Source organism: Heterodontus francisci, chromosome 31, assembly GCF_036365525.1.
Source record: "Heterodontus francisci isolate sHetFra1 chromosome 31, sHetFra1.hap1, whole genome shotgun sequence".
In the NCBI taxonomy this organism is placed as follows: Eukaryota; Metazoa; Chordata; class Chondrichthyes; order Heterodontiformes; family Heterodontidae; genus Heterodontus; species Heterodontus francisci.
In genome coordinates, this window is record NC_090401.1 from 29,279,323 (window position 1) to 29,423,501 (window position 144,179).

General features: G+C 43.7%; 3 protein-coding genes across 8 annotated transcripts; all 3 read left to right on the forward strand.

Moving 5' to 3' along the window:
- Positions 1–7,768: 7,768 nt before the first annotated feature.
- On the forward strand, positions 7,769–21,867 carry LOC137347107 (gap junction beta-3 protein-like). Of its 3 annotated transcripts, none has more exons than XM_068011198.1 (4): positions 7,769–7,803; positions 8,139–8,192; positions 15,067–15,167; positions 17,812–21,867. In XM_068011198.1, the coding sequence occupies exon 4, from the start codon at positions 17,838–17,840 to the stop codon at positions 18,633–18,635; it is 798 nt and encodes a 265-aa protein (XP_067867299.1). In that variant the 5' UTR covers positions 7,769–7,803; positions 8,139–8,192; positions 15,067–15,167; positions 17,812–17,837; the 3' UTR covers positions 18,636–21,867. The 3 variants fall into 3 exon arrangements, with proteins under 3 accessions (XP_067867299.1, XP_067867298.1, XP_067867296.1); XM_068011197.1 differs by having other exon boundaries at positions 15,085–15,167; XM_068011195.1 differs by lacking the exon at positions 15,067–15,167.
- Positions 7,778–65,996, forward strand: LOC137347108 (gap junction beta-4 protein-like). Of its 2 annotated transcripts, XM_068011200.1 has the most exons (4): positions 7,778–7,803; positions 8,139–8,192; positions 26,913–27,024; positions 61,141–65,996. In XM_068011200.1, exon 4 carries the CDS (start codon positions 61,169–61,171, stop codon positions 61,922–61,924), a length of 756 nt encoding a protein of 251 aa, XP_067867301.1. In that variant the 5' UTR covers positions 7,778–7,803; positions 8,139–8,192; positions 26,913–27,024; positions 61,141–61,168; the 3' UTR covers positions 61,925–65,996. The 2 variants fall into 2 exon arrangements, with proteins under 2 accessions (XP_067867301.1, XP_067867300.1); XM_068011199.1 differs by lacking the exons at positions 7,778–7,803; positions 8,139–8,192; positions 26,913–27,024 and adding an exon at positions 53,478–53,734.
- Positions 65,997–115,185: 49,189 nt separating this feature from the next.
- Positions 115,186–125,931, forward strand: LOC137347109 (gap junction alpha-4 protein-like). Of its 3 annotated transcripts, none has more exons than XM_068011202.1 (2): positions 115,186–115,565; positions 121,788–125,931. In XM_068011202.1, the coding sequence occupies exon 2, from the start codon at positions 121,804–121,806 to the stop codon at positions 122,875–122,877; it is 1,074 nt and encodes a 357-aa protein (XP_067867303.1). In that variant the 5' UTR covers positions 115,186–115,565; positions 121,788–121,803; the 3' UTR covers positions 122,878–125,931. The 3 variants fall into 3 exon arrangements, with proteins under 3 accessions (XP_067867303.1, XP_067867304.1, XP_067867302.1); XM_068011203.1 differs by lacking the exon at positions 115,186–115,565 and adding an exon at positions 115,589–115,763; XM_068011201.1 differs by lacking the exon at positions 115,186–115,565 and adding an exon at positions 115,778–115,786.
- Positions 125,932–144,179: the final 18,248 nt, after the last annotated feature.

Below are 144,179 nucleotides of genomic sequence, written 5' to 3' on the forward strand. Positions count from 1 at the left end.
GCACTCAGAGCTTTATGATCTCAATGCCCTTTAAGAAGGTTTGCCATAGCCATCAGTTTTCTTTGTCCAGCAAATCCAACATTGTGCAGAAAGAATGAATTGTTAAAACATTAAGAAAAAGCAGGATTGTATGTCAATACAATGACCGAAATGAAGGAACAGGCATCTCTTGCAGTGACCATTTTATATGGGTACATAGTACATGTCCAGAATCCAAGCTCTCAAAGTAATTCCAGGTCACATAAACATGCATATTGGGTATGGAGTGCACTCTGCTGTGTTCATCTGATACCATCAGTAAGAAAAATCTTAGTTTTTTTTTTAACATCAGTGCTTTTTCTGGAGTTGGACCTTGGTTTCTCACTAAGAAAAAATAATATCTGCCCCCTGATGTTAATAAAATGAAATTCAAGCTTGCTGATAAATGTATGATCAAGTTGCATGAATCAATGCTAGGGTGGGTTCTAGTTATTGACAGAAATTTGAAGGGTGAGGCATTAGCTGTGCCCTTCCTGCCAGTATCAGCTCTGATAGGATACCAATTAAGTGAACTTTGAATTGCATTGATCATTTAATTTCTAAAATTAGTGAAATAGTTTTACCACACAGTGAATCACTTGTGAATATATTCATACGCACAACATTTTATTCTGCCAGTGGAACACCCAGTTAGCTTGTTGTGCCCCACACGGTTTGTCAACAGTGATGTCAGCCCAGTAATTTTAGATTTAGATTAGAGATACAGCACTGAAACAGGCCCTTCGGCCCACCGAGTCTGTGTCGAACATCAACCACCCATTTATACTAATCCTACACTAATCCCATATTCCTACCAAACATCCCCACCTGTCCCTATATTTCCCTACCACCTACCCATACTAGTGACAATTTATAATGGCCAATTTCCCTATCAACCTGCAAGTCTTTTGGCTTGTGGGAGGAAACCGGAGCACCCGGAGAAAACCCACGCAGACACACGGAGAACTTGCAAACTCCACACAGGCAGTACCCGGAATCGAACCCGGGTCCCTGGAGCTGTGAGGCTGCGGTGCTAACCACTGCGCCACTGTGCCGCCTGGGAAGTGTGGAGAATCTGTACAGTTTGGTCTTGAGTGGAAGGGGAGCAATAATGTGTAACATGCAACTGTGGCAGGTCTTGTGCTGAGGGGAGAAGTGGGAGCGTAATGAGGAGACGGGATGATTAGTTCACTGACCACGTGCTGAATCTGGCAAGCACAACATGGCATTAACCAACAGAAAGGTCCCCATTCATTCCTAAATGTGGAGCCATTAGGAGCAGGCCCATCTCTTCCCAGCCCAAGGTCCATTCACACCCCACTCTGCATACACCCAGCCTATGGCAAGCTCTCCCCACTGGCAGCTGCTGTCCAACATAAGGCACAATCTCTCCTCCTCACTTCTAAGAACAAGTCCTGACCAAACTCCGCCTGGGCTGGAGCATTTTAGCTATGGAGAGAGACTGGATAGTCTAGGGTTGTTTTCCTTCGAGCAGAGAAGGCTGAGCAGGGACCTGATTGAGGTATACAAAATTATGAGGGGCATAGATAGGAAGAAACTTTTTTTCCCTTAGTTGAGGTGTCAATAACCAGGGGGCATAGATTTAAGGTAAGGGGCAGAAGGTTTAGAGGGGCAGAAGGTTTAGAGGGGATTTGAGTGTGGTAGAGGCAGGAACCCTCACAACATTTAAGAAGTATTTAGATGAGCACTTGAAACACCTTAGCATACAAGGCTACGGGCCAAGTGCTGGAAAATGGGATTAGAATAGATGGGCTTGATGGCTGGCACGGATACGATGAGCAGAAGGGCCTGTTTCTCTGCTGTATAACTCTATGACACACTTTCACTTGGCCATCGATCAATGGTCCTCAGCCTGAGGCACAATCTCTCCACACACTGGTCCAAGCCTCAAAATCCCCTCCCGCAACCCCCTGCCGAGGCCTGATCTCTCTCACCCTCAGTCTTAGACCCGATTTCCCACCTCCCTACCCCATGAACATTGCTCTCTCTAGTGCTTGACTGTTTCATGGAAATAATGGCCCAATATTGGGGGCATCTTGGATCTCACCATTCAGGTCAAGGGATTGTACCCTGCACTCCCTGTACACACAAAAATGGACATTCCCAAATTTCTAGGCCATAAGATAAGGTTTTACTTATTTAACTTTAATCGTAGCTGGGACCTTTTATAACACCTGTGTCATGCTAGGCCCCCACCTGCCAAGAATGAGGCACATTAATTTTGTCAGGAACATTGATTTTAAACTGTTACTGGAGTGAGGGGAGGACTTGTTGAACAGATCAGCTGTGGCTGGAAGGGATGTTTGCATATTGGCAGAGGGTGTTTGGAAGGACAAAGCAGCCATTCCCTGACCACAATGGACTTTTGATCACCAGACATTGAAGGTGGGGGAGTTGGCATTCCAGGTTGACTGCTAAGATGGCCAAATACACAAACGGACATGGTCAAACCAGTTAGTCACATGACTAACCTACTGGGCAACCTGAGTTTTTTGAATTTGTACAAACAGTTTGGGTAGAAAGCTGTTTGCTCCTGGATTGAAAAGACATCACCTGGCTGGCTCACCACAGCCTCTCCTGTCTGCTCCCATCTCTTTCTCATGGAACTGCAAAACCCACTGAAGACACATGAACCCCAAGAGAGAAAAGTCTCCTACAGTGAACAAGGTTTAAGAAGAATACTGGGCCCCAACAAAAAGCAAGATTTACCTACAATCAAGGACTCTACAGTGAGCTCAAAGAACTGTAACAATAACTCTTCAGATGTTGCCTCAAACTTTTCCACTTTATTTCTTCGGTTTTCTTTCTGTCCCTATCTGCATACGTATATCACATATGCATGCTAGCGTGGGCACATTGTGTATCTGTAGGCGTCAACCGAATTAGAGTTTAAGTTTAATAAATTTCTACTTTTCTTCTTTAAACCTAAGAAAGCCTGTTTATGCTGGTTTCTTTGCCTTATAATTGGAAAGCAGTGAACAAGGATTCAACAAGGGGGAGCTAAAAATATAATGTGTTTAAAAATAAACCCTGTTACAGTAAGACCAGGTGAAGGCTGAAAGGGAACCCTAGACCTCTTTCTCACCTGGTCGTAACACACGTCATGCACAGAAACATTTTTTTAAAATTATTTATGGCATCACAACAGCCAATGAGAAATGAGATTATCGACAAAAATTTCAAAATCTTACCAGTTATATGGTCAGCTGTTCAGTATAGTGAAGGTAGAAAGTCTTACAATTGAGCTGGACAAATGATGGGAAATGGAGTTTTATGCGGATAAGATTAAGGTAGTGAATATTAATACAGGGAACACAGACTGTTTGTACATAGTGAATGGTTTCCCAATGCCAAGAGTAGGAAAGTAGAAAGAATTGAGTGTGATAGTTGATCATTCAGTGATGTTGGATGCTACAGGTCCCCATCACAGCCAGCATCATTATGCAGAGAACCAGCTCCTCTGTAGGACACAAGAGATGCAGGTGTCCTTGTCACTCACTAGCTCTGCTTTGCTCCCTTCTATTGTGTTCGACGTTGTCCTGCAAGAGAGAAGGCAGAATGCCAGTGGTTGTGTAGCACTGTGCTTGGGTGGTGTGCCTGCCACAGCTGAATAACTGCACGGATATGGGGGCAGTAAGAGGTGAGTGTGAGGCTTCCAGCATTGGTGGGCTTTGTCAGGGTGAGGTGGAGTATCTGGGTATTAAGCGTAAGTGCTGAGTGCCAGGGGCTGCTGCTGAGGTGAGTGATGTGGGTGTGGCACATTGAGCAGAATGAGAGACTGGTGGTGTCATGATAGGAGATGTCATTAGATCTCTTGTGGCCCTGCTGCCATGTCCTCAGGTCCAGACTCTGCGAATTGACCTTCCTGACTCCTGCACCCATGCCCTTCTGAGCGTGATCTTTGAGGGTCTCCTGGATTCCCGCAGGACCATAGCATCTCTCTTCATGTCTAACTGTACCACTAATGCCTCCAGTGCCATATCCTTCACTATGGAGTCCTCTGCCCTGGTGTTCAGTTTCCAATAATTGTTATTGCAGCAATCTTTTTGTCCAGCTTCAGTTTAAAAGATAGCCTCCCTTCAAAAAAGAGCAGACTGCCTGTGTGACATGATTGGCAAACAATACTACGAGATCTTTCTGCTGTGTGCAGAGCTTACCAACAATGGTAAGAGGCAGAGAGCAGCACTGGAGGGATTCCAGCCAGTGCCACAATCGTTCAGATGAGGTGAGTACACAAATTTTGTATGTTGCCTACCTTAAATGACTGGGCACAGGGTATGTCACAAATCATGACCCCTGCACCCAAAAATCAGGGCAAACGAATTTCCAGCCCATAGGAACAGGAGTAGGCCATTCGGCCCCTTGAACATGCTCCACCATTCAATAAGATAATGGCGAATCTGTACACCAACTCCATCCAACGTCCCTGACTCCATATCCCTTAGCATATTTGTACAGTAAGCAATTCGGAAGGGAAATGGGATGTTAATCTTTAATACAAGGGGGTTGGAGTATAGAAGTAAGGAATCCTTTCTGCAATTATACAGAACTTTGTTGAGACCAGACCTGGAGTACTGAGTATTTAGGAGGGATATATTTGCATTAGAGCGGGTGCAATGAAGGTTCACTAAACTAATTGCTGGGATGAGAGGGTTGTCCTATGAGAGAGATTGATTATAATGGCTCTATATTCTTTGGAGTTTAAAAGAATACAAAGTGATTTAATTGAAATGTATAAAATTCTTAGAGAGCTTGATGGGGTAGATGCTGAAAGGTTGTTTCCTGTGGCTAGAGCATCTAGAACTAGGATTATAGACTCAGGATAAGGGTTCAATCATTTAGGACTGCGATGAGGAGACATTTCTTCACTCAGAAGGTTGTGAATCTTTGGAATTTTCTACCCCAGAGGGGTGTGGATGCTCAGTCATATATTCAAGAATGGGATTGATAGATTTTTGGGGAATCAAAGGATATGGGGATAGGGCGGGAAAGTGAAGTTGAGGTAGATCAGTCATGATCTTATTGCATGGCGGAGTAGGCTTGATGGGTCTACTTCTATTCCTGTTTCTTAGGTTATTATAATGCTCTTGGCTAGCAAAAATCTTTTGAGGAAGTAATAAGGAGGATTGATGAGAGTAGTGCAGTTGATGTGGTCTACATGGATTTTAGCAAGGCTTTTGACAAGTTCCCACATGGCAGACTGGTTAAAAAAAAAGCCCGTGGGATTAAAGGGAATGTAGCAAGCCGGATACAAAATTTACTCAGTGGCGGGAAACCAAGGGTAATTGTTGGTGGGTGTTTTTGCCATTGGAAGGCTGTTTCCAGTGGGGTTCTGCAGGGATCATTACTAGGTCCCCTGCTTTTGGTGATATATATTAACAATTTGGACGTAAATGTAGGGGGAATGATCCTGACGTTTGCAGATGACACAAAAATTGTCCTTGTGGTTGATAGCGAAGAGGATAGCTGTAGACTGCAGGAAAATATCAATGGACTGATCAGGTGGGCAGAAAAGTGGCAAATAGAATTTAACCCAGAGAAGTGTGAGGTGATGCACTTGGGGAGGTCAAACAAGGCAAAGGAATACACAATAAATGGGAGGATACTGAGAGGTGTAGAGGAAGTAAAGAACTTTGGAGTGTCTACAGATGCCCCTGAAGCAAGCAGGACAGGTCAATACGGTGGTTAAGAAGGCATGTGAAATCCTTTCCTTTATGAGCCATGGCATAGAATATAAGAGTAGGGAGGTTCTGCTGGAACTATATAAAAAATTAGGCCACAACTTGAGTACTGTGTGTAGTTCTGATCACCTCAATACAGAATGAATGTAATTGCACTAGAGAGTGTACAGAGGAGATTTACGAGGATGTTGCAGGGACTGGAAAATGCAGCTATGAGGAAAGACTGTATAGGCTGGGGTTGTTCTCCTTGGAACAGGGAAGGCTGAGGAGAGATTTGATTGAGATGTACAAAATTGTGAGGGGCCTAGATAGAGTGGATGGGAAGGGCCCATTTACCTTAGCAGAGAGGACAGTGACCAGGGGGCATAGAGTTAAAGTGGTTGGTAGAAGGACTAGAGGGGAGATGAGGAAAAGGTTTTTCACCAAGAAAATGGTGGGTGTCTGGATCTCAGTGCCTCTAAGGGTCGTAGAAACAGAAATCAGGATCCAGGGTGGTTAATCTGAGGGGTGAGACTGGGATTTATTTATTTAGAGATACAGCACTGAAACAGGCCCTTTGGCCCACTGAGTCTGTGCCGACCAAGAACCTCCCATTTATACTAACCCCACAGTAATCCCATATTCCCTACCACCACTAGGGGCAATTTACAATGGCCAATTTACCTATGACCTGCAAGTCTTTGGCAGTGGGAGGAAACCGAAGCATCCGGCGAAAACCCATGCTGTCACAGGGAGAACTTGCAAACTCCGCACAGGCGGAATTGAACCCAGAATTGAACCCAGGTCCCTGGAACTGTGAGGCTGCGGTATTAACCACTGCGCCACTGTGCTGCCCTGTGGGGTTACTCTGAAGAATGGAATCCAGATCTGTGGTGTTAATCTGTGGAGTGAGATCGGGATCGGGGAAGTTGGTATGAGGAATGGGATTGGGATCAAGGGCGTGAGGAGGTTAGTCTGAGGAATGGGATTGGGGCAGGGGTTTAATTTGATGAATGGGATCGGGGGTTATTCTGAGGAATGGAATTGGGATTGGGGTGTTCTTCTGAGGTGTGGGATTGAGTTCTGGTGTGGGGGGTTATTCTCAGGAGTGGGATCAGATTGTGGGGTGTTAGTGAGATTGGGAGCAGCCCGTGTTAAGCTGAGGAATGGGATCAGAATCTGGAAGGATGAGACTCAGGAGTGGAATTGGGATCGGGATCCAGAAGGAAGGGTTAGTCGAAGGATTGGAATCTGAACGAGGAACAAAGGGCTAGTCTGAGAAGTGGAATTGGGATCTGGGAAAGTTAGTTGAAAAATGGAATTGGGATTGGAGAAGGTTAGTCTAAGGAGTGTGATTGTGATCGGAAGTGGAGGGAGGTTAGTTGAAGAGTGGGGTTGGGACACATAATGCATTCTCCTCCAATCACTACCAGAGCTTGATATTTGCAATATTTGCACGGAGAAGAAGTGCTGGAGTTATTTGCCAAAACAACACCATGATGACTGGGCAGACACGCCTCTCTTTATCCACCCCCACATTACCACATCCACTGCCTTAGAGGAGCTAACAAGTGGAACGACTAATAAAAATATCAAATTATATTGAAAATTCAGTCCTGACCTGAAAAAATTTTCCAAGATAGGGAAAAGATGACATTTCAATGTGCATCTGAAAGAATTCAGCATGCCAAAATTGTTGCAGATTAACTAATCAGGGTGTGAATTACTAAAAAACAGGTACTAATGCCGCACCAATGTTTAGGTATTAATCTCAAAAGTTGGGAGGGTGCCCAGTTAAATCAAAGGCAGACTTATTTCTTATCACAACAATGTTAAAGTTATCTTTAAAAAAAAATGCTGATAGGGACACTGGCCCTTTAAGGGCAGCTGAATTGCTTATGAGTGCCCCACCCAGTGTAAACGAACACAAAAAGAAAACAAGAAACCTGAGGAGTGTCAGACAGCATCAGACTGCTTCACACGGTGTTGTACTTCACAATTTAGGAGCGAGTTCACTTCACTTTCCTGTGCTTTGGGACTTTCAGTTCTCTCTCTTCCTGTGTTTGTGCCTGTGGATATAAAACCTGAAAGCATTTATTAACTGGTGAGTCCTTCATTTTATCTTGAGAATGAAAAGCAGCAAAAAAAAATACTCATCGATCCATTTCATAAAAGCTGAGAGTTAACTGTTAAATGAATGGAAAGAATATTGCAACCTTATTTTGGAAGCATATTTTACAATGTTTGAATTCACACTGTAATTAAAATCACTAAAATAAGAGCTGTTGAACTCAACAATATTTCTTGTTCACAAAACTACACGTTCTTCCATATGAAGTAGAGCAGTTAGTAAAACTGCATTTGGGATATGTGATATTCCCGCACAATGTGAGTGTTCAAAATAATTTAACTGTATATTTGTCTTCTACTTTCTTCCAGGAAAAGACTTGGAGCGTAAAGTGATCCTTAAACTAAAGGGTACCTTCAATTCTGGTAAGAAGTGTATCACAATACAAACCTATTTGTCTCAAGTATCAGTGATTGAAGTCAAGCTATAATCCTCAAAAGAAATGTATACAGATATGTGGCATCACTAAAATAGTGATGAGTAGGAAGTTTATTTTAGAGCATAGAAAGGCATTATTAATTCTATATAACATTCCTAGGGTTCTCACTTTCGGGTGAAGGATTATCTCTGCTACTGTATTGGCCATATGTTAAGATTACTGATTGTCCTCTGATTGGAAGTTTATGTGAAATCTATACTTTGGCATTTAAAAGGAAACACTGATTTCATACAGGAGTCAAAAAGAAAGATCTGCTCCATAATAACAGAAAATTGATGTCTCTGCACATCGACCTAATTCTACATGTAGTTTTTAACTAGATTCATCTTTCTTACAAATATTTTTTTTTTTTAGAGATACAGCACTGAAACAGGCCCTTCGGCCCACCGAGTCTGTGCCGACCATCAACCACCCACTTATACTAATCCTACCCTAATTCCATATTCCTACCACATCCCCACCTGTTCCTATATTTCCCTACCACCTACCTATACTAGGGGCAATTTATAATGGCCAATTAACCTATCACCCTGCAAGTCTTTGGCATGTGGGAGGAAACCGGAGCACCCGGAGGAAACCCACGCAGACACAGGGAGAACTTGCAAACTCCACACAGGCAGTACCCAGATTTGAACCCAGGTCGCTGGAGCTGTTAGGCTGCGGTGCTAACCACTGCACCACTGTGCCGCCCTATTGAATGCTTACTTTTATTCATATTGTCAAACCTTTTCTACTGAAGTTATGCAGCAATGTTCAGAGAGTGCCACTGGTATCGAATGCCCCTCATATTTATTAGGTTGGGGGAGGGCATTTTCAACAAGGGAACAATAGATGGTGCATGCTAATTTCCCTCCAAGTCACGTGTACAATTTTAAGTTTCTGGCCACACATCTTGTCCAATGTTGCATGAAGGCCTGTACAGACCAGCAATGCAAACACTGCATGGCTGAGCTACATATCCAAGGCATAACATCCTGTGCAGTTCAGCATTGCCATTTATGTTCTTGTCCATCAGCACCGGAAATCTCTCTGCACTGCTTATGTTATGTTACAGTATTGAAAGTGTCTCTGTAAGATAAAAACAAAAAATCAATATCAAATGAGGTTGACCAGAAGCTATTAGCAGGCATTGCAACTTTAGCACAGTAAAGTGTTCAACAGTGTTTCACAGAGCCATGAATTAAAATGATTGGCAAATCAAAGAAGGGGTGACCAGAAGCTTGGTTCATAATAGAAAGGTGGAGAGGTTTAGGGAGGAAGTTCCAGATACTGAGCCTCGATGGCTGAAGGCACAGCTGCCAATAGTGAGCTGATGGGAATGGCGATACACGAGCTGCCTGAGTCAGGAGAAAGGAGGGATGCGGGGGGACGGAGGATCATGTAGCTGGATTACTCCAATGCTATCCTTGCCAGATTCCCTTCTTCGAACTTACATAAACTTCAATTCATCCTACACTCAGTTCCGCTCACCCATCATCCTAACTTTGCAGATCTACATAGGTTACTGGAGGTGGAGAGCTGGAGGGATTTAGGAAAAGAAATCCAGAGCCTGGGACATAGGCAGCTGAAGGCAAAGTCACTAATAGCAGGCCAAAATGAAGGAAACATGCAAAAAATGCTGGAGTCAGAAGGCCGGAATTTTATGTTGAGGCAGTGCCCCTGCCCACCAGCTTAAATGTTGGGGGACAGCCCGCCTCCGCCGGGCCTGGGAGCAACGCAGCAATTTTGCATGGTTCAGAAACCTAATTGGCCTCGGTCGGGACTTCTACCCCTCTGAAACAGGAAGTCTCAGCTCCGGGAGCGTTGGCTATGGCTGGGACTGTATCCAGCAAGAAGAGGACAATGGATGTTGCCCTTCAGGAAGATAAGTGGGGTTTGAGCCTCACCAGGGACAATCGGCTGGACTCCGGCGTGGGGGGTGGGAGTCGGAGAGCAGAGGAGGGATAGTTTTTGCAGAGGTGGCCCATGATGCTAGTGAGGCCCTCCATGGGGCACAGGGTACCTGATGAAGAGGGCCTCCCCAGCCCACAAAGAGGATGCCAGCTTTAACTGGGCAGCCTCCTCAGGTGCTGAAATCCCTGTCCGTTACCCGTAAAATACCAGTGGCGGCAGGAGGACGCCCTTATTGGCAATTAATTGGCCACTAAAGGGCCTCAATTGGGGCGGGCTGACCATTTGCCACCTCCCTCACCATTGGTAAAATAGCAACCGGAGGGGTAGGCAACAGGAACAGTGGCCCCCACCACCCCCATCCTCCCAGCCCACTCCCGAGGTATGTGTAAAATTCTGACCAGAGAGTGTGAGGGAGGGGTGATGCTATTGTGGGATTTAAAAACAAGGAGATAAATGTTAAATCTGAGGCATTACGGAACTGGGAGGTAATATAGGTTGGAACTTTGGGATGGTGTTTGAGCAGGATTTGGTGCAGGATGAGGTATGGCAGCAGACTCTTGAATTAACTGAAACTTATAGAAGATGAAATACCAAAAAGGAGAGCATTCAATGCATTTGGACGGATGTAGAGGCAGAAGCACACAATTTTATGGAGATGGAAGTAGTTCAAGATTGAGCATGGTACCAAGATTTCAAACAGTCTCGTTCAGCCTGAAACTTTGGCTCAGGAGAGGGACGGATCAGTGGCAAATGAACAAAGTATGGGGCAAGGTTAAAAGATGATGACGTCACTCTTTCCTTGACTGGCTGGAGCAAGTTAATACTCATTCAAATCTAGATGTTGGACAAGCAATGTAAAAGAGGCAGATGAGATGGCGAGAAAGATGGTGTCATCGGTGTTCACATGGAAGCTAACCCCATGTCTGCGGATGATGTTGCAAGGGGTAGCTTGAGGAAGAAGTGCCCAAAAACAAATCCTTGGGAGACTCTAGAGTTGGCAGTTTTGGGGTTGGGGGGAGATGCTCCAGCTACGATCTTAAAGGTAAGAGTGGAACCAATCAAGATCCATTCCATTGACAACAGGGACGAAGCATTGAAGGAGGATGGCACATTTGGCCATGTTGAAGGCTGCAGAGATGTGAAGGAGAAGGTGGAGGGATAGTGCATCACAATTACATTTACGAAGAATGCCTGCAAAATTCGATAAGGCCCAAAAACAGGCACGGGAATTGTAATGCATGATTAACCCACACCTGTTGCTTCTAATGCAGGCAACATGCGAATTTCATGTTTCCAGCTCACTTAAAAGATTTCTAAGCATGTTGTTGAGTGGCTGCATGCCTGAGCAGGGAACACAACATCTTGAGAGATTAGCATGAGTTCAAGCTAGACCGAACTACTTAAAGCCAGTCTGCACTTCTTAAAGGAGAGATGCATTTTTACTGGAGCAGGTGCTAGAAGTGGCTGGAGAAGGGTGTCTGACTTGCAAGAAGAGTGACGATGGTGCAATGGGGAGGGTGTGAGCTCCAAGGTTCTCCAACGCAGCACTGGAAGCCTTAGTGCAGGAGATGGATGTTGTATTAACTCTTTCTAGATTAATACAAATGAAGAATTTCTTGACGAGAACCATGGTCCCGGTGGTAACCCGCTCTCCTCCTTCCACTACTGCCCTTCAACTTTGTTTGCATTAATCGAGACAGACATAATAAAATAGTGGACAGGAGATCCTCTATCTACAGGGGACCAGGAGGCCCTCCAGATGGACACTGCAAAGGCAGTATGAGCAGATAAGGCATTGCAGTCTGTTGTATGATTGCTTTTAAGAGTGATGTCCCTTTAAGATCTCAGTACGCTAATGAGCTAAGTACCAGGATGTAGTCATGTGACTCAAAGCCAGTATATCTCTGCAACTGTAACACCTTGAGGAAGGTTCTGTAAATAGTTTGCTACCAACAATCTCTATCAATCATGATTTAAACCTTACATACATAGCTTCACCTCACTCTCACACATTTCACACTGTTGCAAGCCTCATAGCCACATTTCACAGCCTGCACACACTGCCAGTTATTCAACCATGACAGCCACATCCCAAACACCTTGCACCACACTGTCATCTCTCTTGTATGACAAGGCGGTACACAACCACAAGAAGCAGGAACTAACCAGCTGGGGACAGGCACAGCTGCATGCCCTCAATCCCATGGAGGAGGCAATGCTCACCATCATTGGAATGGGCATGGCTGGCGCTGTGGCCAGCGATGGGGCTGAAAGCATCAAAGGTGACAGTATGCTCAGAACTGATCATCTTTCTCACATCACACTTTCCCCTCAATCCACAGTCACTTCTGAACTGCAAGCTGCTAATGGTGTAAGCCTCTCTTGGTTTCTTCCACACACCTTACCGCAACCGCACCCTTGTGCTTTTCGCCTTTCAGATACACAGGAACTGCCACCTAGCCAGGCCATGGTGGAAGAGAAACAGTTTAAGGAGCAGGAAAACAGTGATGAAGAAGAAACACTGTCACTCGCTCTCACACTTGCAATCACCAGCTCAGATACTGACACTGCACTGACTGTAGAGGCTAGCTTAGAGGCAGAATCTGCACATGGTGAGACTCAGGGTATAAATGGGCTGCAGCCAGGGCAAGGGGAAGGAGTAGCACAGATGCCAGTTCGCCAGAGGGTGAGGTTGCACAGGAGTTCTGCTCCAGGAGACTCAGATGAGAAATTTGATGGGGCAGCATACAGGAAAAAGCTGATGGGTATGCACATCGAAATGCTTCATGCATTGGCAGACCGGCCAGAAGACCCATGGTAACTGTCAAGGAGCATGGAGCAGTCCGGTGCCAACCTTGTGCATGGCTATACGCAGAGCTTGGAGCCCATCTTTTCCAATAGCCAGCTCCATTACCACAATTGTGGACCCAGCCATGATGCAACATCTGATGGCTGATGTTACAACTTCCATTCTGCACTAGAAACAGCTACCCAATGTCTGAGTGCTGCAGTGGACGCTCAGACTGAATGCATGCTCGGTCAGCATGCTGCCATGAGTGCTCAGTCTGCTGCCATCATGGCTGTGAATACCAATGTTCAAAGGTGTCACAGCAGTCCAGCAATCTGATCTCCAATACATTGCTAGGATTACTGAGGCACCACCATGGGAGAGTGGTAGTGACGCGTGGAGCACGAACCTCCTGTCCTCTCTCAGGATGACAGCATTCGTTCTCTCACAACTGCCACTCCATTAGTGCCCTTGTTATTGCCTGTCAGCCAGGTAGTCCAGACTTGCTGCCATCCATGCCAAGGAGATGCAGTCCAAAGCCAGGCCTTCTGGAGCCACAGCTGCATGAAGTCACCCTGCAAGGCCATCTGCAATCTCCTCTATTCAAAGTCAGCAGCCTTCCATCAGCCAGGCTGCAGTAAGTGGGGTAGCACTGCATAGGAGAACTAGGGCAAGGCAAAAGCACATGGAAGAAAGGTACCAAGGGAATGCACGAGGATAATTAGTTGACTTTTGTATGCAATATTGGATGGTTTGATTGGTAAACTTTGTTTGGAATCTTTGTTTCATGGTGGCTTTCATTTCAGCATGTGACCAAGGGGACGCTGTGATGGTCAGTAACAGAGGGAATGTAAGGTGTGGGACTGTTGTTGAATGCGGAATTATTTTTTTTTATTATTGCGTTTGGATTTAGTGGTACTGCAGTCAGATGAGCCGATCACGGACAGCACAACCAGAAAGGAGATGTGTTGTTTGGCTCCACCCTTCTCATCCTCCTCTTCCTCCTCCTCCTCAGCTGCTCACCAGACACCTGATGGCAAAGGGCTGTGCCCTCATGATGGCGAGGTTGTGCAGGATACAGCAGACCAAGACAAATCATGGCAAATGCTCTGCTGAGTACTACAGTGTTCCTCCGGAGCTGTCCAGAACTTTGATGGGGCAGCATACAGAAAAAGGCTGATGGGTATGCACATAGAAATGCTTTATGCATTGGCAGGCCTGCCAGAAGACCCATGGTAACTGTCAAGGAGCATGGAGCAGTCTGGTGCCAACCTTGTGCACGGCTTTGCACAGTAGTAGAATCATCGTTTGAGCACCCCAATGATCTCCTCAATGATATTTCATGTGGCAGCATAGCTCATTACATGCATGATGCCCACATATGCATGGGTTATACAGCAGAGTCATGCACCATGTGATCAGTGAATAGCCCTTGTCATCCAGTATTTACCCTTTGCTTTTACTGGTAGCTCAAATGCTGATGTTACAGCAGACTGGCGTAGAACAAAGGCATCATGACTGCTGCCAGGATAACGGGCATGTTGTGCTGAGCATGGTCACATACCAGCTGCATAATGAGGGAGTGAAGCCCTTTGTGGTGGCAGTACATCTTTCAATTTACATTCAATTTACATTCCAACAAACAAATTTCTCTGCAGCACCTGTGGAAGAGCCTGTCACTCCAGAATTGGCCTTTATAGCCACTCCAGGCGCTGCTTCACAAACCACTGACCACCTCCAGGCGCGTATCCATTGTCTCTCGAGATAAGGAGGCCCAAAGAAAGACATCTTTCAATTTACATATGGCGCCCACAAAGTGACATGTGCAGTCAATGGTACCCTGCACCATGGGGAACCCACTATTCTGGCGACATCTCATGGGTATTCTGCCTGCTTCTCTCTCAAAAGAGAGATTGCAATGTATTCCCCTCTCTGTGCATACAGGGTGTCAGTGACCTCCCTTATACAACAGTGGATGTCAAATGTTGAGTGAGCATTGGGTTGTAATTTTATGGGCTTTTTCCAAAGTGAGACACACTTCCACTCTGTAATTGGTGCCTATAACTGGTAATTTTATCAACTATCTTAAGTAAAATATATTTTATGATGACATTTTCAGTTTCCCTGTGCATTTTAGCCAATATAACTGAGCAGTGTGAGGTGGAATGGCGACAGAAATCTTTTAGCAAATCTCTCCACAGCAATCAACGTCAGCTCTTAGTAAGTGGGAAACATTTATCTTGAAATGTGTTTTTCCTGTAGTGATGAAATGATAAAACCTGACTCAGCGTAAGAACTAGGTTCCATCATATAAATAGGAGCTGCTTGCAACCTGAAATGCCCCTTTGATTTAACCCTTGGCGCACCATAAACATTTCACTCATTGGAGTATGCTGTCAATCAGTGAGCTGCCGGCAAACTTACTGATTTGTTAGCAGTCATTCCAGTTTGATGTATGAGGCATTGACCAATTTAAGGCACTCTTACAAATCATGTAAACAAATGCTGATCTTCTCAACAGCTCACCAATAAGTCCCAAACAGTGACTTCCTCACTCTGAGCAAACTGTAACTAAAATGTAAACACAATCCTTAACTAGTGTGAAACCATTAGACTGTATGCTTAAGGAATTTTGTTATACAAATATTTAGCTTATAACACACTTACACATAATATGACATATCAATACTTATCAAATGCCAAATTTTCATATTGATGCACAACATTGCGTAGATAAAAATGTGGCTGTGTTGGAATGAAATTTAATGCAACTTTTTGTGTGGCTCTTGTGACAAGCATGATAAATTGCTCAGAGGCAAATGCTGCTGCATCATCGAATCACTGTTTGTCATTCTATTAAAAACTACAGTAGTGTTCCAATTTTCTAAAATAATATCATGAAGCAGCGCAGTTTGGTTGTCTATTCATGCTGCAACATGTTGGTCTAACTCGTGCTCTCTTCCAAAATCCTGCATGTAGCTGTAGTATAAGGGTCTGAAAGAGTTAATCTTGAGAGTATGCAAAGAATACCTCCTACCATGATGATGTAAGAGATCATGTGAGAGACAGAGACTTGAAGCTGGATGTAACGTGGCTTTTGGTGGAGTCACACAGACTACTATGAAGGTGTACATAGTTCTAGTATAATAAATATCAGTGTTCTAACTAACCTAGACTGTAGTATCTTAATCAGCTAGACGAAGTAGGGTGGCAGCATACTAAACCAGCATACAACATAGCAATGTTCCAGTTTAGGCCTGTGCCATCATGGGGAGCTGGCAAGTACAGTACAGCAACTTCTCCACAGGGCAGTAAGAAAACAGCCTCAAAAATTATACTGTCTTGCCTGATCTCCCAATCAAGGATGATGCTTTATGAGAAAAAACAGAATTATCAGTTTCACCAAATAATGAGGGCAAATGCCTACTCTTAACCCATGATGCTGGTGTGGGGAACCAAGAAATGGAAGGAAAACATTTTCTGAATCCTCAGTATCCTTTGCTCCACCATTGGTGGCCTCACCTTCAGTTCTCTGGGCCTGAAGCTCTGGAATTCCCTCCCTAAATCTCCCTGCCTCTCCACAGCTCTCTCCTCCTTTTGTCACCAGTCCTGGTACCTTATTATGTGGTTTGGTGTCAAATCTTGTCTGATAAGCACCTTGGAAGGTTTCACTATGTTAAGGGAGCTATATCAATGCAAGTTGTTTTTGTTGCAATAAATAGCATTATGAAGGTCCCACAGTAAATTATAGTTTGAACAGAGAAGACCAAAAATTTGCTTGTGGGATTCCTGTGATGACTGCAAAACCAACAACCCTTCTCTTGGGCTGGCTTCTGAAGTCTATGAGGAACAGGATTAATTCATTAGCCTTAGCACATCTGTGACTTGTTTTATACATGAGTGCACTGTGGCCTGATGTCAGATGCATAGCTGCAGCCCCACATGACCCTGATGCATAGAAATTCAGGAGGGCTATGGTCACGTTAACTGCCATGGGCAATGCACTGCCAGCTATAATAGTGGGCTTCTGCTCCTCCTGTAGCATTCTGCAGATTTCCAAGTTGGCTTCGCAGACAAAGGACAATCTCCTTACTGAGATTCAAATGGCTCAGGCTGGGCCTGCAGACCCTATTAGCAAGGTAAAAGCTGCTTCCAGGACTCCTTGCAGAGTCACGAACTGCTCCTTGATCCTCCACCAGTTGCTGCTGATGCTGCAGTTCCACCTCTTCCTGCACCCATTAATAGGATGACCAATATCAGTTGCATTCTTCGGGGAAGCAAGTGGTAATAGAGTAGTTGAAACGTCAAGAAGCAGAATTTCTGCATAGAAAACACTCATAAAAGATGCTTTAACTCATCAAATAGATACCAACGATCTGACTGTTTCTGCCTAGTACCACCAGGTAGTAATGAGTGAATCCAGCACTGAGCTAAGGTGGGTGAAAATGGCATTGGGATCCAATTGACCACATAGGATCCTGATTCAATACTGCAGTGAGGCTTCCAACCAGGTGCTCCTTTGTCTGGACCCCAACAAAAATGGTGGTGGGTTTATCAGCAGTGGGAAGAAGCACTTCTCTTTTCAAAGCAATACTATGCACCATGTAATATACAGAATATAATATACTATATGTTCATTATGTAATGTGCTATCGATCAAATGAAGTAATCTGCAGTGGGAAGTAGATTTCAACAGAAGCCTGTTAAAGAGAGTAGAAGCATTCATTCTATTTTTCTAGGTCAGACCCTAATTCAGTTTATAGCATTCATATGGGAGATATATGTGCAGTGCATTGCTTGAAATGGCATTATTATATTACATCCAAAAGAGATGAATCATTAAGTAGTTTTTTTTTTGTTGTAGATTGAAGTTTGATAACTCCAGATACCATGGACTGGAAAACACTACAAGGCGTCCTTAGTGGTGTAAATAAATATTCTACAGGATTTGGACGGATCTGGCTTTCAGTAGTCTTCATCTTCCGGGTGCTAGTTTATGTGGTGGCAGCAGAGAAAGTATGGGGTGATGACCAGAAAGACTTTGATTGTAACACCAAGCAGCCTGGGTGCACCAACGTGTGTTTTGATCACTACTTTCCCATCTCCCACATCAGGCTGTGGGCTTTGCAGTTGATCTTCATCTCTACGCCTTCTCTAATGGTCGTCATGCATGTTGCCTACAGAAAAGATAAAGAGAAGAAGTATCATATGAAGCACCCCGATACCAACACCAAACTATATGAGGATGCTGGAAAAAAGCATGGTGGGCTCTGGTGGACTTACGTGATCAGTCTCTTTTTTAAAACAGTGATTGAAATTGCTTTCTTGTACATTCTTCACAGGATTTATGACAGCTTTGATATGCCTCGCCTGGTCAAATGTGAGGTTGATCCTTGCCCCAATGTAGTAGATTGTTACATTGCCAGACCCACTGAGAAAAGGGTTTTCACCTATTTTATGGTTGGGGCGTCATCTCTTTGCATTGTAATAAGTTTGGCTGAAATGATCTACTTGATCTCTAAAAGTTGTTTCAGGTTTTGTATGTTGCATTGCAGGAAAAGAAAATCAGGATTGGCCGAAGGCAAGTCTGCCTATCATGGCCACATGCTCACTCATACAAATTACTTACCTAATGGCAAGTCACTGGACCACATTCATGCTTCTGCCCCAAATCTTTCCTCAATGTAAAATGCTTTTTCCAATTCTGGGGGGTATTTTTGTTCAAAGATGACCTGTAAGTAACAGCACAATAACATTGAACTCTTTACCAATGATACATCAGATCAGATAGCAGCCTTTGCCAACATATGAATTTAAGCTTCCTCAGACAGGTAGCTAGGGAATTTTTTCATACTTGGCTGGATTCTCTATGGGCATTGGACAAACTAGTATGGGTCTGAGAGGGAGGGAGGGAGGGAGGGAGTATAGACTGCTCATGCTAGCGATCTGGACCTCTTGGTGAGCAGCCAAAAAGTGACTTTGATGGGATATAATGGCAGTGTCCATGGACTGGATTGTTCTATTCTTGTGCTCAGGGAGGATAAACAACACAGAGATGTGTGGAGAGCTAACTGGGAGGACAAGAGGGAAAAGGAAAAATTTCAGGCAATGAGCAAAAGTTTTTTTTGTTGTAAATTCTTTCTGCTTTTATCTGCAAACAGCGAACAGGACCAAAACGTTGCCAAAACGTTGCTAAAGGAAAGGTTTCGTTACCAGTAGCAGCTTTGGGAAATAAGCTTAAAATAGTTACCATTGATTTTAAATATTTCTTCTATTTCAGGTGATTCTGAATGTTGAGGAATGGTTATCAGGAGTAGGTGGAAATATAGAGTAATCAGTTCAGCCATGAACTTATTGAATGGCGGAGCAGGCTCGGAGGGCCGAGTGGCCTACTCCTGCTCCTAATTCGTATGTATGTTCTTATGTATGAATACACCAGAAATGCAATTAGTTGGAATGAGTTACTGAATCCAAAAATAGGAAGATGAATTCACATATAAATGGTCAAAATAGTGTGACTGCTGAAGCACTCTAAATTAATGGCTTTGTATCTACTGATCTTATTTCAGCTCCATCACATTGTCACCCCTTTAGTCAATAGCTCTGATAATATCATCAGGATTCATTTGTTAAACAAACATCATCAAAAAAAAATCAATGGGAGCAAATGATTTAAAGTTATTCCAAACTATTTTGTGCTAGGTTTGTTTTAAAAGGAGTCAACAATGAGAGCTTGGTCCATTATATAGTATTGGCAGTGAGAAGCTTAAGATCAGTTCTGATGATGGGTCTTCCTCTGTGATCTTGTATATGAGCAGCCTTTCAAAACAGTAGATCAGGATAAGGTATTAAAGAATGAAAGTTTTGATTACTGGTCTAATAGAATAATTTAGTCGTGAACATCTCCACTGTTACTACCCATACACAAGCAAAATAATAGGCACGTAACTACCTGGCATGCGGAATTTTGCACTTACATCTTGAACAAAGAGAAATCTAAGTTTTTTGAAACAGCTGAGAGCAAAGTTTATTTTGTCAGAGAAATGAGACTCTGGAAAATTAAACAGTGCACATTGCGATTTGATTCTTTAAATATTTTAAAGCCTTTTGGAAACAATTTAATCAAGTAAATGAGGCTCTTATTCACAGAGGTAACTGTCTAGATTTTACCGTGTACATACAGAGCAAACTGATCTCTCAGCAAGAATTACAGATTTCTCAACCCATAAACTATGACAGAGAATCAATCAGTGTACAAGGCATGTCAAGTACTACAGAGCAATGAATTTGAGAATTTAGCTGAATAAGTAATGTCAAGAAGTGGGAAAACCACAATTGTATAGATGTCCCGTTCCAGGGTTTAGAATAGATTAATGTTATTATTGCTGATGACTATACCTGATACTTTGAAAAAGAATGTTTTTGGGCAATGCAGGTTCACTGTTTGTCAGTATAAGACCTGATGTGTTTCATGAATAAACAATGCATTTATAAAGTATTTAGTTTACAGATTGAAGAGTGTAACTTTGATAGATTGTTGCTAACTTTATCTTCTGCAAGCTTGCTGCTGTAGCACTTGACGATCGAATACTGCCACACCATTTACAGATGGTTATAACCTACTGAAGACTCTTGCATTAATGTATAATTGTAGTTGTTTTCATTTAGTATTGGTTAAAGTAAGGAAGCATCAGTATTTGTAATTTATCACCTGTTTACATAGCACCAATGTATATTCATGCTTTTGAAGTCAATATGTATGATATTAACAATGCTGCTGCAGAAATACTGATGTATATTAATTCTGGAGGAGCAAATGGACGTACCGCTTTCATGGGCCATGTTAATGAACTGCTCTGTGTACTTCACTTTACTAACTCTATTGGAGAGGTTTCGTTTCAATTAACTGTTGTACCTTAGTAATGATGCTGTATGAATTTACAGAGAATCTAAAAAGAGCACATATCAGTAAAAGATTTAACACTTGCAGACAAACGTTAAAACAGTGACTTGCCGTTGATAACTATTCAATATCTAAGACTTTAAAATAGCCTTCATGTTTCAATGTGAGAAAAGTAAATGATGAAGCATATTGTTATTCCTTAATGTCTGACACCATTGTTAAAAGTTGAAATGTAAGATATTATTTAAATCACAATTCAAGGATAAAATTGTGATAACAAAACAAGTCAATAGATTGCAGATAAATTTTCACCTGGGTATAAAACTGCTGTTGGAAATCAACCATCCTTTAGAGTAACCCATCAATTTTCATTCCCACTAAAAAGACAACTGATCCACAATGGTAGTTGTACAACTGAGCAGCAAGCTGAATATCTACCACAATATTTCTTGAGTAACAGTGTTATATTGGACAGAACTATCAGCTTCAATGGGGGTTAAAATAGGTAGTAACGGGTCAGCTGTCAATTATACACATCACCCAATTGTCCGTTCCATTGAAATCAATTAAAGTGTAAATCACCGGGTGTATATTGGGCGGCCACCACCACCACCCCCCCACCAAACCAAAAGTTTCACCCACTGTTTCTAAAGGATACTGATTGCTTACCCATGTATTACACTTCCCATTAGCTCTAGACTGACAAAGGTTTACCTCCAAGCACTCATGTGTAACAAAAAAGGCTATTAGGACATCACAGGCATAGAAATATGGTTTAATTTTCATATTTTAGGGGAAGGAATCTTTTAAAAGCATACTCAGTGTGATGATTTATATCCCCATTCCATTGGTTTATATGGATGAAACGTTTTACTTGCAAAGATGAATGTATTGTTTTGAAACTTTTCCATGGAAATACTGTCACTAACAACATACATTTCACAAGTGTTCCACAGTTTTCTTATTCTTGAATGATCATTTACTGCACATCTTCTCATATTTATATTGTATATATTTTGGAACAAAATGAATAATTCATTAAATAAATATTTTCAAGTAATTTAAAAGTTCTTATTTACCTTTATTTCATTTAAGAATGTGCACAATTTTTCCGCTTTTAGATAACTGTTAATTCCTCTTCTGGTTGTCTGTCTGAGGCACAGAGAGAGGCAACCAAAAGATAGGCATTGTGACATGTTCTCTGGCTTCTACCCATGCCACTCAATAAAGAGATGTCAAGGCATATGGAAAAGTTGTCCAGATTTATTCATCCCTCCATTTTTCCTCCATCTGCTGTGGAAAAGCCTCTGTTGCCATAACTGAGATTAGTGATCCATCATGTTGAGAATTTCCAACTCCCAGCACTTTGTTATTCAATTATTTCATAAAATAAGCCAACTGCAAGTAGAAATTTCTAATTAAATACGTGCAGGTGAAAGAAATTAACCTTTCTATTATTAATGGATCCTAAATTATTTGTATGGAGATGAATTGCTCAGTGTAATAAAGGAGGACTAGGAGCAGCTAAAACCAGATTAACATCTAAACCAGTGGAAAATCAGATTGGTTGAAATTTGAAGCCAAAGTGCACAGCTGTCACCATGAACACCATATGTAGCGTACTTATGTGATCAGGGCATATCATAGAGTCATTTACAGCACAGATAGCCATTTGGCCATTGAGTCGATGCAGACTCTCTAAAGCAATCCAATCAATAAGTCATGTTTCCCCGCTCTATCTCCATAGTCTAGCAAGTTTATTTCCCTCAAGTGCCCATCCAATTTCCTTTCAAAATCATTGATGGTCTCTGTTTCCACCACTTTCTTGGCATTGCGTTACAAAACACTTCTTCCCACATCCCCCCTGCATCTCTTGACCAAAACCTTAAATTTGTGTCTCCTAGTCCTTGTGCCATCAGCTAATGAGAACAGCTTTTCTTTGTCTACCTTATCTAAATCTTGTACACCTCTAACAGATCTCCCCTGAATCTCCTTTGCTCCAAGGAGAACAACCCAGCTTCTCCAACCTAAAATTCCCCCATCCCCAAAACCATTCTGGTAAATCTCCTCTGTAGTCTGTCAAGGACCCTCACATTCTTCCTAAATTGTGGTGACTAGAACTGGACGATACTTAGTAGCTTTGGTGGACATCCGATCTTTTCTAGTAGTCTGAAGAGACCACGTCTGCTGACGAGGTCAAAGGCTTTGGTGAGATCAATGAAAGCAATGTAGAGGGGCATCTGTTGTTCACGGCATTTCTCCTGTATCTGACGAAGGGAGAACAGCATGTCAATAGTCGATCTCTCTGCACGAAAGCCACACTGTGCCTCAGGGTAGACGCGCTCGGCCAGCTTCTGGAGCCTGTTCAGAGCGACTCGAGCAAAGACTTTCCCCACTATGCTGAGCAGGGAGATTCCACGGTAGTTGTTGCAGTCACCGCGGTCACCTTTGTTTTTATAGAGGGTGATGATGTTGGCATCGCGCATGTCCTGGGGTACTGCTCCCTCGTCCCAGCACAGGCATAGCAGTTCATGTAGTGCTGAGAGTATAGCAGGCTTGGCACTCTTGATTATTTCAGGGGTAATGCTGTCCTTCCCAGGGGCTTTTCCGCTGGCTAGGGAATCAATGGCATCACTGAGTTCCGATTTGGTTGGCTGTATGTCCAGCTCATCCATGACTGGTAGAGGCTGGGCTGCATTGAGGGCAGTCTCAGTGACAGCATTCTCCCTGGAGTACAGTTCTAGGTAGTGCTCAACCCAGCGGTCCATCTGTTTTCGTTGGTCAGTGATTATGTCCCCCGATTTAGATTTGAGGGGGGTGATCTTCTTGATGGTTGGCCCAAGAGCTCTCTTCATGCCATCATACATTCCTCTGATGTTTCCGGTGTCTGAGGCCAGCTGAATATGACTGCATAGGTGTTGCCAGTAGTCGTTTGCGCAACGCCTAGCTGTTCTTTGTGCAGTACTTCTGGCTGCTTTAAGTGCTGCGGATGTTAAATCATTCCATGACAATATGAAAGGCACAATTCAACATGGTGGCTCCTCATCAGAGCCCTTTCCTATCCTGAGTGGTGTGAAACAGGGCTGTGTTCTCGCACCCACACTTTTTGGGATTTTCTTCTCCCTGCTGCTTTCACATGCGTTCAAATCCTCTGAAGAAGGAATTTTCCTCCACACAAGATCAGGGGGCAGGTTGTTCAACCTTGCCCGTCTAAGAGCGAAGTCCAAAGTACGGAAAGTCCTCATCAGAGAACTCCTCTTTGCTGACGATGCTGCTTTAACATCTCACACTGAAGAATGCCTGCAGAGTCTCATCGACAGGTTTGCGTCTGCCTGCAATGAATTTGGCCTAACTATCAGCCTCAAGAAAATGAACATCATGGGGCAGGATGTCAGAAATGCTCCATCCATCAATATTGGCGACCACGCTCTGGAAGTGGTTCAAGAGTTCACCTACCTAGGCTCAACTATCACCAGTAACCTGTCTCTAGATGCAGAAATCAACAAGCGCATGGGTAAGGCTTCCACTGCTATGTTCAGACTGGCCAAGAGAGTGTGGGAAAATGGCGCACTGACACGGAACACAAAAGTCCAAGTGTATCAGGCCTGTGTCCTCAGTACCTTGCTCTACGGCAGCGAGGCCTGGACAACGTATGCCAGTCAAGAGCGACGTCTCAATTCATTCCATCTTCGCTGCCTTCGGAGAATACTTGGCATCAGGTGGCAGGACTATATCTCCAACACAGAAGTCCTTGAAGCGGCCAACATCCCCAGCTTATACACACTACTGAGTCAGCGGCGCTTGAGATGGCTTGGCCATGTGAGCCGCATGGAAGATGGCAGGATCCCCAAAGACACATTGTACAGCGAGCTCGCCACTGGTATCAGACCCACCGGCCGTCCATGTCTCCGTTATAAAGACGTCTGCAAACGCGACATGAAATCGTGTGACATTGATCACAAGTCGTGGGAGTCAGTTGCCAGCATTCGCCAGAGCTGGCGGGCAGCCATAAAGACAGGGCTAAATTGTGGCGAGTCGAAGAGACTTAGTAGTTGGCAGGAAAAAAGACAGAGGCGCAAGGGGAGAGCCAACTGTGCAACAGCCCCAACAAACAAATTTCTCTGCAGCACCTGTGGAAGAGCCTGTTACTCCAGAATTGGCCTTTATAGCCACTCCAGGCACTGCTTCACAAACCACTGACCACCTCCAGGCGCGTATCCATTGTCTCTCGAGATAAGGAGGCCCAAAAGAAAAGAACTGGACACAATACTCTAACCAGAGCTTTATAAAGTTTCAGCATAATTTCTCTATTTCTGTGCTCAATGTTTCTATTAATGAAGCCCAAGATCCCATATAGAGTCATAGAGTTATACTTTGCTAACTATGCACTCAATATGTTCAGCTGCCTTTGAAGATTTATGTACATGAAGCCCCAGCTCTCTCTGTTCCTGCACACTCTTTAGAACTAAGTTAAGTCTATATTGCCTCTCCCTATACCTTCTGCCAAAATGCGTTACCTCACACTACTCCATATTAAATCCCCTTTCATCTGTCCACTCTGTTAGCCTACCTATGTCCTGTTGCAGTCAATTTGTATCATCCTCACTGTCAGCGACACCTCCAAGTTTGGTATCCTTGGCAAATTTTGAAATTTTACTCTGTATTCCAACATTGAAGTCAATTATATATATATTAAAAAAAAGTGCTCCCAGCTCTGACCCTTGGGGAACACCACTGTCTATCATCCACCAGTCTGAAAGACAACCATTTACCACAACTCGCTGTTTTCTATCCTTAAGCCAATTTTTTTTATCCAAGCTGACACTGACACTCCTATTCCTCAATTTTGTAAACCAGCCTTTCATGTGCTAGTTTGTCAAATGCTTTCTTAAAATCCATATCGACATCATCCATTGCATTCTATTCATCAAAAAATTCAATTAGGTTAGTCAAATGCGATCTACCTTTTACAAATCTGTGCTGGCTATCCTTAATTAACTCAAACCTTCCAAAGTGCCTATTAATTCTTTCCTTGATTATTGTTTCTAAAATCTTATCCACCACTGATGTTAAATGGAAGGGCCAGTAGTTACTAGGAATTTCCTTACAATCTTTCTTGAACAGGGTGCCACTTTTGTCAATTTCTAATCCTCTGGCACCTTCCCCTTATCTAGGAATGTTTAGAAGATTATGGCAAGTCCTTCCATTATCTCCACTCGCACTTCTTTTTAGCAACCTGGGAGGCAAGCCATCCGGACCACGCAACTAATCCACTCTAAGCATAGCCAGCCTTTCCAGTTAATTCTTTTTTTTTATTTGTTCTTAGGGTGTGAGCATCGCTGGCAAGGCCAGCATTTATTGCCCATCCCTAATTGCCTTTGTTCACAAGATGGTGGTGAGCTGCCTGCTTGAACCGTTGCAGTACATATGGTGTAGGTACAACCACTGTGATGTTAGGGAGGAGGTTCCAGGTTTTTGACCCAGCAACAGTGAAGCAATGGCCATACAGACCCAAGTCCGGATGGTGAATGACTTGGAGAGGAACTTGCAGGTGGTGGTGTTCCCATCCATCTGCTGCTCCCTTGTCTTTCATGTAGTAGATGAAATTACTTTAACTACCTACCCATTGCTTGCGGGTAGGTCGTTGCTATTGCTACCGGGGGCTGTTCCGTGGGCCATGGAGTTCCCCTAAAAGGATGGACCACGCCCCCACACCACAGCCTGCTGGGCGGTCACCAGGTTTCGCAGGACGGTCTCCCCACATGGCAGCGAGCCCCCGATGTAGGCAAAATGCCTGCAGAGGTGAGAAGTGGTCCTTAATTGACCACGTAAGTGGTTCAATTGGGCTCCGGGCAGGCTGCCTATCTGCCATCATTCTCACCACTGGCAAAATGGCACCCTTCCCCCAAACCATCACCTTTCTGTGCCATTTTGACGGCTTTCCTGCCTCCCAACTTATCCCCAAAGGTCTGGTAAAATTCTGGTCACAGAAACTGTGTTTGTTCACAATAGAAGAGAGAAGACTGAGAAAAGTTCTTATTCATATTTTTACTGTCCTCAAGGGTGTTGAGAAACTGAACCCTGAAAGCATCGAGTGGAGAAAAACACAGCAACACAGGAGATGAAACGTAGGAAGAGAGAAAATGAACAGGCGGATCAATTAAAACTGGGGTGGTGAGTATTTGGAATGGATGCATCGGAGTGGTAACTGAAATTGAAAACATCAGTAATTTTGAGAGAGAGTTGAAAGGACATTTGTTAAGAAATTCAAATGAGGAATGTAATTACTAACTTGCAGAATCTGCAATCAATCAGATGGAACAAAATATTCTTTTCCAGCCCTATGTTCTGATCTCATTGGCTTGGCATGTCAACCTATGTCTCAGATAATTATTCATGGGATGATGTTATTCACTTGATGAATTGCTTTACCACTTTTTCCAGAATCATGGAATGCTACAATACAGGAAAAAAAAACATTTGGTCCATTGTGCCATGCCAACTCTCAGAAGGAGCAATCCATTCCCCTGCCTTTTCTCCATGCCCTTTTAAAAAATATATTTTTAAGTATTTATCCACTTCTCTTTTTAAAGATATTATGGGTTCTGTTTTCTCCACTGTTTCTGGTAGGGCGCATCACATCCCTCACAACCCTGTGTGTAAAAAAATTCTTCTGACTTCTCTCTTTATTCTTTTGCTAGTGATCTTTTAATCCCTAAGTTACCGTCACCAACCAGTTGAAATATTTTCCAGAATTTCAGTATCATCTTCCAATGCTGGAATACCTTTTAATCAGCTTTTGCTTGAAGAAGCCAGTAAACATCAGGAGAAATTTAGATAAGGCCACTAACCAAGTATAGGGATCACAATGCACAAGTAACATAACACAAACTTCGTGCTGCCTGCTCATTTTAATGATAGTGGCATGCAGCCAGAGCTAAGCTTTCTGCTGTGTGGCTGCATGTCTCAACAGGGGGCCCAAGTTCCTATGAGACTAGCACCACTTAAAGCTAGCCTGCACTAACTAAAGCAGCCTGAATCTCTTAAATGCAAAGTGCATTTTGGCTGGAGAAACTGCTGGAATTGGTTAAAGAGGAGTTTATGAGCAGAAAAAGAGGTAGACATGGTACAATAGGCCTGTGAACATGTCCCAAGGTTCTCCGATGCAGCACTGGAGGTCCTGGTGCAGCAGAGAGTCAGGAGGATAGAAGTCTTCTCCCCTTAGGTGGCCAGGAGGCCCTCCAGGCAGACAATATGAAGGCAGAGGAAGCAGATAGTTGTCATAGTCAATGCCAGCAGTCCAGCTCCAAGGAGCTGGATGTAGTGCCGCAAGAAGTTTAATGACAGCACACAAGTGGTCATGGTTAGTGAATGCATCTCCACATGTCATATCCTTACTGTTACGACCAAGGCGGGAGAAATGCACTGTTAGTTCAGTCCCACTACTCAACAGGTCACAGCGTATCGATAGTTTCCCACCTACTGAAGAATAGCCAAATTAGACACTCTATTTGTTCCCCAGAATAAAGCACACCAAACCAGGTGTCTTTACATAGCAACAACATTAACTATTTATTAGAAAATAAATAATAAGTCTTTACTACTAATGAGATAAATCTATATGTATGAAAAACGTCTTAGTTCCTTAGCCTTCATGCACACACACACACATTCAAAAAAAAAAGTTAACCGTGGAAAAAGGATGTTGGTTTACTGCTGTTTCTTAGGAATAGAAGAAATAATAAAAATAAATAAATTTGTCATGTTCTGGTAGGAAATCTTCAGTAAGGTGAGGTGTTCCAGAGTCATATAGTTGGATGCCACTCAAAGTCTCTTCAGGTAATTTTGATGAACAGTCTTTGATGGGTAGGCGTTCAAGGCAATTCGACTACAGCAGGCATCACGTAGGTCTTTCAGCAGGGGTATAGCAACAGGTCTGCTCAGGACTCACAGCAGCAACACAGCAGTGGGAGCTTTCTTCTGGTTCCAGGATTTCCCAAAACATAGGAGGCAACAGGAACTACACTGGATGCAGGAATTCTTCAGAGACAGGAGACAATAGGAATCTGCCACCTTTCAAATGCAGGATTTCTTTTCAAGAGATGCAGATTTCCTTTACAGAGAGAGGTCTTTTTCTCTAGTCTCCAGGCAGGTCAGGTCTAAGTTTCAAATGCCTGCTCTTTGTCCAACTTACTGGATTTTTAGAAGTCCAAAGTGAAAGCAAATGCTTGCCTGTGCCAATTACATGACCAGACAAAGTGTCTCCCTGTCATTCAAAGTGTTGCTATGAGGAGGTCAAATCCCTGGCTGGCTTCCTTGAAACTGTTTGCTTTTCTTATTCTTGTATACAAAGTCAACATCCAAAAATTTGCAGGTCAATGTCAATGAGCAAAATCCTTTTCTCGTTTTTTAAACACGCAAAAATCTAGGATTGTAGTAGAAAAATAAAACCTCTTGTAATATTGCAAATGAACCAATAGTTTCACACACTGCTCCATTCACCACCCTGCCTTCACTCACTGACCATCAGTCTCAATTAAGTATCACTCATACTCAACATTCATAACCTGAACTCACATACTCACCACTGTGGCTGCGTATCCCCATGGAGCAGAAGGTGCTGGCAATTATTGGTGTGGTCATAGCTGAGGCCATGGCCAGTTATGGGGCTGAATCCATCGAGGATGATAGTATGTTCCTACTTAATCCACTTTCTCACATCCCAGTGTCACCTCATCCCACAATCTCTTCTGATTTATAAACTGAACATGGTGTAAGCATTCAACTCCTGCTTCCCCCCGCCTCCCCTCACCACCTCTAGAACTGGTGCGGGAGCCTGAAAACCAGGAGGAACAAAAGACTGATGAACAAGAGACACAATCTCACACTCGCAGTCACCAGCTCAGATCCTGGCACTGCATGAACTTTAGTGGGTAGCATAGAGGCGGGAGCTGTACGGGCTGAATAACTGGGCACAAGTGGGCAGCTAGGGCAAGGGAAAGGGATAGAATGAGTGCCATCTCCCCAGAGGGCAAGATCCCACACAAGTTCTACTGCAGAGGACCCAGATGAGGTTTTTGATGGGGCGGCATACAGAAAAAGGCTGATGGGCATGCACACGGAAGTGCTTGGTGCAATGGCAAGCCTTCCAGAAGTCCTGTGGTAACTGTCAAGGAGCATGGAGAGGTCCGGTATCAACCTTGCACCCGGCTTTGCACAGAGCTTAGAGCCCATCATTCCTCGAATGGAAGTGGAGGCCAACTCCTTAAGAACAGTTGTGGACCCAATCATGATGCGGCATCTTATGGTGATGCCTTAGCTTCCATTGCAGCGCAAGCAATAGCCACCAAACTTTGATTATTGTGGTGGAAAGTCAGACTGAGGTTATGAAATCTCAGCTTGTTGTCATGCAAGCCATCATGGCTGTGAATACCAGTGCTCAAAGGACATTGCAGCGTTTCACAGCAGTCCAGCTATCTGTCCTCCAGTAGGTAACTAGGATTGCTAAGGCACAGCTCCGAATGTGGCAGTAGCTTGGTGAAGCACGGGCCTGCTGTTCTGTCTCAGGATGACAGTATTCATGCTCCCACACTGCCACTCCACCAGTGCCTTTGCTGTTGCCTTCAGCCAGCCATCCCAAACTGCTGCCATCCATCCCAAGGTGGTGCAGTCTGAAGATGGGCCTTCTAGGCCCAGAGCTGCTCAAGGGCATTCTGCAGTCTCCCCCAGGTAAAATCAGCAGCCTTCCACCAGCCAAGTTGCAGCCATCGAGGTAGCACTGCATAGGAACACTAGAACAGGCAAAGACACCTTTAAGACAGGCATTAAGGAAATGCACAAGGATGATTAGTTGATTTTTTTGTAGAATATTGGATGATTTGTTTGATAAAGTTGGTTTGGAATTGTTGCTTTTGTCATGGCTTTTATTTCAGCATTGTGGCCAAGAGGACGCTGTGATTGTCTCTAAGAGGGACGGTAAGGCGTGAGGCTGTACACTGGAGATTTGGAGTTCTGTTCAGTGGAACAGTAGTTGAATCAGATGATTATGGACAGCCTGGCTGGAAAAGGAACATGATGGTTGCCTCCTCCCTTCTGTTATGTTATTGGGGGTTCTTAACACAAACGTATCAAACACTAGGAGAATGATTGGTAAGTTAAATGAAGGGTTCTTTATTATAGAATAACAGAATTACAAGAGAGCTCTGAGATACATGTGCTACCTGCTGACTAACACTGCTCCAACTATTGTATCACTTGTTAGCTTGCATCACTTCCTGTGACGATGTATACTAAAATATTTATAGATTCAGTAGTATGTTAACTCGTATTAAAGCAATTAAAGTAATATCACAACACCTTTCTCCTCCTCCCACTTCTCCTCCTCTTCCTGCTCCTGCACTGCTTGCGGTATTCCTGGTGACAAGTGCTATGCCCTCATGATGGCCACATTGTAGGGGTGCAGACCATCACAAATCGGGACACAAACTCCAGTGAGTACTGGAGGAATCCTGCAGAGTGGTCCAGGCAGCAAAACTGTTGCTTCAACTCCCAATGGTTTCTCATGGTATCATGGCTTGTATTGTACGCCTGCTGGCCACATGTGGTTGAGTTGCGAAACAGAGTCAAGAGCCAGGAGTAAAGCAGACAGACCTTGTTGCCCAGCAGCCACCCTCTGGTTTGACATGGTGGCTGAAAGACAAAGGGAACAGCAGACTGGCAGAGGATGAAAGCAACATGACTGTTGCCCAATACAGGGCATTCACCAATATAATGTGCTGAGTGTGGTCACACACCAACTGCACATTCAGTGAGTGGTAACCTTTGCGGTTGTGGTACATCTGAGCATTGAGATGCAGCACCCGCAATGCCATGAGTGTGCAGTCGAAGGCACTTTGCACCATGGAGAAGCCTGCTGTCCATTAACAAAGCCTTATGTACGCCTGCTTCTCCGTTCAGAGAGAAGATAATGAACTCCACTCTTCTGGCGTAAAGACCATTTGTCATCTCTTTGATGCAGCAGTGGTCAATGAACTGGGAGATGTTACATATCTTGCCTGGAAGGATCCCAAAATGAAGAAATTCATGGCCATGGTCACCTTCACAGCCACTGGTCGCACTGCCCTTCCCCTTTATAATGCGCAGGTGCACAGACTGATCCTGATGTAGATGGAGGTAAGAGAAGTGTTCCCAGAAGACCTGGGTGGATAAGGCTTCCTGCTCAGAGGCCTCCGCTCCCCTTCCCTCCTAACTCTGTGAGTAGCTCGTCCTTTTCTTTGTGGTGTCTGCTCCATCTCCTTCTCCTGCTGCAGGGATTGCAACGATAGCACCCATAACTGGGAGCAAGTGGTTGGACCAGATCCCTACCAGTTACAACCAACTGCACTTCTTCAAGTGCAGAACCCACTCCCTGTCTACTTCACCAACTTTAACAAAGCACTTCCACAAGCTCAAGCAGAGCCAGTAGAGATTAATTAGCAAGTAACTTGCAAGTTGCTGATGATCCCTTTTAATAGTGTTGGTGAAGGGTTCTTCCTGCTGCTGAATGCATGCTTAACTGTGCATATTTAAGAGAGGGCATTAGCTGGAGCGGCGAGCTCAAAAATGGCATTGTTGGTGTCAAATCAGCATTGCATGCTGACTGATACCAGGATCTGCCTACCCTGTGTACTTTTAGTGCACACTCCTAATGCCGGGGCTAATGCCAGGATGCTGTTCAACATGGGCCATGGAGGAAATGTGTGCACGAGGCACACACACCATTTTGGTACCAAAACGGCGCCTGTAGCATTGAAACTACAGACGCAACACTGTGGAATCCAAGTTAGCGGCCATCATATCCCTATCTGCTCTACAAAAGGCAAAGAGGCCAAGAAAGTTTTGCATCTCTAAGAGTCAGGATCATCACATACCTCCTTTCAATCACATGCTTCCTCAATTAATTAATCTTTTGTCTTTCCCAGTGGCAAAGTTGAGCTCGCAATGAAAGAACTCAGGGCTGCTCAGCAAACATGGATATGTATCAAGAAGTGTAACAGAAACATCTGTGGCAAATGAGTGTGCATTATTTCTGTGCCTGGATATTTGGCAATGCTGAGAAGATACAATCATAATGATTCTGGGTTTTCATCTCTGTTTCTGATTGGAAACAGCAGAGGTATTAGATACAACAATCAAACTCTTCTTACTTTCCAAGCTCTTCAACTTACATTTGTTTTGATTGGGTCTCAATAGTTATTCCCTGGAATTTTATCTGCGTGGAAAGCAGGAATCCAGGGTCCAAAGTGAGTTGTGATCTATTCCCCCCTCCAGAGTGTAAAGCCTGGGAGATTTTAAATGCCGACCTCATTTTTAAGCCCCAACATTGGGCTGGATTCTATGTTACCGCTGCCAAGTACAGCGGCGGCCGTAAAAGATAGCGGCCCGCACGCACTTGTTTTACTTTGCGGAATACCGCGAGCTTATACGCGGCGACTCATTAACATGGCCGGGTGAACCGCCTCCCCCCCCCCACCCCCACCCCCACGATAACGTGGAGGGGGCGGGCAAGCCACTCCTGGCAAAGGCGTCCGACGTCAGGGACGGGCCCTGCTGGCGTCAAGGTCCATGACGGTGCTCATCCGGGGCAATCTTCATGCGGCCCCCGCCACAGATCCCGACGTCAAGGCCCTAATAAAATCTATCTTATTGATGCCCATCCAAAGCCCACCAGCAGTGGGCAGGAATTAAAATTGGGGCAAGGTAAGGCTGTCACCGGGGTCCCACAGAGAGAGTTCCCCAGCAACGTACATAATACTTGGGCAGGGGCGATGTCAAGTTCACGATGAGGGGGAAGAGGGGGCAAGCCAGGAAAAAGGTATCATTTTGCTCCTTGTAGCCAAGAAGAAATCCATAAAGATATTTAAAGGCTTTTCTTTTACCCAGGCTGTTTGCTGCCACCAACTTTTGCATGCAAGTTTCCAGCCTTAGTCATGATTAAAAAAGTTTGTGTGTCCTGCTAACATCATCGGCCGTGACGCTAGCATTTAAAATAGGGCCACACTCTTCTGGGGTGGTCGGAGACAGGTACGCATAGGAATACTGGTGATGAATTTTATCAGCCCTCTGGGGACAAGCAGGGAGGTGGCGGGGGAAACCCATAAAATAGCAAGGGAAGGTGGGGGAAGTGGGTGGAGTACCCATCACCTTCACCATGCCATTGAATTTTGTTCAGGGCAGGGAAGGCCAAAGATGGACTTCTCGCCCAGAGGCCAATTGAGGTCCTTAATAGGCCAATTAGCCTCTTAAGGGCTACTTCCCATCACCACTGGTACTTTCCCAGTGGCTGGTGGGAGTCCCGCCACATAAAACCAGGCGGCCTCCCAGTGGATTGGATTGGGGTGAGGGCGTGGTGTGGGCCCTCCTGCTTGGGCAAGAGCAGCAAAGGCCGCCCCTGCACCAATACTCCACCCCCAACCCTCAACAAGCACCTTGCCCCCATCTCTATACCCTGCAAGCCCACCCTACTGTACCTTCAATCCAGGCCTCCAGCGCTGTTCCTGGTCCCAAACCTACTGCAGTACCAACAGTGACCATCGCTCCCAGTGGCACTGTTGGGACTGCTGAGTTGCTGGCCCTCTGATTGGCTGACAGCTCATGGAGGCACGTTTCCCGTCCTTAAAGGGACAGGGACCCTGGTGTCAGGCAGTTCACTGCCTGAGTGCCATAAAATTCAGGTGGGAGACCACCAAACTGCCGAAGCTGGGCTGCTTCTCCTTTCTGGCATGGTGTCGGGAACCCCACCCCCTGCATAAAATTCATCCCACTGTGTGTAACCCACCCCTCGCGCCATCTTAACCACCCACAAACACCATTCCTGCCAGGCGCAGAATTTAAAACCAGCCCTTTATTTTCTACAAATTGATTATCTTTCACCGCTGCTCTTTTATCCCCAATATAAATCAGTGTGAAGAATCATGTACAGAAGAAGCTGAGCTAACTGTTCAGCATCACAACCTAAGTCCTATTTTGGTCCAACTTCTCAATTTGGAATTAACAATGGCCGAGATTTTGCGGTCAGCAGTGAGGCAACAGCACTTGTCACCAACCTTGAAGAAAGCTACCCAGAAAGATCTAAAAATCTCTTTGGTGTGGTTATCCCCTCTCTCAGTGGTAGTTTAAATCTGACACCAAGTGAAAGGGATGTTTAGCAGTGCAGCAGCAGTGATGTCAGCAAGCAGATTGGCAGCCAATCACATTGAAGTATTCACACGCACAGAAAACAAGGAAGTTAAAACCACTTAAATATCCTTCATTTTTAATTAAAATTTTTGGATAGGGAAGGTAATTAGTTATGATCGGAGTAAGATAGAAACTAAAATAAAGATAAACAAACATTAAAATATTTTTTTTTTCAAAAATATGCAGAATTGTTATCATTATGGCAAAATTTGACATTCCACAAATATAATGTTATGGTCAAGTGAGGAGGGGTTGAAGGGCTCCCCTCTTTCCCCTCTCCTTGTTTGACCTAAACAGGTTTAATTCTTTCTTAAATTGGATGTACTGGCCAATTCAATAGGTGTTTGAGTACTTACTTGCTAAGATCATAACAAGTACCAATCAGACAGGTTTTCTTCAGTTAACAAAGAAAGAGGTTAACTTAATTGTACCAAACTAATAAAAATAATAAACAATGCATCAACTTTCATTCTCACACGCACACACATAATTAGGTTACAGATTGGGGAAAGGTAGATTGGTTGAGTTAGAGTCCACAAAAAGGTATACAGTTTGTGGAGATTGGTGATTTGTCTGGCTTCGAGATGAATTCAGTGGTCCTGAGGCTTTTAGTTTGAAGAGGTAGGTGACTGGTTTGGTGAGTCTCTTGGAGTTAGTGAGGCGGATGATTTCCTCCAACGGGGTTTCTGATTGTAGCCGATGTATGCAAAGGTGGTCAGTCAGGAGGCAGGATTTGAAAGCTTTCAATCTGGAATGGAGAGAGAGAGAGGGGGACCCCCACTTAGGGACTGCTCATGTCAGAGTCCAGTTGCTTCTCCACTTCTGCAGAGAAAGCACCAGCTTAAAACCACAGATAGGGAGGGGCTTGCCACATGACTGTCACTCAGTCAAAAAACATAGCAGTTAGCAGTATTTCTCTGCTTGCTGAAAGAACAGGTAGTTCCTTTAAACTTCATGGGTCTTGGTTCTTCCTGGGGACTGTGCAGACATTTAGGCGCTCTCCTCACAGTCCTTTGCAATGTAGGATACAGTGAAGCAAGCTAGGTGATCATCTTAAGCTGAAAGGATGACTTTGCTGGCAGCTTGTCTGTTTAAAAATGTATTAAAAAAAATATATAAATTCAGATCTCCAGTTAGTGGACCAAAGAAAATTATCATGCAACAAAACACATTGGCCTAATACCTCCCCACACACAAAATGAAATGTGACAACAGGAACATTTCATTATGGGGCCACAAATTTAAAAACACTGTACACACACACACACACATCAGTCTCACTGCCATAGCCATACTTTTTTTCCATCTGGGATTGTGCACCAGCACAACTGGGGAACTCCAACTGCTCTGACTGGGCTCAATCAGCTTGTGCTCCAGCATATACTGAATTTCCTCATGTATTTCTACAATATCTTCCTTTTCCAGTTTCGCTATATCAGTAAACTCAACCCTGGATTCAAAGTTGTTCAAAACTTTGTGAAAATCATCCAGTGCTGTTTGTACATGTTTTTTTTCCTGTGCTCATCCAGCCTGGTCCACAATTCTTCCTCAGTTAGGATACTTGACTTGCAGTCACCATCACCACCCACCAAACCTGCCACAAAAACCTTTTTAAGCTTAGGGTTTTCCTTTGGCTTATAAGCTTTTCTGTGTCTCCCTTCAGAATTTAAATCTTTAATTTTTAAGTCTTCAGTCTGAATTTCCTTTTGAACCTGGGTCAGTTTCCTTGGACCTAGGCAACAGGGCTTTTGTTCTATGGGAGGGGTCTCTCCTCCATCCACATAGTGTAGGGTTAGCTTTTGCATTCTGGTTTGTCCCTGCAGATCCCTTTAAACACTATGAGCAGCCTTGTTTGGTCTCCTCCCTGTTCTGTATTTGAAGCGGAGAGTATGGTGTCTAATTTCCCTAACATTTCAGTGTTAGCTAACGAGATGGTAGGGGATTCAATTTGAGAATCCTCCAGGCCTCCCTCTAACTCATCCTCACTGTCCCTTTCGTCCTCTTCTTTCCTGACTGCCTGACAGACCTGTGCTTGTTTGTCCCCTTCCCGGCTGTGATACCGTTTCAACATATTGATGTGGCACAACCTTTGCTATTCCTACGATCTGGGGTGTGAATTCTATAATTCACCTGGCCAATTCTCTTTATTACTCTGTACGGGCCACTGATCCAGGCTTTCAATAGTTGTCCCTATATTGGAAATAGCAAGAACACATGGGCCGGGATTTTACCCTTGGCGGACGGGAGCCATCCACCAACTGAAAAGTCAGTGACGAACCCGCTTCCGCCTGGCCTGGGGATCCGACCCATATTTTGTGGGTCCCCAGCCTTTAATTGTTCTGAGGCAGGACTTCCACCCGCTTGAGGCAGGAAGTCCCACCTAATAGAGCTGCCTGCCAATCAGCGGGCCAGCAGCTCTTTGTCCCAGCAATGCCACAGGGAACGGTGGCCAATGCTGGGACTGCAGCCCAGCTATCCAAAGAAGTTGTTGGGGAGCCTGGAACTAAGGTAAGTTTTCGTTGCCTTGCCAAGGGTGGTCGATTGGGGGGACAGGGGGCGTGTTGGGTGTTGAGGGCAGTTGGGGCAGTGGGGGTGGCCCTCCATTGGGCACAGGGTGCCTGATCAGGAGGACCCCCCACCCTCCGCCAAGGCGGTCAGAGAGCTGCCTGCTTTTGTCAGGCGGCTTTTCTCGGGCCTGGGACGCCTGCCTGCCAATGGTGACGGTGGGCAGAGGCTCTTAAGTCGCTGTTAATGTGACCACTTAAGGGCTTTGATTGGCCAGGGGCAGGCGGGCCATTTTTCACCACCGCCGCCCTGCGTAAAGTGGCGGCGGAGGCGGGAGTGGGTCAGGAAGGGCCCCCCGAGGCTCCTGTTCCATTTTGTGCACACCCCTACCCACTCACCCCCCCCTGTCCTCTGAGGGAGGCGTAAAATTCGGCCCATGGTCTACAGGCTGCAATGTTCTGGCCTTGGCATGTTTATCCGCCTGCCTTTTCATAGCTGTCTGGAAGGTTTTTAAGTGTTCCTGAGCCACCGTCATTATCACCACAGAATCAGGGCCAATCTTTCCATCTACTGTTGGAATGTTACTGAAAGTTAGGTCAGACAAAGCATAGCACACTCCGAAGATCTATTGCCAAAAATCCCACCATATCATTGACTTTGTATAGAGTCTAAGCTGAAAGCCTTTCCATATGAGGCCTAAATCAAATCATAGTTTTCACCACAATACTTTGCTTTTGGTTATAGAGGCATTCACTTTCATTTCTGTGACGTGCAGGTACAAATTCCATGTCTGGATGTTAGAAGAGTATCAGTCGCTTCAGGTATTACCTATAATATAATTGTGTTGACTCTGGAGGACTGTCTTTCATTAATGGAACATATTTTTCATTCATTTCATATTCATTGGTTACTATTTCTGATTTTAATGAACACTTGATTCTGTAAACGATGTCTATATCTGCAACAAGTGGTATCGTATCAATGTCCCAGTATTTGAGATTATCTTTGACTCCATAGGGACAATTTTACGAATGTAGAATACTACCATGAGGGAACCCACCAGCCACACATACTCAGAAACCATGGAGGAACTACCCATGATTTCCAGTCCATTCATTTTAAGGTTGTTTCCGTGGTACATGATGTCAAGTGCTGCTCAATTTAAAGGTGACATCTGCCAAGAAAAAGTTCTGCTTTTCATTTTTTGCCTTCTGGTGAATTTTCTTTATTTTGTGTCTTTCCATGTTGCAAAGCTGTCTTGTGAATTCACGAGAAACACTGGGATCAGCAGACACTCATGCAAGCCAGCGTTGTCTTTTCAAGAGAGGTTTATCATTTTCTTGGAAAACTGTGCCGTTTGTGTTAATGAAGATCTCTCGTATGGCTTGTGTTGAATAACTTCTCTGTTCTTTCAGTATGTCAGCATTTCCTTTTTTCCACAGCATGACTCGTGATTCATACTGCTCTGATTCAGTCATAAGATTCTGGGTTCAAGTTCTACTCTGGGTCTTGAGTACATAATCTCGGCTGACATTCCAGTGCAGTACTGAGGGAGTGCTGCATTGTTGGTCGCTGCTGTCTTTTGGATGAGATATTAAACCGAGGCCCCCAACTGCCTGCTCAGGTGGATGTAAGAGATCCCTTGGCACTGTTTTGAAGAAGAGCAGGAGAGTTATCCTCAGTGCAACAGCAAAATACTGCCGCTGCTGGAATCTGAAACAAAAACAGAAAATTCTGGTCACAGACCAGAGACTCTCCACAGATACTGCCTGACCAGCATTTTCTGTTTTTGTTTGTGTTATCCCTGGTGTTCTGGCCAATATTCATCCCTCAATCAACATCACAAAACAGATTATCTCATCATTATTACATTGCTGTTTCTGCAAGTTTGCTGTATGCAAAATTGGCTTCTGTGTTTCTTACATTACAACAGCGACTACACTTCAAAAAGTACTTCATTGGCTGTAAAGTGCTTTGGGACATCCTTAGGTTATGAAAGGTGCTATATAAATGCAAGTCTTTCTTTCTTTACTCCAAGTGAAATCAGTTCTTCAGAAAAGATGATCTTTTAGGGGCTGATGAAGAGGAACCAATCCAGTTTCAACTAAGTTCTTCTCCTTTGTATTTTTTCCCCATTATTTTCTGCTAACAGGTGCATTCCAACTCCTTTTTGACAAACTATACAGACTTTTGCAAACAGCTTTGCATCCTGACATCATCATGGCAGAGATCATCCTTTTTGTCTTTGAAATTTCTAAATTTGCAGATGACACCAAATTGGGGGGCTGGGGTGGGGAGTTGAGTGGTGGATGGTCTATACTGAGGAGGACTGCAACAAATTACAGGAGGACGTTAAGAAAGACAGAATGGGAAAATAATTGGCAAATGAAGTTCAACAAAGATAAATATGAGGTAGTGCATTTTAGTAGGAAGAATAATGAGGTCATCTATTACTTGGAAGGTGCCAGTCTAGGTGGGGTAGAGGAACAAAGGGATCTTGGAGTACAAATACACCAAGCACTCAAAGTTGCGTCATAGGTTAGTAAGGCCGTAAAAAAAAATAAACCAAGCACTAGGCTTTGTTTCTAGAGAGATAGAATTGAAAAGTAGGGAAGTTATGCTAAACCTGTATCGAACATTGGTTTGACCACACTGCATGCAGTTCTGGTCGCCGTATTATAAAGAAGGATATAGAGGCACTGAAGAGGGTGCAGAGAAGATTTACAAGGATGATACCAGAAATACGTAGGTATACATATCAGGAAAGGATGAACTGGCTGGGTCTCTCTTCTCTTGAAAAAAGGCTGAGGGTTGACCTAATAGAGGTCTTTTAAATTATGAAAGGTTTTGATAGAGTGGATACGGAGAGAATGTTTCCACTTGGAGAGAAGAGCATAACTAGAGGACATCAATATAAGACAATCACCAAGAAATCCAATAGGGAATTCAGAAGAAACCTCTTTAACCAAAGAGTGGTGAGAATGTGAAACTCGCTACCATAGGGAGCGGTTGAAGCGAATAGTAGAGATGCAATTAAGGTGAATCTAGACAAGCATATGAAGGAGAAGGGAACAGAGGGTTACGATAATAGACTTAGATTAGGAAAGATGGGAGGAGGCTAGTTCCATCAACTAACACCTTAAGGGCGGCACAGTGGCGCAGTGGTTAGCACCGCAGCCTCACAGCTCCAGTGACCCGGGTTCAATTCTGGGTACTGCCTGTGTGGAGTTTGCAAGTTCTCCCTGTGTCTGCGTGGGTTTCCTCCGGGTGCTCCGGTTTCCTCCCACAAGCCAAAAGCCTTGCAGGTTGATAGGTAAATTGGCCATTAGCAATTGCCCCTAGTATAGGTCGGTGGTAGGGTAATATAGGGACAGGTGGGGATGTGGTAGGAATATGGGATTAGTGTAGGATTAGTATAAATGGGTGGTTGATGGTCGGCACAGACTCGGTGGGCCGAAGGGCCTGTTTCAGTGCTGTATCTCTAAAACTAAAACTAAACAGATAAACTGTTGATGTGGGATTGTGTCTTGCATAATGCTGCTATGTTTGTCTACATAACTGTCATTACTTTTTTATAGTATGTGAAGTATTTTAAGGTATTCAGTAAAGACAGAATAAGGTGCTGAATAAATGCATGTCTTTCATACTTTTGTGAACATCACAGTGTATTAATAACTTTTAGTCAACATTGCATTTTATTAATGGTCATAATGAGTCCAAATCTGCTGCCAATATCCTAACTTCACTAAATCCCCGTTCACTCAGCACCCCTGTGTGCATTGGCCTACATTGACTTCTGGCCCGGCAACACCTTGATTTTAAAGTTCTCATCCTTATTTCTAAATTCGTCCATGGGCACACACCTCTCTATTGTTCGAACCTCCTCCAACCCGACAAATCTCTGACATCTCTGCACTCCTCCAAATCTGGACACTTGCCATAAAACCAGAAGGTATGAGAATACCAGAGAATCAGGCCTGGAACATGAGCCAGATTTGAGAGTATCTTTAAATAATTGATAATTATGGGATAGCCCAGTGAGCATGATTCATTATTAAGTCTACGTTCACACTCAGGTAAATAGCATTACTGTCAAACATGGGGCCTGGGATTTTAGTCAAAAAGAAACTTCATTAGGGCCGTTCTGGTGCCAACCCTCACTCCAGGCAATAATCTATACTGTGTGAAGAACAGGCTGAAGCTGCAAGTCGAGAATCATGAAGCTGCAATCTGCCTAACTGCTACCATTCAAGCCTGTGACACTGATAGGAATGTTACTCAACTTGAAATTGAACTAATACCATGAAAATAATCTATTAAAATATTTGTCTGATTGCTGTTGGTAAATATGCAATATTAACAACTTCATCATCGAAAGTGGAAATACAGGTCTAGAAATTTGGGTACATTTCCAGCCCAAGGGATTACCTGCATCAAACAAGATAAGTAACTTACCTGAATGTGGAACCGGGAGAAGTAGGAGTGCACCAAAAATGGGTACTCCCAAATTTTTAGGCCAATGTTTCTCAAATACCTGGCAGCGACACTGAAGTAAAAGGGTGGTTTTATGTGGTGTGTCTCCATTATAGAGGTGAAGTAGTAATTAATTGGTTGTGAACTGCTTTGGCAAATGAAAGGTACTATAGAAGTGCAAGAGCTTTCTTCTTAAGATGAAAGGGAGTAGCTTCAACATAAAAGGGGAAAAGTTCTCTGATCCAGGGGGCGGAGGGTGCAGTGGGGTGGAGGATGTAGTCGTGTCGGTGGGCAATGTGGCACAATTCTAGTGGGGGGGGGGTTCAACTGTGAGTCCAATGGAGTAGGAGGAATTATTGGATAATTCAAGTAGGGAAGCGTGATTCTGGTGGTGGGGGGCGGGAGGGGGGAGGGGGGCACTGAAATTCAAGATGGAATCGTGATCTGTTGGGCTCCAATTGAAAGGGAAATGCAAGATTAGATTTGTTGGGCCTGCCCCCTATCATGGCAGAGCCACTTTGGGAGTGTTCCTCAGCAGAGGTAGTTTCCATTGTGGGCTTACTGAAAGGCCCCCACTTTGTAATTACCTTTACAAAGTTGGATTTTTGCTCCCTGTTCCCTGACAAGAATGTAAAGAATTTTACCTGCACCTTTCTTCAGTCCCAATTCAAAGGTTTGAATGTCCCCTCTCAGAGTAAGAGGGTGTTGCCTCGAGGTAGACACTCCTGTTGTTTACATTCACCCACCCCATCTGGCTGAACAGCCCTGTCGCTGAAATTTGGCAACATCTCAACAGCAGCAGGGTGGAAATGGTGAACAGAAATATCACCCCACCGCACTTCTGTCCCCTCAAAAAGGTCTGTGGAATTTCTATCTAAATATTCCCTCTCTGTCGATGTAATTTTTGAACAAAAAGCCAGTGAGTAAATGTATTATATAGTCTGAGACTGAGCTGCCCAGCTGCAAAGTCAGGGCGGTTCCCCATTTCAGTTTGTGGCTTATACTGAGATTGCTGATCACAGCGTCAAATAATACTGATCCAGAGAAGGGAAAATTGCTTCTTCAGATTGCTACTGAAAGATGCCTGTATGTGGGAGCTAGATGAAGTCAGGGTTGGGCTGAGATTTGAAGCTTCGTGATATCCTGCAGTTTTCTGAGGTGTGTGTGCGTGTCCTCATCAGCAGGAGCCTGAATAATTCACCCAATGACTCATGTTTCACGGGTGGTGCACACTCTCTGGTACCTGTCCAGACAGTTACTACTCATGGATGAGCTTCCTATTACATGGCTATTGTTTTAAAGTCAGTCTTAATGCATCCACATTGTGGATTTGTACCTTATAGGAATTGGATTGAAAGTGCCCCATAAAAATCCTGACAAACCTTTTGTCTCAGTAGCCTAAGCTGACTTCAAACACAGATCCAAGGAACAAAAGGACAGTATATTAACCCTCTGTCTTGTAAAAGAATCTATATGATACATGGGTGGGATTAACCTGCTACTGTACAATAGGGCCATTTTTGTACATGTTTAGGACAGACTTCCTGTTACTCAAAGTCACTTCATGAAGAAATGTGTTCCATATTTTTCTTTTCTAGTGATTTTTTAGATTTAGTTTAGAAATACAGCACTGAAACAGGCCCTTCGGCCCACCGAGTCTGTGCCGACCGTCAACCACCCATTTATACTAATCCTACACTAATTCCATATTCCTACCACATCCCCACCCGTCCCCATATTTCCCTACCACCTACCTATACTCGGGGCAATTTATAATGGCCAATTTACCTATCAACCTGCAAGTCTTTTGGCATGTGGGAGGAAACCGGAGCACCCGGAGGAAACCCACACAGACACAGGGAGAACTTGCAAACTCCACACAGGCAGTATCCAGAATTGAACCCGGGTCGCTGGAGCTGTGAGGCTGCGGTGCTAACCACTGCGCCACTGTGCCGCCCGTAGACGCGTATTCTAATTGTACTAGGTATGTTCCTTGAAACTATTAGTTGTAAGAAACATCTTTATGTTATGGAGTTATAAAGAAGCCAGTACTCAAAGGGATGATTACGCACGGAATGATAAGTCTGTCGACAGAACTGCGAAAGCCTCTTTTGACGACTAACAGCCTGGAAAATGTTGACTCATCTACAATCTAGGGCAATGCTATTTGTATTGTTGTCATGTACAAAAAATGTTTTATTAGTCGCTACATCAACCAAACATCAGCTGCAGGAACCAAGGAAGCTCTGATTCCCAAAACAATCGACATGATAAGATGCTGACAAATAGAAATGATTAAAAAGGCCCACCTTTTCCTCTTGCGTAACACTGAGACTAAATCTGTTAGTACATGCCATTACAGCACCCTGTAAATACTGCCAGCATCGGGAGCAGGATTGGGAAATTAATTGGAAATGAATGGTGCTAGGACCTCTCCTCGGAACACCACTGCAAAGTGGCAAAATATTCCAGAACCTGCCATTTAACGCATCTCCACTTTCTGACTCCAAAAATCAAGCCATTCAGAGCTCGGGTCCTGCGGGAAATGGATAGAAGGAAGTCAAAGGCGGGACTTTTGTCAGCATTTAATCTGAGAAGGAAGGTTAAGATATGAACATACAAAAATGACAGGCAGGAAAAGATCAGCTGGTCCATCAAACCACAATTATGATGGTTGGAACATCATGGTCAGACACATCCTAATCCGCCCCCCTCCCCCACCACCACATTCTGTGTAATCTCCTCAGAATGACAAGACAGATAAAGCAGGGCCAACAAAGGGAGCAAGTTCAGTGGAATATTCTCCCTCAAGCGATCAAAACCAGTCCAGGAGATCACGTTACCTTCTATATGCATTGCAAAACTTGTATAGCAATCTCCAACTCCTGTAAGATCCTTCATTTACATAGTCATTAAGTTTTTTTGCTGTAAATTGTAAACCAGCTTTCCGCTGTCCATGTTTGTGAATATAAGGCCCAATTTCCTGCGTGTGGCACAGCTACAAATGTGCGTCTTTATTTTGCATCAGGGCGCTTGCATGGGGCCTCCCAGGGTTTCCCATGATCACCTCATTTAAATAATTATTCTTCATTTCAGGAGTTGATTGGGCCATGCATTGTCAGCACGGAGCCCCGAGGCACAAGGTATCTGGTGGCGCAGTTGTTATATGAAAAAGAAGAACATTCAGGGTTACGGGGAGAGGGCAGGGAAATGGCTGTAAGAGAATAACTCATTCGGAGAGCCGGTGCAGACACGATGGGCCGAATGGTGTCCTTCTGTGCCGTAACAATTCTGTGATTCTGTCATATCTTAAAGGGACACCTGTACTTCCTGTCTTGTAAGAATGTGCTGTTTGTCAATTGTTTCTGCTGGGCTTTGCAAGATGTCAGAGGAAAATGCAAGGTCCCAAGATGAAGGGAGAACTCTTCCCTTTACAAACAGAACACTGTAGCCTATGTCAGAGGTCAACTAAAGGAGGACTGTTATCTTTGGGTAGAAGGGGTTAGGGTTTGGGCCAGGTACAGTTGAATATTAACACTTCAAGCAAGGTTTGCCACTGTTAGTGTCTGTTAAATGTACATATTTCCAGTGTTCTGGTATGTCAGGGTAGCAATACACACTTTCCCCAGCTGCATTCTCTCAGGGGGAATCTTTGACCTGTCCTAAACAATCACACAGCAATCCCTATTCATACATGACATGCCTTCCTCATTCCTAGGAAAACTAACAGTGATGACAGGTAGGGATTTAAAAATCTCCATGAACAGCCAGTTGCATTCTTCAAGTACTTGTTCTCTTAAAAGTAAGAATTAAAGAGCAGGAGAAGCAGCTGTAAGTAGAGTCTGTAATGCAGTGGAAAAGTGGCTGTGAGCAGAATCCACAAAGTGTCGGAGAAGTGGCTGCAAGGAGAGGCTTCTCTGTGATGCAGGAAAGAGTCTGAAAAATAATTCTAAATATGAAAAAGTGACATCAACGGAATAGTGAAGCCCAGGGAGCTAATGCTAAGTGATTACCTTATTTTATAACTAAATCAAGTGTATAATTTATTACATAATTAAGTTTACTGTTTAACTAGTTAATCAGATCTGGGCGATAAAATTAAAACTAGCTGAAATCAGAATACTAACATTAAAGGGTCCTGAATTTTCATTAGATTAAAATCTGACATAAATAAAAATAAGTTAAATGAATAATAAAATAAAGGAGCTGATAAACAAAATAAAGAGCAGAGCAGAGGAGAAGAAGGGGGCCTGAAATACATGAAAAAGAGTTCCTCATGTTAATTAACTAGATGACACTAGGTTATATAGGGATGGCGGTGCAGGTGGTGTGCCAAAACTGCAGCATGTGGGAGTTTGTGAAGAACATCGTGATCCCAGACAACCACATCTGCAGTGAGTGTCAGCATCTCGAGGAGCTTCAGCTCAGAGTGGCTGAGCTGGAGATGGAAGTACAGACATTGCACAGCATCAGGGAGGGGGAGAGTTACCTGGACACATTGATTCAGGAGGCAGTCGGATCCCTTAGGTATGGTCGTGGTGCAGGTTTGGTTAATGGTCAGGGACAGGGAGGGTGTTATTGTGAATCAGGCAGGTATGAAGACCCCAGGTGCAGTGCTGGAGGAGCCTCAGCCTTTGCCCTTAATCAACAGGTATGAGGTTCTTGCTGCCTGTGTGAATGAGGGCAGAGTCTGCAGGGTGTATGAGCAAAGTAACCATGGACAGGAGGCCATTCAAATGGGGGAGTGAAAAGCAATGTGGTAGTGGTAGCAGACACTATAGTTAGGGGTTAGATACTGTTTTCTGCAGCCACGACCGGGAGTTTCAAAGGTTGTGGCTGCCGGTCCAGTGCCAAGATTAGGGACATCTCCTCTTGGCTGACGAAGAACCTGGAGACGGAGGCAGGAGGATCCAGTTATTGTGGACCACATAGGAACCAACAACATAGGTGAAGCTAAGAATAAAGTTCTGCTGAGAGAGTTTGAGGAAGTAGGCTCAAAATTAAAATGTGGAATAACAAAGGCAATAATCCTGGGTACATAAGTAATGTGTAAATTGGCATAGGGATAAACAGATTAGAAGGTAAAATGCGTGGCTGTAAGAGTGGTGTGAGAGGCAGGGGTTTTGCTTCATGGGGCACTGGCACCACTGCTAAGGATCCTCCATTACTCCCACCATCCCGTCCCCTTCCCTTGGCAACTTCCCCTGCAATCGCAGGAGGTGTAATACCTACCCATTTACCTCTTCTCTCCTCACTATCCCAGGCCCCAAGCACTCCTTTCAGGTGAAGCAGCAATTTACTTGTGCTTCTTTCAATGTAGTATACTGTATTCGCTGCTCACAATGTGGTCTCCTCTACACTGGGGAGACCAAACGCAGACTGGGTGACCGCTTTGCGGAACATCTCCGCTCAGTCCACAAGCAGGACCCCGAGCTTCCGGTTGCTTGCCATTTCAACACTCCCCCCTGCTCTCATGCTCACATCTCTGTCCTGGGATTGCTGCAGTGTTCCAGTGAACATCAACGCAAGCTCAAGGAACAGCATCTCATTTACCGATTAGGCACGCTACAGCCTGCCGGACTGAACATTGAGTTCAATAATTTCAGAGCATGATGGACCCCCCATTTTACTTTTATTTTTAGTTATTTTTTTCTTTTTCCTTTTTTTTAATCCATATTTTTTTGTACTTATTTTATTTTATTTCATCTTAGTTTGTTCAGTTTGCTTAGCCGTTGTTTTTTTTCATGTTTGTACTTGCGGCTGTTCAATTTTCAGTCCGTTAACACCCTATCTATACTAATACTTTGTCTTTCAACACACCATTAACATATTGTTTGCCTTTGCTCCATGATCTTCTGGTCAGCTATTCTGTGACCTTGTCCTATCTACACCTTCTCCTTTATTATCTCTTGCCCCACCCCCACTTTACTTGCTTATAACCTTTTACATTTCTAATATTTGCCAGTTCTGAAGAAGGGTCACTGACCTGAAACGTTAACTCTGCTTCTCTCTCCACAGATGCTGCCAGACCTGCTGAGTATTTCCAGCATTTCTTGTTTTTATTTCAGATTTCCAGCATCTGCAGTATTTTGCTTTTATTTTACCTGTTCCATTGGGATGAGTTCCATTTAAACCAGGCTGGGACTACTTTTCTGGTGAATCAAATAACTAGAGAAATAGTCAAGGCTTTAAACTGGTGAAAATGGGGAGAGTTAGGCAGATTCGTGAAACGGTAAATTCAAGAGAAATAAGAGAAACATCCAGGCTGCAGAGCAGAGTAATGATTTGGGTATGAGTAAGTGGAGTGGGTCAGTAATGGACAGAGAGCTTAACAAAGTTTTAGTTTTTAGTTTTAGAGATACAGCACTGAAACAGGCCCTTCGGCTCACCAAGTCTGTGCCAACCATCAACCACCCATTTATACTAATCCTACACTAATTCCATATTCCTACCACATCCCTATATTTCCTTACCACCTACCTATACTAGGGGCAATTGCTAATGGCCAATTTACCTATCAACCTGCAAGTCTTTGGCATGTGGGAGGAAACCGGAGCACCCAGAGGAAACCCACGCAGACACAGGGAGAACTTGCAAACTCCACACAGGCAGTACCCAGAATTGAACCAGGTCGCTGGAGCTGTGAGGCTGCGGTGCTAACCACTGCGCCACTTTGCTGGTAATAGAGCATTAGTGACTAAGGTGATGCAAAGGAAAAATAGAAAAAAAGTTAAAGCTAAAGGCACTGTATCCGAACGTGCAAAGCATTCACAACAAAATAGATGCATTAATAGCACTGATAGAAATGAATGGGTGTGATTTAATAACGATTACAGAGACATGGTTGCAGAGTGACCAAGCTTGGGACTAAATTCCAGGATACTTGACCTTTAGGAGAGATAAGCAAAATTGAAAGGAGCGAGGTAGGCCTGATAATAAAGGATAAAGACAGTAAAGAGAGTGGATTTTAGCTCAGAAAAGCAAGATGTAGAAGCAGTTTGGGTAGAGCTAAGAAACAACAAGGGGCTGAAAACACTGGTTGGAATAGTTTATAGGTCCCTAACAGTGATAACAAGGCATTTAGAGAATCATAAAATGATTAGGCAGGGTCAACATGGATTTATGAAAGGGAAATGGTGAGGTTGTAACTAGCAGGGTAAACATGGGAAACCAGAGGATGTAGTGTATATGCATTCTCAAGAGCATTCGATAAGGTGACACATGAGAAGTTATTACATAAAATTAGGGCTCATGGTTTTGGGGATAATTGAGGATTGGTTAATAGACAGAATTCAGTGAGCAGAAATTAACAGATCATTTTCAGATTGGCAAACTGTAACTAGTGGGTTACCATATGGATCAGAGCTTGGGCCTCAGCTATTTACAATCTATATTAATAACTTAGAAGACAGATTGTAATGTATCCAAGTTTGCTGGTGATACAAAGTTAGGTGAGAAAGTAAGCTGTGACAAGGACACAAAGAGGCTGCAAAGGGACAGGTTAGGTGAGTGGGGCATGAACATGGCACATGGAATATGAAGTGTGAAGTTATCCACTTTGGAAAGAAAAAATAGAAAAGCAGAATATTTTTTATATGGTGAGAGACTGGGAAATGTTGTATTCAAAGGGTATCCTGTACACAAATCACAGAAAGTTAACAAGCAGGTACAGCAAACAATTAGGAAAGCGATAGTATGTTAGCCTTTATTACAAAGGGACTGGATTATAAGAGTAAAGAAGTCTTACAACAGTTATATAGGGTATTGTGGAGACCAAACCGGCTGTACTGAATATAATTTGGTCTCTTAACAAATGAACAATACACATGCCTTACAAGAAATGCAATGAGGTTACACTAGGCTGATTCCTAGGATGAGGGGATTGTCCAATCAGGAGAGATTGAGTAGACTAGACCTACATTCCTTTGAGTTTAGAAGAGTGAGAAGTGATCCCATTGAAACATTTAAATTCTTAAGGGGCATGACAGGGTGGATGCTGGGAGGATATTTCCCATGGCTGGGGAGTCGACAACTAGGATCAGAGTCTCAGAATAAGGGTTCTGTCATTTAGGACGGAGATGGGGGAAAATTTCTTCACTTAAAGGGTTGTGAATCTTTGGAATTCTGTGCTTCAGAGAGCTGTGGATACTCAGTTGCTGAGTATCAATACAGAGATAGATAGGCTTTTGGCTATGAAGGGAAGTAAAGTATTTGGGAAGGTGGACTTCAGATAGAAGATCAGTCATGAACTTATTTTGGGCTGGATTTTAAGGAGCCGTTGACATCCGGATCCGTGATGGGGGTGGTGGGTAGGGGTTGCCTGAAGATGGCCCAGGATGATGCTCGCCATGGCCCTTGATGCCGACAGGGCCCGGCCCGATCCTCCCAGTGGCGACAGGGCACCGTGGCAGTCCCCACCACTCAGTGACAGAAGCACAACCACCATATGCAAGTAAAGTAAATTAATAGATTGTCACGTACTTACCATTAATCTCGATGTCCTGCTGCGATTTTCAGCCCGGTGGCCGGCACTGTCAGTGCTGGGTTGTGGGAGTGCGGGATAGGGTCAAATTAATGACATGGGTGCAGGGGATGGTGGGAAGGGTTGTAGTTTAAAGTTTGTGCAATTTGTGCGGGGGCAGTGGGGGGAGGTCAGATGGTAAAGCTAAGTGTTTTTTTGGGGGGGGAGAGCGCAAATAATTTAATTGTTATTGGGTGGGTGGGAGAGGGGCAAAAGAGATATTTTTATTTAACTTAATTAAATCTTTCTTTAAATATTTAAATATCCCGGTAGGGCTGACAACCCTTTAAAAATGGCGTCAGTGCCTGTGCACAGGCAGCTGACATCATTGCCGGGGTCGGACAGCCCGTCCCTTCCATGCAAACCTTCGGACTCAGAGGCAAGAATTCTTCCACTGACCCAACGCTGACATCCAACTGCTTGCTCATCCTCTAGCTTCCTGAGGACAAGAGGAATTCTCAAAGGAAGGTCTGTCCTGTGCTGCAGGGGTTGTTTCTCGTCAGAGGGCAGCCATTCCTAAACAGTAAGTGCAAACACTTCACAAGTCAGGAGCAAATGAAGAACTGGCATAAAAATTAATGAAATCAACCGAACAAAAAAGGTACAGCAACAAACTCAAAACACCAGTAGCAAGAACATGAAAGTTTTAAGAACTTTTCTTCTGCAGCTCCTTTTCAAATGGATGCACCGTGACTTCGGGAAATCTGGAACAGGAAGGCCCTGGCCTCATTTGCATGCTTCTGGGACCTTTAATAACTTTCACGCACCGCTGAGCCTCCATTGCTGTCCGGGTCCCAGTGCATTTAGAGCCTTCACACTCAGCTGTCAATTTATTTTGTCCATCGGTACCCAGTCTGCCTTTGTGCCACTGGTCCATTGGAGCAGAAAACCTCTTTATTTCCATGTGCTCATCACTATGAAGTGTCTGTGGGTGGCATTGCTGGCCAATTGGAAGTCATTGCATGCAACAGCACCACTAGCAGGAAGAAAATAGGATTGCAACAACAAATTCAATATATTTGAAAAAACAACCTTGCATTTAGGTAGCACCGTTCACATCCTCAGAGCTTCCCATAACACTTCACAACAAGTCAAGTATTTTCAAAATGTAGATGCTGTTGAAATGCAGGGAAACGTGGCAGCCAATTTGAGGGAAGGTGGGGATGTGGTAAGGAAAATGGGATTAATGTAGGGTTAGTATAAATGGGTGGTTGATGGTCGGCACAGACTCAGTGGGCCGAAGGGCCTGTTTCAGTGCTGTATAAATAAATAAATAAATAAATAAAAGTATGATCCACAAACAGCAATGAGATAAATGACCAGTTGATTTGTTTTATTGGTGGTGTTGGTTGCAATGGTGATTGGTAGCCAGGACACCAGGAGAACTCTCCCGCTCTCCCTTGAAGAGGAATGTGGTATTTTTCCATCCACCTGAGAGGGCAGAGTCTCAATTTATTTTGCAATCAAAGGAAAGCACACCTGACAATGCAGCATTCCCTCAGTACTGCACTGAAACATGAACCAAAATTATAGCACAGCACAGAAGGAGGTTATTCAGCCCATCATGTCTATGCTATCTCTCTGCAAGAGCAGCTCACCTAGCCCCACTCCTGCAAATTTTATATGCTAATTTCTCTGGAGTTGTGCCCACAACCTACTGACTCAGAGGCAAGATTCCTACCTCTGAACCAAATGGGAAATCTTCAGGGGAAAATATTTCATTTTTTGTATTTCCCTGTTTTCTTCTTCCACGCCTGAATAGCTTACTGGCAGCATTAATGACTTACTTACTCAAGGACTTTGAGACCAGGCACACACCGAACATTGTAACCTAAAAGAAAGCCATCTGTAGACCCTGTCTGTCTATTGCACCGTGTAGACCAGTAATCTGTACTGCACCAGAACACTGAGGTTCAGCAGGTCAGACTGAAAGATGCCACCAAACTCCTGGTAACAAGTGGTGCACAGTTGCTGCCACTTACTTAGCTCCACTGTTTGACATGAACATTGAGGCAATCCCATGTTCCCGAAGGTTAACCTTTCCTGATTCTGCCAAAATATAGATTGCTTGACCACTGTTTGATCTTTTTTTGGGCTGTTTCAGGCAGAGGTGTATAATTTTTGTAAGGGGTTCTTTATTTGCTTGTCCTTGTTATATTAGACTGAAGCTATAGAAATCGTCAACTGTCCTTTCAATTCTAGGACTTTATTGTGGTTCTGTTTCAGACTAATGAGTCTCCACTCTGTTGCCTGTAAGGATTCTAAATGAAGTTGACAGTCTCAACCATAGTATTTAAGCAGAAAGAGTCCACCACATAGAAAGTCCCACAAATTCAGCCCTGAACAGTCACTGAATGTTGTATCTTCCTCCATTTGCTAATTCTAATAGAAGGAAAAAACAAACAACCATATAATGACCTCATGAGGATGCCGATTTGATGGGTAAAATTGGGGAGCAGTGGAATAATGCCCCAAAATTGTCAGTCTCGGGCAGAGAGACAACAGTGATGATTGGTGTAGGTAATGAAGGTGTCAGATTGGGGTTGTAGGAGATGCTGCTTCAGAAGGTGGATTTGCTGCACTTTTGGGAAGAGTATAGGGAGCTTTGCCCAACATTTATACCATACTATAACAGAACTGGGTGTGCTTGAAACTACTGCTGGGTGTAAGCGATTAAAAAGGAAGTCCAAGCACTAAGACTGACAAGCACTTAAACTGTCCCCTGAAAATGTATAATTAAAGCATAAACCCAGCAAATCGTCAGTTATGAGCCTTTCTGCTGAAGTCTGCAGCAATCTGTAGAAAAAGAGGAACTAAGTCATGAAGACTTAACTGCCACTGGCATGTGGCTGCTTTCCAAATAAAATAAATAAGCCATTCCAAATGGTGAGGATTTCAAACCCCAGGGAAACATTAAGTGCAAATGACACCTTGCTTACAAACATGCAACGCAACAGAAAACATCCTCCATTCTCTGCCCCAATACGTATAGAAACAATTACCTCCAGACACACCCTGGAATAATGTGGGCTAGTTACATGAGTAAAACTGAAACCCAGCCAACAAGTTTTCAGAGTGTGGAGATTGTTGGAACTAGTTCAGTTTTCGACTAATTCCGTGTTTGAGTGAACTTGCAGACCTGGGAAGCTGTCGCTGCTGAATTCTCTGGTAAGGTTTTCTGAACACACTTTCTGCTGTGTACTTTTGTGTTTTCACCTTTTGCCCAGTCCAAATCAGACGTGGAACAAGACAGAAGGGATGACCCTACTTTTTGAGCCCTGATGTTTGTTTTAGCTGGTGTTGTAAATTCTTTTAAACTCCTTAAAAACTAGTATCTTCACATGACGAGTTACCAAACTAAGTGGCGAATAGTAGTTTTATGTCTTACTGGCCTCACAGTGTCTAATCGACATTTTAAATATATTCAGTCCAAAAACCAGACGGTCCAGTGAAGTACGAGTGAAGCCAGTACACCCGGAATTGTACTTACAATTAATCAATCATAAAGTACCTGCTGAATCACAAAGAAAGGCCAAGTGTGTGAAGGCCCTTAACATCTTTTAACTTATTTTTTGTAACGATATTCACTGGAGTGACATGAAGTGCAAATTAAAGACAGAGACAGTCAGAGAAGCTAAACTGCAGTTGAATAGATTCCAAAAGAATTTATCAACTAAATCTAAGCAGATTCACTGTAAAAACAGATCCGACTGACTGGCTTGTTACCTTCACAGCCCCAACACATTTAGAAGGGCAGCTGCCTGGTCTCTTGAAGCTGGGTCAGGAATGGACTATGTGATAGACAAGGAGATAGACAAAGAGGCCATCCCTCTGTGGAATACTGGGATTCACTAGCTTAACATGCTAATAAGCCACTCAAATGTACGTATTTTTAAGGGATTACCCTAACAGGAAGGCCATCAGTTTAAACCATTGTCTTTACATATGTTTGATGGGGCAATGACGATAGGCTGCTGCATCATTTAGTACTGTTTACTTAATTGTATTTTAGCTTAAAAGAAACTAAGTAGCACTTTGAAAAAAAGCTCTCCAGCAGTCTGCCACAAACTAAAGTCATTCTGATCACTAATATGATAGCACAGGTTTCCAACAGCTTTGAACCAACTAAAATACACCTGACTACGTAACTTTTCTCCTTTAATTGATGGAGGAGGCTTAAATGACATTTTCTGAAAGTATTTTCTCTCTGCCTCTCTTTTGGCGATTCCAAATTATACGCCATCAAGACAGAAAAACAGTCTGTTCGGAGACCTCTGCAGTGCTGAGTTAAAGCTGTCTGATAGGCAGTCTGTGCATTCCTCTGAACTCGCGCATGAACTGAAAGGATGTGATTCAGCTTTGGCCTGGAATACAGTATTTTTGTAGAAGCAGAAAATCATCTGTGTTTGGTGGGTTGGGAGACTTGAATACAGCTGTTGTTTTTCTCAATAATACTCAATAATAATATTGTTGTTACCAGTTAAAAGTCTTTCATCGAGAGGTGTAGCTAGTGTGTGAATGAATTTCCCTCCGATTGTCGCTCTCTCTCTTCCTCTAGAGATCAGCCTCTCAGCGTTTATTGAGGGGGGCTTATTTCAATATTATTTTCACTGTCAAAGAACTGTTATGGCCCCCACCACTGACAGCATGCCCACATATCCTGGACAGCCACTTATATCGGGCAAAGGATGCCGACCCTTTGGTGTCAGCATCAGAGTCAATTTCAGTGGTGCCGCTTAAACCATGTTAAGCACGTCGACTATTTCAGGCAGTTCAAGCAGTTTCTCACTCCATGCTATAATGGAATTACCTGTAATACAGGCAGTCTTGCCGCATTCATTCCACCCCCACCCCACAGCCTCTCGAACTCCTGCAATTGCTGCTTACATGCATTTACCCGCTGTGCTGGTGAAATTAATTACATCGCTACATACTTCAGCTAAGTCAGAAGGTTGTGGGTTCAAGACAAACTCCAGAGTAAAGGCCAGCTCGGGCCTGCAAATGAAACCCGACCCGAGCCCGACAGAACCACGTCCGACCCAAGCCCAACCCGGCCCGAGTCCTTTCATTTTTTCCCGCACCTGACCCGACCACCAGAAAGTACAGTTAACCTAGCTTCCGTCTTTCACTTTTGAAACTTGTGCAGATAAGCATCAAAAACTGTAACTGGGCTTGAAAGGTTGTTTTAAAAGTGCATTAAGATTCGAGCCACATACCGGAGGTGGTGTCCGACCTGGCCTGACCCGACCCAAGCCCAAATGCTGGATCCGGAAGAGTGACCCAACACATGTTGCCAGGTCCTGTCGGGTTCGGGTCCGGTAGCCATGGTCTACTCCAGAGACTTGACCAATGGAGTGCTGCACTGTTGAAAGTGATATCTTTTGGATGAGACATGAAAAACCGTGGCCCTATCTGCCCACTCAAGTGGCTGTAAATGACCCCATTTCACTATTTCGGAGTAGAACAGGGGAATTTTCCGGAGTGTGTGGCCAATATTTATCCCTCAACCAACATCACCAACACAGATTATTGAGTCATTATCACCCTGTTATTTGTAGGATCTTGCTGTGCAAAAATTGGATGCTGCGTTTCCTACATTATAACTGTGACTGTACTTCAAAAGTACTTATTTGACTGCAGAGTGCTTCAAGACTTCCTGAGGTTGTGAAACGTACTATATAAATACTAATTTATATTGATACTAGGGTGGCACAGTGGCGCAGTGGTTAGCACCGCAGCCTCACAGCTCCAGGGACCCGGGTTCGATTCCGGGTACTGCCTGTGTGGAGTTTGCAAGTTCTCCCTGTGTCTGCATGGGTTTTCTCCGGGTGCTCTGGTTTCCTCCCACAAGCCAAAAGACTTGCAGGTTGATAGGTAAATTGGCCATTATAAATTGTCACTAGTATAGGTAGGTGGTAGGGAAATACAGGGACAGGTGGGGATGTTTGGTAGGAATATGGGATTAGTGTAGGATTAGTATAAATGGGTGGTTGATGGTCGGCACAGACTCGGTGGGCCGAAGGGCCTGTTTCAGTGCTGTATCTCTAATCTAATCTAATTCTTCCCTTTCTCCAGCCAGTTCAGCTCAGTGGTTTTGATTCCAATACAAGTAAAAAGAAAGACTTGCATTTATACAGCAACTTTCATGAATTAGAATATCCCAAACTGTTTTAAAGTCAATTAAGTATTTTTTGAAATTGTGCATAGCAAGTTCCTGATAACAGCTATGTGATAATGACCAGATAATCTGTTTTTGTGATGTTGATTGTGGGATAAATATTAGCCAGAACACCAGGGTTAACTCCCATGCTCTTCTTCAAAATAGCACCTAGGATCTTTTATGTCCGTCTGTGAGAGCAGAGAGAGACTCGGTTTAACATCTCATCGAAAGACAGCACCTTCGACAGTGTAGCACTGCACTGGAGTGTCAGCTTGTGCTCAAGTGAGACTTGAACTCACAAGCTTTTAATTCAGAGATAAGATTGCTACCAACTGAGTTACAGCTGACAGATAAGATCAATAATGAGCTTGGCACGCAAAAAAGAACTGGATTTTTTTCCAAAGCATACTCTGCTCTTCACTTCCTGTACTGTAATCGCATACAATATTTTACAGTGGCTTGGAGCAGAAGAGAAGTGCAGTGGCGTGACAGTAAATCATTTAAGGTCAAAGCGACTGTAATACACAATCAGAACAGTTTATACACAAAATTCTTTTAATGAACCTACATTCAGCAAAACACGCACCCATGCCGCAGTGGCAAGTGTCATTAGATAGCACAGTCTCATAACATGTTACCAGGCCAGTTCCAGGATCACGACCATCAGGTTACACCTGCCACTACATTTAGTGGGCAAAACATGTTGGCACCAATGTGCCCTCTGTAAGTGGCAGGGACTGTACTAGAATTTGAACAAGAGCAAATTAAATCTAAAATGGAACACAATACACCTTCCATGTAGATGAGGAAGCTGGTGAGCGAGGGCACAGCCTATGTCCTGTCACTTCACAGTGCTGAGCCTTGAAGCTTCAGTACACTGCAGCACATCATCAACACTGATCGTTCAGTACAATGGTTTATGGGTGGGTGTATGCTTAAAGGAACCTGGCGAATAGCTCTAGAAAAAATTCTTTAGTTATTTCATTCCATTCAACACCCAGTGGGCTTAATTGACCTTTAAAAGGCCTGGCCAGCCCTGCTAACATTAGTCAGAAAAAATGTAGTAGCTTCACTCTTTGTTAACTCCATTTAGGAACATAGAAACAGGAGCAGGCCATTTAGTGCCTCAAGCCTACTCCACCATTCCATGGCTCATTTGTATCTTAACTCCATGTTCCCACCTTAGTGTCATAACCCTTAATATTCTTGCCTAAGAAAAGTCTAGCAGTTTCAGTTTTGAAATTTTCAACTGCCCTAGCATCTTTTTGGGGAGAGAGTTCCAGATTTCCATTCCCTGCACCACCCAGCTCTGAGTTTAATGTTATGCCCCTGGACACCCCACCAGAAGGAATAATTTCTCTCTATCTACCCTATCAATTCCTTTAAACTTCGTAACACATTAATTATTTCACCCCTTAAACTTCTATACTCAATGAAATAGAAGCCTAGTCCATGCAGCCTGTCTTTATAATTTAACACTTTTATTCTTGATATCATTCTGGTGAATCTGCACTGTACCCCCTCCAAGGCCAATATATCCTTCCTGAGGTGCGGTGACCAGAACTGCTCTAAGTGGGGTCTAGTTAGAGCTTTGTAAACTGCAGCATAATTTAACCCCCTTTATATTCCAGCCCCCTTGAGATAACGGCCAATATTCCATTTGCTTTTTTAATTATTTTTTGTACCTGTCCTCTGGCATTTAATGATTTTGGTCCTTATACCCGTGAATCTCTCTGTTCCTCCACAGTTCCTATTTCTCATCATTCAGAAAGTAGTTTAATCTATATTTGTATGTCCAAAGTGGATGACCTCACACTTGCTCACATTGAACTTTATCTGCCACAGTTTTGCCAATTCACTTAATCAATCAATGTTGTGATGGAAACCACAACTGCCAAATGGAAACATATTGATTTTGTCATATGGAACAGTATTTGAACATTTACTGGACATTGAAATAATCTTGTTTAAAAAGATCACAGGACTGAATGGCTGAAAACATGGCTACACATTTGCATTCTATGAGACAGTTGCACAGAGAGACAATGGAAGTACTCCCTGATCCAATTAGCCAGATGGATTTTGTCAATAATGATGACCAAAAGACATTGAGAGTCATTATCTGTGTAAGAGCTAACACTCTACCTCCAACCCCCCCCCACCCAAACCACCCACCCACCTGCACCCCCACCCACCCTCCCAACCACCTACCCACCACCACTCCCCACCACCGCCACCCCCCCACCCCCCACTGAGTGTGTCTGGAATCCAGAAACCTTGCAGGAGAGGCTGTTTCAAACAAAATGCTAGTCACGTGACTAACCTGCTGGTTAACCTGGAGTTGATTGAATTGTGCTGACAGTAAAGTTTTGAGACAGACTGCTTTTTGAAGACAAAAGAGAAGCAAGGCCTCTCTCTCACTCTCTCACGCAAAGCTCCAGGGACCCACAGAAGTAACTTAACCCTCAAGACAGAAGAGCCTGCAGCCTTCTGGTATCAGCGAAACAAGTTTGAAAGTGTGGACTGGGCCCTAACGAGAACTGCAAGAGTTAACTTCAATCAAAGACTTTACATCTAACCCAAAACCAGTAACTGAATTCCATCTACTATTTCAAACCTTCCCCCCTTTAATTCTTTCTCCTCCTCTCTATCTATTTGTGCATGTGTTTATTGCATATGCATGCTAGTGTGGTGACGTCGCGTATTCTTAGTAGTTTTAATTGAGTTAGAGTTTTAAAGTTAATAAACTTACGCCTTTCTTGTTTAAATCTGAGAAAACCTGTCTGGTTGATTTCTTTACAATTACAATTAGAGAACAGTGAGCAAGGAATAACTGAGGAGAAGCTAAAAACACTGCAGCCAGGATTTTTCCCTCGGAAAAGTCGTGGCAAACCCCGCTTCTGTCTGGCCTAGGGATCTGACCGGCATTTTGCAGTTCCCCAGGCTTTAATTGTTCTGAGGCTGGACACCCCGCCTAATGGAGCTGCCAGCCAATCAGCGGGCCGGCAGCTCTTAGTCCCAGCAGCGCCACCAGGAGTGGTGGGCACTGCTGGGACTACACTCAGCTTCAAGATGATGATTTCAGGGAGCCCCGGAACCAATGTAAATTTTTGTTGCCTCACGAGGATGATCGGTCACGCCCCAGTGAGGCATAGGTGGTTGGGGCAGTGGGGACAGCCCTCCGTCAGGCACAGGGTGCCCGATCATGAGGGCACCACCCACCTCCCCCCCCCCCCCCCCACCGAGGCCTTCAGAGATCTGCCTGCTTTTGTCAGGTGGCTTTTCTCGGGTCTGGGCCGCCTAACTAGCCGTGGGTAAAATCTCCGTGGTGGCAGGCGGAGGCCCTTAAGTGGCCCTGCATAAGTGGTGGCAGAGGCGAGAGCAGATCAGGAAGGGCCCCCCGAGCCTTCTGCTCCATTTGATGCCCCCCCCCCCCCACCCCCACCACTTTCCCACTCTTTGAGGTGGTTGGGGGGGGTGGGGGGGTGGAAATTATGGGCCTGTGCTTTAAAAGTTTAACCCTGCTGCGGCCAAATCAGGAAAAGGCTGAGATGAGAGACCTAGACCCCTTCCTCAGCTGATCCTTTGTTAGCTTTGACTAGTTATGTGGGAGTGAGTTAACAAGCTTATAATGTTATCAAGAATAGTGCAAATCTTTAGAGTGTTTTTGCAGATGCTAAAGATCTACTTATATTCATTTCATTCATGCATTTCATTATTATAAAGTTTTAATCTTTCCAGTGCTCAACTTTCTTCATTGAAAACAAATCCAGCTCCATAAATTCATGCTTATAATTTTGATTTTTAAATCCTGGATTCATCCTGGTCTTTCTTCACTGTATATTCCCCAATATACCATCATCTTTTTGAATGCAAGACAATCAAAGCTACAGTTTATAGATCTCCTTTTACCTGATGCACATTCCGTGGATCCTGTCATTATTCTCAATAGTTCCTCAGTAGGTGCTAGATGGAAAGCAAAATTCTTGCTGCATCACCTCATTTTCCTTGGAACCTTGGAGAAAGTTCTTATCTCATTGGTTTGGATTGGAGTAAAACCAAAGTCTCAGATGTGAAGGATGGTCTGAAGGAAAGTTGAACCACTGTGCCCAGACAGAAACTGGTATGGTCACTTCAGCCACCTGTTAATGCATCGCCAACTATTACTTTCCAGTGACATCAATGCAAAGTAAAAATGGGTCGGTATAAAATGGGCAGCCAATCTGACAGCATCAGTTTTCTACCTGACTGAAGTTCAGTTAAAATTGCCCCCCTGCCCCCCATTTCTATGTTCAGGGTTTCACTGTGCCACCATTCTGTTCATCAGCATAAATATTTTATAAATCCTGCTTACTGGGTAATCGGATGAAGAGGTGAAAACTAGTTGTTATATCTTTTGTCATTTTTGTTTTAGGTTGACAAGTCAGTAAATTCCAGCTGCCATGGACTGGGGGACACTACAAGGAGTGCTCAGTGGAGTGAATAAATATTCGACTGGATTTGGACGGATCTGGCTCTCCGTAGTCTTCCTCTTCAGGGTATTAGTGTTTGTGGTGGCAGCAGAAAGTGTTTGGGGTGATGAGCAGAGTGACTTTGTCTGCAATACCCTGCAACCTGGCTGTCCAAATACTTGCTATGACGAGTACTTCCCCATCTCCCACATTAGGCTGTGGGCTTTGCAGCTAATCTGTATCACTACACCTTCACTGTTGGTTGTCTTGCATGTGGCCTATCGAAAAGAGAGGGAGAGGAAGCACAGGCTAAAACACGGAGAGAATTGTTCCCAACTATACCAAAACACAGCGAAGAAACGCGGTGGGCTATGGTGGACCTATTTACTCAGTCTGCTATTTAAAACTGGTTTTGAAGTTGCTTTCTTATATATACTTCACAGTATTTATGATAGTTTTTATTTGCCTCGTCTTGTCAAGTGTTCCATGTTCCCTTGCCCAAATGTAGTTGATTGCTTCATTGCCAAGCCAACTGAGAAAAGGATCTTCACTTACTTCATGGTTGGAGGGTCAGCTGTTTGTATTATCCTCAACATTTCTGAAATACTTTACTTAATTTTCAAACAATGCTTTCGATGTTGCAACAGAAAATATGAAAAGGAAGAAGTGAGCATGTCAAAGAAAAAACGAAAGTTGATTGAAGATAATTGTGAGAACAGCAACAGACAAGTAGAATGTAAGGTCTAACAGTCAAGGTTGTAAATCAATAGCAAAATCATTATCTATTATACACTTTGGAAAAGCATAACATGCTCAATACCTGCTTAGTACTTTCACCAATAAGAGATATTATGCTGGTAAACAAATAGTACTTAGAGGGCAAATACTGCACAAAGCTACCTGTATCAGACTGGCTAAAAATGAATAATATTCACACCAAATTGAGTATGACTCTCATCTTTCTACATCTGTTGAAATGCTTCCCACTGTAAGGTATGATGACCAAAGACAACCAGCAGCTTCAACACAATACTTGGGACAAATGTTTCAGTTATCTCCAACTTGGTAAGGTTTTTAAATCCATGTCTTTACGAAGCTATACCAAAGACATAACAGCACTGGAACAACGGGGACATTGTTGGAGTTTGCACTATCATTAGACCATGGCATGAGCAGACAGTATATCGCCATTGGACGAACAGCAACATGGACAGAGCCTATTCGTCATTAGATGGACAATCAGGATCTGGGGAAAATATATTTACCAATAGAATAACAAGGCCAAGGGCAGAGCATGTATCACTGAGCAAGCAAAGTGATGGGCAGAGCACACATCACCACAGCAGATGTGAGATTTATGGCACTGCAACCATGGGCTGAAATTAATTCAGACAAGAAGAATAACTGATGTCAGGGAACTTAAACTATCATAAGGAAATGGAGAAGCATTATGAATGATTATGAGCCATTGATGTGTGGTTTTCACGAAGTGATGGACAGAATTGCATAATATGATGCACAAAATGCCAGTAGAAAAAAGCACAGAAAAGCTTTTAATCCTATGTGATAAAAATGGAACTTGACTCTGTCTCTATAAATCAACAGGCCTTATTGGAAATGGACAGATTTTAACAAGGTGAATCCAAACTACTGATAAAAACCCTAAATTAACAGATAGTAAGAACAGAATTAGACTTAGGCAATCACCCTTGAATATGACTCCAAGACTTGAGCACAATAATCTAGGCTGATACTCCAGTGCAGTACTGAGGGAGTACTGTACTGTCAGAGATGCCGTCTTTCCAATGAGACATTAAAGGAGACCTGTCCTCTCTCTCAGGTGGGTGTATAAGATCCCATTGCACTATTTTGAAGAACAGCAGGGGAGTTATCCTCAGTGTTCCTGGCCAATATTTATCCCTCAATCAACAGCGCAAAAACAGATTAACTGGTCATCATCACATTTTTGCTTGTGGGAACTTGTTGTACGTAATGTAGCTCCTGTATTTCCTACATTACAACAGTGAATACATTTTTTAAAAAGTATTTCATTGGCTGTAAAGTGTTTGGGATGTCCTGTGACCAGGAAAGGGGCTATATGAATGCAAGCCTTTCTTTTTTTTCTTACGATTTGAGAAACGTGACAGTGAACATTTTATTCATAAACAAAGTTGATGCCATTGCTAACTATCTGGAAAAGTTTATGGTAATGGATCAAGAGGCGGGGAAAGAAAGATGTGGCTAGATGAAAGGAGGGCCTGGTAAGTAGAAAGTGCATTGATCACAAGCCCCCAGAGCACAGAAAGTGCAGAGGGAGAGAGAAAGAGAAAGAGAGAGAAAGCACATCACCACCAGGTCAGCGACAAACTTTTATTTAATCAGGAGAGATGTAAAATAGCTGCCAATTGGCTGTTCCCAGTTTTACACTGTCACACATAGTCCAACAGCTCACAGTGTATCTTTTTTTTGGCCTGCCTCCTCTCCCAAGTTCTATAATTATTAATATTAAGAGGATGTGATGGTTTGAAGCCATAGCACAATTTCAAAGCAATGGGCGGCACAGTGGCGCAGTGGTTAGCACCGCAGCCTCACAGCTCCAGGGACCTGGGTTCGATTCCGGGTACTGCCTGTGTGGAGTTTGCAAGTTCTCCCTGTGTCTGCGTGGGTTTTCTCCGGGTGCTCCGGTTTCCTCCCACAAGCCAAAAAGACTTGCAGATTGATAGGTAAATTGGCCATTATAAATTGTCACTAGTATAGGTAGGTGGTAGGGAAATATAGGGACAGGTGGGGATGTTTGGTAGGAATATGGGATTAGTGTAGGATTAGTATAAATGGGTGGTTGATGTTCGGCACAGACTCGGTGGGCCGAAGGGCCTGTTTCAGTGCTGTATCTCTAATCATACATATGGTTACCAGGTTCAGTACTGTGTCCTGCCTTTAACAAACAACAACTGGAATTGTTCTGTGTATGACACAGAAATTTTCAGTACAAATTGCCTGCAGACAGAGGACACTGCAATTTTAATCAAATGTTCCTGTGTCATATATACAGTGCTGTTTCCACAACTTTATATATTCATTCACAGGATGTGGACAGCACTGGCAAAGCCAGAATTTATTCCCCACCGTTAACTGAGTGGCTTGTTATGCCATTTCAGAGTCAACCAAATTGTTGTTAATCTGGAGTCACATATAGGCCAGACTGGTTAAGAACAGCAGATTGTCCTTCCCTAAAAGGCATTAGTGAACCAGAAGGGTTCTTACACAGTCACCATTACAAATGTTAGCTTTTTAAAACTCCAGATTTAAAAAAAAATTATTAACTGAATTTAAATTCCCCAGCTGCCATGGTGCAATTTGAAATTGTTGCAGGATCATTAGGCATGCCATGTGGATTACTAGTTAAATAACCACTATGCTACCATTCTCTTACTATTGGACTTATTTGAAAGCTTGAACTATGGTAAAGCCTTCAGTGTATGTCATTAATCATGGCGCAGAAATTCCAGAAGATTGTGGTGTAAGTGACTTGTGTCATGTTATAAGTTCCTGGAACTTCTGCGCTGCTCCACAGAAACCCTCACCGAAAAGTTGAATAACTAATTAACATATCTCCACCCCTCACTAAAATCAATGACTGGATCAAGTTTGCTGAATTAATGCCACTGTGATCTCCACAGACACTTAAGCCATTACAGAATGGTGCTGGAGGGCTCAGAATCAATAAAGAATTCAATCACTTTATCAGGGTTTCCTGAGGATAATATTTTTACATCTCATATATTGCTATGTATTTGGCTCCAACCTGAAACCTCAATTAAATAATAAAACAAGTGATTTGACAGTCAGGCATGTAATGATTTCCCCAACTGATATTATTTGTATATAAATATTTATTGATCTTTAGTACTAACCATGGATTGCAGCTGGTAACGAAATATAGCCTGGGATTGGGCGCAGTTCAAGAGACAACCCGATATTATTTATTTATACTATGAATCTTGTACAAACTCAATCAAATTAAACCTGACTCATAACCAGCTTGTACAGACTGCGACCCATCCCCTTGTTATCAGAGTGGAGCCAATACTCCTGAATGTAAAAAAACCTGTTGTTCTCTGTGGGGCCCCAGTACCTGAGATGTATATCAGACATTAGCCATGCCTCTCCCAATCCACTGTTACACTCGCTGTAGTGTATTTTAATTATTTTTCCAACCAACTGTAGTGTAAATTTCCCACTGGAGGATTGAGGAGGTCAACTGTCTAACTTATGGCGTCCAGCGCCAATATTGCCATTGCAGCAAATTCTGACCTGTATTTTATTACAGAACATTCACATTGTACCATTGCCATTCTCTGAATTCATCCATTCAGAACAACAGCCACTTAGTAAAGCTCACGCATCACTAGTGGTCCTATGTTTATTATACCATGTACACTCTATACTATGAGCATATTATGTCAGCGTGTTGCACGCAGAGAAAAACGTCACAAAAGAAAATGAAATTGCCATGCTTAACTCTACAACATGGGCTGTAGAGATTCATAAGAAAAACTGTGAATGCTGAGATCTGAAAGGGAAAGGTATAACTGTCTAGATCTTGTCTCCCAATGAAGTACTCATAGCTGTATCAAACAATGTACTTTGTGTCAAAAGGAGAAGGAGATTATCCTGGAGAATCTGAGACATGTAAAGGCAAAAACTCTCAGAACATATATATTGAGTTGATTTTTTTTTCTGTCTTATTATGTTGTTACATCTCATATATTGTTAACTTTGCACAATGAGGAAAATTAAATAAATATATAAATTATAAATATGTGAACAGGAGTTGCAAACAGAGAATTTTTTTTCATCAACCAGAATCCTGCCATTTGCAGAAACCCATCATCATGTTTAACAGTCTCCAATCAAGCTACTGAGAATTCTACACAGGTAGAATTGTTTGCTCAATCACTGCACATGCTTTTTGTATAGAGACATATGTACCTAAATGCAAAAAGCTTAGGCATAGGTTGGCAACAGCCAAGACTTAGGAGCCGCCAAGTGTACGAAGAGATGCTTCTGGAGTTAATCAATGAAATCCTTGTCGTTTAACAGCATAGAGCAGCAGCAAGCTTCTTTGCTGCTTGTTCTTATACATTAGGACATTGGCTTCTGGAGTTATCTGGAGTTGAGTAGGCAGAATCCCAATGCCTGGCAATAGGTCGACCATTCTGAGGTCCCATAATGAACAAGGGTGACTGGTCAAACATGAATAATGCCTTGGAGCAACCTTCTGCCATCTGGTGTTATAATGCACCCCAATGAGTTACCTCAAGGAAGATGGTCATTAGTTGGCCATTAGACAACAGCAACTCATATTTAGATAACACCTTTAATGTCGTAAGATATCCCATGGCAGTTCACAAGAGCGTAATAAAACAAAATTTCACATCAGGCCACATAAGTAGATATTAGGGAAGATGGAAAAAAGCTTGGTCAAGAAGTAGGCTTTAAGGAGCATCATGAAGAAGGAAAGCAAGGTAGAGAGTTGGAGAGGTTTACGGAGAGAATTCCAGAACCTCAGCTCTTGGCAACTGAAGGTACGGCTGCCAATGATGAAGCGATTAAAATCAAGAATGCACAATAGGGCAGAATTGAAGGAGCACAAATATCTCGGAGAGATGTAGGGCTGGAAGAGATTATAGAAATAGAAAGGGATGAGGCCATGGAGGGATTTGAAATCAAGGATGAAAATTTTAAAGTCGTCGTGTTGCTTAATCAGGAACCAATGTAGGTCAGCAAGCACAGGGATGACAGGTGAACGGGACTTGATGCGAGTTGAGCCATGAGCAACAGGATTTTAGATGCCCTCACGTGTACAGAGAGTAGAAAGTGGGAGGCCAGCCAGGAGTGCGGTGGAATAGTCAAGTCTAGAGGCAACAAAGACATGGGAGGGATACAGCAGCAGATGAGCTGAAGCAGGGGCGAAGATGGGTGATGTTACGGAAGTGAAAATAAGCTGTCTTAGTGAGGGAGCAGATTTGTGGTTGAAAGTTCATCTTAGGTTCACATATGACACCAAGATTGTGAACAGTCTGCTTCAGCTTTAGACAGTTGGTGGGGAGAGGGATGGATTAGGTGGCTAGGAAAAAAAGGTTTGTGGCAGGGACAGAAAACAATGGCTTGGGTCTTTTTTTATTTGTTTTCATGGGATGTTGGCATTGCTGGAAAGGCTAGCATTTATTGCCCAACCCTAATTGCCCTTGAGAAGGTGGTCATGAGCTGCCTTCTTGAACCACTGCAGCTCCTCTGGTGCTGGTACAAAGAACAAAGAACAAAGAAAATTACAGCACAGGAACAGGCCCTTCGGCCCTCCAAGCCTACGCCGATCCAAATCCTCTATCTAAACCTGTCGCCTATTTTCTAAGGGTCTGTATCTCTTTACTTCCTGCCCATTCATGTATCTGTCTAGATACATCTTAAAAGACACTATCGTGCCCGCGTCTACCACCTCTGCTGGCAATGCGTTCCAGGCACCCACCACCCTCTGCGTAAAGAACTTTCCACGCATATCCCCCCTAAACTTTTCCCCTTTCACTTTGAACTCGTGTCCCCTTGTAATTGAATCCCCCACTCTGGGAAAAAGCTTCTTGCTATCCACCCTATCTATACCTCTCATGATTTTGTACACCTCAATCAGGTCCCCCCTCAACCTCCGTCTTTCTAATGAAAATAATCCTAAGCTACTCAACCTCTCTTCATAGCTAGCGCCCTCCATACCAGGCAACATCCTGGTGAACCTCCTCTGCACCCTCTCCAAAGCATCCACATCCTTTTGGTAATGTGGCGACCAGAACTGCACGCAGTATTCCAAATGTGGCCGAACCAAAGTCCTATACAACTGTAACATGACCTGCCAACTCTTGTACTCAATACCCCGTCCGATGAAGGAAAGCATGCCGTATGCCTTCTTGACCACTCTATTGACCTGCGTTGCCACCTTCAGGGAACAATGGACCTGAACACCCAAATCTCTCTGGACATCAATTTTCCCCAGGACTTTTCCATTTACTGTATAGTTCACTCTTGAATTGGATCTTCCAAAATGCATCACCTCGCATTTGCCCTGATTGAACTCCATCTGCCATTTCTCTGCCCAACTCTCCAGTCTATCTATATTCTGCTGTATTCTCTGACAGTCCCCTTCACTATCTGCTACTCCACCAATCTTAGTGTCGTCTGCAAACTTGCTAATCAGACCACCTATACTTTCCTCCAAATCATTTATGTATATCACAAACAACAGTGGTCCCAGCACGGATCCCTGTGGAACACCACTGGTCACACGTCTCCATTTTGAGAAACTCCCTTCCACTGCTACTCTTTGTCTCCTGTTGCCCAGCCAGTTCTTTATCCATCTAGCTAGTACACCTTGGACCCCATGCGCCTTCACTTTCTCCATCAGCCTACCAAGGGGAACCTTATCAAACGCCTTACTGAAGTCCATGTATACGACATCTACAGCCCTTCCCTCATCAATCAACTTTGTCACTTCCTCAAAGAATTCTATTAAGTTGCTAAGACATGACCTTCCCTGCACAAAACCATGTTGCCTATCACTGATAAGCCCATTTTCTTCCAAATGGGAATAGATCCTATCCCTCAGTATCTTCTCCAGCAGCTTCCCTACCACTGACGTCAGGCTCACCGGTCTATAATTACCTGGATTATCCCTGCTACCCTTCTTAAACAAGGGGACAACATTAGCAATTCTCCAGTCCTCCGGGACCTCACCCGTGTATAAGGATGTTGCAAAGATATCTGTTAAGGCCCCAGCTATTTCCTCTCTCGCTTCCCACAGCAACCTGGGATAGATCCCATCCGGACCTGGGGACTTGTCCACCTTAATGCCTTTTAGAATACCCAACACTTCCTCCCTCCTTATGCCGACTTGACCGAGAGTAATCAAACATCTATCCCTAACCTCAACATCCGTCATGTCCCTCTCCTCGGTGAATACCGATGCAAAGTACTCGTTTAGAATCTCACCCATTTTCTCTGACTCCACGCATAACTTTCCTCCTTTGTCCTTGAGTGGGCCAATCCTTTCTCTAGTTACCCTCTTGCTCCTTATATATGAATAAAAGGCTTTGGGATTTTCCTTAACCCTGTTTGCTAAAGATATTTCATGACCCCTTTTAGCCCTCTTAATTCCTCGTTTCAGATTGCGCCTACAATCCCGATATTCTTTCAAAGCTTCGTCTTTCTTCAGCCGCCTAGACCTTATGTATGCTCCCTTTTTCCTCTTAGCTAGTCTCACAATTTCACCTGTCATCCATGATTCCCTAATCTTGCCATTTCTACCCCTCATTTTCACAGGAACATGTCTCTCCTGCACGCTAATCAACCTCTCTTTAAAAGCCTCCCACACATGTGGATTTACCTTCAAACAGCTGCTCCCAATCTACATTGCCCAGCTCCTGCCGAATTATGGTATAGTTGGCCTTCCCCCAATTTAGCACTCTCCCTTTAGGACCACTCTCGTCTTTGTCCATGAGTATTCTAAAACTTACGGAATTGTGATCACTATTCCCAAAGTAGTCCCCTACTGAAACTTCAACCACCTGGCCCGGCTCATTCCCCAACACCAGGTCCAGTATGGCCCCTTCCCGAGTTGGACTATTTACATACTGCTCTAGAAAACCCTCCTGGATGCTCCTTACAAATACTGCTCCATCTAGACCTCTAACACTAAGTGAATCCCAGTCAATGTTGGGAAAACTAAAACCTCCTATCACCACCACCCTGTTGCTCCTACATCTTTCCATAATACACACACAGTGCTGTTAGGGAGGGAGTTCCAGGATTTTGATCCAGCGATGGTGAAGGAACGGTGATATATTTGCAAGCCAGGATAGTGTGTGGTTTGGAAGGGAACTTGCAGATGGTGGCGTTTCCATGCATTTGCTGCCCTTGTCCTTCTAGGTGGTAAAGGTCATGGTATGGAAGGTGTCGTCTAAGGAGTCTTGGTGAGTTGCTGCAGTGCATCCTGTAGATGGTACACACTGCTGCCACTGTGCATCGGTGGTGGAGGGAGTGAATGTTTAAGGTGCTGGATGGGGTGCCAATCAAGTGGAATGCTTTGTCCTGGATGGTGTTGAGCTTCCTGAGTGCTGTTGCAGCCACAGTCATTCAGGTAAGTGGAGAATATTCCATCGCAATCCTGACTTGTGCCTTGTAGATGGTGGACAGGCTTTGGGGAAACAGGAGGTGGATTACTCATCGCAGAATTTCCAGCCTCTGACCTGCTCTTGTAGCCACAGTACTTATGTGGCTGCTCCAGTTCATGTTCTGGTCAACGGTAACCCTCAGGCTGCTGATCGTGGCGGATTCAGTAATCGTAATGTCATCAAATGTCAAGGGGAGATGGTTAGATTCTCTCCTGTGGTATTGCTAAGTGTCATTGCTTGACACTTGTGTGGCACAAATGTTACTTGCCACTTATCAGCCCAAGCCTGAATGTTGTCCAGGTCTTGCTGCATTATGAATACGGACTGCTTCAGTATCTGGGGAGTTGTGAATGGTAATATTTCGGTTCAAGGAAATTTCTGCTCATCTAGTGCTGGATGTTGGACAAGCAGTCCGACAATTTAGAGAGTGTGGAGGGATCAAGAGAGGTGTTGCTGAGTTAGAGCTGGGTGCCGTCAGAGTACATGTAGAAACTGATGATGTTGCAGTGGGGCAGCATGTAGATGAGAAATAGATGGGAACCAAGGATAGATCCTTGGCGTGCACCAGAGGCAATGGTGCGGCAGAGGGAAGAGAAGCCATTGCAAGGGACTCTCTGGCCAATGATTAGGTAGATAAAAATGGAACCAAGTGAGAGCAGTCCCACCCAGTTGGATGACGGTGGAGAGGCATTGGAGGAGGATCGTGTGGTCAACTGTGTCAAAGGGTGCAGACAAGATAGTTTGTTTATGTCACAGTCACACTGAATGTCATTTGTGACTTTGGTAAGAGCCATTTCGGTACTTTGGCAAGAGAAAAACCTGATTGGAGCGTTTCAAACATAGAGTTCATGGTCACCGATTTGGAAGGCAACAGCACATTCAAGGAGTTTGGACAGGAAAGATGTTGGAGATGGGACGGTAGTTTGCAAGGATGGAGGGGTCAAAGGTTGTTTTTTTGTGGAGGGGGTGTGATGATGGCAGTTTTGAGGGGGGGTGGGCGTGGCAATACCTGAGGAGAGAGAACTGTTCACAAAATGCCAAGAAGGGAACTTGTGTGTCAGTAGTTTATTGGGAATAGGATTGAGGGAACAGAAGGTGGGCCTTATGGACAAGATGAGCTTGGAAAGGGAATGATGGGAGATAGGACAGAAAATAGAAAAAGATGTGAGCTCAGGGATAGGGCAGAGGAGAACTTTAGAGGAAGTTTGGCTCAGTGGGCTAGGGGAAGAGAGGCAAGTGGCAGAGGCAGCCGATTGGATGGTCTCAATTGTAGTGACAAAGAAGTTCATGAGCTCCTTGCAATTGTTGCTGGAGGTGAGAGTGGAGGAGACAGGGAAGAGGGGTTTAAGATGACGATTTGCAGTCGAGAAAAAAAGCCACGGGTTATCTTTGCATTCCAGGATGACACTGGAATAATGAGCAATTTTGGAAGATGAGAGCAGAATACAATAGTGCTTTATCAGTCCAGACAGATCTGCCAGCAAATGGCTAAACCAGTTGTCTGCCATATCCATTCAGGTCTGTGGCCCTTGGACTTAAGGGAGTGGAGAGATGGCTGCACTAGGGGAACAGCCAGGGTGAGAGGGAGCAATGGTTTTAATGGGGACGAGGACATAAAATGTCGAGTCAAGAGTACAGTTGATCAGATCAGTAGCTGCAGAAATGCTGTGGTGAATGGAAGGTCGAAGACTAAACAATTGAGATTTTGAAAGTGCAGTTCTAAATGGCAACTGACAGGCATGGGCTTGAGCAAACACCAAGTGGACTCCACTTGGCTGGCTTGGTAAACAACACAATCTAAAATGGGTGAGCATGTTGCTATCATCTTCCTGGCCGCAGGATGAACACCATCCCAATTCCCATTGAATTGTGGTTTCACCAGTTAGAGTTGTGCAATTTCAGCATCAATAACATCTCAAGCACCACAAGCATAATCTACTTTGGGACTTTACTGTAATTGGCATAAGACAATAAAGACCAAAGCGTATAAGTAAAGCATCTGATGCAAGATTAGATTGGAGTCCTACCAGCTTCGTATGGAGGACCTGTCCCATTTATATGTCCTCTGTACTGCATGTTTAAGGTTTGTATCAATTATAGATAACACATCTGAACACATTTCCTGTGGATAACATTTACTTCCTGTTGTGTTACTGTTCTTCAGACACTTTTTCTGCCACGGTCACATCTGTGTCATGCCATTTCTGTCACACTTTTCTGTTGCCTATCTATTAATTTTACATACCTCCATTTTAGACCTGCATGCTTGGAGGTTAGATTGGCATCTTTATCTCCTGGGCATATCAGAAGAGAAGAAAATCAAGTGGGGTGGATCACAGGTCTGTTACACAGCCTGTCCACTTTGCATGCACATTCATCTCCAATCTAAATGGTGCTGAGGGAATTCCAAGCCTTTCAGGCTTGTCTCCCGCTGTTGCAACTACCATGGCCACACTGTGCCATCCTGATATTCTGGCCTCCTCCACCACACTGTTGACACCATCTCAAGCCTGAGCCATTACCCCACCCTGCTCCCTGCCACCTTGGGGCTTGAAGTTCATCCCTTGCCTACTTGCAGTCCCCACCCAGCCGCTTTTGCTCTTTGGGCCTTAGTTGCTGTGCTTGCCACCTCCCCCCCTCCCCATCCCCCACAATCTCTGTGCCCTTGTCCCTCAATGGCTGCAAGCCTTCCCTTGTGGCCTGTTTCTTCTTCATTGATATCCCAACGCTAAATTGGAACACCGTGAATCTGTTTCCTGAAGCGTTTATTGAGTTTTACTGTCATTTATATCACAATAAGTGATTAAAAACTCAAATTTCTGGTGCTTAGTCCTTTGAGGTCAGGCTAGCAGTATTCATAATGCACAACAAATTGAAAATAAACAAAAGAAAATAACAGTACCTACCCAAGATGGGGAGCTGGGAATTCAAGAGTAACTGCCAATTTGCAATTGTCCCTCAGTAACTGCAGTTAGTCTCTAATTGACCTTAATATGCATCTAAATACAGCAATTGGACTTTGTGATTTTAAAGCGATGGAGCAGGTTAAGCACAGGTGTCCCTTAGCTGCAGAATGATACTTTAAAAATAATGCTGAAGGTAACAACACTCTCCACTATTTATGTGCAAATTGGACAGTAAATGCTGGCACCTGCACACGCGCAGTTAAACGCATATATTTGGAAATTGCTTTCCAAGATGTGACTCCCAAAAATGGCACTGCATCATCTGAGTTAAAATGTATTGAATGGTGTGAAGGTCCTGTGCTGACGTAGTAGATACAGATTAAATTTACCGAAAAAAAGCTAAGGCTTGTCCATTCCAGTGCATGTACTCTTTCAATGGTGTTGTAAGTTTTAATTATTGCCAAACATCATCTCTGACACTGAACTAGCTTTTACAAATATGGAGTCTCATTCCTTCAGCTATTAATAATTGTTGGAGATTTAAAAAAAACTAAAAATGTATTTTTTTTTCTTTTTTGTTCTATCTTTTCGTTCTTATCTGTCTTAATCCAATCTTTCTTTCCTTCTCTTTATTTTGCTTTCTGTACCTGAATTGACACAGAATTCATTATTTTAACTTCCACCTCCTGATTCAGACTCTTCAATTTGATTGGTTTAAGAAATTACACAGTTATTTGCCCTGTTCGTACAGGTCTCCGATGTCCTATAGAGGGTACTAGGTTTTTTAACATGGTTGCCTGACAGGAACTTTCCATACAAAACCCCATCGAATGTCTATGGCTAAGTGCAAGTCTAATGAACGACAAGTGCCATTCATTCACTGCTCACAACAAAATCCGGCTTAATATTGCTGTCATTTTAAAGTATCATATCTTCTGAGCTACAAAGATTCATAAGAGAACATTAGATATTGATAAAACTGAATTTCTTAAAATAGATTTGTACCATAGAACCATAGAAAGGTTATGGCACAGAAAGAGGCCATTCAGCCCATCGTGTCTGTGCTGGCTGAAAAATCTAACCACCCATTCTAATCCCACCTTCCTGTAGCCTTGCAGGTTACAGCACTTCAGTTGCAGGTCCAGGTACCTTTTAAATGAGTTGAGGGTTTCTGCCACCACCACTGATCCAGGCAGTGAATTCCAGAAACCTGTCACCCTCTGGGTGAAAAAGTTTTTCCTCATGTCCTCTCTAATCCTTCTACCAACTACTTTAAATCTGTGCCCCCTGGTAATTGACCTCTCCCCTAGGGGAAACAGGTCCTTCCTGTCTACTCTATCCTGTCTCTCACTTCTTCTACCCCTCTCAATATCCTCCCGTTTATTATGTATTTCCTTGCTTTGTTTGCCCTCCCCAAATGCATTACCTCACACTTGTCCAGATTGAATTCCATTTGCCTCTTTTCCACCCACTCAACCAAACTATTGATATTATTCTGGAGTCTACAGCTATTCTCTTCACTATCAACTGCACGGCCAATTTTTGTGTCATCTGTAAATTTCCCAATCATGCCTCCCACATTTAAGTCCAAATCAATAATATATACCACAAACAGCAAGGGACCCAACACTGAGCCCTGTGGAACGCCATTGAAAAACACTTTCCATTCGCAAAAGCTTCAGTCGACCTTTACCCTTAGTTTCCTGTCACTGAGCCAATTTTGGATCCAACTTGCCACATTCCCCTGAATCCCATGGACTTTTACTTTTCTGAGCAATCTGTCATGTGGGACCTCATCAAATGCCTTACTAAAATCCATGTAGGCAACATCCACCGCACTACCCTCATCAATCCTCTTTATTACTTCCTCAAAAAATTCAATTTAGTTAGTTAGAATTGACCTTCCCTTAAATCCATTGCTGACTATCCCTGATTATTCTGCGCCTTTCTAAGTGACAGTTTATCCTATCTCTCAGATTTGATTCTAATAATTTGCCCACCACCAAGGTCAGACTGACAGCCTATAATTATTTGGCCTATCCCTCACACCCTTTTTAAACAACGGTACAACGTTCGCAGCCCTCCAATCCTCTGGTACCTCACCTGTAACTAGTGAGGATTTGAAAAGAGAGTGTCACCATCAATGATCCTTAATAAAATCAAATACGAACTAATTATCATTCATTTGTTTTTTCCGACATTTTAGGGATTTTTTTTTTAATTGAGTCTGATTACAACACAAGGGAAAATAGGAGTGACTGCTCCCAACAGCTTGACCAAGCAGAGCTAACTTTGCAGAAGTGATATGGTACAATTGATGAATTGCTCCCCAATAATCTACACAAGTTAAATCAACTCTGGCTCACACTGCCCAGTTGTGTCACCAACATCTGTTTAAAATGTAAATAGCACATTAGGGGGCTTTATTGTGAGGCACAGTGATGCTGAACAGCTGAAATAATAACAGTGGAGTGGTTTCAGTAACTGTGCAATTTTCTCTAAATATTATTTAAGCTCCTTCACACTAACTCAATAATTCCTTTATGCTGATATGCCTGATGATGCCACTAAGACTCATTGTTTAACAATATTATTTCTAAAACTACCACTGTGTCTGTAATGTCAGTCAGATGAATGTGGTAGTTAAAGCAAATCTTTAAAAAAAAACAAAGCCAAGTTGGGAAGGGGAGATAGGAAAGAAATTAAGTGAAAATCACTGATATGAATGGATAAATGGAATGTCTGCTTTGCAGGAATTATCACAACGAATTCCTAAGGATCAACCTTTGGATTGAATGAAGACATTCATCCTGGAAAGGGAACATTCAATTCAAATACAACCTATTGGTATAATTTGTTAGATTTTTGATTGGCAGCATTTTTTGAATTGAGTCTGAATATATTTATCCAGTTATCTGTTTCAAATCAGCGGGTCTGTCTGGATCTTTGAATTAAGTCTGTCTGAAGCCTTTGAGAGCCGTCAAAGGGAATTAATGAGACCAGATAGCTTCTGTAGTTGGTGAGAAAATGAATCACTGTATAAAACAAATTACTTATTGGTTAACAAGGTAGTTGTGAACTTCTTATTACTTTTGCTATTATGAGAAGCTATCTAAGCTGAATATACGTTACTGCTACTATTCCCTTGTACCATCACGGCCTAATAAATGTATCTTCCAATTAGGGCCTCAATTAAGTTTTAGTGTAGTGACATTCTATGCCTAATGAAGTTAAGAAGGATCCCATGGAGGCATGGGATTACATTGATGGTACAAATAATCCACAAAAGAGCGCTGTGTTCCCTACCTGGGAGCAATCGAGCCAAAAGAATTTGGTTACACAATGCCTATCTCTTCAACGCTACACGTGTCATTTGGGTCCAAAAAGGCATCTGCACTGCATGCACACGTTTCTGGCGCAGGCCACGTCACATGTCATTTTGGCTAGGTTGTTAGTGCAGACGTTAGGAACGTGCACTGGAGGTATGAAGAGAAGCAGACGAAAGTGCATACAGCTTCACCAGGATAGTGGGTGTATGTTTAGTTAGTCCACCACTGTTTGTGTATTTGGTTAGTCTAGCTAGGACAGATTACTGAGTCTTCAGTAATTTTAACATTAACTCATTTATTACATTTTAATTATGTACAGCCTTACATAAGTCTGTATGACTCCTCTGAAGCCATGCTGCTTCTCTCTCCAGTCTCTCTCACATGTGACCTCCTGCATCATCATGGTGGGAGGTATTCTTCACACTTTCTCAAACATTAACTCTTTCAAACCATTATACTACATCGGGCTTCCCCATGGTGCAGAGAGCCATTGACTCCTATGTGTCGTTTTGCAGATGCTGCATATAAATTCAGAGATGTAGCGCAACCTAAAAGGGGTCAAGTTCCCTCAACGTGCATCTGGCGTGCAACCATACTCCAGGTATCATACAGGTCAATGCACACTTTCCTGGCAACTGACATGATGCCTTTATTATGTGTCAGTCTGCTGTACAAGCAGCATTTAAGCCACCATGAGAAGCCAGAGAGTGGCTACTGGGTGACAAAGGCTATCCGCTGACCAGCTGGCTCATGAATCCACTGCACAACCCCTGCACACGTGGGCATATAACGTAAACTATGTTGTCACACCAAATATAATTGAGCAAACCACTGGGGTGCTTAAGCAATGCTTCCACTACCTGGACTGCTCTCGACAAGCCCTACAGTACACACCAGAGCACATCTCTCAATTCATTGTGGCCTTCTGCATCCTGCAAAATCTTGCCATCATGAGGGCTCAGTCCTTGCCACTACATATAAAACAAGAAGCTGAAGAGGAGGAGGTGGAGCAGGAGGAGGAAGGGAGGAGGCAACCAACACATCCACTTTCCAGCCAGGCTGACTGTGATTGGCTCATCTGACTGCAATACCAGTGAGCTTAACCCCAATTCCACATTCACCAAATCCCACACCTTAACATCCCTCCATTACTGACCATCATAGTGTCCTTTTGGACACAATGCTGAAATAAAAGCCACCACAAACCAAACATTCCAAACCAATTTTATCAATCAAACCATCTATTATCATATACAAAAAAATTAACTAATCACCCTTGTGCATTCCCTTAGTGCCCGTCTTCCGGGTGCTTTTGCCTGTCCTAGTGCTCCTACGCAGTGCTACCCGAGTGACTGCAGCATGGCTGGTGGAAGACTGCTAACTTTCAGTGGGGGAGACTGCAGATGGCCTTGCAGGACAACGTCGAGTATCCCAGGGCCTAGAAGACCTGGATTTGAACTGCACCACATTGACATGGGCTGTAGCAGTCTTGGCTGGCTGTCTAACAGGCAACAGCAAGGGCAGAAATGGTGTGGCAGGTGGGAGGGTGAAATCTGTCATCCTGAGAGAGGACGGCAGGTTCATGCTCCACGGCACCACTGCCACTCCCCGGGGGAAATGCCTCAGCGATCCTGGCGATGGAGAACAGATTGCTGGACTAGTGTGAGACCCTGAAAGTCCCTTTGAACACTGGTATTCGCAGCCATGATTACAGCAGTGTAAGCTTGTGAGGCTGCAAGATGCTCTTGCATGCCTCCAGTCTATGCTTCCACTGCAGCACTCAGGCATTGGGTGGCCATTGCTAGTGATGCAATGGAAGATGTGGGCGAGAAGAAGCTGTGAATGCGAAGTGTGAGTCGTGGATGATAGAGATTGCTGGTAGGTGAGTGAGGTTGGGGTGGTGAATTGAGCAGTGTGTGTGTGACTGGTGATTCAGCTGTAAGAATACAGCATTTGGAGATGCAGTCACTGACCTTGACTACTCGCATGAGGTCATTGAACTTCTTGCGGCACTGCATCCAGATCCTTGCAGCTAGACTGCTGGCATTCACCATGATGGCTATCTGGTCCCACTGCCTGCACAGCGGCTGTCTGAAGGGCCTACTTTGTGGATAGGGGCCTCTCTCCTCCCGTCCACCTCCAGCACCAAGGCTTCGATTGCTGCTTCGGAGAACCTTGGAGCCTGCTTTCCATTATGTGTCATTCTGTGCCTTTCCCAGGTCAAACTCACTCTGAGAATGACTTCCAGCACCTGCTCCAGCCACCGCCCCCACCCACTCATGAGGTGCATGCTGCCTTTAACTTGAGCAGTCTAGCTTGAACTTGTGCTAGCCTCTCACAATTTTCACCCACTGCTCAATTGTGCAGCCAGTCAACATTGTGCTTAGTGCTGGTTGCAATTTGCAAGCATGTAAATAAGCAGGCAGCACGTAGTTTGCATGTGCATCATGCTCCCTGCGCCCATTTTTGGGGGCTATCCAATTTTGGCCTTTCTGAATTTTACCCCAATATCAGGGCAACTGAAATACTCGTGGCCTGTAGGAAGCTAAGGCCTAACTAGAAGAGTAGTCTGAAACAGAGGAGCTAAAAATACCTAAAGTGAAATAGGTTGACAAAGAGACTAAAAGCAACACCCACATACACACAAAATGCAAGACCCTTATACACAGAAAAAAGGGCCCCTACACATGAAAATCCCCATCCATGAAATTTTTGATGGAATTGAGGAAATGGTTAAAGAAGTCTTGAAGCTTGCACAAATCTTCAGTAAATTGATGGAACTGAAAGTGTATCCCCTGGAATTCTCTCGGAGCATAAGACTATTCAATTTGCTAGCATGTGTATTTGTTGGCATACCACTCTAACATGACTTGTTTTGAGGGAATATTTAAAGTCTTCTGCCAATGTTGTTAAAAAAAGCACAAGCTATAATTGAATGGAGTAAAGGAATGTTCTGAAATATTTAAAAAAACTTCAGACCCTGCCCTATTTCAACTATCCACCCCTTCATTTCATCCTATTTACCCCTTCCTTCTCCCTGTGCTGTCTCGCCATTCTCCTTCCTTCCTTTCCACACATCCATATTCTTCCCCCTCCCCCTCCCCCTATAGCCCCATGATTTCTTCCCATCCCTCTCATTTTCCTACCCCTTTATTCTCCCTCCTCATTTTCACCCTCACATTCCCACCACTCCCACTCATTCCCCGCCCCCACTCAATACGCCCCTGCTCATTCCTCCCTCCTGCTCATTCACATGGTGCCCCATTCCCCCACTGCCACTACATTTTCCCTCTCTAACTCCTTCCTTTCCCAAAGCTTGTAAACCTGGAAGCTTCAGCTGTTTAAAGTTATCGGCCCTGGTGTACTGGTAAAGGCTGATTCCAATTAATGCAAAAAGACCACACCCTGATTAGTCAAAATCTGGCAATCAGAGAGCAGTCTTTTCCAGTTGCCAGGCCTGGCGAGTTCTAAAATTAAAATCAGCTTTGCCCCAAATCAGAGAAAAAGAGACTGACTCATCAACAAGACAGACCTCCAACTGGTTAAAAAACCACTTGGATTATCAACATACTTTCCGAAATCCAACTGATTCAGATGGTTTATGGAAAGCAATGGCACAGGCACAGACAAAGACAAAAACTCATCAAAGGAGATTAAGAAGGAGAATCTGTTGGATGCTGAAGCCCCTGAAATAGAGGTAAGTTGTGGAAATGCTGCATGCAAGATGTATGGTCAGGCAGTGCCTGCAATGGGACATCAGGGGTGTCTGCCCCAACCTATCCTCGTAACTAGCCCACGGTAACTCCACTTGATGTTCCCCAAGGCTCTTATGGGCTGAAGACAAAATAATTGTTATTGGCCCCCAACTCTGAAGGGAGCCCATTCTGCCTTTTCAGAAAGGTACTTGATCCCCTCCAGGATTAATTAGTTTGCCTTTGAAGTGCTTGGAGCCATATTGAGGCACCAGCAGAACCCAAGCCTGTTCTCAGCCGGCAAGAATTCTACTGAGCTCCATCAAAAAAATAATGAGCAGAATTTCAAGGCAATCCCAGGAACACTCCAGATATGGTCTCTTTAGATAAGGCAATGACCATTAACAAAAAGACTAAAAGTAATGCCTACTTACACACAAAAAAATTTTACTAAACGTCACATAACGTCACCAGGAATAGTAGCATAGTAATAACGGACTAGTAGCATAGTAATAATGGACTAGTAATCCAGAGGCCTGGACTAATGCTCTGGGGACAAGTGTTCAAATCCCACCATGGCAGCTAGGGGAATTTAAATTTAATTAATTAAATAAATCTGGTATAAAAAGCTAGTTTCAGTAATAATGATCATGAAACTACTAGATTGTCATGAAAACCCATTCAGTTCATTAATGATCTTCAGGGAAGGAAATCCGTTGTCCTTACCTGGTTTTGCCTACATGTGACTCCAGACCCACAACAATGTGGTTGACTCTTAACTGCCCTCTGAAAGGCCTAGCAAGCCATTCAGTTGTATCAAACCGCTATGGAAAAGTCAAATAAGAATAAAACAGCACAGATCATCCAGCATCAAACTGGGCCCAGGATCTGACAAAGACACATGCTGGACAGCTGACGCATCAAAGCTCTCCTCAATAACATCTGGGGACTTGTGCCAAAATTGAGAAGCTGTCCCACAGACTAGTCAAGCAACAGCCTGACATAGTCATAGGCTGTTATACTGCGGGCGTCGGGCCCCTGACGTTGGAGTGAAAAGTAGACCACCAGCCCGCACTTGCCAGCAGCAGGACTGCCTCGGCAATTTTACCACAGTCGAACTCCTAATTGGCTGCCTACAGTCCTGCCATCCAATTAAGTAGGGCAGCAAGGCTCCTGATGCTGTAGCCCAATCAGATAGCCAGCAACTCTGAAGCCTCAGCAACATCATCGTGAGAGTTGGTCGCTACTGAGGTCTGCAGGAAACGTTGGAAGCTCAGCCAGGTGAGTAAAAAAAGTTTAAAAAATTCATTGGGCTGATGGTTGGAAGGGAAACCCCTCTAGGGAGATCAATTGCGCTCTCTCCCCTGCCAGCGGCCCCCTCTTTGGGCCACCGAGCCTGACCTCCCAGGCTGCCACCCCATTTAGCTGACGGCCTCCCCACATGGCAGGGGATCGACCTGCTGTCGGCAAAATGCCAACAGCCCTGTAAAATGGTCCCAAATTGGCCTTTAATTATGTAAATTGGCTGTCTGCCTCCTGGGAGCGGGCAGTCTCTCCACATCCAGTCTCTGCACTGGTAAAATGGCCAGGGGGCCAGTAAAATGCTGGCCATACTCACAGAATCATACTAACAGCCAGTGTCCAAGACTCCTCCATCACCATCCCTGGGTAGTCCTGTCCCACCTGCAGGACAAACCCACCAGAGGTGGCAGCACAGTGGTATATACAGGAAGGCGTGACCCTGGGCATCCTCAACATTGACTCCAGAACCCCTGAAGTCTCATGGCATCAGATCAAGCATGGCAGACTCAGCCTGCGGCAGGTAGTAAGAGAACTAGCACAAGGAAAAACCTACTTGACCTCGTCCTCACAATCTACCTGTCACAGATATATCTGTCCATAACAGTATTGGTAGGAGTGATCCCCACACAGTACTTGTGGAGACTAAGACCCATCTCCGCACATCATGGGATAGATTCAGAACATGAGAGGTATAGACAGGGTGGATAGCAAGAGGCTTTTTCCCAGAGTGGGGGTTTCAATTACTAGAGGACACGAGTTCAAAGTGAAAGGGGAAAAGTTTAGGGGGGATATGCGTGGAAAGTTCTTTACGCAGAGGGTGGTGGGCACCTGGAACGCATTGCCAGCGGAGGTGGTAGATGCGGGCACGATGGAGTCTTTTAAGATGTATCTAGACAGATACATGAATGGGCAGGAAGAAAAGAGATACAGAACCTTAGAAAATAGGCGACATGTTTAGAGAGAGGATCTGGATCGGCGCAGGCTTGGAGGGCCGAAGGGCCTGTTCCTGTGCTGTAATTATCTTTGTTCTTTCTTTTTTTGTTCTAGATCTAGCAGCTGAAAACTGAATATCCATCTGCACTGTAGGCCATCAACAACAAAAGAATTGTATTCCACCATAATCTGTAGCCTCATGGCACTCTAACATTACCAAACAAGACAGAGGTTTAACTCTGGTTCAATGAGGAGTGTAGGAGAGCATGCCAGGAGCAGCACCAGGCATATCTAAAAATGAGGTGCCAACCTGATGGAGCTGCAACACAGGACTGCATGCATACTAAACAGGCAGAAGTAGCATGTGATAGACCAGAGCAAAGCAATCCCACAACAGATCAGATCAAAGCTCTGCAGTCTTGCCACATCCAGTTGTGAAAGGTGATGGACAGTTAAACAACTAACAAGAGGAGGAGGGTCCACAGACATCCCCATCCTCAATGGTGGCAGAGATCAACACATCCGTGCAAAAGACAAAGCTGAATAATTTGCAAGCATCCTCCATCAGAAGTACCAAATGGATGATCCATCTCAGCCTCCTCCAATTCAATTCTCTCAAAGTGGTATCAAAAAACAGCTGAGCACACTGGATACAGCAAAGGCTATAGGCCCCGACAATATCCTGGCTGTAATGTTGAAGACTTGCACTCCAGAAGTAACTGCACCCTTAGCCAAGTTGTCATCTACACAACAAAATGGGAATTGCCCAGCTATGCCCTGTCCACTAAAAGCAGGAGAAATCCAATCCAGCCCATTACCCAATCAGTCTACTCTCAGTCATCAGCAAATTATTGGATGGTGTTGTCAATAGTGCTATCAAGTAGTGCTTATTCACCAATACCCAACAAACTGATATTCAGTTTGGGTTCTGTCAGGGCCACTCAGCTCCTGACTTAATTATAGCCTTCATTCAAACATTGACAAAAGAGATGAGGTAAGAGTGACTGCCTTGACATCATGGCAACATTTACCAAGTGTGGCATCAGGGAGCTCTGGTAAAATTGAAGTCAATGGGAATCAGGGGAAAACTCTCCACTGGAGTCATACCTAGTACAAAGGAAGATGATTGTGCTTGTTGGAGGTCAATCATCTCAGTCCCGGGACATTGTTGCAAGAATTCCTCAAGGCAGTGTCCTAGGCCTAAATCATCTTCAGATGCTTCATCAATTACCTTCAATCCAATATAAGGTCATAAGTGGGGATGTTTGCTGATGATTGCAGTGTTCAGTTCTATTCACAACTCCTCAGATACTGAAGCAGTCCATGCCCACATGCAGCAAGACCTGACCAACATTTAGGCTTGGGCTGATAACTGACAAGTAACATTTACACCAGTTAGAGATGACCTTGGTTCAGGAGATCGGGATGTAGAATTGGTTTGGATGGAGATGAGGAATAGTAGAGGAAAGAAGTTACTAGTGGGTGTAGTCTACAGGCCCCCAAACAGTAATCACAATGTAGGACGAAGTATACAAGAAGAAATATTGGATGCTTGTGATAAAGGGACGGCAATAATCATGGGTGATTTTAATCTACATATAAACTGGAAAAATCAGATTGGCAATAGTAGCCTGGATGAGGAGTTCATAGAATGCTTTCGAGATAGTTTCTTAGAGCAGCACGTTCTGGAACCAACCAGAGAGCAGGTTATATTAGACTTGGTATTGTGTAATGTGACAGGATTAATTAATGGCCTCAGAGTAAAGGCACCTCTAGGTAGCAGTGACCACAATATGATTGAATTTTACATCCAATTTGAAAGAGAGAAGAGTGGGTATTTTAGACCTGAATAAGGGAAACTATGTGGGCATGAAAGCTGAGCTGGCTGAAGTGAACTGGGTTACTAGGCTAGGAGATAGTTCAACAGAGAGGCAGTGGCAGACATTTAAGGGGATATTTCAGAATACTTAGTATAAGTATATTACTGAGTGGGCGGCACAGTGGCGCAGTGGGTGGCACAGTGGCGCAGTGGTTAGCACCGCAGCCTCACAGCTCCAGCAACCCAGGTTTGATTCTGGGTACTGCCTGTGCGGAGTTTGCAAGTTCTCCCTGTGACCGCGTGGGTTTTCATCGGGTGCTCCGGTTTCCTCCCACAGCCAAAGACTTGCAGGTTGATAAGTAAATTGGCCATTGTAAATTGCCCCTAGTGTAGGTAGGTGGTAGGAGAATGGTAGGGAATATGGGATTACTGTACGGTTAGTATAAATGGGTGGTTGTTGATCGGCACAGACTCTGTGGGCCGAAGGGCTTGTTTCAGTGCTGTATCTCTATGACTATGACTATATTCCTACTATAAAGAAAAATTTTAAGGCAAGGACCCACCATCCATGGCTAACTTAAGAAATTAAGGAAAGCATCAAACTTAAGGAAAATGCATATAATTGTGCAAAGATGGGTGGCAGTTCACATAACTTGTCAGAATATAAAGAATGGCAGAGAATGACTAAAAGGTTAATCAGGAGAAAGAAATTTGAGTATGAGAATGGATAGCAAGAGTTTCTACAAAAAAGAAAGGATTAAGTAAAGTGAGTGTTGGTCCTCTCGGGAGTGAGAATGGGGAGCTAATAGTGGATAATAAGGAAATGGCGGATGCAATGAACAAATATTTTGCTTCTGTCTTCACTATAGATGATACAAAAAACATTCCAGTAATAGCTATAAATCAGGAGGTGGAAGGAAGAGAGGAACTTCCTGAAATTACAACCACCAGGGAAGCGGTACTGACCAAACTGATGGAGCTGTGGGCTGACAGGTCCCTGGGTCCTAATGGACCTCACCCTAGGGTCCTAAAAGAGGTGGCTAATGAAGTAGTAGATGCATTGGTGTTAATTTTTCAAAATTCACTAGATTCTGGAAAGGTTCCATTTGAGTGGAAAGTAGCAAATATAACCCCTCTATTCAAGAAGTGGGGGAGGCAGAAAACAGGTAACTATAGGCCAGTTAGCTTTATGTCTGTCATGGGGAAGGTGTTAGAATCAATCATTAAGAAGGTTGTAGCTGGGCACTTAGGAAAACTCAAGGTAATTGGGAATAGTCAGCATGGTTTTGTGAAAGGACAAACATGTTTAACCAATTTGTTGGAGTTCTTTGAAGGAGTGGCATGTGCTGTGGATAAAAGAGAGCCCATTGACATATTGTACTTGGATTTCCAGAAGGCATTTGACAAGGTGCCATATAAGAGGTTATAGCACAAATTAGGAGCTCATGGTGTAGGGGGTAACATATTAGCATGGATAGAAGATTGGCTGGCTGGCAGAAAACAGAGTCTGCATAAATGGGTCCTTTTCTGATTGGCAGGATGTGATGATTGGAGTCCCGCAGGGGTCTGTGCTGGGGCCTCAACTTTTTACAATTTATATCAATGACTTAGATGAGGAGAGCAATGGCATGGTAGCTAAATATGCAGATGATACAAAGATAGGTAGGAAAGCATGTTGTGAAGAGGACATATGGAGGTTGCAGACTGATATAGATAGGTTGAGTGTGTGGGCAAAAATCTGGTAGATGGAGTATAATGTGGGAAAATGTGGAGTTGTTCACTTTGGCAGGAAGAATAAAAAAGCAGGGTGTTACTTAAACAGGGAATGACTGCAGAATTCCAAGGTGCAGAGGCACCTAGGTGTTCCAGTGCATGAGTTACAAAAAGTTAGTATGCAGGTACAGCAGGTAATAAAGAAGGCTAATGGAATGCTATCATTTATTACGAGAGGAATTGAAAGTAAAAGTAAGGATGTTATGCTTCAGTTATACAGGACATTGGTGCGACCACATCTCGAATATTGCATGCAGTTTTGGTCTCCTTATTTAAGGAAGGATGTAAATGCGTTGGAGGCGGTTCAAAGGCGGTTTACCAGATTGATACCTGGTATGAGCAGGTTGTTTTATGAAGAAAGGTTGGACAGAGTGGGCTTGTTTTCACTGGAGTTTAGAAGAGTGAGGGGAGACTTGATTGAAGTTTATAAGATCCTGAACGGTCTTGACAAGGTAGATGTGGAAAGGATGTTTCCTCTTGAGGGTGAGTCCAGAACTAGGGGACACTGTTTTAAAATTAGGGGTCACCTTTTTAGTACAGAGAAGAGGAGAAATTTTTTCTCAGAGGGTTGTGCGACTTTGGAACTCACTGCCTCAGAAGGTGGTGGAGGCGGAGTCATTGAATATTTTTAAGGCTGAGGTTGATAGATTCTTGCTAGACAAGAATTCTTGTTGTGAACTATTGCCAGCTCAAATCATTCCTCAGAACAATAGCTTCTATTTACTTTGCATCAACAGAGGCCGGAGAGTGATTTACCAATTTGTAAATCCACATTTAAAGTGGCTTTTTAAGCTGCCATACGGAAGAATTACAAAAACAAGCCACAAATTTCAGAAAACATTTAATTAATCCAGCTGCACACTTGTTTGCATGACAATGTGAGTCAGAGGCGCAGCAATAATTATGAACATTTTTCAGGCCTCCTGCTCGATAGTTGTACATGCAGAGCTGAGAGTGAAGTGCAACTGTGTTGTCAAACTTACTGCAAACACTTCCACCACTGGATGGTGCTGTGCACAATCTTTTTGCTCAAGCACACTTCTGAAGTATGACAGTGGGAGTTGGTAGAGTTAGTGCATTCAAAAATGTGTTTACAATGCGGTAACCAGCTGCTCTACGGCAGCGAGGCCTGGACAACGTATGCCAGCCAAGAGCGACGTCTCAATTCATTCCATCTTCGCTGCCTTCGGAGAATACTTGGCATCAGGTGGCAGGACTATATCTCCAACACAGAAGTCCTTGAAGCGGCCAACATCCCCAGCTTATACACACTACTGAGTCAGCGGCGCTTGAGATGGCTTGGCCATGTGAGCCGCATGGAAGATGGCAGGATCCCCAAAGACACATTGTACAGCGAGCTCGCCACTGGTATCAGACCCACCGGCCGTCCATGTCTCCGTTATAAAGACGTCTGCAAACGCGACATGAAATCGTGTGACATTGATCACAAGTCGTGGGAGTCAGTTGCCAGCGTTCGCCAGAGCTGGCGGGCAGCCATAAAGACAGGGCTAAATTGTGGCGAGTCGAAGAGACTTAGTAGTTGGCAGGAAAAAAGACAGAGGCGCAAGGGGAGAGCCAACTGTGCAACAGCCCCAACAAACAAATTTCTCTGCAGCACCTGTGGAAGAGCCTGTCACTCCAGAATTGGCCTTTATAGCCACTCCAGGCGCTGCTTCACAAACCACTGACCACCTCCAGGCGCGTATCCATTGTCTCTCGAGATAAGGAGGCCCAAAAAGAAAAAAAAGAACCAGTGGCAACCAGTGGATTTCATCCATAGGCTAGAGAAATAGCCATGTGCTACTTGTCTATTATTCTTGCAAAATGTTTAATTCAATCAGTTTGTAACTGTACACAGATTAATAATGGCACCACAAATCTTTTCAATGCCCTTGGAGTTTCCTCTGTGGCTACAACCTGAATATGTGCCCAATTCTGCACCCATTCTGCTGATGGCAAGTTATGCTCAAATCTCCTGCCAATCGCATTGGATTGTGTGTGTCTGAACACAAAACGGGCGTACAGCTGTGTAATTTGGTGTCAACTGTGGCTCAGTTGGTAGCACTCTCACTTCTGCATCTCTGGGTTCAAGTCCCACTCCAGGGCTTGAGCACAAAAATCAAGGCTGGCTGTCCTGTTCAGTACTGTGGGAGTGCTGCACTGTTGGAGGTGCCATCTTTCAGATGACTAAGGCCCCATCTACTTGTTTGGGTGGATGTAAAAGATCCCATTACACTATTTCAAAGAGCAGAGGAGTTATCCCTGGTGTTCTTTTTATTTTTTTATTTATTTTTATTTTAGAGTTACAGCACTGAAACAGGCCCTTCGGCCCACCGAGTCTGTGCCGACCATCAACCACCCATTTATACTAATCCTACACTAATCCCATACTCCTACCACATCCCCACCTGTCCCTATATTTTCCCTACCACCTACCTATACTAGGGGCAATTTCTAATGGCCAATTTACCTATCAACCTGCAAGTCTTTGGCATGTGGGAGGAAACCGGAGCACCTGGAGGAAACCCACACAGACACAGGGAGAACTTGCAAACTCCACACAGGCAGTACCCGGAATTGAACCCGGGTCGCTGGACCTGTGAGGCTGCGATGCTAACCACTGCGCCACTGTGCCACCCAATGTTTATCCCTCAATCAACATCACAAAAACAGACTATCTGGTTACTATAACATTGCTGTTTGTGGGTGTTTGTCATGCTCATACTAGTCGCTGTGCTTCCTACTTTACAACATACACTTCAAAAGAAAAGTACTTCATTGGCTGGAAAGCACTTTGAGATGTCCAGTGGTCATGAAAGGTGCTATATAAATGCAAGTCTTTTTTTTTCTTTTTCATTTACCAGCAAGGTTCAAACGGAATTAAAACAGAACCAATGGGATTCAAGGTGCTAGGGAGGACTATCAAAAGCTGGAATAAAAAGACATTTTCCTTCACTGTGAGGCTGAGGCATGCAAGATAAGCAGCACACAGCTCTCTGTTGTGAAGTTTTAAAATGAATTCATTTAAATTGCTCTGTCGAGATGCTCACTTGTCTCAACATTTCCCTTCTCACATTTGAGTGATTCCAAAGAGAAGACTGCCAGGCTTTTCAACTTTGTTGAAGAAACTATGCAGGCATTCCTGGACAAGATAGAGGGAAGATGGGGCCAGCTCCTCATCATCCCCACATCCCAGCCCTCAGGTGTGGTCAGGAGGGGAGCATGGCCGGAGGTGGCAGAGGCACTGAGTGCCACATCCATCATGGACAGGACAGCAGAGCAGTGCAGCAAGAAATTCAATCTGCTGACCAGAGCAGGGACGGTGAGACATTCACCATTTTCTATCTTTCTCACATGCCCACTGTCGGTGCCACACTCTGAACTGGGACTAATTGATCAGTGACCATTCAGCGGAAACCTCTGGAAAGATGTAGATCAGCTGTCCTGCCAATTGTTACACACAATCAAATGACCACCAGCCTAATCTTTCCCTATTTTTGTCTTTGCAGGACAAGATGGTGCACTACGCCAAGGGGTGGGCACAGATTGGTGGGGGGGGGGGGGGGTGGGGGGTGGTGGGGACAATCCCAAAACTCTGTCCTCTAACCAACACCCCCTGCCCATGAGAAGCATGTGATGGATCTGCTGGGCTGCTGCACCACTGGGGCCATGGTGTAAGCCAAGAGTGAGCAGTACAAAACCAGTAGAGTACTTGTCCACTTGCTATTTCTTAATGCTCCAGGATAGGGCAGGGGCCCAGGTGTCCCACGCCAGTCCAACCATCCCAACCATGGGGCATCTCAGCACTGGCAAGGGCAACTCTCTAGCCCTCTGTCTTTTTCCTTCTCACAGATCAGCCAAGCCGGAAGGCAGTATTGGATGAGTGGAGGGGGGTGGGAGGAGGCAGAGGAAGTGAATGAAGGGATAAGGGAAGAGGGAGCAGTTTCCAGAGGAGAGGGATGGAGTGGCTGTGTAGCTGTGGCTGTGTAGCTGTGGCTGTGTAGTGCAGCTTGTGCCTATTGTGTTGCCAGGGTTGAGTGGTCGATGGAAATCCAGAGGCACGTACCTCTGCATTCTCTTGAATGTGCAACCTTTACACACCCACCCCTAACCCCTAAATCCCCAAAGAGAGTCAGAGTGACCTGACTGTCCTAAACTAGGTGACTGCACGGTCACATTCCAGCAGGAGTCACATTCCACCGGCGGGGGGTGGGGGAGAGAGTATCTCAACACCAGATGAGCTCTCCAGCGTCAGATGCCTGTTTCGGAGAAAGGGGACACTCTGGGAAGGAGCAGGGTGCTCCACCTCTCCGGGGTGACCGGCAGCACATGGCCAGGGAACCGGTGAGTCAGCAGAGTGCAGCTTGATGGCCAGGTGCTGAAGTGATGCCTCCTGATAGAGCATCAGAGGGACATGAGGTCTCAGGGATCCATTAGCAGCACCATGGAGCTTCTTGAGGTTTGGCTTCCTGGTTGGCTGCATTGTTCAGCACCCACATGGCACAGGGGATGCTGGAGCTGTGAGAATCGATGCAGCAGATGGTGGCTGCATTGAATCAAAATCCTGTCTGTACTACCTCCTCTTCCTGCTGCTTTGTCAGGAAGGGGGGAGATTGCCTAGCTGGAGTTGCTGCCGTGTCACTGCTGGGTTTGCTGCTAATTACATCATTTCTTTTTATCAATTTTTCAAAGTTTGCAAAAGTTGCACAAAATTTCTAAAGTTTACATTGTTTGAACTCAGGTTTCTGATAGTTCGTCACTTTCGAAAGCGTTGAACATTTCAATAAAGCACTTGTAATTTAAATGCTTCTCATGGCCTAATTATATAATATTGTTTGAAATGTCTAAGTTTGGCTTAAGTTTTTCAATCATTTGTATTTATTTGTAATAATTTGCACTTCAAGTAATTATTGAATTTAAAAGGATCCGAAACTGACTGTTCTGGTCATGACCTGTGCAGTGGTGGGTGCTCATTGGGTGAAAGCCTGCGCCCCAAGCTTTGATCGCCCTTTACCTCTTGAATCAATGACACCACATCTCTTAACTTTGGGTCTGCAGCTCAGACCTTCTGCTGCAATTGGCTCTTGTCCCAGCAGGACGAGGTTCAGACCTTTAGTCATGGTGATAGTTGTGCAGGACACAACACATGACACCAATCCTCACTACCCTCTCTAGAAAACAAGCCCAGACCTTTCCGAGCAGTTGAAGTGTCTCTTCAGCGCTTCTGCTGAATGCATAAACCTATTTGTACCTCACCACGGTCTCAGTCTGTGGTACACAAAAAGGACTTGTCAGCCATGGCAACAGCAGCTAATCCTCGTCGCTGATCGTCCATCCTTCTGCTACACCTCCATTCTCAAGCAAGCGTGCAATGGGTGAGTTGCGCATCATGAGCACATTGTGGAACACACCCATGAGCTGCGTTTTCACATATAATATGTGCAGTCAATCTGCACATTGAGGGAGTGGATGCCCTTGCTATTCATGTAGCTTTGTAGGTTATGAAGGGGAGTCGTTAGTGTCACGTATGTTCCATCAAGCACTCCCAACACTCTAGGGAAGCCAACAATACTGTAGAAGCTTAATGGCCTCTGCCTTTGCTCCACCATAGACATTCCAAAACTAATGAATGCCCCAGGACTATGAAACAGGGCATCAGTCACCTGTCAAATGGAGGCCCTCACTGACTATTCAATAATTCCGCCTGGAATGACCTAAACAGAAGGGCCGTGGTCTCCTTCCTTTCTGTAGTTAAGAGTCTGCATCATGTGGATTGTGGCTTCCTCTGTGACAGTGCACAGTCAGCTCCTCAGACATCTCCTGGAACATCAGTCAAGGCCTGTACACTCACAAGCCTGGGTCCCTGCCAATGGGGTGCTGTCTCCACTTGTGGTGTTTTACTCCTCGGGCCTCCTGTCTCTGGTTTTCTTCCTTCTGTTCCTCCTCCCTCATTATAATATAAAGCAAGGGTAGACTCAGCAAAAGAGCTCCTTTTTTATGTTATATTATAATTGAGTGTAAAATGGTTTTCTGCAGTGACAAAGGATGATAATGTCTTCAATGCTTCCTGGGTCAGCTGATTTGGACTTATTTCAGGTGACTACGGGTGCGGTGCACCTCAGATATCTGATTACAATTGATAGAGGCTTTCAAATAGGTGAAATTGCAGATTACTCGTTTTTGAAAGTTTGGAGTGCAGCCAGTTTTATGAGCGGAGATGCATTCAGGCCAAGAATTGATAAAGGGCTATAAAAGATTGAGGAGATTTTATCGTATTATACTTGCACACAAAACTCACTTACACCTAAAATTCTGCAACCTTTCAGGCTGCCTAATTGATTTGCACACCAGTTACACATGTTTCTAGGTGCAAATACAGAGGAAATACAAGTCCTCATCTCCCTGTCAATAACATCTTGCATTCATATAGTGCCTGTAAAAAAATCCCAAAGTGTTTCACAAAGAAGCAGAAAGATAAACAAGGACTTGCATTTATATAGTACCTTGTAAGACCTCAGGAAGTCCCAAAGAACTTTACAGCCAATTAAACACTTTTTGAAACGGTCACTGTTGTAATGTAGGAAACATGGCAGCTACATTGTGCACAGCATGATCCCACAAACAGCAACGGCCAGATAATCTGTTTCAGTGATGTTGGTTGAGGGATAAATGTTGGCCAACATACCAGGGAGAACTCCCTGCTCTTCTTCCAAATAATGCCAAGGAATCTTTTACATCCACCTGAGAGGGCAGATAAGGCCTTGGTTTAATGTCTCATCTGAAAGACAGCACTTCTTGAAACAAACAACAAGCCAGGGAAGAAGAATGTGAATGGTGGACAAAAGCAAGGTCGAAGAGATGGCTTTTGAGGAGGATTTAAAGGAAGTGTTAGAGGTATATATAGAAAAAGGTTTGGGGAGAGAGTTCCAAGGCAACCCAGACTTCTCCACCAATGAAGTAAAGGGTGGGAAATAAATGGAAGGCTTGAATCAGAGAAACAGAGCATTTGAGAATAGATGCTAAGTAGAAGGAGATTGAAAAGATTGGGTGGAGCAAGGCCATAGCGGAATTTATAGATGCGGACAATGATTTAGAATTGGATGCACCTTAGGATTTGGTGTAGATCATCATGGGTGAAAGTGATGGCTGAGTGGAACCTATTACAGGACAGGATACAGGTGGCAGAGCATTGAACAGGTTGGAGTTTTTGGAGGATTCATGATAGGAGGTGAGCAAGGACAGTAAGGGCATTGAAAGCAAAAACATGGAAATCATGTTCCTTCTTTTTCTTAGGCAGTCACTCAGGATCAAGGATGACTTGTTTCCACTCCAGGTCGATGGGTTCTGAGATGGTTGATAAGTCCAATGTGTGATCTGCAGACTCTGCCACATGAGGGGCAGGTGGTGCTTGCAGGATCAGGTAGATGAGTAGTTTGGAGGTTTGTGCATCCCTCTCATGCCTTGACTTTACCTCCACGTGTTCCCAACGAAGTCCCTTGAGGTGTACGAAGCCTTCCCGAATGAGCTTTCTCTAGGACGGTCACAAGACAGGGACTCCGACAAGTCGATGGGGATGTTTGATCTTATCAAACATGCTTTGAGGACATCCCTGAAGTGTTTCTGCTATCCTCCTGAAAGTCTCCTGCCGCAACCATGGTCTGAGTGGAACAGCTGCTTCGGGAGTCTGGTGTCAGGCATGTGAATGACATAGCCCACCCAGTAGAGCTGGTTTTGGGTGATTAGTGCCCCAATGCTGGGCAGGTTGCTGTTGGAACACCTTTCTTGCCACAAGATTTGGAGGATCTTGTGGAGGTGCCTCTGCTGGTATTTATCCAGTGCTTTGAGGTGCCTGCTGTAGATTGTCCAAGTCTCCAAAACATATAGGAGCACAGGGATCACTGCTGCCCTGTAAACTATGATCTTAGTCTTGGGTTTGAGATCTTGATCCTCAAATACTCTCTTCCTCAGTCAGCCAAAGACTGAGCTGGTACTAATGAACCTTGCCTTCACCAAGAGGAGGTTCCCACGATATGAAAAATGGTCCATATTTTCCAGGATCTCGCCATTGATCTTAATTGATGGGGGGAGGTGTTGTGCTGTGGGATCTGGTTGAAAGAAGATCTTTGTTTTCCCAAGTGTTTAGTGAAAGATCCATTTTCTCACTTGCTTCAGAGAAGGAATCAACAATGATCTAGAGCTCAGTTTCAGAGTGAGCAGACATGCAAGCATAATGCATACTGAAGCTCAACACCTGAGGATGGAGTGATTTTCATTTTGGATTGAAGGTAGCATCGGTTGAACAGTTTCCCGTCTGTTCTGTAGATTATGTCCACGCCTGCGGGTAGTTTGCTGGAATTGAAATGTAGCATTGCAACAAAGATGATGGAGAAGAGGGTTAGTACGATGACACAGCCTTGCTTGACCCCGGTCTTGACTGAGATAGCGTCCGTGGTGGTTCCGTTGGTGAGGATCACAGCTTGCATGTCATCATGGAGTAGACAGAGGATGGTGACAAACTTCTGAAGGCAGCCAAATTTGAGCAGGATGTTCCATAAATCTTCTTGACTGACAGAGTCAAAGACTTTTGTGAGGTCGAGAAAGACCATGTACAGCGGTTGGCATTGTTCCCTGCATTGTTCTTGCATTTGCCATGTAGTGAAGATCATGTCTGGAGTGTTGGGAGTGCAGAGAGTCAGGAGCGCAGAGAGAGTCGGGAGTGCAGTAGTTGGGAGTGGAATCCAAGATGGCGGAGGACAAGAAACACTGAGTGGAGGCCGCTCATGAACAGGGCCAGTGGCACATGCACTGGTGTATCAATATGCCACAGAATGGTCGAAGGTGGGTTTAGGACTGTGGTTCTCAATATTTGGGGGAAGAGAGAGCCGAGCAGGGTCGGAGGACAGAATGCAAGGGAGATCGGGTTTGTGGGAGAGTAGCGGGGAGGGGGGCAAACATGGAGTGAGAGAAGAGTGGGGAGCCAGGTTGGTGTCAAGCAGCAGGCCCTGCCATGTCCAGGGGACCCCCATGGCAGCAGTTAGCCCTCAGCCCCAGAGAGAAAAGGGCTATCCTGATGGTCCCACTCACAGGGAGGGGGAGGAGCTGCAGAGAGCTAGAACGGGGTGGGGGGAGGAACGGAGGAGAGAGCGGGAGGGAGGGGGGAGAGGAGGGCTGGGGAGTAGGAAGGATGGCAGCAGAACCTCTCTGAGAATGAATGATTGGGGGTAAGGAAAACTTGGGGGAGGACTGGGGTCCTTTTGGAATGTGAGGAAGTCTCAAGGAGGGGTGGAGGCTTAGAGTGTAGGGGTTGGCTGGGTGCATGTAGAAGGGAGGATGTTGCAGGGGGAGGAAACCAAGGGGGATATAAATAACGTCTGTCACCACGACTGCATGTGCGCCTGCGTATGACCATGCACAGCCTGTGCTAATGTCTCACAGCAGAGCCTGGCCTCCAATCGTCTTGGAATCCCTTTGCCACTGGACCAAGGCCCCACTCTGCTGAGGCTGTGAAGTGTCTGGTGTGCAATGACCACCCCACGTAAAAAGAAAATGTGCACAGGCATCTTCCACACAGTAAAATGGAGTTTGGGACCTGGTACGTCTGGATCCTCATAGACAACCCCAACAGTAGCAGGCCTGAGCACCGTATTGTCATCATAGTTTAGGAACTCAGACGCCTTGACACGAAATTGCTGCCCTAACTAAAATACGACATGTAGGAGAGAGCCAACTGAAGGAGCAATGATACACCTCTTTCTGGAAGAGTCTCCCAGAAGAGGAGCGACGCCTCCATCGGTTGAGCTTCGCCGTAAAAAACAAGCTTGTCTGGCGCCTCAGCAACTCCCCTGTGGGATAAGCAAGTGCCTCATGACTGCCAAAATCCTGAAACATGGCGGAGATAAACTCCTGGCATGAATGCACAACCTCACATCCCTCATCTAGGATGAGGAGTGCTTGCTGGGGGACTTCAGGGATGCTGTGATCGTGACTGTATTCAAGAAGGGAGACAGGACCAATTGCGGGAACTACAGAGGAATCTCCCTGTTGTCTGCCACAGGGTAGATCGTTGCAAGGATCCTTCTCAATCGCCTCCTCCCAGTGGCTGAAGTGCTCCTTCCGGGGTGGTAGTGCGATTTTCACCCATTGAGAGGAAATCATGCTAAACACTTACCAAACACTGGTTAGGCCTGAGCTGGAGTGTTGTGAACAATCCTGAGCACCACACTTTATGAAGGATGTCAAGGCATGGGAGCAGGTACTGAGGAGATTTACCAGGATGATATGGAGAGATTCGAGAAGCTCCCCTTAGAATAAAGAAGGTTAAGGGAGATCTAATAGAGGTATTAAAATTATGAGAGGTTTTGATAGAGCAAGTACGGGAAACAGTTTCCTTAGTCAAGTGGTCAGCAACCAAAGCTCATAGGTTTAAAATAATTGGCCAAAGAACAAGAGGGGAAATGAGGACAAATTTCTTCACACAGAGGATTGTTAAGATCTTGAACACTACCTGAAAGGGTGGTGGGAACAGATTCAATAAGACTTTTCAAAAGGCAATTGGACATGTACTTGAAGAGGACTAATTTACAGGGTTATGGTGATAAAGCTGGGACGTGGGGCTTAATTGGACAGCTCTTTCAAAAAGTCAACATAGACACGAAGGGCCTTCTGTGGTGTAAGATTTTATCATTATATGCTGGCATTACAGTAGTTGGGTCTGGAGCTTGTAGAAGGGTCACAGCAGTGGAAGAGTTAAGTAAAGGACAGAGGCAGGTGAGGTTGCAGAATTGGAGGGAATTATCTTGGTGACAGACAGGACACAGGATTTAAACCTCAGTCGATGTTTGAAAGCAAGCAGAAATCGTGAATGGTCTTGCTCAGTCTGAAAGAGAGTTCCAGGCCTGTGTAAAGCTCTGATTCCACTGCAAAAATCCTCAAGGGACATTAAAAATAGGAACCAAAAAACTGACAGCAGCATCCATAAAACTTCTAAAGCTTTTCAAATCTCTGTCACTAGTGAACAGCCACAGGTTTTACTCACAAACTCAGGAATTAATTAAGGGTCAGTTGGCACAAGCTATATAATCCAAGAATGACACAGGCATGAGATATCTGGACTACTCTCACGTGCATTGGATCACAAGCATGTTAATTTTTCAACACAGTTTATCACCATTTTGAGCACACGCAGGTCATAGGATCATGGGAAATAGGAGCAGGAATAGGCCATTCAGCCTGTCGAGCCTGCTCCTCCATTCAAACAGACCATGGCTGATCATCCACCTCTATGCCATTTTTCCCCACTATCCCCATATCCCTTGACGTCATTAGTATCCAGAAATCTATTGATTTCTGTCTTGAACATGCTCAATGATTGAGATTCCACAGATCTCTCAGGTAGTGAATTCCACAGATGCACCACCCTCTGAGTAAAGAAATTCCTCTTCTCAGTATTAATTGGCCTGCCCCTTATTCTAAGACTGTGTCCCCTGGTTCTCGACCCATCAGCCAAAGGAAACATCCTATCCACATCTACCCTGTCACGCCTGTAAGAATTTTATGTTTCAATGAGATCACCTCTCATTCTTCAAAACTCTAGAGAATACAGGCCCAGTTTCCTCAATCTCTCCTCATAAAATAATCCTGTCATCCCAGGGATTAGTCTGGTGAACCTCTGTTGCACTCCTTCTATAGCAAGTATATCTTTCCTCAGATGAGGAGGCTAAAACTGTACACAATACTCCAGGTGCAGTCTCACCAAGGCTTCATATGATTGCAGCAAGACATCTTTACTCCTGTACACAAAATCCCTTGCAATGAAGGCCAACACACCATTTGCCTTCCTAATTACTTGCTGCACCTGCTTACTAGCTTTTAGTGACTCATGAACAAGGACACCCTTTGGACATCAACACTTCCCAACCTCTCACCATTTAAGAAATACTCTGCTTTTCTGTTTTTTCTTCACACTTATTCACATTACATTCCATCTGCCATGTTCTTGCCCATTCACTTAGCCTGTCCAAATCCTCTTGAAGCATCCTTGCATCCTCCTCACAACTTACATTCCCACCTAGTTTTGTGTCATCAGAAAATTTGGAAACATTGCATTTGGTCCCCAGATCCAAATCATTTATCAAAGTGATTCTTGACAACGCAGCCGGCCGCTGACGTCATCCGACTGCGCCAAGCTGCACACAAGCGCAAACTCTCTGCGCACGCGCTGCGTTCCGCATTGCCAGGACTGGTTGGCGCATGCGCAGATGACATCATCGCATAACGCGGGCAAGTGGGGAGAGAGCGGGGTGGGGGGAACTGGGGAAAGAGCGGGGGGGGGGCAGGCGGGGAGAGAGCAGCTGAAGACCTGGGTGGTGGCGGGTGTGCTCTCCTCCTCCCCCCCCTGCCCGCTTGCTCTCTCACCCCCACCGCCCGCTCGCTCACCCGCTCACTCGCTCTCTCCGGCCGTTGTGTGCTGCCATGGGTTTACGTTGCCTTTGTGTGATTATTTGAGCAGCGCCATCTTTAGTCCTGGCAGCTGCCTGAACCGCAGACTGTGACATTTTAGTGGCTGCATTTGTGCATTTGCCAGTGCAGCGCCACCTCGTGGTTGCATTGTCGGCAATCGCAGCCATCATTTATATAGACTAGTGAAGTGTCTGCTGTTGTAAAATCAAAAGCACATTCTTTACATACACGTTGACAATTCCAGTAAAATTAGCAGAGGATATCATCCCTCTAGTGATAAGGTTGAGTGGATATTGTGATAAATATGTATCCGGTCTCAGCACCTATTTCATCATCTTCATCCAGCTTTCTGACCTTTGTCCTATTCCTTCCCCGAATCACATTTGACATGTATTTCTGCAATGTCAAGCTTCCATTCTGAACATTCAGATATTGCAAGCAGCATGTGTTAAGGAAACATGGAGTAACAGTGCTTTGTACTCCAATGTGTACTGATATGTCAGTTATTGTTTCAATTCCCTTGCAGACACAGACCAGAGACTGGCTGTGGGTAATCTTAAAACTGGGCAGCAATCATCTAATGCTTGATTTCAATAGAATAAAAATTGAGTGGATTCTACAATAGGCAGGCAATCTGGACAGTCCAGGGTGAAAATTACTCCTGTTGTTTCCTCTGACAGGACAAGAAGCACCAGCAGAGTCAGAGTCACTCTAGACCAGCAGAAGAGGTCCAGGACACAAATCAGCTACTGACCCCATGACTGCAGTAACATGAGGAGAATGAATCAAAAGAGTTTAAAAAGTGTTGATCATAACTCAGCTGATGGCTAACTGGGTAAATATCATAGCGCTGAGCCATTCTAACGAGGAAGATAGAAGATTTTATTCCTGTTTTGCATTGGGTTAACTGACCTCTGACTGGAAAGCAAAGATAACCTCGCTTCTTCTCCCCACTACCACTGTCTCCTTAAACCTTCCCCCCGCCTCTTCATCATCACTTCCAACAGCAAGTGCGAAAAGCTCATGGTCACAAAGATTCAGACCACTTTTTCAGCTGCCTTGCTTGCTTCCCCCTCCTCCTTGTCCTCTATGCCAAACCTCCACCCAGGCTCTCCCCTACTCTAGTCCAAATTCAAACCCCTCTCTAGCTTTCACCTACCTTTCCTCATGATTTCTCCTTGTTTATGACCTCTCGCTCCCTTGACCCCATTCCCATGAAACTGATGACCACCCAACTTCCCACTCTAGCCGCTATGCTAGTTGGCATTATAAATGATTTCTTCTCCTTAGGTACATTCCCCCTCCCTTTCAAAACCATCACCTTCCCTCCTTAAAAGGTCCACCTGCAACCTCTCTGTCCCTGCACACTACCCCCATCTTCAACCTTTCCTTCCTCTCCAAAGTCCCTGAACATTTTGCTGCCTTTCCAATCCATGAACCCTTCTTCTTGCAACTCTATTTGATTATCCTCAGCAGGTTTCTGTGCCTGTCACTGCACCAAAATGACTCTAACGCATTTTCTGTGGTTGTCATGCATTATCCCTCTTCGTCCTGTTTGATCCCTTTGTACCCGTTGATGTGGTTGATCACACCATTCTCTTCCAATGCCTCTCCTCCATTGTCTAGCTCAGTGAAACTGCTCTTGCTTGGGTTCCACTCTTACCCATCTGATCATAGCCAGAGCATCTCCAGCAATGCCTTATCATTTCATCACCAGATCATTACTTCTGGAGGCCTCCATGGATCAATTCTTGGCCCACTCCTTTACCTCGTCTACATGCAGCCGCTTGAAGACAATATTCAATGATATCAGGTCAGCTTCCATATGTATGCTGATGATATCCAATTCTATCTCTCTGCCACCTCTCAGCCCCTATGCTGCCTCTGTGCTGTCAACCAGGTTGGCCAACATCCAGTCTTGAATGAACCATAGGGCTGAATTTTACAGTCCTCGTGGTGGCAGATTTGGAGGCTGGGGCTGGGAAAATGGGGCGGTGGGGGGGAGGGGGTAGCCACACTGGGACGGTTCCCTGACACATTCCCGCTGCCGGGGAACTTTCCCAGGACGGGCTGGGAAGTGGATCAGCTGCCCACTCCATGACGGTGGGCAGCTAATTAACATTGTTAAGGCCCCACATAGGGGGTGATTTTGCAGCCTCACCGGCATTTATTAGAAGGCTGCCTCCCGGAAGATTGTGCCACCGGTCTCACTGCCAGCAAGTGTGGACCATAGACCCCACTTTGTCCCTACCTCGGGATCCCGAAGACCATGGAAAAATTCAGCCCATAATTTCTGCCGGTTAAAAATTGGGAAGGAAAAGCCATCAGCTTTGGCCACATGATCCACACTTTTACCATAGATTTCACCCCCTTCCTAGCCGTTCTCTCAGGCTGAACCAGATTGAATAAGATGCAAAGGTTATTAACAATCATAAGGTAAGCTTCCAACCCCATATCCTCATTCATCACAAAGACTATCTACTTCCATTTCTGTAATATTGGCCACCTCTGTCCCTGCCTCAGCTTATCTACTGCTGAAATCCTCATCCATGTCTTCATCATTTCCGGACTCAACAATTCCAGTGCTCATGTGGCCAGCTTCTTATCATCCAAGTTCATAAACCTCAGCTCATCCAAAACTCTGCTACTTATATCCTATCCTGCACCAATTCTCACTCACCCATTGCTCCTCTCGTTGTTGATATACATTGACTTCCAGTCCCCCAACGCTTCAATTAAAAATTCTCATGGCCTTGCTCTACTCTATCGCCATAACATCCTCCAACCCAACAACCCCCAGAACTCTCTGTTCCTCCAACCCTGGCCTCTGGTCCATTTCCCCACTTTTGTCCCACCATTGACAGCCATGCTCCTAGTCATCTCAGGACCATGTTCTGGATCCCTCTCTCTAAGCCTCACCGCCTATGCGCCTCCCCCTCCTCCTTTAGGATCCTTCTTAAAACCTATCTCTATGACCATGCTTTTGGTCACCCCTCCTCACATCTTTGGCTCAATATCCATCTTTTTCTGATTTCACCTCTGTGAGATACCTTGAGATGTTTTTCTGTTCCTGGTGCTGTATGAATGCAAGTTGTTGTTGTTGAGCATGTGTCCGTATGTGTGCGCGAATCAGGTAAGAACATGGTCAAGCTCGATGATGATGCTCACCAAAGATGTCTATCCTGCCAATGCTCACTGTTTAGGCTTCCATGCAAAGAATGGGAAGTCTTTTTACTCACTTGGCAGGCAATAGGCCCTCAACATTTCATTGTAAGATATGGAGAACATGCCCTATTGCCATAAAGTCAGAGGATTGCTCAGTGTTGAGACTGGTGGTTCTGGGGTAACTGGGATTCTGCAAGGGGGCTCTTTTGGAGTCCTTTCATTTTCTCTTGGAATTCAGTCTACTGGTAGGATCATTTGCTTCTCCAGGGGGGGCCTGGGTACTGACAGGGGGCACAGCTAAACAATTGCCCCCCTGAATCTGGAGAAAATAGCAGCAAAGGTCAAAACCAGAAATAACCTATTAACCAAAACTTGCTGGACCTACATGGGACGCTGCTGCCGCAACACTCTGGACCTCAGCACTCACCCCATCATACTCAGCAGCAGAGTACTGTGCACCTATCTGGCATAGGCCATCATACACATCTTGTTGATACTCAATTGAACGCAACAATGCACGTCATAACTGGAACCCTCTGCTCAAAGCCCATCCCCAACGCTTCCTGTCCTCGCAAACATCACTCCCCCCACACACCCGCAGACTGACAAAAATCTACAAGCTGGTTGAAGCCATCTGTGCTGCACTTCACTTACCACTCCATAATGACATGTTCAATCCACCTACTGCCCGCCTTCCATCTCAATGCTCTATATGGAGCAACCTTCCTGAGCAAGATCTGCCAGCAGATACCCTTTGGATCAAGGAATGAGAAACACAGGAAGTCACTAACAAGTTCCTTACGACAAATCCCATCTGTTGAATGGCGGGCTTTGAACTACAACGGCAAGAGTGGTCCTTGCTAAACAGGTTCAGGCCAAGCCAGGGCCCCTGAGCAGCCAACCTCCACTGCTGGGGCCTTAGTACAAACCCCTTTATACAATTGTGGAGAGACATAAACAATGCTGCACGTTACCTAGGCTTGTCCCCTCTACAGACTAAGTGGCGGACCAATCACCTTAAATTCAGCAAATGAGCAGGCTATTGTTTGGCTCTGGGGATTTGCATTCTCTATATAATTAATAATAATGGGAAGGTCACTGGTACCTCTGGAACTTCATCCCAGCATAAGTTAGTGCTTTCAGGAGATGAGAGGAGTAAAGAAGTAAACAACAGGAAGGAAAAGTAAACCAAATTTATACACTGAAATTGTATAAATGTTTTGTGACTTTTTAAAATAAATTGCATTTATACATTATCAAATCACATCCCTCAAAGATCCTAAAATGCTTTACAGAACCCAAATTACTTTGATGGTCAGTAATTATTGTTATGTCGGTAAATGCAGCAGCCATTTTGCACAAAGCAAGATCCCACACTTAGCATTGAGATGATTTTTTTTATTACACCTCTGTGAAGTGTCTTGGAATTTTTTTTTTTCTATGTTAAAGTCACTATTTAAGTGGCGCTGTTTTTCAAGTGGCAATTTGAGGAACAAATGCTGGCCAGGAAATGCCTGCTTTCCTTCAGATCTTTTGGGCCTCCTTATCTCGAGAGACAATGGATACGCGCCTGGAGGTGGTCAGTGGTTTGTGAAGCAGCGCCTGGAGTGGCTATAAAGGCCAATTCTGGAGTGACAGGCTCTTCCACAGGTGCTGCAGAGAAATTTGTTTGTTGGGGCTGTTGCACAGTTGGCTCTCCCCTTGCGCCTCTGTCTTTTTTCCTGCCAACTACTAAGTCTCTTCGACTCGCCACAATTTAGCCCTGTCTTTATGGCTGCCCGCCAGCTCTGGCGAATGCTGGCAACTGACTCCCACGACTTGTGATCAATGTCACACGATTTCATGTCGCGTTTGCAGACGTCTTTATAACGGAGACATGGACGGCCGGTGGGTCTGATACCAGTGGCGAGCTCACTGTACAATGTGTCTTTGGGGATCCTGCCATCTTCCATGCGGCTCACATGGCCAAGTCACTATCCTTCAGATAGTGACATGGGATCATCAATGTTCATCTGAACCTCCAGAGCAGGCAACTGGGGCCTCAATGAGCCGGCTCACCTGAAGGGTGTATCTGCAGTCATGCAGCACACCCACAGCACGACACTGGAGTGAACCCACTACCGTCTGATACTAAGGTGAGCGCATTACCAACTGAGCCAAGCTGACACAACTCAAATTCTTGAACAAAGCACTGGTTGCACTAAAAAAAATCCTTTTGGGATACTTTCCCCTGGGAATAATTTGTTCAGGAGGTGCTTTTGTGCCCTGGCTGCATCCAGTGACTGTCTGCATTTCGTGTGTATCTGATCAAAAAGACACAGGGCTCACGGCTGTGACTGAGGCAGGAAATGGTAGCAACAATGTAATCAGCAGCAGCTCTGACTGTGAGAATTCGAATTTCTGTCCACTTTCACGACATGCTAGTCATCCGTTTAACCCAGTCAGTCCTGAGTCATGTCCCTTTCCCAGGTTTCTCCCCTCTTCTGCTGACTCACACTATGGCCAGTATTTTATGCCACCCCTGCGAGCCAGAGGATGGCAGGGGGGGTGGTGGCATAATGTTGAGCGTGAGGCTCCTGAAGGCCTTCCCAACCCGCTCCCTCCTCCGCCCCACTTTAGATGGGTCAGGAGTGGTGAGAAACAGGCGGCCGCCGCCACCCCCCCCCGACCCCCCCAGGCCAATCAAGGCCCTTAAGTGGCCACATAACAGCCACTTAAGGGCCTTTGCCTGCATCCACGGGGATTTTACCTGTGGCAAGCGAGCGTCCAGGACACATGAAAGGTCGCCCAGTGAAACCTGGCGGTCTCTCAGCGCACTGGGGGAGGCCTGGACAAACGGGCACAGGGTGCCTTATTAAAGGCCACCTCCATTTCCTCAACCACCCCCAGGACCTAAAATGACCCCCTTCCCCTAAACGACCATCCTTGCCTCGCCGAGGCCCAACCAATTAGCCTGGCGAGGCAACCCTAATTTACCTGGACTCTTGGCTCCATGTCCTCAGCTGGGCTGCAGTCCCAGCAGTAGCCACCGCTCCCGGTGGCACTGCTGGGACTAAGAGTTGCCGGCTCGATGATTGGCCGGCAGCTCAATGAGGCGGGACTTCCTCTCTCAAGCGGGTGGAAGTCCCACCTTGGAACAATTAAAGTCCGGGGACCCGTAAAATGTGGGACGGATCCCCAGGTGAGGTGGAAGCGGGTGTGCCACTGACTTTTATGTCGGTGGCCAGCTCCCGTCCACCCGACGTAAAATCCAGCCCTATGATTTTGACAGCCATTCATTATTTTGCCCAGTGATAGTTCTTGATGTCTTAACCAGGATAGTGAGTATTAATAAGCTATTCAACTGTGGAAGGCATTCGTGGTTGGCCTGATTCTATTCTCAATTAACCCTGATACTTCCTAGTAGGGGATCACTCCATAACAATGGGTTGGAATATAGGAACATAGGATAAGATCATTCAGCCACTCAAGCCTGTTCTGCCATTCACTTAGATCATTGTTGATCTGTATCTTAACTCTATTTACCTTCCTTGTTTCCACAGCCCCAATGCAATCGTCTTTCAAAAATCTATCAATCCCAGATTTGGAATTTTCAATCGTCCCAGCCTCACCAGCCTTTTGGGGGAGCTAGTTCCAGATTCCCACTCTCCTTTGTATGAAGAAGTGCTTTCTAGCATCACCCCTGAATGGCCTAGCTCGAATTTTAAGATTTTGCACCCTTGTTTTGGGCTGCACCACCGGAGGAAATGATTTCTCTCTATCTACCCTATCAAATGCTTTAATTGTCTTAATTATCTCATTTAGATCAGCCCTTAATCTCCTATCCTCAAGGGAATACAAGTATAGTTCTCGCAACCTTTACTCATAACTTAACTCTATTATCCCTGGTAACATTCTAATGAATCTATGTTGCACCTCCTCCAAGGTCAATGTATCCTTCCTGAGGTGCAGTGCCCAGAACTGAATGCAGTATTCCAGATGTGAGTTAGCAAGAGTTTTATACACCTGTGTGATATCGGGGGACTTTTTTGAATCCTGAAACACTGGAATAACTTCAAGAGCAGGCTGGCAGTGCCAGTCTCGAGGGTGTGCCAGTGGGCGATGGTACAAACAGCTACAGTTTGGGTTTCTGATTGCAATCTGACTCCCAAGAGGAAAGCACGGTGGGAGGAGGAAGAAAGTGTGCTTCTCCAATATAACAGATGAGAACAGTGTAGAAGTTTACCAGAAGCCTGAAATAACAACCCCAGTGACTGTCCTGTAGGTACTGATGATCCCTTTAAATAGCACTGGCAAGTGCTCCTTCCTTCCCGTTAGCACCACGAGTTGCCAGATGAGCTCAGCACGTGACGGGTCAAGCATTGGGGCAGTGACCTGCAAGAAGCCCAATTTAAATAACACATTCATTCTTTCAACTGCTTCTGCCACACACTCCTTGATACCTATGCAGAAGTCATGATCCAGTCTGGATCTGGCCAGTTTTCGGGCATGTTCACATACCAGCTTTGCACAGACTTGTCAGCCAGGGAATGCATTCTGGGGAATGGAGGAGACCAGGGGTTATTTAAGGCCGTGTAACCCGTACAATTATAATCAGGGGTCAAACTGGATCCAGTCCCCATAACCACCCACTGCTGGCAGCATTGGGCAGTCCTGGCATGCCATGCTCTTAGTCTATCATTCTCCATTTTAGCAAGACTGTTCTGAACGGATCTCCCCAATCATCAAAGTCTATAGTAAATAGAATGATAGATGATCAATGTGGAAATAATTGGTGGATTTTCTTTTCCTTGATGAATGTGGTCTTACAGAGCAGCACAAAGCGAGCTGGATGAGCACTGACGACAGCACGGCCAACCATAGGTTTTCTGTTCAAATAAATTTTCTTTTTTTTTATCCAAGGAGAATGGCGAGGCTGACATATATAATGTACAGATTAAACAATGTGGCACAAATGGTGCACAGTCTTCCACCTGAAACCCTCTTCTCCCCAACTGAGAGCTTCCAGCAGGGTGCCTTCCGAGTCCACATAGTCTGCACCACAGCCCAGAGCAACTCCAACATTTAGCAACCCCAACAAAACAAGATGGCACCTAATGCCCCTCTCCTAACAATGCAGGCCTAGAAATGCACCGTACCACATCCATTTTTTGGGTGATAAACAGCATCCTGAGCCTCCAATATGGTGGGCAGGAAGTGCGTGCATATTTCCAGCTGGAAGTACGGTGCCCACCATATTGACTCAGGCATCTTCATTGACATCTGATGTGCTGCTGGAAGTCTCATTGGGGCATGTCACTTATTTTGGCAGCAAAATGGGGCAGGAGCTGTTTATACCAGTTATCCACCTTAAGTGAGATCCCGCCTGAATTCCCTCAGGCTTTTTGAACCTTCCCACCAGGCAAGTCCTACATGAGTCCATTTAAACATGTTGCGAGGGCCAGTGGCACTGCAGCTCAGCTTTTACAGTTAAAATGTATCCGGGGGGTTGAACTATGAATTATAAGAGCATCTGTTGTCTGGATCAGATGAGACATACAGTCCTGAGAAGGTGATGAGCCTGAGCAGTTTCAGTAGTGATTTCTGTTCATGAATTTCTGCAGTGATTATTTCTGGTATTCTCCCTTACAGAACCTGGACTTGTTTCTCATTGGTTCAGGTCATGTGAGATAACAAGGATATTTTAAGCCATAAACACACTCAGAGGCTTCTCAGGAATGGTTATGGCATTCCTTATGTACGTGTATATCATTATTACGGAGGAGGAGGGGGAGCAGCACAGGATGGAGCATTTAAAGAGGATAGATGCCCCCTCTATTGAATTTACAGGCAACACAGCTCCTCTTGGTGTGGAAATGTGTATAAGAGTGGTGCACAAGCCTTCAGTTGACTAGACTCTAAGCTCTGGAATACCCCTGCTACACCTCTCTGCCTCTCCACCTCTCTTTCCTCCTTTAAGACACTCCTTAAAACCTATCTCTTTGACCAAGCATTTAGTCATCTGACCTAATATATTTGTTTTATAATGCTTCTGTGAAGCACCGTGGGACATTTTATTGTGTTAAAAGCGCTATATAAACATAAGTAGTTATTGTTGAGGGAGAGCAGATAAACTGGAATGAGGGACTTGCCCACTCTATTCCCATCCCAATTTGACACCCTGTAGCTTTTAATTTAAAATTGCAGGCAGAAAGGACACCACCCTAAGCTGGTGGTGTCCGCTTTAAATATGCAGATTAGGCTCAGATGATGTTGTTACATGAATGCTTTTGGACTTTATTGTAATAAAATAGAATGCACACTGGATGGGGCAGGGAAGAACGGAGCGCCTGCCCTATCCACTTACCATAAATGCCGAGGACCACACTTTCCCATCCCCGGAGACCACCAGCACGATTTTAATGACTGGGCACCTGCTTCTCATTGACTTCCTGGCCAGTTTGCAAGCGGCCTGCAAATGAAGTCCGGCCTGTCACTCTCACTTCCAAGTATGCCTCCTACTTCTTGGCCAGTGCACCATTCCTGCAGTCCCATTAAAATTGGGGCCAATCTTTCAATCCAGTGTCCATCCTAGAACGTAACAAAACATCAGCCTGCTTTGCCCCATATGACATGTCAATTATTAATATCTTATTGAATAAGTCAACACCAAAAGAAGTGCACCCTTTGACTCCAACCACAAGAATGGCAAAGCACAACGTCAGATCAGCCATGATCTTGTTGAATGGTGGAGCAGGCCTAAGGCGTACTCCTACACCTAATTTGTACGTTCGTCTGTACATTCTATTTTATGACAATGAAGTCCAAACTCAACACAAGCCAACCTATTCTTTCCTAACACTGTACTTTCCCTAGGTGTCTAAATGTACCTTGCTGCACTTATTCGAGTGCTTCCACTAAGTGGTTGGCTACTCATGTTCTACAGAACACTCATGAGACTGACATGGACCTCCTCTCATAGCAATTTGCTCCTGAAAAGAAGCTACTGTTAGCTCCAACTCTGGATTGTTCCAAGACAGCCTTGTATTGCCTTCTTCATTCCACAGACCTGGTTTTCTGAGAGGGAAAGCCAGAGGCCTGGCATGTGCTGGTCAAATGGTAGCTTTCAGATCCAAAAAGCCCTGAGAGAAAGCAACATTCATCATAGCCTCCATGGTCTACAAGGTAGTCTGCAGGTCCTTTTCTATTGTCTCTATCACTGCCACCAGAGTAGCATTCTGTGCTTTGGTAGAGGCAGAGGCACTGACTAGTCCCTCACTGCTTCTTAGATGGGGAATTGTTCAGATTCCAAAGATGGTGCTACACATTGATGTTTGGAATAAAGAGCAAGCTTCCCTGATTTTGCTTCAAGTGAGAACTGCAAACTTGAGTGACACTTTTAGATGCCACACATCCTTGGAAACCAACCTCAGAGTTTCCATGTAGGTGTGATATTCCTCAAACATCCTCTTTTCAGCTGAGTGCCATAAACTCTTGGTCCCATAACTTCAAAGCCATGGGCAACCTTCATCACAGTTTCCACACCTCACCTACTGTCCATTCCTCCAGGTCTCTCATGCTTTGTGAAAAACCCAATGCCACATCCTCACTAACATTATATCAACCCCCTCCCCAGGTGAATGCATTTGAGCTGGTAGACCAGAATGAAAAAGCATCTGATTCAGGAGGTAAGTTCAAGTGGTTTGGGCAGAGCCATGGGTTAGGAGGTCACTGCAGGAACTCATGGGTGGTTTGACTCCAAATTCATCTCCCTCTTCATCATCATTGTTTACAAAGAAGTAATGGTGTCACTCTTCGTCCTCCTCCTCATCATCACTTGTGCCCTCACTCTGCTGTTGCTTTGGTGGATTTTCGAGAAAAGAGGCTAAAAACTAAGAAGGGTGGACACTAGCCCATGGCATTAAAGAGACAGGAAAGGGACTCTAACTTTCTGGCTGTGTGAGCTTCACAGGGATGCCATGGCAACAGTATAGATATTCAGTCACTAACGAGGCTGGCACCATGCCTCCTAGATCGCCATCTCTCACCGCAAAAGCAGTGTTGCTCCATGAGCTCTTCAAAGGGTGTGAGGTGTTTCAGGTTGAGGATGCTCCCCTCTGGTGGCCTACCTTCCATGGGCCTTGTGCGCCATTTTCTCCTGCAGCAAGTTTGAGTAAAGCAAGGGAAGGTTAGTTGTTGAGCCTGTGACATGTGGGCTGGTGGTATCACACTTATAAAGCACAGAAAGAGATTTTATGGTTGTTTGTGCTAATAATTGCTGTTAGAGGAGATGGGTAGCCATACTGTAAGATCCTAATTTAGTGTCTCCTTGACCAGGGAGGATTGTGAAGGGTTAATTGTACAGCTATTATTTTAAGAACATGAAGCGTATGCTGGTTCCTAAAGAAGAAAAGGAAGAATGAGAATTATGTTACCTTGCTTGCCTTGTTCAGGTCATTGACCTTTTTGTGGCACTGATCACCACTCCAGGAGATGAGAAAGTTTTCACTCAATGTCGCTCACACCTCCCATGGTGCAAGTAACCTTTTTGGCAGTTTTCCTGCCACAGTCACCTAGCACTCTGTCTCTCCTGCATCTGTCTCACTGAGTAGGGTTCACAGATCAGAAAATGAAATTGTGCTATCATTTTCTCTGCTGCTGTGTCATGTCCTGGTTCCTTCTTTGGCTGCCACTGCCAGGTTATCCTATGTTAAACATTCATATAAAGTAGCATAGCAATATGTCATGAGGCATCAAATCAAGCTGGCTGACAGTCAAGTGAGTGAGACACTCTTCCTCATTTACCTATTGGTTCCCGAGGATTTTGCAATCTCTAGCCAGAACTGGCATTTTAAAGATGGCATGCTAATTTCCAAGGACCAGAACAGATTACTCCAATGGACATATGCAAATAAACCGCCCTATAAAATTATGAAACGTAGGAGCCAGTGTAGGCCATTCTGCCCCTTGAGCCTGTCATGTCCTTCAATTAGATCATAGCTGATATGTATCTCAGCTCTAGTTACCCACCTTATTTTGCATATCTCTTGAAACCCTACCTAACAAAAAATCCACCAACCTCGGTCCTGAAAGTTTCAATGGACCCAGTTCCCACAGCCTCTTGGGGAAGAGTGTTCCAGATTTCCACCGGCATTTGTGTGGAACAAGTGCTTCCTAATTTCACTCCTTAATGATCTAGCTCTAACGTTCTTAGTGATTTCCCCACTAGGGGAAATAGTTTCTCTATGTCAACCCTATGGGATCCACTTAACATAATTTTAAACACTTTGATCACGTCACCTCTTCTAAACTCAAGGGAATTCTCATGTAAATACCTGTCCAGGCCATAAGGGAGCCCACCCAGTATTCCACTTGTTTAATTTAATGGATAGAAAAGCAGATGAACTTCATTAGGAGTGCATGCTGCTTTCTGCCTGTTTTTCCTGTATTCGCTGCAACCAGGCAATCCAATAGCCCCAAGCGTAGGAACAGGAAAATCTGCCCCATAATATGTGAAATGCTGTTTGACTGCATGCATCTTGGTTGTGGCTGTGTGCTATGTGTGTCTGTCTGTATATGTATTGGGTTCAGAGGTATGTGGTTGTCTTGCTGCCTTCCCATGTATACTGGGATGTAGATCAGTGAGCACTCTGACCCCAGCTGCCCTGCGCTCATTGTCTTCTCACTGCTTTCAATTAGAGTTAAAACATTGCCAGTGGAGTCTGTGTGAGGGACTGGCTTATGTAAAGAACCATTTAAACTATTTAAAAATACTTACCACTCCTCTGCATTTACAAATAGATGTACAAATAAAGACATGATCAGAACATCCTGTCAAATTAAAACTTATCAACAGGATGTCTTATAAAAAGGTTTGTTATATCAACATGGAACCATGGGCGAGTCACGGAAGGGCCTTTTCACTGAAGTCTAAAGCAGGCCTTGTTTCCTAAACCATCAGACTAAACAATAACCCATTACTGCCCTGATTAAAAAGACACAACGATTGATACAGGAAAGCATGGCATGACTGCTAAGACGCCACATAAAACCTTCTACATCATGACTGAAATCATTGCAGTACATCTCCCCAACAAGGACACAGTTCCTGACTTCAGAAGGCAGTAGTCAGTACATGACATGGAAACGGAGGGGGTGGGGAGAGGCGTAAGACATGCAATCCTCATACTTTCCACTTTCTCTGCCAACTCACACCAACTAAACCTGGGTTTCAGCATTCTGTAAGGCCATGCATTGATGCACCAGGTCAGGGCGTCAATACATTGTGCAGAGGGTGACTGGGTATCAATTTGTATGTGTGATTCTCCATGTAGTGAGTTCTGCTTTCAGTCAGCCTCATAGGGGATGGTAATAAGCAGAGATCAAGCACCCACAGAGGAGGAGAGTGACCTCCTTAAACCCACTCCCACAGTCATTGGAGGTGAAGTCATCTGCCTCAGTATCAGCCCAGTGAGACCACAAAGCAGGGGAGAGGAAAAAATTAAAGAAGAATGACAAAAGCACTTACTTTTTTTAGTGCATTATGTTCTTATGTTCTTGTAATACTGCTTTTATTCTTCTTACCAGGTACATCTCAGGTCCCATTCATTGTGCTGAGTTTACTGATATGCTTTAGAGTGGCAGGACATATGCACATCAGATAAAGGATAGGATTGAGCAGGGATGTGCTTCCCCATAGCAAAATACCTACTGTATAAGATTCTGCCTTGAAGATTGACCCCATGCATAAGGTGAGCTAATGTCATTTGTGGAAACTACCACAGCAAGTGTTGGTGCCAACACAAGGGATGGGGAGGGAGGAGAACTGGATGGGGGTGGGGGTGGAGGGGAACATACATACATTAAAAAGTGAATGATTTGTAAAAACAATTTCCAATGATACATGGAAGTACTTCTGTGTTGAAAGTTTCTTTGCAAATATAGACTTTATATTTCATATTTATCATAACTTTATATTTATATCTATAGAGGCTTAGAGTTTCTGCTGCATAGTGCTGGTTGGCTGAACACAGCCAAACCAGCGTAAAAAAAAAATCACGGAGTTAGAAGCACAAGTTGCGTAAATTAATTTTCCGCAATTTTTAATACTGGTTTATAAACATCATGCTGGAAGTCTGCCCCACCCTCAAAATTAGCCACGTATCCAGATCAAAATAATGAGCATGGCAAGTTGCCGCTGATTGTAGCCATTCGAGGTATCTCTACAAATTGAGCTTGTTTATTTAAGCAAGGACACTAATTAATAGGCACATTTTTAAAGATTTTACATAATAAAAATATTTAATTTACTAAGAAACATACTAGTGTACATCAATGAAACCAGTAAATGGTTCTGTATAATTTTGTAAAGTCACTTTCAATGATTTAAAATCAGGTTACTCACAGGTGGTTGACTAGACACTGTTCCTAAAAATGCTTTTTTTTTGTGATTACCCCAGTTTCAGCTGTATTAATAAAACTGCACCGGGTTACTGCCCATAAGTACATCCAGGAATATTTTTAATACAAGGAAACAAAAACAATAATGTTCTATTACACTGCCTAATTGTGCTGGTTTGTGGAAGATTTTATGCTTGTGATTATACAAACAAGTTTGAGTAGAAACTTCAATAACTTCACCTCAAAAAACCAGCGTAATTTCAGGTGCAATTTGTGCCCAGATGACCGATTGTGCCCAAAGCAGAAACTCCACCCTATAGCACTTTTAACGTAGTAAAATGCCTCAAGGCATCTGAGCCACATAAGTAGATATTAGGACAGGTGACTGGAGCATTTCAGCAATGAAGAGAGATTGGTTAGGCTAAGGTTGTTTTCCTTAGAGCAGAGAAGGCTGAGGGGCGACCTGATTGAGGTATACAAAATTATGAGGGGCATAGATAGGGTAGATAGGAAGAAACTTTTTTCCCTTAGCGAAGGGGTCAATAACCAGGGGGCACAGATTTAAGGTAAGAGGCAGGAGGTTTAGAGGGGAAAAAAATTTCACCCAGTGGGTGGTTGGAATCTGGAACACACTGCCTGAAGTGGTGGTAGAGGCAGGAACCCTCACAACATTTAAGAAGTATTTAGATGAGCACTTGAAATGCCATAGCATGCAAGGCTACGGGCCAAGTGCTGGAAAATGGGATCAGAATAGATAGGTGCTTGATGGCCGGCACAGACATGATGGGCTGAAGGGCCTGTTTCTTTGCTGTATAACTCTATGACAAAAGACTTTGTCAGAGAGATAGATTTTAAGGAACATATTAAACAGGAGAGGTAGAGAGGTGGAAAGGTTTAGGGAGGGAATTCCAGAGCTTTACTGGGAGGCACCAAATTAACATGGGCACCAATACACCTCCACAGAGCATCATAAATAAGAAGAGTGGACAGACAATCTTATATCCAAACCTGCATGTGCTCTCGTTGACTAACAGCAGGAACATGTGTGATTGCCACCTTTACATTTGAATAAAGCATTGACATGGGTTGCCTCAGCAACAACAGTTGAACCTAGAAAACAATCCCCATCCCAGAAAAAAACACTGATCAACCAGCAGCAAAGAGCATCCACTGAGCTCACTACAAATGAATACACAGTCAGTTTAAAACATATATGCCTGGGGTACTTTTGGGACCTTGGGTGCTTGAATTTAGGAGGTGCCACTTATGTGCTTGGTCAAATCAATCCACCCTCAGTAATTGGATGTTATTCTCGGATTATGACCAGGCACTGGTATTTTTTTTGAGTTTTGCCATCTACATCTGTTCCCAGAACTTCACTCATACTAGCTAAAATCTGAGACTATTTTAAGTCCAGAAAGTGGCTGCTATTTTAATGCCATGAGAGTGTAGCTTTGTGTTTATTAGTTTAAACGATATATAGAAACTGCAAATAGCATGCCTTAGTAAAGTATGGAAAGCTGTTAATCTGAGGAAGGGGTTAATTCCTGGAGAGTCTAAGGCAGTATCCATCTATAGATTCTGTTTGCCTGTCATGGGGATATGATTAACTCTTCATGTCATAGTTTATGTTTTCCTGGCTATATAAAAGCACAGGAAAATTTGAGGATGAAAACTATCATTTGACCCTTAGAGATTAAGCAATCTGATCTCCTTAACTCTCCTAATCCTGAACTTTTTCTTCCCAAAGCATTTACTCCAGGTGATCTGAACTGATCATCCCCACCTCATTAAACCTCCCAATCCTCTGAGATTTCTCTGGAGCATTTGGTAAATTTTAACCTTTCTTCCAGCTCTTCAGCATCGGAAACTAAACCTCTAGGATTTTCACAATGTCATTGGTTAAACTCAGAAAGCACAAGGCTGTCCTGCAATCGGAGTGATCTTCCCGATCCCAGCCATGCCCTTCCCACCCCCTGTAATGACTGCAAGCGCCTGAGTAAGAAGTCCCTCTCCAACAAAGAACGCTGGAGTTGAGAATGAAGAAGTAAAAGAGCCGTACTTTTTTTTTGGAGTTGCTTGCAGAGAGCCAGAAGGCTGGGGCTACAGGATTTACGGTTAGCGTTGTTGGAACTGTCATTCTGAGAGAAGTAGACAGAGGTTGCTAATGATGGTGATTTCCTTCCTGTCGATGGAAGCAGTCAGTCGTGCGGGACTCATACATTCCTGCTGAACTATATATCCCATTAAACACAATATTACTTTTGATTCAGCAACATACATCACTGGTGACGTTGAAGAAGGTTTCCCCTTCAAATGTTTCAACTCTGAGAAACATTATTAGTGGAACATTACAACCCTGAAGGACGAGTGTCAGATTACAGCGTTCCATTTCCTTTAAAACTTACTGTTGGTAAGTTATTGAATTCTACTCCCTGCTAAATTAGTGGAAGAGGACGGTGTTCTTAATACAACAGAAAGAACATTATTACAGAGTTACAGATCAATCTGAGAGAAATTCTTTGAGAAGGAAGAGATGAGTTACTATATCTCCATGGAGTTGAAAGTTCAAGTGCCTTCTTAGTTCTAAAAACCAGGTTTCCTTTGTACGGTAAATATGTAAAAGCTAATGCTGTGAGTGTTATTTATATCTGAATGACAGGAAGAGATAAATAGAAGCTCTAATATTGTACTTTTTCAATTTCTGTTTTGCATGCTGAAGTTTTTACAGACAATTTTGTGGGGATTTGTTATTGCAGGATTAAAATACTTTGTTAGGATTTTTTTCTTTTGATTTTGAAACTGTATACAGAACAGGGAACACAGCTATTTAGATCTTCAGATTCTCGAGAGGTCTGGAAGGGGATCCGGGGGTCTCAGAGGTATTCAGATTTCTATGTTTTTTTCTGATTCATTAATTTACTTGATATACAATAACAAAGAAGGTCTCTGTGCCATGATAGCATCAGATACCAAGTACTGTCTTTCAGTCATTAGTTCCTTGGAGGAGATCAACGCTTGCGAGGGGTCCCTGGAAGTGTGTCAGTTTGGTATGGGGAGATTCCTGGGCGATGTCAATTTTTGCAGGAGTTCCAGGGTGTGAGCCAAGATCTGTAGGGGGTCCCTAGGAGTTTGAAAAGCAGACGTCATATTATGGCGAGTGTCATATGGAGCTTCTTCCTTAGCAAAGGACAGCTCAGCTCTTCCCACTGCTCTCTGTTATAGATCCTGACCAGAATAGATATGGGGAAGATTGGATGTTAAATCATGGAACATTGTTGCCAAGCTAACTCTCTGTTCAAATATGATCAGGCACCGCCTTACTCATTGTTACAGTGAAGAAGTATTAAATCAATCAGATCCCTTTCATTCCTATATGCTGCTTTATTCACTCATGAGTCAATGACTTCCGACGCTACACAAAGGAAAAGTTGACAAACAGATGGCCAAATTTATTATTGCATAGAAATAGTGCTCTTGCTGATAGCAATTCCATTTGCAGGGCAGTGTGAATCATTAGCTTTACAACAGTGGTCTAGGAAGAACAGGAGACATCAGGGTGGATAATATGTGTCCGGCGTGGTGGGCTGTGCAGTGAGGGCGACAAACCAACTTCCTGCCATTTTACAAAGTCAGCTCAATTAAATATCTTGACAGTTCTTCCATCACATAGCAGATGATGTGCTGGGAGAGCACCTGGGTACTTGGGGAGGGTAATGAGGTAATGCATTTGGGGAGGGCAAGTAAAGTGAGGGGATACACGATGAATGGGAAGATATTGAGAGGGGTAGAAGCAGTGAGAGACCTTGGAATGCATGTCCACAGGTCCCTGAAGGTGGCAGGACAGGCATATAGAGTGGTGAAGAAGGCATATGGAATGCTTTCCTTTATTGACCGAGGTATAGAATTCAAAAGCAGGGATGTAATGCTGGAACTGTATAAAACGCTGATAAGGCCACAGATGAAGTATTGCGTACCGTTCTGGTCACCACATTACAGAAAGGACATAATTGCTCTGGGGAGAGTACAGAGGAGATTTACAAGAATGTTGCCAGGGCTCGAAAGTTACAGCTATGAAGAAAGATTGGATAGGCTAGGGTTGGTTTCCTTAGAACAGAGGAGGCTAAGGGGTGTCTTAATTGAGGTGTACAAAATTATGAGGGGTCTAGATAGACAGAAAGGACCTGTTTCCCCTAGTGGAGAGGTCAATTATCAGGGGGAACAGATTTAGGTGAGTGGTAGAAGGATTAGAGGGGACACGAGGAAAAACTTTTTCACCCAGTGGGTGTCTGGAATTCATTGCCAGGAACGGTGGTGGAGGCAAAGACTGTCAATTCTTTTAAAAGGTACCTGGACATGCATCTGAAGTGCTGCAAGCTGCAAGGCTATGGACCGGGTGCTGGAAGGTGGGATTAGATTGGGCGGCTGATTTCTACTTTTTTTCTTCTCGACCGGCACAGACTTGACGGGCTGAATGGTCTCCTTCTGTGCCCTAATTATTCTATGTGTCTAGCGAGTACCAGCAATTATTAAAGGACTGTTAGCTGCCCTCAAGGCTGGGCCTGTTTATTAGAGAATGGCCCAAATCCAAGATCGTATATTGAAAGCTATGTGGGAGGAGGTCCTTGCAATGAGGAGCGGCTCTCTGTGGAGGGGAGAGCCACCCAACAGTAATGTCCTACTATGTTTGAAGATGTTTTTCTTGAAGCAGACACTGATTTTTTAAAAATTCTTTCATGGGATGTGAGCATCGCTGGCAAGGTTGGCATTTGTTGCCCATCCCGAGTTGCCCTTGAGAAGGTGGTGATGAGTTGCCTTCTTGAACCGTTACAGTCCATCTGGTGTAGGTACACCCACAGTGCTGTTAGGGAAGGAGTTCCAGGTTTTTGACCCAGCGACAGTGAAGGAACGGCGATAGTTCCAAGTCAGGATGGTGTGTGTCTTAGAGGGGAGCTTTCAGGTGATTGTGTTTCCATGCCTGGAGCAAGAATTCTGGGACCTTTCTGAGCCTCGCATACAATCTGTTGCATGTGGGGTGCAGAGTAGGCCTCAAGACTCCGTACCCTTATAGCACAGGGTTTTTCACTGAATTATCCACAGTTCCAGCTACAATATTATTGCATGATGGAGTAAAACACACTGCATTGTCTCAACATCTTTTGATGAAAGCACCTGCAGCATGTTCCCTCATTAATCTTTTGAGAATGGCAACAAAGTTTCTTAAAGCAGAAAAAGAACCAGAAGCAATATTGTGTGTGTTCTGGCAGTTCTGTGCTTTAGAAGCTTTCTGGTTCTCTGTTACATGAAGAGATGAGGTAAGCTGGAGTAGTTGCCCTTAGACCGGAGAAGGTTAAGGGAAGATTTGATCAAGATATTCAAAATCATGAAGGGTTCTGATAGAGTAAATAAAGAGCAACTGTTTCCAGTAGTAGAAGGGTTGGTAACTAGAGGGTGCAGATTTAAGGCAATTGACAAAAGAACCAGAGGTGTTATGAGGAAAACAAATTACACAGCAAGTTGTTGTGATATGGAATACATCCCTGAAAAGGTGGTGGAAGCAGATGCACTAATAACTTTCAAAAGGGAATTGGATAACCCTTGAAGTGGGAAAAATTTGGAGGGCTATGGGGAAAGAGCAGAGCAGTGGGACAAATTGGATAGCTCTTTCAATGAGCTGGCACAGACATGATGGGCCAAATGACCTCCTTCTGTGCTATATTGTTCTTTGATTCTATGATAATACCTTAATTCCTTGGCAATGTTAGTAGATTCACATGCTGCACATCAATCATACATGAACATAGTTTACACAGTCAAAAGGCTTTTGAGAAACACCAGAATCACTGGAGGGAGCTGCCTGAGGATTAGAGCTTCCACAACTCCAAAAACATCTAAAGCTTTATAAAGCTTCAGAAACAGCAACCAGTCAAGAGAAAAGAACCCATGCAGTTATAAATACAGATCCCAGGTGTAATGGGTGCGTGGCACAAAAACATCACAATAAACAATTGTGGGAAATAATACTGCACAGAAAGGAAGGGCAGTGAAGCCCAAACTTTGTTTTGAAATTGACTGTTCAGCCTCTCTTAAATGAACGAAACTACGTTCCACGATGCTTCGTCCAGGTTTAATAGCATACAAGTGATCAAAGGCAAATGGAATTTTGGCATTTATTGCTAAAGAAATAGAGTATAAAAGTAGGGAAGTGTTGCTGCAACTGTACAAGGCATTGGTGAGACCGCATCTGGAGTTTGCGTACAGTTTTGGTCCCCTTACTTGAGAAAGGATGTAGTTGCATTGGAGGCAGTTCAGAGGAGGTTCACTAGATTGATTCCAGAGATGAGGGGCTTGTCTTATGAAGAGAGATTGAGCAGTTTAGGCCTTTACTGTCAGGAGTTTAGAAGAATGAGAGGAGATCTAATTGAGGTGTATAAGATGATTAAGGGGATTGACAAAGTAGACATAGAGAGGATGTTTCTTCTTGTGGGGCAATCTAGAATGAGAGGTCATAGTTTTAGGATAAGGGGTAGCAGATTTAAAACAGAGATGAGGAGAAATTACTTCTCTCAAAGGGTCCTGAATCTGTGAAATTCACTACCCCAGAGTGCAGCAGATTGAGTAAATTTAAGGAGGAGATAGACAGATTTTTAATTAGAAATAGGTCGAAGGGTTATGGGGAACGGGCAGGAAAGTGGAGTTGAGGCCAAGATGAGATCAGCCATGATCGTATTGAATGGCAGAGCAAGCTCGAGGGGCTGAATTGCCTACTCCTGCTCCTAGTTCTTATGTTCTTATGTTCTTAATTCACATTAATCAACATGTTCTTTGCCAAAAAGGGACTGAAGGTTATTTTTGGGATGGTCACTGTCAAATGTTGCACATCACTTTGATAATTTGACTGTGTGTGATTGTCAGCAACAATATAAAAAAATGCAATTAAATATGCAATTTCACTTGAACAACAGATTGTACTGTTAAATGGGTAACTGCTACAATTGGACTTTTCATTGGTGTGTTTTCTCTTGACAATTTAGCAGTAGGTCCCTTATGCAAGCCTTATCCTTTAGAATCCAAAAACTCCACACTACCATATTTATCATTTCTCCTTAAGATGCATACCTGAAAGTATGCTGTAACCATAGGTGCAGCAATGTATTTGTTGGATTTAATATAGTCTCATGCTTTGTAATCTTAGAAATTAAATACAGGTTGCACTAAATTATTTATTTATTTTACGTAAAGATATGAAGCATTATTATAAGTGTACAAAATATGAACATACACACAACAAAACAGCTTATAATGTGTCAATTACCATTCCTAAGAATAACTTCTGAAGATTCATTAAACATAGACTTGATTTCTTACATGGTAAATTTGGTAGATTTCATCTTCTCGTAGTACTTCTGGTACCAGAATATCATATGGAACTATGACTCAATGTCCAATCTCGAGCAGTATGAAAATCAGAACCTTCCATCTGATCACATAACAGAATTATGAAAGAATTCCTTACTCTTTGAAACTCTCCTCTTAAATCTTCTGAATTAAAAATTGCCCAATGAGCTTAATGATATATTCAAAAAACTAGATACAATTGACAATCCTACATACAAGTTTACAAATTAACGTTATTCAAGTGTGGAGCTGGAAGCATATATATTACTATGTGTGGAGATTCAAACATGGCTAAGGAATCCTCATCGACCTATGGAATGTTAGTCTTTATCACAAAGGGGTTTGGAATATAAAAGTGAGGAAGTGATGCATCAGTTATGCAGAGCCTTGTTCAGATGCCATCGGGAGTACAGAGTTCCATTTTGGGCACTGAATGTTAGGAAAGATATATTGTCTCTGGAGGTGGGTACAGTTCAGATTCATCAAATTTATACTAGGGCTTAAAGGGTTAAATTATGAGGACCAATTGCATATTACTTGTTTGCATTCCTTTGAGTTTAGAAGGTTGAGAGATGATCTAATCATGGTGTTTAGAAAAGGATTAGATTGAATAGACACAGAGAAACGATTTCCTCTGGTGAAGGAATCCAGAACAAGGGGGATAATACTTAAAATTAGAGCTAGATCATAGAGGAGTGAAATCAGGATGGATCTTTTTTCACACAAAGGGTAGTAGCAATCTGGAACTCTCTCCCCCAAAACGCTGTGGATGCTGAACCGATTGAAATTTTTAAGACTGAGCTTGATGGGTTTTTTCTTAAGTAAGGATATTAAGATTTACAAAAAAAAAGCAAGTAAATGGAATTGAGGTACAGATCAACCATGATCTAATTGAATGGAGGAAGATGCTCAAGGGGCTGAACTTTGCTCCTATGCTCCCAATAAAATTAGACAAAGTGCTCTTGAATTATAAGTTTAGTGACCAAATCCCTACAGTTAGACCATTAGCAAAATGAGGCATTAAGCAGAAATAAAAATTGACAGAGTTGCATAACAGGTTGCCGATTCATTATCATCCACTTTGCAATAAAGCACTGTCAAAATTAGCCATATTGTATAGTATAACTAGCTATTAAAGATTAAATAGCTAACATTTTTGAACAATGTGATAGTAGCTGAATTAATACAAAGGCACAACTCATGATCAGCAAAGAGTGACTATTTTTACCATTGACAGGAAAGAGGTCGAGAAGATGGGAGACTGGAGTTTTTTGGAAAAACTCCTTGATGAAGTGCAGGAACACTCAACTGTGATTGGCAAGATCTGGCTCACGGTCCTCTTCATATTTCGGATTCTGATCCTGGGCACGGCCGCAGAGTACGTGTGGGGTGATGAGCAGTCGGATTTTACTTGCAACACAGAGCAGCCAGGGTGTGAGAATGTCTGCTATGACAAGGCTTTTCCAATCTCACACGTCCGCTACTGGGTGCTGCAGATCCTCTTCGTGTCAACACCAACACTTGTCTACTTGGGCCATGTGATGCACATATCGAGGAAGGAAGAAAAGCTGACGCAGAGAGAGGAGGCACTGAGGTCCCAGCCAAGCAAAGACAGCCAAACTGAACACATTGTGAAAGAGATTGCAAGAAAGAAGCTAAAGTATGGCATTGATGAGGCAGGAAAGGTCAAAATTAGGGGACCACTGATGTGTACCTACACACTCAGCATTATCTTCAAAATGTCATTTGAAATTAGTTTTCTGTTTGGTCAGTGGTACTTATATGGCTTTATGATGCCAGCCATTTACGTCTGTCAAAGAGTTCCCTGTCCACACAAAGTGGATTGTTTTATATCTCGTCCCACAGAAAAGACTGTCTTCATTTTATTTATGTTTGCGGTAGCTCTGATCTCACTCCTGCTGAACCTTCTGGAAATGTTACACCTCATTAGCAAGTGTATTGTCAGAAGTGTTCAGATCAGTTCCAATAAACAATTCTATCTAAAATCACCTGACTTTCCAGGGAGTCCCTACATTGAAAAGGAGTCAATGCCAATGGAGTACATGTACACATCCGTGGAAGGGACTCATGGACCTTACCAGAGCTGTAACAAGTCCTCTACTGAGCAGAATTGGACGAATTATACTACAGAGCAGAGATTGGAAGACCAAAAGAACAATCCCATGCCACAAGGGCATTTGCAGCCATTTACCTTCTTGAGAGAAGCCCCTGATAAAGTAGATCAAAGCTCACTTCAAGGCCAAAGACCTATTAGTCCAGCCAGCAGTGTAAGCAGTAGAAGGCGTGAAGATGACATTGCAATCTGATTTCGGTTGAACATCAAGTTCTGAATGAACAATATCTCAGAATAGTTATGTTTAACAAATCTGTTTTCAGGACCTTCAAACATAGTTCATGAACAAAGTCGAATAGCAGGTATGCATCCTAGGTGGGTTTTAACACACGACATAACTTAGGTACAGTGCTAAGATGGATGCCACTGTACTACATAGCGGGCAAGCACATGCCTCTGACTCAGTCACTGTATGGAATTATTACTACACTTGTAATTTATTTCTCACTTACTGTGGGCTTCCCGATTTCATGCTTGAAGTTCTGGGGTTGGACTGCGCTTGGACTGAAGGAAACATAGCAATGAGTTTTAAACAATCAGAGCTATTATGCGTACCTTTCAGGTTTTATTTAAGTGCATTTCTAACTAATAAACATTCCTGTAGTATGTGCCAATAATCATCAAGAAAAGGTTTGTCGAAGAATATTGGTGTCTTATTTATTTTTTTCTTTTCTTTGGCAACCATGTTGTAAATATTTTTCTCATCCTCCTATTTGGGTGCATCTTTTGTGCCATTTCCTGAATGAGATGCTGGAGTGTGTGACAGCTGGTGCCAGGCCTATGCCAGTGCTGTTTTGTAAAAAAAGCAGTAGGAGGCATGCAAGTATGGGTTTGAGTGAGTTGCTCTTGGAGCTCAATTTAGTATCACCCTCCCCCCCACACCCCCTCCACCCTCATCCTCATCCTCACCCCCACCCCCACACATTAATGCACACAAGGTAGAGAAGACTGTGAGTATTACTCAAATCAGGGGACAATTTAGCATTCAGTAAAGAATATTCACAAATTAATAAGTAACAGTAGTTAGTGACATAAAATACATCAAGTTTGGTACGAATATGTTTTATTTATTACTGCTGGTAGGATGATAAATGATGTGATACTGGCAACATGGCATTACATTCAACCAAGACACAGGCTAAATTTTCTATCCATTGACAATCAATGAGTGGGTATCCAGTTATACAGTTTGCTCATATTTCTCATTGAAATTCAATATAATCAAAATCTGAAAAAAGCAGTAGTTAATGCAAAGGTGATATTATATCAATTGTCTAATCAGTTTTATAATACACGTTGTTTCTTATTAAGGAAACAATGGATATCGGGGTGTTTTGGGAGGCAATAAACTGGCTAAAAGCATCACAAATAGTGGCGCAGTGGTTAGCACCGCAGCCTCACAGCTCCAGTGACCTGGGTTTGCTGCTGGGTACTGGCTGTGCGGAGTTTGCAAGTTCTCCCTGTGACTGCATGGGTTTCTGCTGGGTGCTCTGGTTTCCTCTCACAGCCAAAGACTTGCAGGTTGATAGGTAAATTGGCCATTGTAAATTGCCCCTAGTGTAGATAGGTGGTAGGAGAATTGAGGGAAGGTGGGGATGTGGTATGGGATTAATGTATGATTAGTATAAATGGGTGGTTGATGGTCGGCACAGACTCGGTGGGCCAAAGGGCCTGTTTCAGTGCTGTATCTTTCTATGACTCTATAAACCATTAGAACAAACATTAGGCATTTTATAACCATCACCATGACCAGAACCCAAAGATTAGATACCTTGCATCTATTATTTAGTCAAATTCTGAGTGAAACTTTACTTTTTTGTGGGCTGGGTTTATGCTAACAGTACAGTTGCAGACTGTAGTGTGCTCCATAATCTCAGTTGATGATGACTATCATACAAGAAAATTAATGATTAAGAAGGCATTCAACTGCAAGTTTGAGAAATAACCTACAGTTGTTTTCTGAGATACAATGCATTCAGTGTACATTATAAATAACTACATAACTCATAGCAGACAGGCATCTCAAAGTACTGTACATCTGAGGTCATTTCAATAATAATTACACACTTAACAAGGTCATGAATAGCATGTATTAAAGAACAGGATGGGAACAGCTAAAAGATAGTGGAAGTTTCATAGACTTAAATAAAAAGAGATTCCTGTGAAGCAATTCAAAATACAACAAAAAAGGTGTCACCTTTTAATAGTCAATCCTTTCCTTGTTTCTGGTCTCCAACCTCTCTGCTCCAGCCTTCCTTGTCATTTACTCTGTTATTATTATGACTATTATAAATGAAATTTTGGCTCATGTCCTTCCTTCAGTTCCAAAGATGTGCTGTTCCTCCTCTCTGCATCCTAGTGTTGAAAGCAAAACTCCTCACACAGTCTCCTACTCATTCTGTCCCAATACATTAAAAACTTCTCATATCCTTCAGTCTTCCTTCCTCCTACATCACCAAGTGTGCAGTCACCTATTGCTGAGATACCTCATCTCCTTTTAACCTGGTGATGCACTACACCATGGGCCTTTCATGTAGGCTTCTGAATGATGTTTTATGAAATCCTTACTAAACACAGCAGATATCCTACTTTGTAACTTCAAGGCAGTGATCCTGAAATATTATTGAATAGAGTTGGAGGAAATAATTGACAGTATTACAACACATTTTGTAAGAAAATGACACACTTTACTCATTATTTATAGAGTTATATGTTGCACGATTTTAATTTGAAAATGCTACCACAGGCTTCAAGGCTCTAGTGGAGGTTCTATGGTTAAGATATGTTATAATATACAGAGGCGAATTGCACGCCAGCACTTTTTTGGTAAAACACTTTCTTCCTGTCAGCTTACACCATTACAATGCTAGTCAGCATCATATACTCAGTAAAAAACTGAATGAGCAGAATAAAGCAAAACTTACAAATATAGATGATATGAACCTCAATGGCAAACCTCAAAGTGTGAAGGATCCTTGCACAGGTCATCAAGAAATAAAAACGACTTACAGTATGATTAGACTCCCAGAATCTGAGTGAACACGTGAAAATGTTGCTTCGTGACCCCCTCAAGTAAGTTTAACTCATTATGTTAATAACACAATCCCAGCCATTTCACGGAAATGTGAGAACTGGAGGAAAACACACAACTATCAGTTCTGTAAATAATCAGGTGATTCGATCAATTATTTGTTAAAGTGTATTGTACAAGTTGGATTTTGTTTAAATTCTCGGTGCCATTTGAACTGCTGACCAAAATAAAACTTTAAAAAAAAACAAATTCCAGTCGTGTCATTTCCTGCAGTTTACATTGTCTAGTTTTGAAACCAAAAATGTTTTGAACCCTTATTTGTCCATGGATTTTATTTCACAGCCGAGCAACGGGTCTTTTGATTGGATTGGACATCAGTTCCCACAGATATGCTTGAGATTGAGGCAGTGATATGATCCCAGAGACGAGGCAGTGCAATGGACTAGCACACTTTTTACCCCCCCACTGAGACTTTAGCCCAGACCAATGGATTGAAATCTTTTCTTCCTAATGGCCGCAAGAATCGTGAAATAACTTTGTGGAATCTCAGACCCGCTCCTGGAAGATGCCATTCCACAACATAAAAATCCCCATTATTTGGCAGTAGTTGACAGTCTCACTTACGTATCATTGTTGCTAGGTTATTAAGAGTTATTTCTGAGCTACATTTTTCTACCACTGACTGTACAAGATTTAACCTTGACATTGATACGTACCAGACACATGCGGTATGGTTAGTGTTACAGAATTCTTCACACCCAAAGATGGAATGTAACTCAAAAAATAGTATTAGAATCAATAGTAAGTGGAAAGGCCTTTAGTCATATCAACCCTGTTCCAATTAATCCTTTTGACAACCTTGCTCACAAGATTAAAAATAGATGAGGGTATAAAAGGCCATTTGACTCATTATCCAGCGAGATCCCCATCATGGCATCCGATTGTTACTTTCATGATGCCTGAGTTTTTGCCTTCACCATCCTTCCCAGCATCACTAAGAATAACAAATTATCTGCTCATTATCCCATTGCTCTTTGTGGGAGCTTGCTGTGCAATCATCGGCTGCTGCATTTTTCTACAACAGTGAATACACTTCAAAAGGTACTTCATTGGCTGTAAAGCACTTTGGGACGTCCTGAAGTGGGGAAAGGCCCTATATAAATGCAAGTTCTTTCTTTTTGTTCTTTACCCACAGATCCATTCCAAGTATTGATCATTTTGAGTATAAAGAAAACGTTGCTGGCATCAGTCCTAAACTATGAAATTGTCTTAATTTTAGTTTGAAGTCATTTTCGAAATAGACTTTTGCCAGACTACATGCCAATTAGTTCTCAGTGGTCTCCTTTCAAGGCTAAGAGGCCCACCTTTCTCCAATTCCTTCAGTTTCTTCCTATGTTCTGTGCATTACCCTTGGCTGCATTAAATTTCACCTGTCAACGTACCGACTTAGTTAAACTCAAAGGGAGGAGGTGCAGATTCACACATGGGTTCTCCTTATTGTCTGCTGTAATGTCAACAGAAGACCCTCGGAAACCCCAAGAGAACAACTTTAGGCCATTTCTCCAGGGATTCCATGGCTCTTCCACCAAAGTTACACCAGACGATGGGGAGCAACTCTGTGAGAATTCACACCCATCATGCTGGCTCCTCCAAATCCACTTTGCATTGAGTTCTGAATCCAGCCCCTGGGCTCTGCCTCTCCCCTTCCCTCCGAATCCCATCCCACCCTGACTTAACTCCTCCAACAAGTGGCTGCTGTGCTCTACCACCCAGCTAACATTCCTATGAAGCCGCGCAGCAACCCAGAAGTTCCTGCGCAGGCCAAGCATGAGTCGGCCCCTATAAGTTACCGCGCGTGTGCGGTGCAAAAAATTTAAAGGGCACGCGCACTTAAGTGAATAGGCCACACATAACAAAATAAAATTACAGGGGACGTTGCACACAGACGATTTTGCTATCCATTCCAAAATTTAAATCTAAAACTCCAATGCTTTGAGTTAAACTGTGAGAAACTTTATCAATTGCATTTTGAAAGTCGAAGGTTGCAAAAGTAGGACACAGTAGCACCACTCATGCCAGCAGTATGGAAGCCCCGAAGGCCTAACCTGGTGTCAGCTGTGCTTCCAGCCATTTCCAATGTGGCCTCCATGCTGTGAAGGTTGCCAGCATGGGTATAGTGTGCATGCACCAGAAGCATCAGAAAAGATCCCATCATGACCTCAAACAGCTGTTCAGCTGATTTAGCGTTCATTCATTAACTTGGTCCGTGCAGGCTCACAGCTGAACATGGGTTCACCAGAACTCCAAGCATCTTGGTATGCATCGGAATCAGCGTTCTCCTGTATGCCACCCCATCAAAGTCCTCATCCAAGTTCTCTGCAGCAGAACTTGTCTGCAACCTCGCCTTCCGACGAGCTGGCACACAAGATACCCTTTCCCCTGGCTGCAGCCCTCTCATGTCTGGTGACTCACCACGTGAAGACCCTGACACTATATTACCCTCTAATATACACAAATAGCCAGTATCTGAACTGATAGCTGTGAGTGTCAGATCAAGGAGCAGTGCGCTTTATCAGTGGTGTGGGGATGCTCTCTCTCTTCCTCCTTGGAAGTATTGTGAACTGTGAGGAGGATAGTGATAGACTTCAAGAGGACACAGACAGGCTGGTGGAATGGGCGGATAAGTGGCAGATGAAATTTAATGCAAAGAAATGTGAAATTATACATTTTTGTACAAAGAACAAGGAGAGGCAATACAAAGTAAACGGTACAATTCAAAAAGGGATGCAGGAACAGAGAGAGCCGGGAGCACAAATCGTTGAAGTTGGCAGGGCAGCTTGAGAAGATGGTTACAGGATATGGGATTCTGGACTTTATAAATAGAGCCTCAATTGGAGTATTGTGATCGAATCTGGGCACTGCACTTTAGGAAGAATGTGAAGTCATTAGCGCGGGTACAGGAAAGATTTACTAGAACGGTTCCATGCTTGAGGGACTTCAGTTACATAGATAGATTGGCGAAGCTGGGCTTGTTCTCCTAAGTGAAGAGACGGTTGAGAGGATATTTGATACAGGTATTCAAAATCATGAGGGGTCTGGACAGAGTAGAAAGAGAGAAACTGTTCCCATTCACAGAAGGGTCAAGTACCAGAGGACACAGATTTAAGATCGCTAACAAAAGACCCAAAAGATGACATACGAACATACATACAAACATAAAATTGGAAGCAGGAGTAGGCCACTCAGCCCTTGAGCCTGCTCCGCCATTCAATAAGTTCATGGCTGAACTGATTACTCCACAGTTCCACCTATCCCCGATAACCTTTCACCACCTTGCTTATCAAGAATCTATCGAGCTCTGCCTTAAAAATATTCAAAGACTCTGCTTCCACCGCCTTTTGAGGATGAGAATTTCAAAGTCTTACAACCCTCTCAGAGAAAAAATTTCTCCTCATCTCTGTCTTAAATGGCCGACCCCTTATTTTTGAACAGTGACCCCTAGTTCGAGATTCTCCCACAAGGGGAAACATCCTTTCCACATCCACCCTGTCAAGACCCCTCAGGATCTTATATGTTTCAATCAAGTCGCCTCTTACTCTTCTAAATTCCAGCGGATACAAGCCCAGCCAGTTCAATCTTTCGTCGTAAGACAGCCCGCCCATTCCAGGTATTGGTCTAGTAAACCTTCTCTGCACTGTCTCCAACACATTGACATCCTACCTTAAATAAGGAGACCAGTGCTGTACACAATACTCCAGATGTGGTCTCACCAATGTCCTGTATAGCTGAAGCATAACCTCCCTACTTTTGTATTCAATTCCCCTCGCGATAAACGATAACATTCTGTTAGATTTCCCAATTATATGCTGTACCTGCATACTAACCTTTTGTGATTCCTGCACTAGGACACCCAGATCCCTCTGCATCCCAGAGCTCGGAAAACTCTCACCATTTAGATAATATGTTTCTTTTCTATTCTTCCTGCCAAAGTGAACTATTTCACACTTTCCCACATTATATTCCATTTGCCAGGTCTTTACCCACTCACTTAACCTATCTATATCCCTTTGTAGCCTCCTTATGTCCTCTTCACAAGTTACTTTCCTACCTATCTTTGTGTCATCAGCAAATTTAGCAACCATACCTTCAGTCCTTTATCTAAGTCATTTATATAAATTGTAAAAAGTTGAGGCCCCAGCACAGATCCCTGTGGCACACCACTCGTTACATCTTGCCAACCAGAAAATGACCCATTTATGCCTACTCTCTGTTTCCTGTTAGCTCGCCAATCTTCTATTCATGCCAATATGTTACCCCCTACACCATGAGCTTTTATCTTCTGCAATAACCTTTGATGTGGCACCTTATCAAATGCCTTCTGGAAATCTAAATGCAATACATCCACTGTTTCCTCTTTACCCACAGCGCATGTAACTCCCTCAAAGAACTCCAATAAATTGGTTAAACATGATTTCCCTTTCACAAAACCATGTTGACTCTACCTGATTTCCTTGAATTTTTCTAAATACCCCTGCTAATAATGTCTTTAATAATAGCTTCTAGCATTTTCCCTAAGACAGGTATTAAGCTAACTGGCCTGTAGTTTCCTGTTTTCTGTCTCCCTTCCTTTTTGAATAAAGGAGTTGCATTTGCTACTTTCCAATCTAACGGAACCGTCCCCAAATCTAGAGAATTTTGGAAAATTAAAACTAACGCATCAGCTATCTCACTCGCCACTTCTTTTAACACTCTCGGATGAAGTCCATCAGGACCCAGGGACTTGTCAGCCCTCAGATCCAACAATTTGTTCAGTACCACTTCCCTGGTGATTGTAATTTTCTCGAGTTCCTCCCTCCCTTCCATTTCCTGACACAGCTAATACTGGGATGTTACTTGTACCCTTAATAGTGAAGACCGATGCAAAATACCTGTTCATTTCATCTGCCATCTCCTTATTATCCATTATTAATTCCCAAGATGCACTTTCTAGAAGATCAACGCTCACTTTGTTAACTTTTTTCTTTTTTGACATGAGGAAAAGCTTTTCTAAAGAAGTGAGTGGTTAGGAACTAGAATGCACTTCTTAATAATATGGTGGCGGCAGATTCAATCATGGCTTTCAAAAGGGAATTGGATAAGCACCTGAAGAGAAACTGGGGAAAGGGAGGGGTTGTGGGACTAGTTCAGTTGCTTTTGCAGCCTTCTATGCTATATCCATTCTATGATTCTACGATAGGGTTCTTGGGTGTGTTGTAGCTGGAAAGGTGGCAGTTCTTGGGTATCTGAAAGCATAAAATCAGAATGAGAAGGCTGGGGTGGGTGGGGTTTAAATCAAGAGGTCTATGGTCATACCATCTGCAGCTTACACATCATGCCACAATGCAGAATGAAGGTGACATGGGAGTTGTGAAAGGTCATAAGACAGTAACATACTTTCATACTGAATGCTGTAAATGATGCCAGATGCTGCAGCTCTGTTGCAGCTGGCCCCATGTTGCAGAGCACCATCTCCTCCATCAGGCTCAGCGGCATGCCTGGCCTCTGCCAGTTCTGCTCAGCCCCCTTCTATTGTGGGTGACCTTGTCCAGGAAGAGAGAGGAGAGAATGTCAGTATTGTTTTTGATGTGCCTGCCATAGCTGAATAGCTGGAGGTATGTGGAGGAGATGTCCTTTAAAGATGCATTCACTGACCTTGACCACCCGCAAGAGGTTATTGAACTTCTTGTGGCACTGCTGTCAGGTCCTCGCAGCCAGATTCCTTGCATTGACCTCCCTGGCCACCTGCTTCCACTCGCTTTGGAGGGCATTCCTTGAGTTCCTCCTGGCACACCCATAGAAACATGGACTCTCACCTCCTGTCTACCTCCATAACCAAGGCCCACAGTGCCACATCCATGAACCATGGAGCCATCTTTCTCTGCCCTGGTGCTCTATTTTCCTTGTTTGCAGATGCAGCACTGGTAGTCAGCAGCAGCAGCCTTCTGTGATTTAGTGCAGTTTCCTTTTAAGAGGAACAGGCTGCCTTTAAGAGCTGGAGCCTAGCTGGGACACATGCTAGCCTCACATGCTTTTGGGTCCCCTGTTGAAAGTGCAGCCAGCACAGGACATACTGCGGTGCATGCTGAAATCATTCGAATAAGGAGGCAGCACGAAATCTGCATGCATCCTGCCTCAGTAAGAACGAAAGCAGGCAGGTCGCAAATCACAACTCCCAAGCTCGCAAATGGGTGCCAAACAATTTTCCACAGTCATTTGGAATATAACTTCCTCAACACAGTCAGGAGGTTGGTCATGTGGGATCTTCATTCTGCATTGATGTCGACTGCTGTTTACTAGGTTATCATCCCCAAGTTTACTCCTGATATTCAGTTCCATTATCGTGGGCCATATTGAAGTAAAACTAATGCATCTTTAGCTGACTGCAACCACTCTGTCACCTTTTTGAAAATGAGCACTATTAATGTGACTCATGCTATCACATTGGGTGTTCTGCAAATAAAGAAAAACAGAGCTTTGCAAATTGTATCATCCCCCTGAAGTCAGTATCCCTTTAATGTGAAAATTGGAAAGGTTCCAAGAGCTTCAGCACTGGTATTTACTGAGGTCATAAACAAACCTCCACGTTCTGCTCAGCAGACAACACTGAAAATTTAATTAGCTAAGGTAGGATGTTTAGGTTATCTCAAGGCTTTCTTAACTTGAAAGTGAAACAGAAGTAGTACAGGTGATTGGATGGCGGACACTACTCTGTTCCCCTCTGGCATGTGGGATTGGAATTCAGCCCAGGCAGTAAGTTCTCCTCTGGCTGATAGACCTCAAAGATCTTGAGGGAAATTAAATGGCGCTGCCTCAATTAAACATCTTGTCCTCTCCTTAAATACCTCCATGGCCTCACTCCACCCTTTTCTACAAATTCCTTTAGCTCCAAATCTGAGCTTGCACTCTCCATTCTTGTCTAAATATGAACTGTTCTGTGCCTACCATTCACTGCTCTGCTACCCTCTGCTCCACCACCTTTTCACCACCGCCCCCTGCTTCACCATCAGTGACAAACCCTCCTCCATCACAGACCCGCTGTCATGAATTCCCATCCTAAATTCCATCGGCTTGCTACATTTTGCCAATCTGCAAAAGCATTTTGCAAATATACTTCTTTGATCTTCCTTTCTACTATGTCCCGTAACACTTCTCCAACTCCCTCCCCCTGTAAAGCATCCTGGGTCATTTTGCTAAATTAAAGGCGCAAGTGAAACTTTCTTTATTGAATTTATCCATTTGATGGATTTATGGAATTTGTGTACGATGGTCCACAATATGGAGGTGATGTGCTGTATTTGGAGGTCCAATAGAAAGATTTGCCCTTGTTTGTAATGATCTATAGTGACTTCTTATCAGCTTTTGAGATTGGGATCTAACGTGCAGATTTAGCTGCTCAAATGTATGAATTTGCAAAGCTAAATCCAGAAGAAATACAAAATTGCTCACGCAAGATGCATCATGGTTTAGTACTGGCTGTTCACCCAAATCACGAATAGACACAGGGGGTAGTAATGGTATGAACATCCTTTAAATGGAAGTGTTGCTACTTGAGTTAATGGGAAAATTCAGTTTGAAGTAAGACTGATATGCTATGCAGCAAGGCAGAATCAAACTCCACCGATGCAACCTTTTTGTAATGTCCATCCCATTTCTCTGATGTAGAGATAGATAATAAATTTGAAGCACTGAAGGAAAAGAAAGCACCTTTCATGACGTCAGGTTGTCCCAAGGTTTTCAGCAAGCAAAGTATTTTTCAAATGTGGTCACTGTTGAAATTCAGGGAAACACAGTAGCCAATTCATGCACACCAAGCCTCAACATACAGAAATGAGATACAGAACCAGATCATCTGTTTTAGCGATGGACAAATATTAGCCAGGACACACCTCGGAACTCCCTTGCTCTTTTTCAAATTCTCTATCTTTTATATCCTCCTGAGAGGGTAGGTAGGGCCTTGCTGTAATGTCTCATCTGAAAGGTCGCAGCTCTGACAGTGCAGCACTCCCTCAGTATTGCACTGAAGTGTCAGTCCAGATTAGGTGCTAAAGTCTCTGGAGTGAGACTAGACGGAATTGATGATGCAACAATGACCAATTGGATCACTGAACCCTCTCAGTGTTTCCACATAAGAAATTATTCTGCAAGACACAATACCATGGTAACACCATCTCTTTTAAGCTACATAATGCCATTTTACTGGATGACTTCTACTGTATTATTCTTAGTTTTCACCTCCAGAAAAAATATTGCCATTGGCATAAAATCCTTTGTTCCAAATAACAGCAACGTCAGTAATTAAACAACCATAAATTTACAAGAATTTCATGAAATGAGATTAATTTTCTCCAAAATGAATCAATCTGACACTTGATGTGTCAAAGGGAGCAAAAGTTATTCTCCGACAATATTTTCCATTGTTTTCATGTTATTATAAGTCTTAGAGTGAGCTGAATACCAGTCACAAATGTCACAGATAGGAGTTTGTGTTTGTAATGTGCTTCGACAGCTGTGCAGAAACTCCTTCTTCGAATTCCAAAAACAACACACTCTGCTACATTTTCCCCAATTTGTTTTCTCACAGGTCAAGGGGTGACAGTCAGACATCGTGTTTTACAGCACTGGTCACCTCCATCATTATACTAAGATACAAGGTTCATCTCTAGTGTGAGTATTAAATGAATAACATGTTTTTCTTGAAGGAGCCGTTGGAACACTCTATCACAGATAGGCAATAAAACAAGAGCTTTAATTAATCTACAAGCACTTCACTTCAGCTGGTTCAGCATGCAGAAGCCTTTTAATGGTAAGGTACAATATTGCACTGAATAAGCAGAGAGTAGACCTGCCCCCGCATCTCCCACCCAGCACCACCACCTCCCCCAACCTCTCCTCCTGCCCCCCACTAACAGAATTTTGAGTAGAACTGGGACAGCTGGAATGGAAAAATGCTTTACTGCTTTACTGTGTCCAGGTTTTGGTGCACCTCCACCTTATTTTTTGCAGTGTTTCTTACCCTTTGTACTGATTAAATGTCGGACACAAGAGCTGTCTTTTTGGCTCGGGGTTCCTGCATTTAACAGTAAATGTTAAGAGGCCATCCACTTGTGAGAAGCCAAAACCTGTGCAAGTCTTGTACAGGCCAAACTGGGGGCTGTGGGGTGGGAGTGGGAGGTGGGGCAACAGCATTTTACCATGAGGAATGGCTATTTTGTAGGCAGTGTGGAGATTGTAGTCACACACTGGGGAAGAACTCCTGAGCCATCTGTATCAAAATTCCAATAAAAGAGAAGCAAAATACTGCAGATGTTGGAAATCTGAAATAAAAACAGAAAATGCTGGAAATACGCAGCAGGTTGGGTAGCATCTGTGGATAGAGAAGCAGAGTTACCCTTTCAGTTCCGATTAAAGGTCACAGACCTGAAACATTACCTGTGCTTCTCTCTTCAAGCTGCTGCCTGACCGACTGAGTATTTCCAGCATTTTCTGTCCTGTATCAAAACTCCATCCTCTTTTCAGTAGGAATCTCGCAAAGACTGAGGAAGCTGCCTCTGATATGATAATTTCTCAAAGCTAGAAAGTTGACTTCAGTTAGTGGGGCATCTCTGAACAGGCAACCCATCTTCCATTAATGCATCCCAAACAATAAGGTGGGAGGGAGGTTTAGGACAGTGCAAGTGTAACCCTGATTCGCCAACCCACGCCCCTATCAAGTGATGCTCCCCATACTTAATCAATTGTGTAAAACTGCCTACAGGAAAGGCTGTAAGAGCTCTGGGAATGATAGCAGATGCAGCACTGACCATGTCTAGCCATAGTAAAACAATAATAAATAAACTCAAAAAATATGCTGAATTATATTAATAAGTCAGTAGAGCACAAATCCAAAATTGTCATACTGAAGCTGTATAGTGCTGCAGTCAGACTGCATCTTGGATATTACATTCAGTTCTGGTCCAAAGGACACAAGGGAAACATTTAAATGCTGCAAGAATGCATCAGCGGGTCACAAGATCAAGCCCTAGTGTCACACCACAGACGTATGAGGAAAAGGCAGAAAACCTTGAGGGCCAGCTTTCCTCTGCCTCACGTCTCAGGATTGCCTATTTCTTGGGTGTAAAAGCAGTGGCAATAAAGAGCAGAGACCCCCTTGTATTTCTTTCTGGCTGAGCATGGACAGAGATCACCCTCTTGAAAAGGAAAGTGGGCCTGGAGGATTGCGCCCAAATGCTTCAGAGGAGAGGAATAGAAAAGGGGCTGCCCATGTCTTCCTTGCACCATTAAACATATTGTCTTTCTTTTCAGGACTAGATTCATGGGCTGCAAGTCTTTTGGCTGCTATTTTTTGACCATTTTTTACCATTAAACATCCTTCATATCTTTAGTAGATGTCTACTTTCCTCCCTTTCTTTTATGTGCACGCCCATTCCAAAGAGTATTCCTGTAATTGGGGTCACATTAGGGCCAAGCCAATGGCCTGCACCTGGAATTAAAGTGATTGCAGGTCCATTAAGCCAAAGCATACTTGGGTTGCACTCCGCATGACTTGTGCTCAGCAGAGAAAGGAGGTAAATCAGTCGTATGGGCTCTTAAAGGACATAAATGGCCATATTGCAGTAGTACGGCCCAATCAAATTCATGGTCAAATTTTACAAATTTCATGGTCACGGCATTTTTAAGAATGTGAATTTCATGATTTCATATATTTAAATTGTAAATTTCATGGTGTTGCACAGACATGAAAATGATCTATTTGAAACAAAAAAAAGACAAAGCAGGTCTCTGGTTTCAAATGACATTCATTGCATGCTCAAAATCTACTGTAAAAAGCTGACTATAAACAGTTTACGTTCTTTACTCACTGAAGTCAGTGGTTGAATGTGAGCCTGAAGCAACCTGCAACTGTTTCTTTCTTCATTCCCTGTCTCCGCACTGTGAGCACCTGTCTGTGTTTAGACACAACTCTCTCCACATCCACAGAGTTTGTTGGAATTGTCAGACAGTGCAGTGCCAGCCTTGCAAGGTGGGGGGATTCTGCATTCCACAGATTTCATTTCTTCACAATGTGTAGTAAAAAACATTGGTAGGTAGACATAGAGTTATACAGCACAGAAACAGGCCCTTTGGCACACCTTGTCGGGCCATCAAGCCTATCTATTCTAATCCCATTTTCCAGCACTTGGCCCATAGCCTTGTATGTTATGGCGTTTCAAGTGCTGTCATAGTTTATTTGCAGTTGGCAAGTAATCACCATTTTGCACGTTAGGTTGAATGAGTACCCGCAGCTTTGGGTGATCAAGTTTTTCAATTGGTATATTGGCACTTGCAAAAGCATCCACAAGTTCTATTGTAGCCAACTGACGATTTCTGAGCTCTCTGTTGAATTCGTAAAAAGAGATCAAATCATTGCTCGATTTTTTTTGCGTGTTTGTTTTCCAGCAGTGCGGTGTTGGATGTTGTCTTTCTTCTGGGTTTGAACCATTGCCCACCGTGTGTGATCGAACGAAACATTGCAGATTATACAAAACAGTATACCACCATTGGCATGCAGAATTTGCCTTCCAAATTCTTTCACTCGATGTGCTGTAGTAATGGATATGGCCATATTTGAATTGCTCATTCTAGCATTCTCACTTGTCTGCTAATACTTGAGACTGCTTCTTTCAAAACTGCACCGGAGGCCCTCCCACACCTACCAATCAGCAAGTTTAGCTTTGTGTCAATCAGTAAAATGCACAAAGTTCACAAAATGACTCATTTCGCAGAGGACCCAAGATTTCACGTTTGTGACGCATTTGTCACAGCCATGAATTTGGTAGGACATTAAGTATAAAGGTACAAAATGAAAAGCTTAATTAATATTGAGCACAATTTCAAGTTAAACCATCAATGCAGGACAAGATGATGCGGATACCACCTGATAAGTTTATTACTGATATAAAAGAGTACTGAGACTGATTAATGCCTGGAAAGGATAGGTTAATGGAGGTTAAACAAAAACACTGTAATCATTCAAGAAATTAAAAAGAACATCACATAGACTTAAATATTTAACCACTCTTGGAGGAGAAAACTGACTATAAAGAATGTTCACAAGATTATTCTAAAGATCGTATACTCTATGAACATCACTGCTCTGCTTTCAGCTGTCATCTTGTCAGAGAAGTATCACTGTACTTGAATTTCGAAAGCTCTCTGTTATCACTTTATGCAGTAACCCAAGCATGTGACACGTTAGTACAAAATTACTGTTAACTGCCAACATAAAGCACAAGACTTCCTAACGTCATACAGCTTCTAATACTCAGCAATCATCCATTTTTCACTCAATTTCTAAGGCCCCATTAAGCTTACCAATCTCAGTGTCTATTCAGCATAGTTAACTCTCTTTTTGTCTGCTGTGATCACTGAAACCTGTTTACAAATAAATATTCCAGATTATAAGGCCTTCAGAAAAGATGGGGAAATTGGAAAAGGAAGAGTAGCGATATTGATAAGGGACACTATTACATCATCAGAAAGAGAGGATGCCAGTCAGGGTAAGCAAGCAATAGAAATGCCATGGGTAGAATTGAGGAATAATAATAGAATACAAGACTTTGGTGGAAGTTGTTTACAAACCTCCAGATAACAGTGATAAAGATGTGGGAGTGTGGAGGTCAGAGAAGTTTGTTGCAAAAGCAACATAGTTATAATGGGAGAGTTTTTTCATGTAGACTGGGGGAAGCAGAACAGCTGAAGTCCCAAAGGGGCAGCAAATGTCATCAGGACAATTTTCTAGAACAATACGTTTTTGAACCATCAAAAGAATAGGCTGTTATAGATTTAGTAATGAGCAGTGAGCCTGAACTAGTCAATAATTTAACAGTAAGGAGTCAATTAGCTATTAATAATCATAATATGATAGAATTCAGTATCAAGTTTGAGAAGGAAAAGGATGAGCCACAAACCAAGGTTCTAAATTTAGGTAAAGCTGACTTTGGAAGGATGAGGCAGAAATTGACCACAATAAACAGGGCCGAATGATTAATGGATTAAACTATGGATGAACTGTGGGAAGTGTTCAAAAAATATTTGGCAGAATACAAGAACTGCACATACCCCTAAAAGGCAAGAACTCTACTTGTGTAATGAAACAACCAGGGTCAATAGAGGAACGTAGCTAAGAGCAGTGTGGGCCCTTTAAAGCCAGAAACAGGTGATATTGTCATTGGATATCAGGAAATGGCAGACTTACTAGATAGTTACTTCATATCAGTCTTCAATTCAATTCGATTCAATTCGATTCAGGAATTGTCCTCTTGGATTGGAAAATTACCAGTGTCATTGATGCCAATGTCACTCAAATATTTAAGATGGCTAAGAGAGATCAATTAGGAAATTATAAGCCAATAGCCTGACATCAGTTCTGGGCAAATTACTAGAATCTGTTTTTAGGGGCAGAGTGACTGAGTATTTTGGCAAATATGAGCTGATCAGAGAGAGTCATCATGAATTTGTAAACAGTAAATTATGTCTAATGAATCTAGTTGAATGTTTTGAGGAAGTAACTGACATTCTAGATAAGGGAATGTCTATGCATGTTATTTATATGGACTCTGGAAGGCATTTGACAAAGTTTCACTTAAGCATCTATTAACAAAAATGGGAGCGCCTCCATTTTGGAGACAACCTAATGCTTGGATAAGGAATGAGAACAGAAAATGCTGGAAATACTCAGCAAGTCTGGCAGCTTCTGTGGAGGGAGTTCTGATGAAGGATTATTGACCTGAAACATTGGTCAGGATTTTATGAGGCCACCTGAGATGGGGGAGCACAGACTATCATGTTGGGTGGCAGGGAGGAGGCTGAGGTGGACGGCCCGCCACCTCCCCATCCTCCAATGATCTTCCCAGGGGCGGGATAGGCCGACCACGGCCTTCCCACCCAGAGACCAATTGAGGCCCTTAAGTGGCCTATTAATGGCCTATTAAGGGCCTCTTCCCATCACTGCTGGGACCTTACCAGTGGCTGGGGGGGGGGGGGGCCTCTGCCGTGCAGGGAGGACGCTTTGTAATATGAGGTGCCCTCCCTGCGGGCTTGTGGGGGAAGTCCTTCCTTCATGGGTAATTTGTTGCCCATGGAGGACCCCCACCGGGAACAATGTCACCCCCACCCCCTCCCCATAAACTGAACAACCACCACCCCCAACCCCCACTCGCTGGGGCCTTCCAGACTGCCCCCAGCGATTCTGCCTCACCTACCTCTGTTCCAGGGTTCCGCCACTGCAGTGGCCACCGCTCCCAGGTGCTGCCAATACTGCTGAGCTGCCAGCCTTCTGATTGGCCAGCAGCTCTTGGAGGGAGTGCAATGTAGATTCATCAGAATGATATCAGGGCTAAAAGGGTTAAATTGTAACTTTGCATAGGCCAGGCTTGTAGCCCTTTGAATATTGAAGGTTAAGGGGTGATCTAATTGAGGTGTTTCAGATGATTAAAGGATTTGATAGGATAATAGGATAGATAGGGAGAATCTACTTCCTCTGGTGGTAGAACTCCAGAACATGGAGGCCATGACCTTAAAATTAGAGCTCAGCTGTTCAGGGATGAAAACACAAAGCACTTCTTCACGCAATGGTTAGTGGAAGTCTGGAGCTCTCTCCCTCCAAAAAAAACTGTTGAAAATTTCAAATTTAAGATGAATAGATTTTTGTTCGGCAAGGATAGTAAGGTTTACTCAACCAAGGCGGGCAGATGGAATTAAGATACAGATCAGCCATGACTTGATTGAATGGCAGAACAGGGTCAAGACACTAACTGGCCTCCTCCTGTTCCTATGTTCCGATGATTTGATGGTTAGAGTGGGTTTGAAGAGGTGAGAACTGGGACTGAGAATATGTTCAACAATGCAACACATATTCTGCAATTTCCTCATATTTAGTCACATTTACAATCACTCGAGTATCATGTTTCCAACTAATAATTACATCCACATAAACCATTGAACTAACTACATATAATAACATAGCCATTATAATTAGCAAAAGCATTCGGTGATTGAGCTAAATAGCTAACTAGCTTTTTTTGATCAATCCAGTGACTAATATTTCCCACAATCACAGTAAACATCATAGCATACAGTTCATTATATAGAGTATAACAATCAGTGAGAGCTTATAATGTTATAAAATCTCAAGGAATTTCTATTGCATCATGAGCTGTGCATGTGTAAGTCAGCAATAGTCAGTTGTCTGAGCCTGAGTAACAGGCTAGAACATACTCTAAGCAGTCTTTAAATAACTTATTCACTTTTCAATGTTATCCCATCCAACCCCCCACCCCACTTAGGAGATTTTAGCTGTTGAATCTCAGAATTTCCATTACTCCAGCCAAATTTCCTTTACCATGCTTCACATGGCTTGAAGAAGACCTTTGTAATGTTTTGACATTAACGAGGGATTTCAAATCAAAATAAAGCCTGCACCTTCTTGCATAACAGGAAATGTGTTTTACACAAAGACAATTTACCTTTTTATTAGGTTACGCATCCTACAATAATGCTTTCTTTAATAGCTTATGGTACCTTAGTAATGTTTACATAATAATACCTTTCGATGGATTATAAATTTCTTTTATATACTATCTGGTATATTACCTCCTTCATAGCTTTCCTATTTCTTTTATGATGGGAGGAATAAACAGATTTTGTTGATTTAAGTACTGCTGCCATGGCCACAATTTTAGCTGAAGGACTGTCATATAAATAAAAAGTTGCCACTGTTTTGGGAGGTAAGAAAACCACCTCCAGTGGTGATCTCCCCAGCTTTGATAGAAGGAGCATTGCCACTTATGAGAAATATGAATGCTGCTGGCAGCAACACATATTGTCTACTTATATTTTGGCTAAAGGCTCCATCTACCTATGCAGGCAAGCAATGTGTTTTTTTGGGTTGTTGGCATGCAAGGCACTCTAAGCCATCTGTGGAGATCTGCAGTCTGAAACACGTGTGGCAAAAATGGAAGTTATGTCTGGTGTCGTGATATTAGCATCTTTTCTTCATGACTGTATTGGGTAAAGAACTAGTGTTTTCCCATTGAGAGCCACATAATAAAGATGAGTGCTTGGGTTTTCTACTTCTAGGCCCAACAGCCAATGATTTTCAGCCCAATAAAAACAGGTATCTGAAAGAGGGGCCACCCATTCAATTCAAATCCAACATCTTGAGAGTTGTGTTTGTATATATTTAATTGACAGCTCTTTGAGGAGGAATTTCAACTGTTGACTATCTGTTTCACACCTGAATAATGGGGGTCCAGCTGATGGGGGCACATTGGCTGCTTGCCAGATTCAAGTTTCAGGCAGGCCTTTAAATGTGTTCTCAGCATTCCTGACTGAAACAGACAGAAGGCTTTTTAAATATGCAAATATTGGCCCAACACTGGTGTTAGGACCCCAATAGAATTACATCAAATTACACAGAATATATAGCACTGAAACAAGCCATTCAGTCCAAAAATCTTTACTGGTATTTATACTCCAAATGAGTCTTCCCCCTTTCGATCCACCACACCTCAGTCTTTCAATATATCTTTCTATTCCCTTTTCTCTCATGTACCTACCTATCTTCCTTTTGAAAGTGTTACATCTTCTGGTTCCCAGATGTTGGAAATAATCACACTTTAAACTTGGAAAGGTTAGAGTCTTAGTTTATTCATTCAGCCATCATGTTGCCTGGTGTAAGACTGGTTTCCTGTTACATGTCACATGACTCTCCAGTATAGGCATGAATATGGTCCCACTGGAACATTTACACATAACAATTAGTTCTTAGCACTTTACAGATAGTATAACAATATATCACAGAAAGCAGCTAAGCTATTTGCCTCAGCCTCTCCCTGTGGTAGTGAGTTCCACATTCTAACCACTCTCTTAGTAAATAAATGTCTCCTTAGTTCCTTGTTGAATTTATTAACAACTATCCTGTATTTATGGCCCTTAGTTTTGTATTCTGTTATGAGGATTTCCACTTTTTGTATCAAAACGTGGGATTCTACAATATTTAAAAACTGAAAAGGATTTCAGTTACATTGAATCATCTGGAGATGGCTGAACTTTGTGTTTTTTTTTTGAAAAAAGGTTTGGAACTGAGTTTGACCTGAGAGTGGAATGTAAACAGTTATTGGGAAAAAAAAATCTGTTTGCAAAGAAACCAACATGGGGGTTCTTTTCTGACCTGAAGGGACAGATATTTATAAGCAAGTGACAAAGGAATGATTTATGACTTAACATGTGACTTGTTTATGGGAGATTTTTGTTTTATTTTTGGAAAAAAAGCCAGTGTCTTTGAACAAAAGCAGGCAATTGGAATTTGATTTGAACCAACCAGAAGATCAGAAGAAAACCAGACAAGTATGACCTCTCTGTAAAGAATCCTTGTTCTTGAAAAGCAAAAGCTTGTATGAAGTGCTACTGTGGTCTCCTGCATTTTTGAAGAAACCCTGAATTTGCAGAAACCTTCCATCTTTAAATAGGACTTCTGCATCGAATGCGAGAACTGACACCTGTTGCTACACCCCTGATGGAAGACCTATATGAAGCCTTCTACAGTTGAATCTCTTTGAATGCCTAGGCAACACAGACTGTTCATCAACCTCACCTGGAAAAACTTTGAGTGGCATCCAACTATTCGACTTTGGGACACCTCACCAAACCAAAGAACTTCCTTCCAGATCATTGCAGTCTAAGATTTTTTTTTTTTTTTTATTCACTTGAAACAGCTGTAAACAAAAATCCCTTTTATCCCGGTTAACCAGTTTTTGGGTGTATGTGTGTGCATGAGGGCTAGGGAAAAAATAAGGAGCCATAATATCTCAATTTGTATATATACTTACTTAATTATTGGTTAAGACTTGGTTTTATAATAAATGGATAATTGTGTTGTTTATTAAAGAAACCTGGTTGGTGTGCTTATTCTGGGGACAAATAAAGTATCTAATTGGCTGTAACAGTAAGTGGGAAAACTTATTGATATGCTGTGACCTGTGTTTAAATGGGACTAAATTAACAGTGCACTCCCCCTGCCTCGGTCATAACAATTCCAACATGGAAACCTTCTCTCCAATTCTACCTTGTTCAGCCTATTCATAATTTTAAAGACTTCTACCATGTTACCTCTAAATCTTTTCTTTTCTAAAGAAAAAAAGCCCCAGTCTGTTCAATTTTTCCCAATAGTTGTAATCACCTCAGTTCTGGTACCACCCTTGTAAATCTCTGTTGTACTTTCTGCAGTGATTCTTTGTCCTTTTTATTTTAATGTACAAATGGGTAGCATGTTCCTTGGCTGTTAGTCCTAGTTGTACCATGCTGAGCAGCCTAACAAATGGTTCTTAAAGGGGCATTCATGCTCCAGCCTGCTGTCAGTCTACTCTTGCCCCCTGGATCTGCTCACC

Coding starts and splice junctions, on each gene's coding strand:
- LOC137347107 (XM_068011198.1), top strand. CDS start 17,838: ATGGACTGGAAAACACTACAAGGCGTCCTTAGTGGTGTAAATAAATAT.
- LOC137347108 (XM_068011200.1), top strand. CDS start 61,169: ATGGACTGGGGGACACTACAAGGAGTGCTCAGTGGAGTGAATAAATAT.